The sequence below is a fragment of the Euleptes europaea genome, chromosome 2 (genome assembly GCF_029931775.1).
Source record: "Euleptes europaea isolate rEulEur1 chromosome 2, rEulEur1.hap1, whole genome shotgun sequence".
In the NCBI taxonomy this organism is placed as follows: Eukaryota; Metazoa; Chordata; class Lepidosauria; order Squamata; family Sphaerodactylidae; genus Euleptes; species Euleptes europaea.
In genome coordinates, this window is record NC_079313.1 from 103,014,605 (window position 1) to 103,136,500 (window position 121,896).

Consider the following 121,896-nt stretch of genomic DNA (forward strand, 5'->3'; position numbering starts at 1 on the left):
CAAAAGATTGCTCAACACTGTGCATTTTCTTTAGGTGGACTCTGAAGAGCCTGTCTTTGAGGCAGTCATTAACTGGGTGAAGCATTCAAAGAAGGAACGGGAAGCATCCTTGCCAGAGCTTCTACAGTACGTGCGCATGCCACTTCTCACCCCACGCTATATCACTGATGTCATAGACACTGAGGTAGGGATAATAGTCTTATTGAAGCACTGCATGGATTCACTCTAATGTTGCTACTGTATTAGAAAAGAACTGACTTGCAATAGTAGTGCCATGGGTTAGATCCTCACACTTTCCACTGGTATAAGAGGGAGTGGGGGTGATCTGGCCTGCTTCCCCTCTCCATTGCAGCCAAATGGCTTTTGTCCAAATGGGACCCCTGATAGCCTCATAACCTTTTCAGGGGTTAAAAAGGGCTGCTGGAAGAAGGGAAAGATAGGGAATGATCTGCTTCGGTTAGTGAAAAGTTGGTAGGATCCAACATACATACACACACACACACACACACACACACACACACACACACTTTCCTCTAGTATATAAAATGTTTTTGTTAAAATTGCACTTGTTAATGTTAGTGGTCCAGATTTCTCAAGGACTGTATGTGATTATACACACCTTTGGGCAACAATTGATCCTGACCTGGTTTATGGAGAAATCTGGACCATTAATATCAATCATCGAAATAGTTATCTTCTATGGTCCAAATTAACAACAAAGTCTTTATAAAAAAATTGCATCTGGATGTTTAGTACCTTGGTAGGCCTTGGTAGGCCTTGTTGTAATTTTAACAAAAACAGCATATGGTATGTATGACAAAGATTTAAACCACTGAGAAAGGCCTCATGGCTGAAACACGTTTGGTTTGGTTTACATGTATTTTATGCAATCTGTAAATATACCTGGTCATAGGAATGATGTTTGTAACTGTATGACATCCCCTTGTATACAAAGGCAATTTTACTAACAGGGTTTTATATATTAGGAGAAAGTACATGTATATGTAACCAAAGATTATTGTTTTGTGATGCACGGTTTTTAATATTTGTAATTTGATTAAAGCTTTTGGATTATACATTTAGCTTTTTTTGTAATTGATAGTGATAACTCTATACATAGATTTTTAAATATTTTTCAACCTTTTAGGTTACCTAATCTGTTCTAGGTTCCAAAATTGTCTTTACGGATGATCTTTTGTTTTGTATCTAAGAAATATATTTACATTTCTCAAGCTTCTTCTCATTAAATGCTTATTGAGAGAGAAAACTTAGAAGTGGCTATCAGTGCATTTGTTTTAGAGCCTAGGTCCTAGGATAATGCAGCTGGCTGACTTCACATAATTTTTCTGAATGTGTGAATGCTTTGATTGTGGTTGTGATCATAGGGATATTTGCACACACATAAAAATAGATGTCTTGATATGTTATAAAACAAATTACACTGGATGTAGCCATGACTGTTGTGAATAAAAGGAATTGCAAAGACATTCCAGGTCAGAGGGTTGGGAGAAAATAAAAGCAGATCTATGTGTGATGCAGAAAGTGGTGGTACACTGACAGTGCAGGTGTGTACCTCATGAGCCCTTGTAACGTTTTTGCTCTTTTCTGTGAGCAACCCCTTTTATGTGTAACCTCTGAAAGACACTTCTCTGTAGTGTTCTGAGGTGATACGTATTACACTGCCTCCTTGCCTTCCTTATTTTCACTGCCACTAAAGGCATCCTTAGAATTCATATTTGGGCCCAATGAACAGGATGGCGTCGTTGTTTATGGTAGATTGACAGAACAGTGGGGGTGGCTCTGAGGTAAAAGGGGATCCTTTACTCTAAAATAAAGAGTTGCTTTCTTAAACATAGAGATTATAAGTGTAACAGCATTATGGTTTCTGTGTAGCATTATGGTTATAATGTTATTATAACCATATATTAATGTTATATAGTTATAAGCGTAATGGTTTCAGATAGGTACATAAGCCTAATAGTTCCATAAATAGACCTAACCACACAATCTTATTTTCCCACTTGCCACTAAGGCCCAATAACTTACACACAGCTTAACTTCCCAACTTGCCACCCAGGCTAATAACTTCCACACAGAACTCAGATTTCTCTCACACTCTACAGCCCCTCACTCAAGCGCCACCCTCCACACACACACTGCTCAACACTCTCTCTTTCTGAACAAAACAATCAACACTGCCCCTTGGGGTGCAGCAGTCATCTAATCATGACACACTTTGCTCACCCCCCTCCCCTAGGTCTTACTTTACAGGCCTACATTTTAGATTACAGCAACATACATTTAAAACCCCACATTAAAACATAGCAATAAAATACACCTTGTGGTATTTATGTGGCAAAACACCTCATTCATCTTCTGAATGATTCAGGGTCAATAAAGATGGAAGATCTCAAACACACAGTTTCTTGATAAATAGCAGCCACAGCAGCTGATTTTGATTAGGGCTGTAGTATGGGGTGGGGGTAACTCTTTCCTCCTGCAGCATTTTCTAGGTTTATACCTCCATCACTGATTTACTGTTTATCTTGCTGGGGTAAGCATACATGTTGCCTGAATGTTTCTTGCATATTTACATGAATAGGGCAAGGTGCAGCTATTGGGGGTGGTGGGGGTGCTTTTTAGTTATTAAAATGGCATGGATGACCGCTCATCATCTGTACTGCAACTCTGATCCAAAGTGGGGCTCCCCACACCTACTTTTGACCAGGAAAAATGTGCTGGAGATCCAGTCATGGAGCTTGCAGTGTGTTGTCTGGGTAGATTATTCTTGTGCTATTTACTTACAATTCCTCAAAACAATCCTATAATCTAATGTATGATGTCTATGTGTCTTCCCTAGCCTTTTATTCGATGTAGCTTGCAGTGCAGAGATCTTGTTGATGAGGCTAAGAAGTTTCATCTAAGGCCTGAGCTTCGCAGCCAAATGCAGGGTCCCAGAACCAGAGCACGTTTGGGTAAGCATCAGAGGAATGGGTATCATGGTAGCAGGAGAATTGTACAGTGTTGGGAAAATATTATTTCCCATGTTTAAGGTTGTCTGGCATGCCTGGAATGATTATTTTAGCCATGTATATTACATGTTTGGGGGTTAAATGATTCAAGAGTAATCTTCCTGAAGATATCTTCCTTTTGATAATTTAGAACTATGCATATGATGTGGATTAAAATTGCTGGAGCAAGTCATTTATCCTATGGTATATCTGTGGTTTAAAAAAATGAACGAAAGGACTGGAGTTGTTCTAATTGGCACATTCTTTGCCATCAAAGTTGAGGATTCCCGAATCAAGTCTCTTAGAGTTCAATAAAGACAGATAGTCCAGGTTTAAGGTGTATAATTTAAATAATAGCTTTATAGGAGTAGGCAGTTTTGCATTGCTTTGCCTAAATGAATAGTGAATATAAGCATCTGAGATCAGCTTTTCATAAGCAAACATCAGAACTCCACGTTGACTTAAAAAAGCTCAAGCCTGTGCCAAATTATCATACATATTTGTTGTAGCTGAAAATTATTAGTGATTATTTCAGTTTATAAATAGATGCTAGTGGAAAGTGCTGTCAAGTAACAGTCGACTTATGGCAACTCCTGTAGGGTTTTCAAGGCAAGATACATTCAGAGATGGTTTTCCGTTGCCTGCTGGGCAACCCTGGACTTCCTTGGTGACAAACTGCTGAGGGTGTTCAGAGAGATTCAAAATGTTTTTAGGAAGACAACATTCTAAGGGTGCTCTGGAATGTAACAACAAAATTACTGCCCATGCTTCAATTCAAAGATGCGATTAGGTTCTGAAACCTCCTTTTAGATTCAAATTTTTTTATTCATTGCAACATTTAGCTGGGAACAGTAAAATGAGCTCACCAAGGGCAAATACACCACATAGCAGCTAGGGAACAAAGCCCATAGGCGCAGATGCAGGCAGGAGCATAAAGACTATATTGAGGCATAAGCTAACCATGAGTCATCAATGTGGTGGTGGTGTTTTGGGTTTTTTTCCTTCTCAACAAAGACCAACAGACAAGGATATTAATAGCACCTCTCAGTGTGGCATAAAGCTACAGTTGGAGTTCAGAGTTTACTGCCACATCGTTTTAGCCTTGAGAAGGAATCAGTGTGGATATAGCTTGGCCTTAACCATGAAAAAAATAAAACACCGTGGGTACAATCCAGCACTCACAGCGCAGTCCTAAACAGTCTTACCCTGCTAAGCCTTGACTTCAGTAAACTAAGAAGTATGTAACTCTGCTTAGCCTGGCATTGGCAATCTGTTGTTTATGTGTTGGGCTCTTCCCTTGAGACAAAGCAAACGGCTTTTTTATGAACTACTAAAGAACTTACAGTAGTGTGATCCATTTTATACAGGTGCTAATGAAGTTCTCTTAGTAATTGGGGGCTTTGGAAGTCAGCAATCACCTATTGATGTGGTAGAGAAATATGATCCGAAGTCACAGGAGTGGAGTTTCCTACCAGTAAGTATTTTGTCACCCTTGTCACAATAAGAAGTAAGAAATGGTCGGCACCTAGTTTAATAAGATAGTTGACCGCAATGAACAGACTGATTAGAGGTTGCATATTAGTGCATGTAACTGTGCCCCAGCACCTACTTTTAAAAACACAATCATCTTTAGGAGGAAGGAGTTCAGAATGGAGAAGCTGCGCTGCTGATTTGCCCTTTCCCCACCCTCTGTTTCTTCTTTCAGATTCCCCACCCTGTCCTGGCATCTTTTCCCCTGTAGATTTTAATCTCACTCCCCCCCCCCACCAAAAAAAAGATCTTCCCTGATAACAATCGCAGAGAATAAGTGGGTGGAATGAACTGAACACATGAAAAGCACTGCATCCATGTGTGTGTGTGTAAAGTGCCTTCAAGTCGCAGCCGACTTATGGCGACCCCTTTTTAGGGGGGGTTTCATGGCAAGAGACTAACAGAGGTGGTTTGCCAGTGCCTTCCTCTGCACAGCAACCCTGGTATTCCTCGATGGTCTCCCATCCAAATACTAACCAGGGATGACCCTGCTTAGCTTCTGAGATCTGACGAGATCAGGCTAGCTTGGGCCATCCAGGTCAGGGCTCATCCATGTAGGCAATATCAATCAAGGAATGTCAACTTGTGCTAAAGCATCCTCAGATGAAGAATAAGGAATATTCCGATTTAAATTTGGATATACTCTAAGACCAAACCAAAAATTAAATTGAGGTTTTCTAAGGCTCCATGTGAGCCACTTCCTTGCTGCATGTCAAAAGCCTTCAGTATTCATTGCCTGCTACGGAGATCACCTTTTCCCCACACTGTAATGGAAAAGCCCCTTTTGAATATAATCTTGATATATTGGCTATCTCAAATTCCAACCTTATCTTAACCTGCCCCGCACCTCCTGTTTCCTAGCACTTCAACCCCCTTTCTCCCCCACTAGCAGAAGGACCTCTGCATCTAGAAACTAGTGTTAAGATATGCCTCATCATCACTTCTAAGCATGTGCAGTTTCCTTTTGTGTGAGCTTATGTTCCTTCAGCCATTAATGCCTGCTTTCCACTGGCTGATCAGTCTGACAAGCAGACTAACATTTTTATTAAGGGATCCACAAAAATTCACTTACAAAAAAGGCTTGAAAAAAGCTACAAGAAAATAGAGGTCATACTTCTCATCCACTTAGTTTGTTTATTTGTTATGGCCAATGTCAAATGCCTGCGAGATTCATCCCATTTGAGGGAACAATTGTCTACTTGTTACCTGAGATTTTAGTATTTTGAAATCTTGACAGAGTTGCCAGTTTATAATGCCCATCTTCTCTCTTAATTTCTGTCAATAGCAATTCCTTTCTCTTTTTGGAATGTTCTGACCAGTGAATGTGCAAGTTCAACCTCGCTCATGAGCCTTACCATTCAGAAACATTGCTAGCCTAGAGAGGAGTGGCTAACAGAATAACCTATTTGCCCGGATGGAAGGAAGATAGTTTGAGAAGTGCCCAGCAATATACCTTCCTGAGATAGCCTCGCTCAGAGGGTTCCCACTTTTGCACAGCAGTATATTTACTAGGAGCCTGAGGGCAGCTGTAAGTTCAAGTCAGAACATGTGCGTCCCTAGGCTAATGAGCACTGTTCCCACACATTCACACCGAGAAATTAAAAAAGGATGCTGCATACTAAAGAAGTCAGGATGTGAATTTAGTCTCTCACTTGTAGACTGGATGCATACAAATTGTAGCCCTTGCCACATGAGACCATTGTGGCATAATGCATCTTAATCTAATGAATCACTGTCTTTGTCTGGCAGCCCGAGAAAATCATAGATATCAGTGAGCAACCAAAGTTTGTTGGTTCCCTTTTCTCTCTTTTCTAACACACATAGAGCATCAGTCGTAAAAGACGCTACGTTGCCACAGTATCCTTGCATGATCGAATATACGTGATAGGTGGCTATGATGGCCGTTCCCGACTCAGCTCTGTGGAGTGCTTGGATTATACGTCGGATGAAGACAGCATCTGGTACTCTGTGGCTCCAATGAATGTTAGACGGGGCCTAGCTGGAGCCACCACTTTGGGAGGTATGTGTTAAGTAACACATGGATACACTAAGCAGTCTCTGAATTGTGGCTGGTATGACATCCAGAATGCCAGAATCTTTTAGAATAACTAAATTCGAAACCAGTAGCACCTTAGAGACCAGCAAGATTTTGGAGTATGAGCTTTCAAGAGTCAAATTAAGGGAGCTTTGACTCTAGAAAGCTCATATGCCAAATATCTTATTGATCTCTAAGGTGCTACTGGATTCGAATGTAGCATTCTATTGCATACCAACACAGCTACCCACTGCAAGAATCTTTTAGGAATCAGATCAGTGGTGGGAGGGATAACAGATCTCTTCAAAGAGTTAGTAATGGTTGACGAGCAACACACATAGGTACAAAAACAGGGAAGAAAGCCTTTCCTCTAAAGACAGCCAATTAAACATGGGGCAGGAATTCATTTTTAGTGTCACCCTTGCACAGTATATAATTTTAGGGACCACACATCATTCCTAGTGACAATGGTGGGAAGATCAAAATTCATATTACTGCCTAAAGCTCCTCTGTCTTCAGGATGCTGGATGTGACTAAGATATCTACACTACTTTGTTACTTGCTCACCTGGATCATATATGACAGCATTCAGTAAGATGGACCCTAATTAAAAATTCATGGTGAAAATTAGCACTGCTGTATTTGCTGTTTGAGACAAGCTGCTTTTAGGAGGCCATAAGTTCATGTAGGAAGCCCAGTCATAGCTATTAGATGCTGGTACCAATGTTATTGAGGTCCAAGTATTAATTTACTTTCATTCACTTCAGATATAAGAAGTGGATTGTTTGTTTTATAAATCAGTTAATTTTAGTCAGACAGCCTAATGAATTTTAATCAAGTGGTTGCATATAGGTAAAGTTCAGACTATTTCCAAGAGTTTAAATTAACCAAGTCATCTTGCCAGTATAGGTTTCTTTGTAGAATACCATCTAGATATTGTGATTTATTTAAATGGGTTCATTAAAAGGAAAACAGTTTTCAACACAGTCAACGGTTCAGTTATGAAGTCATTAGATTCTTGCATCATTTCTCCTATCTTGGAAGACTTGTAAGAAAAGATGGCATAAGGAAACTCTGAACAGATTATTCAGATTCCCATAGAGGGCGGCTGTCTCCTTTGTATATCACTTGGCAAATTTTATCCTTTTGTTTTGTTACGAGTAATTGTAATAGATTTCATGTTAAGCATTTATATGAGGTGGTGTGGTGAAAGGATGCACAAATATCTGGCCTCTTGTGAAATTGACATTCTTAAAGTGCTGAAGAACAGCAGCTCTGACTGGGCCCAGCTCTAGTTTACAAGTTGGATCCACCATAGTTTCCATGAAGGCTTTCCATGGGCAGAGAGTGAGTTTCTTGTTTAATTCCTTGTACTGCAACCCCAAATGCTGCCTAAATCCTATTCCTAGGGGCCTCCTATCCCCAGGGAGCAGCATTGGGGGGACATTTGGGGCTCCAGTAGGTGATGAGGAGGCCTTTCTCTCATGAGCAGAAATCTGTCCATCCACAGGAACACTCCAGTGGATCCAAGCCTATGGGGTGTCAGGGACTGATATGGTTATTGTATATCAAAGGCCATACAGATGGTTATGTCAAAACACAGTCTTGTTGATTAAATGTTTCTCTACACTCTTTAACTTGGTATTGTTTCAGACATGATCTACGTTTCTGGAGGTTTTGATGGAAGCCGGCGTCATACGAGTATGGAGAGATATGATCCCAACATTGATCAGTGGAGCATGTTGGGAGATATGCAGACAGCTCGAGAAGGCGCTGGATTGGTTGTTGCTAACAATGTTATCTACTGTCTTGGTAGGTTGTTACCCGCCCTGAGCTTGGCTTGCTGGTGATGAGGGCGGGCTATAAATTTGAATAAATACATAGGTAGCCTTGGTTTCATACTACTGCCTTGACCACATCCCACCAAATAGATTCTGCAAGGAGCTGTATATATTTGCAAATCCCATTCTGTCCTGAGGTGTCTCCCAAGCAGAAAAAGCCCCTTCCTTAGAGTAACAGAGGTGGTGCCTGTGACATCAGCATTACAGCACAGGTGTAATAACCTGCCATTATAGAAGTGGAATGGGAGTGAAGGCAGTTCATATTTTATTGGATTGAAGCACAGGAATTCTCAGTCCTCTGAGTTATGTGCAACGTGGGCCCCATGCCACCTCACTTCCCCTTACTCTTATAGATTTTCTTACCAGATTAGCATTGCTATTACATCTGTTTCTTGAAATAGGCATTTTGACACATAACTTAAGTTATTAAATGTTTATATGTCACAGACTGCATGTTCAGTGTTACACCCAAATTAAAGAGGAAGAGAATTAGAGCTAAGGCAGCAAGGGAAAGCTGTGTGGAACCTCAGTTGTAAGCAAGCATGAAATGACAGACTCTACAACGTCTGTGCAGCTTTCACAATATGGCAGCCTTTCCATTTTTGTTGAAGCATGAGTGAAGGGCCTTAATTCTACTCTTAAAGGGTTGTTTTTATCTTAGAGTGTCCTTGTTTTTCGAAAAAGAAAATTGCTGAATTACGTGAGCTCTCTAAGTGGAGGAGGAAGTACATTTTAGGGTTTTTTTCCTTGCCATTTCATAGAGGAGGAAAGCACAATTTATTGCTGTAAAACAAAGCAAGATGAAAATACCCCCTTACAAAATTAAACAGCTAAACTTTCCCCCCCAGGAGTTAATTTTGAAAGAGTTTTTTAAAGCATATTTCCGTGTGCTGTTACATTGCTTCACAGTTGCACCCTTGTGCAACCGGAAGGGGCTAACAACTTATCAGCTGAAAACAATCTACCTTTCTCATACTGGATTCCACTCCCCAGATAACCATTTCTAATACCACTTAAGAGAAACCATGCTGGATCAAACCCATTATCCCATCTAGTCCAATATCTTGTTTTCAGTTGTGGCCAGTTTGATGCCACAGGAAAGCCCATTTTTGTATGGGCAGTCATATTTCCTTAGGGTAGCTATTCAACTGAGAAGGTTTACTTTATAGACTACACATGTGGTCATAACTTGCCCTTCAATGAATTTTTAAATGGGACCTGTGAGGACTTGTATTAAAATAGCAGTTTTTCACCAAACATTTAATTCAAGACACCTGGAATATTTGAGTTTTTGTGAATGTAAACCAAATACAAAAAAATAAATAGTGTGGTTGGGGTGTATAAAATCAGCTGAAATTTTCTGAATTTATGTAACTCAATCATTTTGTATCAGCCTTTTTAGAATTTGGCCACAGTATTCTACCATCCAAGTAAATTCTCTGTGCCATATTTTAGACAGCTAGGGCAAATTGTCTTGGATGACTAAAATTATCAGTTATCTTCTCCCTTATGAATGCTGCCTGTGAGCAATAAAAAAACTAAAACATTTATTTGGATCCTCTGTGTTTTTTCAGGAGGTTACGATGGTCTGAACATCTTAAATTCTGTGGAACGGTATGATCCCCATACTGGGCACTGGACAAATGTCACTCCAATGGCCACCAAGCGCTCAGGTGAGAGTTCTGATCATATTTATACAGAGATGGAATAAAATGTATAAACCAGCTTCGATAAATTGTAGAGTGCAGAGAACACAGTTGCAGAAGAGTAACCCTAACTTCAGTCTTTAACTTTGATAGCTGTTTAGTGCTCAGGATCTGATGTTTAGCACAAGAGCCAGTGTGGTGTAGTGGTTAAGAGCGGTGGACTCTGATCTGGAGAACCGGGTTTGATTCCCCACCTCCTCCACATGAGAGGCAGACGCTAATCTGGTGAACCAGGTTGGTGTCCCCACTCCTACGCATGAAGCCAGCTGGGTGACCTTGGGCTAGTCACAGCTCTCTTAGAGCTCTCTCAGCCCAACCTGCCTCACAGGGTATCTGTTGTGGGGAGGGTAAGGGAAAGTGATTGTAAGTCGGTTTGATTCTCCCTTAAGTGGTAGAGAAAGACAGCATATAAAAACCAACTCTTCTTCTTCTCCTACTTCACAACCCTTCTGCTTAACAAGTAATAACATTTCTGGATGACGTATCCAGGTTTTTCGAAGTTTGTGAACAGCCCTCTATTCTTGTCACTTCTCCTACCACCAGAGTCTCTGAATTATATTTCTAATTGTAAACTGTTTCCTTTCTGACATTGTACAATTCCAGGGCAGTTTGGGCGTTTAAAAGTATACTTTTCTTGAACTAATTTAAGCAACATTTAATTCCTCTTTCATCCATTCCAGTTCTGGAAAAAGTTTGTATTAGCTTTCCCCTGCTGCCTCTGCAATAGTAACATGTGTACACTAATGGACAGCAGGTATTATAAATGCACACACTCTTAAGTTGCATATATTATCAGAAAACAAGAGGGGAAATTTCTCATTGTTTCTGAATATTTTTAATCATTGATTTACAATGGATTGTATTCTATTCCATTGTACTGCATTTGACTGATGATGGCATGTCCTGAGGATGGAGGGAGCTGTTTGCATCAGCAGAACGGGGGGTGGGGAGATAGGATACGACTTGCTATTTTAGTTTGGTGCTCAAGCCCACAAAGAAACTCATAATGAAAATCACACCATAGTATCATAAAATTAACAACTAAATAAGCAAAGCAGTAAAAAAAAAAAGCTGAAGGTTTACCCAAAAGACACAGAGGTGGGAGTCAATAAACAATATACAGATGAAACAGAATTAGTTCAGGAAAATAATCAGTTAAACTCAAATGCCCTCTAAATAAGGTGTCTGAAAGCCAGCGAAGAAAGGGCAATATGAGTTTTCCTAGGGAGTTGCTTGTATCCAGCGATGCACAAGCCTAAACACTTAGCGGCGTTCCACTTGCAACACATTTTGTGCAACACCTATGGTTTCTCTCCCCATGTATTATATGGCCCAGGAATCTGCACAAGATCTTGCACACATGGAAATGCAAGTGGGGGCTACAATAAGTTTGACTTAACACAAGCGGTTACTGGGGTCTTTTTCTTGTATTACTGCTTACATAAGAGCTCTAGCACAAGGGGAAATTTTGTGCTGTGTGCTGCCCAATGAATTTACAGTGCTCTTGGTGCCACCACAAAGAATGCCCTATCCACTTAACTGTGGATAGCGTAGCTCATTTACCTTGGTAATACATTCTTTTGTTTCTCTTTCTAGGAGCTGGAGTAGCCTTGTTGAACGATCATATTTACGTTGTTGGAGGATTTGATGGAACAGCGCATCTTTCATCCGTGGAAGCGTATAACATTCGTGCAGACTCCTGGACGACAGTGACAAGTATGACAACCCCTCGCTGTTACGTGGGTGCAACGGTGCTGAGAGGAAGGCTTTATGCCATAGCAGGGTAAGTGGGTACTGACAAGAAATGGCTAGGCTAAACCTTGAGTTTTCTTGACTATGTGTTGTAGCTCTGCAGGTACGGTAATACAGTCTCACCACGTTTTGTGCACATCCCCATATTCAGTCTGTTGGAGATAGGAATCCTGAGGAAATCCAGAATGGCTGGCTTGTCTTCTTATACATCCTTCCCGATCTATGATCACATTTCTGCTTTAACACTAGCCCATATTCTGGGCAGATTGGTGCCATACGCTATTTGCATATCCATTACCTGCCCCCACTCCAGTTCCTTAAACACAGGACTGCAGTTCCCACGTGCCTGTAGAGGAAAGGCTGGAGGATTGTTTTATTTTTCAGTTTCTGTCTGATCCTGCCCTATAGGCTTAGAACAAATGTAATAAAAATTAATTGCATTTGTTTACATTTTAACATACACAGTAGCACACTGAAGAACAAAGGTGTATTTTGTAATGTAAGAAAGTTCATGTATCTTGTTTTATCTGGCAAAGGGCCGCAAATATCTCTATCTGTAATGTAAGAATGACTACTTCAGTGACTGCACATGTTGTATGCAAGATGTGGGCTTCAATACACACAATGGGATAAAAATATACACTGTATGATCGTACCCATGTTACAGAATACATGCCCTTGTAGGAAGCATAAAACTTGTACAAAAATAGAACATGAGGATTGATCCTCTTAAAACTAAAGCAGCTCCATGTTCATATGACTAACAAGGATGGATGCCATCCCACCCCCAAGATCTACTACCGTGTTTAATATGATTCATATGATTTCCTTTAACCCTCTGTCACTTGCAGGTATGATGGGAACTCACTGCTGAGCAGTATTGAGTGCTACGACCCCATCATCGACAGCTGGGAAGTGGTGACATCGCTGGGGACCCAGAGATGTGATGCTGGTGTTTGTGTGCTGCGGGAGAAATGATGTCAGGAAAGACTTTATCAGAGCACTTCTATGGAGCAGAGAGACTATCAAACGAAGCATCAGCTGGCTTACATCTTGTAGATGTGGATGCAGTGACCACTGGCCCTGTGCTACACACCCAGGCTCATCTTCAAAGCTACTGATTCTAATGGGGGGAGGAACCCACTCATGCAACGCACTTTAAGCTGATCATGGAGGAAATGCATACTCATCTAGGCTACCCCAGGGGAAGTGAAATGTCGGAGCAGCAAGGATGCCTTTGCCTTCTGACCTGCTGAATGCCTGAGATTAAACAAGTTCATCTCCATCCTCTCCAAAGCATCAGTCCGCGCAGGGAGATGAGTGTGTAGGGTCCAGAAGTGGGTTTGTGCTTGAATGTCTTCATGTACCAAATATGCTGCAGTGCAGACATACTGTTGGTGGAGATTTAGCGGGCAGACTGTGCTTTCTGGGTGCTTGTTCAAGTTCTGTACACAAACTTAGAGACAATGGTTGGCACATGGAACTGTAAAGACTCAGTGTCTTGGTGTAAGGGGTCTGACCACGTATGCACACACAGAGGAGGTGATGGAGACCAGGCTCTGCTGTAATATTCATGTGTCTACTGGGAAGAATGGCAGCCATACAGGAAGAGAATGTTGTATTTTTGCATCTTCCAGTGGCTGGACCACCAACTTTTCCTGGAGAGGGGGGATATTTTTGAGTACTTGTGAATAAAAACCTGGCTCTAGTTTGCATCTGCTTCTGAATACAGAACTTAGTGTTAGCAGGGCAGTGAAGTAATGTCTTGACTAGTGTCCTTGGGGTTCTTGGAGACCTGAGCTACAATGGATAAGTGCCTAGGTTGGAGGGAAACCGCAGTGTATGCTTTCTTAAGGGTATGTCTGCTCAGTCGACTTTTCAGGGATTGGATGTGCATTTGCAGTGCAGCCCATCCCCACAAATCACAGAGCACCTCTTCGCAAACCCACATTAACACCTGCCAGTCTGCACTGCAGATAAGCAGTACAATTTTGTGCAGTTATTCCTATCTAAGCCCACTGATTTCAGTCCTCTTAGAATGGAATAACGGTACACTGGATTGCAGTGAAGGTGAAGACTGATGCCCTGTACAGATCTTAGTCTGCATGCCTAGTGCAAGCACTGTCAGCACAGCGTTCTCCTTTTTCTTCCATCTGATTTTTAACAACAATGTTTCTTGTAGTCCTGCTGTGGTGCTAAAGTAGGAACACGGGAAGTTTGTATGCACCTAGCATACAGATATTTCCAACATAGCTTCTCCTGCAGAGCATCTCTCCAGATCTAGTTGCAGCAAGAATTTAGAATCCTACTCTTCAGCGTGAACTGGAATTCTTTTATTGTTTGCTAAGCATCACTCTCTATAGTGACATCTAGGATTCCATTTCTTCTTGCTTCTCTTCTGGTGTGTATTGCAGTCTGCATTAGATGTGTGAACACAGAAAGACCTGCGTTGCTGAAATGGACCCCTGAGCCTGTGGATAATGCAGCTCCATCCTTTATTTACATGCCATAAATGATCAGCATGACCCTGGAGGTCTCTCCCCTGACCTACTGAGCCTCTTTCTGTGTTGCCTATCAGGTATCAAAGGATGAATGTATTTATTTTCTTCGGTGCTGTTGACTCTTTGCTTTGGGGATACAGTAGCATGAGATTATTATGCACTTTCAAACAACACTGAGTTTATGAATTCTGTCCTATCACACCAGTGTTTGTGATTAATTTCTTACATATTTTTTAATAAAAGTGTCTCTGGTACATGTGAATATTCCATCTCTGTTGCTGCCTTTCTTCAAGGTGGATTGGTTTTAAATGCGCAGCGCTGTTGTCATACTTCAAACCAGGATGATAAATAACAAAAACATTTATTTGTTGAAAGGACCTTTTCAAGCTCTGTAAAGGCCTGTGTAGGCTTCCATTCATAATCACCAATTAGCAGTCTGCTTTTTTTCTCCCTTTCCCAATGCTGCTTCTTTTTTGCTCAACCTACTTCTTCATGTTTATTCTAAACAAAGAGCTCAAAGCAATTCTCACATCAGCCCCCCAAAAAACAAACACCAGACTAAGTCATAATGAGGTCCTCTAACTGAACATTATTACCTACAGTTATTGTGTAGCACAGCTGCTGCAATACCTGTTAAAGACCATCACTGACTGATACAGATAATAGCAAGGCTGCCCAGATATAAGTTCATCTAACAACATTTGGGATCCAGGGATGCCGATTTATTCGTTAACAGAAGATAATTACAGTGCAAAGCATGTCTAGACTGCTAATTCTCCAGGCGAGCACATGGTTAATTGATGGGGGTTAAGGGGGGGGGGACTTTCACTGTATGTAGAGTACATAATGCAGATGCAGGTCACCCTGACAGTCATATTGCATTCCTGGCTTTCTTCACCACTCAGTCCAAACTTGCCCTTTTTGTTCTTGCTTACAGTTCAGGATGACCTTATTGCTCATTCTAGGGAGGGAGCCTGCTGCCAAATCAGGTGGTGAATGGGAGATGAGTAATGCAGCTCAGGGTCTGTTAAAGAGGCTGGCATAACAAAACAGCTCTGTGTGAGCCATGTGCCACCTTATCTACAAAGAGTGCAGGACAAAATTGGAATATCTGGCCATAGAAATCTACCACAATATTTAATTGAAACTGTGATGGGGATGTCTGGAAATTATAGCGCGGGGGGGGGGTTGATACATGTGCCTCTCCTGGTAGAAATCCAAATCTCTTGACCATCTCTTCACTAAGGATAATCTAACCAGCCTTGGTCAGAAATTGGGCTTTTTAAAATTGCTGGTACATCAAATACCGTCTCTTACCTTTTCAAAAAGCTTATAAAACCTGGGTGTTCAGAGACCTTGCTGAAAAGGTCATTACCAAATGAGTTATGAATAGTACCGTTGGTGAATTGATGTGAATTTGCTGGCTGTAAGCTTCTATTGTCTCTTGCTGAATTGTTAGATTTTTGTGTTGGTTTTAAGTTGTTGTGAGCTGCCTGAGCCTGCTGGGAAAGGCAGCATCTAACAACTGTAAAGAGACTTGCTAGGAAGACCTGCGAAGGGATACCGAATACCAGTATTCATTCTTGCCCATACTTATGGACCCAAGAACATTACACAAGCAGGAGTCATTTGTCAGGATCACCAGTGTGCGCAAGACGCATTCAAGTGTTCAACTTGAACCAGGGAAGCGGCTGCGGTCGCACAGCATTTAACCTTGAGCGCAGCAAGTAGGGCTGCCGGGTCCCTCTTCGCCACCGGCGGGAGGTTTTTGGGGTGGAGCCTGAGGAGGGTGGAGTTTGGGGAGGGGCTTCAATGCCATAGAGTCCAATTGCCAAAGCGACCATATTCTCCAGGGGAACTGATCTCTCTCAGCTGGAGATCAGTTGTAATAGCAGGAGATCTCCAGCTACTACCTGGAGGTTGACAACCCTAGCAGCAAGCCATATGCCACGGTCATTACCAAATCGAGTATCTAGAACGCGCACCACCACCACCACCGCCTCGCCAGCACAGTTCTGGGATTTGGGGCAATTTCCTGTCGAGGGGACTGGGGGGAGGAGGTCGGGCCCCACCAAGGAACGGACGTGTCAAAACGGGTGCAGCTGCTGATCTAATCCCTTATTCATATTTTGTGTTAACTTTTATATTAGATATTGATTTCATAATGTTGGATACGGCAAGAACAGACAGATTAAAATAATATTGGGATTAGTCCTGTTAGCAAAAGATTATACAATTTAATTTTAGACGGACGAGGGAGAGGGGGGGAGTCATTTTACTTGATTGTTAAACTAGAATAATGATGTGGTAAACGGGGGTTCGTGGGGGGGGGAGAGAGAGACCTGAGATCGTTATCAAGAAAAACAGTTTATTTGCAGCTGCTGACTCAGAGGCCCTAGTGGGCAGAAATCTCTGAGTCCCGATCGTACTGAGGGAGAGAGATTTATCCAACTTCAAGATATGACAACCCATCAACATTCAGGGTAAAGCTGATAAGCGCTACAGACATAGAGGCGGCAGTAAAGAAACAGTTTCACCCAGTTCTTGTTATGGTTTACTGCAGGGGTGGGGAACGTCAGGCCCGGGGGCCGTATAAGGCCCGCAAAATCATTTGGTCTGGCCCTTCATGGATCCTGGCAGATCTCTAGCTCAGAAGGATGCTGCCCTGCCTGAATCTCTTGGGCCCAGCTGGGGACAGCAGAGCTCAAAAGCGAGTCGCTCTATGTGGCAGACACTTCGAGCCGTCTCCGGTCGTGCCTCTTGGCTAAATGTTTGACCTAATATAGCAGGCTAATTTTCAAGTTGATAATTTTGTATGGCCTGCGAATGATGTCATAAATATCCAAATGGCCCTTGGCAGAAAAAAGTCTCCCCGCCCCTGGTTTACTGTGACTCTTGCCCCAATTACTACAGACATAGACACACAGAGAGCAAGCCTGTATCTAGGGCGACATTACTTCCCCCAGCTTCCCTAGCAGTCTGGATGCCAATTATTCCCGGGAGATCTTTTGGGCCACTGTTACAATAATATTTGTTCTTTCTTATGATGATGATATTGTTTTTTGGTGGATAGATTAAATGAAGAAAAATAAAAAAAAGTATTTAAAAAAAAACAGGTGCAGCTGCTAAAACGCACGGGAGGTTCCGCCTTGGATTTGCCCCTCCCTAGATGCACCTTTTCCCCCATCCAAACCCCCCACTCAGCAGTAAGCCCCCGTGCAGAACTCGGAGAGGGGGGGGGAAGCCAAGGCAAAGCCGCCCGTGCGTAAAGGGCCGCGCGCAAAAAGCCGCGCGGTTGCTGGAGACCTCGGAAGGAGGACGGGGAGGGGGATCCCGATCCCCGCCCTTACCCAATTGCGCCTGCGTGGTTATGGCGGCGCCCGGTCCGGGGATGGAGGGAGAGGCCGCCGCGGCTGGGCCGGAGGAGCTGGTGTGCGCGCGGGGCCGGAACCGCAAGGCGGTGCTGTGCCAGCGATGCGGCTCCCGCGTCCTCCTGCCCGGGACAGCCCTCTTCGCCCGCAGAGAGGTAGGGAGCGCAAAGGGGGCCCCCCTTTCCCAGGACGAAGAAGGGGCTTCCTTGCCTGCGGGGTTTCTAGAAGGGAAGAGATTCCCCCCCCCTTCGTTTTGAGACACGTTGGAGCTCCTTATGTGTGCTTGGAGGCCTCTCCGCCCCCGGGGATTCGTGGTTTGGGGGTCCCTGGGGAGGGAGGCGGTAAGAGCCACGCTGCGCGCGCCCATCTCTTGTTGCCTGCTTGGCATTGCAGAGCTGGGGTTCGGCACAGGTTCTGGCACTGAGGCGCGCCGAGGTCGTTGGAAATGAGCCTTGGATGCAGAACCTGAAGGGAGGCCTACTCTGCACCCAGAAACTCTGCCGCTGTTGAGGGGATGGATTAATATAAAGATTCAGTGCAGTAGAAAAGGGATGGTGTTTGTTTGCACCCACACATGTTTTGATCAACTGTATCTTGGGTGGGGTAGAGGGTGTCCTAGATCACACATGAAGCTGCCTTCTACTGAATCAGACCCTTTGGTCCATCAAAGTCAGTCTTGTCTACTCAGACCGGCAGCAGCTCTCCTGGGTCTCAGGCAGAGGTTTCCCAGCTATTGGGCTATGACAAGCAGTAGGAGAAGATACAGCACACCCAACCCCCACCTCCCCAGTTTTCTATTTTATCAGATTAAAACTTTCTGTTTGCCTAGAGACAAACTTTCACACTCTCCATGACCCTAACGTTCTTTTACTTGCTAATGGGTTTTGCCATTATGTAATTTATTACAAGGGAGGAGAAATCATAGTGATACCTCCCTGCTTTCCACTCTGCCTCCACTACTTGCCTAGTCCCTTTAACTGGAGATGCCAGGGATTGAACCTGGGACCTTCTGCATGCCAAGCCGATGCTCTACCACTGAGCCATGGCCCCTCCCCCATAGGTGTTAGGATTACCAACTCTGGCTTGGGAAATTCCTCTAGATTTGGTGGGCAGTGGCTGTGGAGGGTGAAGTGTGGGGAGGACGCTCAGAGGGATTGTTACAAGAGTCTGCCCTCTGAAGCTGCCATTTCATCCAGGGGAACTGACCTCTATAGTTTCAAAATCACAAGTAGTTTGGGGAGAAATCTAGGCCCCACCTGCATATTGGCAACTGTAATAGGTGTCAGTCATATTGCTGGTTTTCAAGGTATCAAATTTCCTTGTTTCTTGACAGCTTTTTCTTCCCTCCATGAAGAAGAAAACCGCGCTGGTGGCAAGCAGTGACCCAGATGGAGACGTTCTGCAAAACCACTGGCTGGTCGATGACATGTTCTCTTTCGAAAACGTTGGCTTCACCAAGGATGTTGGAAACATAAAGTTTCTAATCTGTGCAGACTGTGAAATCGGTCCTATTGGCTGGCACTGCTTGGATGACAAGAAGAGTTTTTATGTGGCCTTGGATCGGGTGTCCCATGAATGACATGGTGCCTAAAGACAAATATGGCTGGGCATACTGTCAGCTAGCTTGTTCCACATTATAAATATCATGTTTCCCTCTAGTAAATACCAAGTTTGTAATGCCAAGTTTATGTAGCCCTGAAAGTGGCAACAACAACAAAAAAGAGGTGCTCTACTGTGGTTCTTCAAAAGAAGTATTTGTACATATTCCTTATCAAATAAGTCGCAGCTCCCTTGAATCTCTCCCTTCCCTTTTAAATCTCATCCTTATTTCTATTCCAGAGTAATATTATGCAGATTCCATGGGTATATTCTGAGATGGAGGACTTTGGTGGTTCACCATCTTTAATGATTAAAGTAGAAAATGAAATACATTTGAAGTGTTTGTCCTGTGAAGAGTAAGCTTAGAAAACTTTTAGCCCCTTTCAACAGCATCATATCCAGATTTATGGCTTTTTGGTGTACTGTGGACCAAAGGATGTACACATTGGACTATGTTTACAAGCATCGCTGCTATATTTCTGTTGGTTTCCATTTATAACCCTAGTATGGATAGCTTGTGCTTTCATTAAAAGCCACATCCTGATTGATGGACATTGCAGAGTTGAAAAAAGATGAATGAAAGTCGCAATTAAACTACAAGAAATCAATGTCACTGAATGTCAAAAGCATTATGAAAATTCTTATTTCATTAAATTTAAATCTATGCTTCTCAATTTGTGTATGTGAATCTTTCTATAAAGTTTTGCTGGGGGGGATGAATCAGGTAATCAAAACAGTAGAGCACTCTTGAAGAAAGAGGGTCTGCTTCAGTAAAATGCATTCCTACTTTTCCCCAGCTTTTACAGAGACCTCTTCAGTCTTTATCCATTTTTTTATTGCCAAAATGAACCACTTTCTGTGGAAAAAATATAATTTGTTTATAACATCAGGTAATTTATATATCAAGTTAGCATGTTTTGTAGCTCTGAGTAGCACGTGTACAACAATGACAAACAGCTCAGCAATTGAACAAATGATAGAAGCCTGCCATGGAAAATGACAGAGTGTAAGAACCATTTGTGAACTAAAATTACAAAATATTACTGAGAGGCTATAAGATGAGAGATGTGTTCCTCTGCATGGGCCAATAAGAGTTAGGTTGAGGTAAACATCCCTTTGTGGTGGTGGAAAGTGCCATCAAGTCACAGCTCACTAATGGTGACCCCCATAGGGTTTTCAAGGAAAGAGACTTTCAGAGGTGGTTTGCCATTGCCTGCCTCCGTGTGGGCAGAGAGTTCTGAGAGAACTGTGACTGGCCCTTTCCAGTTCCCCATCTTTAAAAGTGAGTGGCAAAATGTCCTCAAGGTGAATTGAGTTACGGATGAACACTGACATATTTCATACTTTTTCTAACTTGAAGTACTATGAGTGGTAGGTGAAATTTGGCTAGCCCCCACTGGTCTCAATTATGCTGATAATGTTAACATTGGTTAACAAACATTGTGGGTTAGCTTGGGATGGAAATGAATATGGCTGGACAAGCTAGATGCCATGGTTTTTCCTGAGTAAAGTGGGCTATCTACTTTAAAACAGAGAGGTGAATCCTCTGCTACCAACATGGTGTAGTGGTCAAGAGCTAGTGGTTTGGAGCGCTGGAGTCTGATCTGGAGAACCGGGTTTGATTCCCCACTCCTCCACATGAGTGGCAGACGCTAATCTGGTGAACTGGATTTGTTTCCCTACTACACACAAAGCCAGATGGGTCACCTTGGGCATGTCACTCTCTCTCAGCCTCACCTACCTCACAGGGTGTCTGTTGTGGGGAGGGAAGGTGATTGTAAGCTGGTTTGATTCTACCTTAAGTGGTAGAGAAAGTCGGCATATAAAGACCAACTCTTCTTTCCTCCTCATGCTTTTCCCTTCAGACTCTTTTCTCATAGACTGGCACACCAGTAATGAGAGCTGCATTTGGAGGGGAAGTACCTCAAGTGATGGAAAGCAGGGATGTAAGAAAGAAGAGAAGGCTTTGGTCCCTTAACACCACTGCAAAAGTGAGACCTCAGACACATCCTGTTTTACACTAGAATGGGTTAGGTTCTTAAATACATAAACATAGCTGACATCATACTGTTGGATCATGGTGTGCTGCCTCATCAGCTGTCTTGGAAATGGATCTGAACTTATTTATTTGCAACATTTATACACTGCCTTTCTCCAAAAAGCAAGGTCCCAAAAGGGCTTACATCATTGTCTCTATCCTCAAAACAACACTATGAAGGTAGGTTAGGCTGAGAGTATATGACTGACCCAGGGTCACCCAGCAAGTTTATTTGGCAGGCTGGGGATTCAAACCTAAGTCTTCCAGATACTAGTCTAACACTAACTACTACACCACGGCTTGAAAATATAAAACTGGGAATTAGTTTGTATATCCCTTACACAAGGCCTGGTGTTTTCATTATGATGACAGTTCATTTTCAAAACTCCACCTCTTGGTGGCATTGTGGTTCCAGAATTGCAGGGGTTTTGTCTTGTGAGTTCCAGTACTGGCCCTGCAAAACAGAGAATGCGGTCCTATTAAAGATGTGATTATACAGTCTTTCAACAGCTTCCTTCATTCTCCTGTCTTTTATATGCATAGTTAATCTGTATGTAGGAAATACAGAAAATATTCCACGTCATAAATAAACTATTTACTTTATGTAACGTAGTAGGTTTATATGCTTGCCCCTCCAGAGGCCTGCTTACAAAGTAAAAATAGAACACATTCATAAAAAGAATGCTGTAAGAACTATCAATATTAAAGCAAGCCATTTAAAAAGCTAGGGCCATAAAAACAGCAGCATAAATGGTATCTATAATACGGTCCTCTGGCTAAAACTCAGATGGTAAAATCAGCTAAAAAGTGTAAAAGCCCTCTTTTAACAGTCTGGGTTAAATAAGTGTTTGGGGTGTTTGAAAGGACAATAAAGTAGGCACCTGTCAGCTCTTGACCCAAAGAACCAGAAATCACCACAGAGACAATTAGATTCCAAGCAGATGGCTTTTACTGGTCAAATAGGCAATACAGTGCATTGAGAATAAGATGACAGCTATGAGTTGTCTTGCTCGTTAGTTGGAAATATAAGGCATAGAAATGGCGGGAGATTACAAAGCATAAACAGAGCATTATTTCCCAGGAGTGGCGTTCCCAGGCTTTGGTATGTGGAGCCGTCCTTGAAGTCTGGACGGTTCAGCAAAGGAACGAAAGGAAACATCTAAACCGAGATAACAGCCTGACAGCACCAGGCAAGCCTCAAGGGGGAGGGTGTCCCAAATCTGAAGTGCCACCACTGAAAAAGCCCTGCCTCTGGTTGACACCTGGCTCACCTCTGCAAGGGGGGGGCATGGAGAGAATGTCTTGGACATCCGATTTATGCACCTATTTTCAGTTGAAGTGTTCAATGACGAGAGATACACAGCAAGTTGCATAGCCATCCAACAGGTGACTCACAGCGCATTCCTGAGAGGAATGCCTGCGCCGGGCTTAGGAGGCAACCCAGCAGCGTTAAGATGGAGGGTTGCATGGCCTCCTGACCTGTTTTGGCTCAGGAACACCCCCCTTTTTTGTTGAGATACGCCAGCTTTTTGCTGGCTTATCTCTCATGCAACCCTATGAGGGTTGCACGGGGTTTTTTGCGCCGGGTAGAGGTTTCGGCGGCTGATCTCTTCATTGTGCGCCTTCCATTGTTTACCAGCCACTCTATTCACTTGCTCTACCCTATGCATAATTTTATCAACCTCTATGTCCTTCCTCAGCCTTCTTTTTTTCTAAAGTTAAAAAGTCCAATACTTTTTTTAGCCTTTCCTCATAGGAAAGGCACTCTAATCTCTTAATAATCATGGCTGCCCTCTTCTGCACTTTTCCCAGCTCCGCTATATACTTTTTGAGCTATATGACAACCAAAACTGCACACAGTGCTCCATACACGGCCACACAACAGGGGCAATATTGGCCATTTTATTTTCATTCCCTTTCCTAATACTTCCCAGCATGGAGCTTTGTGCAGTGTGGCGCTAGTGACAGCTAAATGCCTGTCGCAGTCCAAAAGCTAATAGAGAGTGGGGGCCCCACATTCAACAGGAAAACAGACGCCACATCCGCATTTTCAGCACAGTCATCTTTCACATGTCAGAAGTGGCTTGCATGAAGCAGTTCCTTCCTGTGATGGAACAAAACACCTTTAGGGGCGCTGTGATTCAGGCTACTGCTTTATTCTGGCTGGGGAAACAGTATATCAAGTGCCAGGACATTTTTGCCTTTTCATCTCTATAGAATAATGAGTTTTTGTGCAGACCGTGGTTTGGCTTGGCACACAGTCTGCGGAGGCCTAACTGCTGTGTCTTTTAGGGGGTGAATGGAAGAACGGTGGTAGAGAAAACAGAATAGGAGACTATTACAATATCTCCACATGAGACACTGATTCTAATTCAGGTTACATCGCACTTGTTTCTGAATTGGGGCACTGATCTAGCAAATTTGTCATTGCTCTCAAGACCGTCACAAACAGCTTAACTCCCAAAACTAAGGAGGTTACATAACATTGTTTAGTGCTATTGTGAATGGTCTCTGTACTTTTCTTGACTGCATTTTAATCTTACATAGTTCTGTCATATCTGTGTGCCAGTATTTCATGGTTCTTTGGCTCTGTGTATGGCATGTGTGCGCACACAAAATGAGGGCCCACTTTACTCATCTGAAAAAGGGGACTGTAGATCACAAAGGTGAGGTGCCACAAGACGACGACTCCTTAATTCCCACTGTTTTCAATAGGACTTATTCACAGCTATAATAACTTTGGTAGGGTTAGGGGAAATTTCTTTTTAAAATAAATGTCAAATGAACAGCCGTGAATCTTGTTTAAATATATTTTTAAAATATCTCTATACTTCTTAGTAAAGCTTTTTATGTTCTGATGAACTCGGACTAACAACATTTAAACCGGTCCTTCTAGCTGTCCCAACATGATCGCTGTCACACCCCTGCTTTGTGCAGGCATGAAGGGGGGAAGGGAGGGGGAGCATTGCTGCAAGTTGTGCGGGAACAGGCTGCATGGGCACTATTTCCATTCACTTTCATTCCATGTGCTGCTTCTCCTGTCACATTGTGGGCACGTTTTCACACCCTCCTGTGGATATAGTCAGTGACATTGTCTAACAGTGATTTTATAGACACTAACCAATTAATGCCAATCACATATTATTCACAGCAATGGAAACAACAGCTGGGGCCAAAGCCATTTTCCCCCCAATGATAAAATGCTGCGATTCACATGCTAGGAAAATGTCAACTGAGTAGTAACTGTGCTTTCCTTGTGCAATTATAAAAAATCTGACAAAAGTCTTTAAGTGTTGCAATTAATTTCCGGTAACAAATTGTCAGTTAGGTCAAGACTTGTTAACAGAACATATAATTTGTAATGCAGTTGATAAAGTCAGAAGAATTTATTTGATTGGTTGAAGGATTTTAAAAGGCTCTATTAAGAAATATGATGGCGCATTATGTCCCAGTTCCTCCCTAACAGGTAGAACAAGGAATAAACTAGAGGTTTTTAGTCTTTAGTGTGCAAGTCTTCCATTTAAATGCAGTGGAAATTTAAATTGAGGGAGTCCTATCCAACAAACTATTAGCAAAGCCATGAAGGAGCTAGAAAAGATTCTTAAGTGTAAGGATGTGTCACTGGCGGCAACCAAGATCAGGTTAATTCATGCCATTGTATTCCCTATTACTATGTATGGTTTTGTGTGAGAGCTGGACAATGAAGAAAGCTGATAGGAAGAAAGTAGATTCCTTTGAAATGTGGTGTTGGAGGAGAGTGTTACGGATACCCTGGACTGCGAAAAAAACAAATCAGTGGGTTTTAGATCAAATCAAGCCTGAACTGACCCTAGAACAGTGGTGGCGAACCTATGGCACGCGTGCCAGAGGGGGCACTCAGAGCCCTCTCGTGGGCACGCGCGCCGTCGCCCCAGCACAGAGTTCGCCTGAGTTTGATACTAGAAAGCCAGAGCGAAGCGGGGCCAGGCTGCTCCCCTCCCCCTCTCCAAATGCGCCTGAGGGCATTTCTCACATCACCCGCCCCTCTGCCCAGCAGCCCAATGGGAGTGCTTCCTCCCTCCCCTGTCACATGCGGCAGGATGGCTCACATGCGGCAAGAGGGTGCTGCGCGGACGGCAGTCTGTTGAGTCTGTGGCGAAGGTGATTCCCATGGTGGGGTTGGAGAGGAGCTGGTTGGAGGGGATCATAGCTCACAGCGTGGCATAGCTGGAGGGGAACAGAGCGCTCAGGCCACCGTGCGGGCTTTGCGGTGCCTCCCACCTTTCATGCTAGGAAAAGTTGAAGGCAGCAGGAAAAAAGGAAGACCCAACAAGAGATGGATTGACTCTATAAAGGAAGCCACAGCCCTCAGTTTGCAAGATCTGAGCAAGGCTGTTAAGGATAGGACACTTTGGAGGACATTGATTCATAGGGTCGCCATGAGTCGGAAACGACTTGACGGCACTTAACACACACACATGCTTGCAAAATGGAATTATCTGCCTCTCTGCTCCTGTTGTAACCCACTGTGCTCCCAAAACATCACCTCTATGGTACATGGTACTGCACTGGATACAGTATGTGTGTGTGTTGGGGGGGTCTGCTGTGGGAAGGAGAATCAGCAAAATTGCATCCTGACTTCCCACCAGTGAAAGTACCCTCCCACTGTCAGAAAACAAGCACTGGAAGTTTCTTAAAGTACAGTTTATTCTTTTAAATAAATAAGAAACTTGCCTATACCACATTTGTTTTCCTGCAGGTGAAATATAATCAGGTGTTTCGGTATGCTAATGGATTCTATGTTTGAAGAAGAAATGTCCATGTAGAATGATCACCACAGATCCATCTTCATTTAGATTGGAGGATGGCTACCTTTGATGTGACCAATGTGGCCATGTCAGCCTATGAGTTCCAAAACAAAAAATAGTGTTGTATACAATGTAGCAATTCCCAAACAAGACAACACCAGGCTAAAAAAATTAACAGTATGTGTGTAGACAAAAATATGCATAATAACAATGTAAAGGACTAGCGTACGTATAATAAATAACATAGAACGAACGCAGTAGCGCCAACCCAACCCCACTACGAGGTAAAGAAAACCAAGTCCAACAAGTATGTAATGAACTCTGTGATACAAAATCTTCCACAGAGGGTGATTGCCACATAGGTCAGGTAAGTGTTCTTGTCAGCAGACAGACAGCTATATCCAAGGTAGATCAAGGGAGACAGATGTCATAATCAAAATCATAATAATCATAATAAACCTTTAATGGCATATAAATTGTTACAGTTGATACAAACAATGGTCATAAATCTTAAAACCGATAAATAAAATCATAGCCAGTAACATCAGATATCAGAAGTTGTAAGTTTTTGGACATTTATCACTTCTACTAAAAAATTGGCGACATCCACAGTAACCTCTGGAGCTGAATCATTCATTAGAAATTGACATTTAACTTTATTAGACAAGTAAAACTTGGGATGTAACCAGTTTTTTAACCATTTTCTATGAGGTGTTTCGTATAGAGGGCAATCACATAGAATATGTTCGATTGTATCCAAGGAATATGAATTACAGGGGCAAGTCCGTTCTTGGATTGGGATTTGATGGAACCTTCCATACAGTATCCTAGATAGGAAGGCATTGACCCTGGCAAGAGAGAAAGCTCTACGGAGACAAATGTTCCGGATACAAGAATAGATCTCGTTTGCGCCGGATCTATCTAGATTGTTATTATGCATATTTTTGTCTATATATATACTGTAAATTTTTTATAGCCGGGTGTTGTCTTGTTTGGGAATAGCCTATGAGTTCCAGGCAACAGTATTGTAACACATTCTACATGGGCCTGCTACTGAAGATAACTCAGAAACTTCAGCTGGTAGAATACGAGTCTGATTACTATCAGGAGTTATGCAAAGTGTGCTTATCACATCAGTTTTGCAGTCGCTCCATTGTTTACCAGCTCGTTTCCAGATTCAGTTGTTTGATTTTTAAAAATCTTTTACTTTATTTATACCCTGCCTTTCTCTCTGATGGGGACCCAAAGCAGCTTACATTATTCTCTTGACCATTTCATCCTCAGGACAACTCTGTGAGGTAGTTCAGGTTGTGAGTGTATGACTGCCCAGGGTGATCCAGCAAGTTTCCAAGGCAGTGTGGGGATTTAAACCTGGGTCTCCCAGAGCCTTGTCCAGTGTACTAACCCCTACCACAAATAGCTCAAGGTGCTGGAGCTGGGAAGTCCATCATGGCATAGGATTCAAATATATGCAGGACTGCCTCTTCCAAAACACTAAACTGCAACAGCTTCACTCATCTGAACAAAGGCATCTGAAAACACAGTCCTGCTAATGAGCAAGTTCAAGAGCAGACCCTACCCAAGCATTCTGTGGCTCCTGCTTTTTTATTCTGGAGAATATATAAATTTGAATAGTTCATGAAGGCATTTTTATGAAAGGAACAGGTTATGATTTTAATATCTGTTCATTTTAGAGTCCTTTATCCCAAGACATTTTCAATTAAGCAATCTAATTCGATTTCAGAAAAAGATTAGAATTTAGTATTTCAGTCATAATAAGCAATATATTCAGAATGGGTTAATGTCTTCTTTAAGCCTTGGTCTTTCCCCATTAACCTTCATATGAGCAATCACAGAAACTTCAGAATAAGATGAATAATTTGGATGTTATTGGAAATCCAGTAAAGGATAGTCTGGAATTTAGTTATGAAGAAGTGGTTTAAAATTAGGGGATAGACCACCATTATTTCAGGGGAGTTTTCAGATCAGAAATTCAGCAAATGCATTATTGAGGAATTATAGTGGTTTAAGAGCAAAAATGTATAGTTGAGCTTATAATTACTGTTGATCAGCTACCTGGTGATTTAATTATTAAAATATATTCCTTGTTATGAAAGGTTATATCATAAAATGGACAGGGACTTACAGGCCAATATCGATTTAGATTAATCGAGGTAGATTTGCAATTGTGTGGTACCTAAACTTCTGAGTATAAAATAAATTTATTTAAAAGCTTGTTTCAGTGGCATCTCACTCCACAAAGGCTTACCACTATATATATACCAGTAGCACCTTAAAGACTAACAAAATTTCAGGCAGGGTATGAGCTTTAGTGAGCCACAGCTCACTTCTTCAGATACAGCTAGAATGTGATTCCATCTATCCTTCAGTAGAGAAGAGTGAATTAGACAAATAATGGCAATGTAAGTGTGAAAAACAAGTAAATGACATTAGCAGGTGTGATTGGATTAGGTGTGATATGCAGAGGGGTAGTAGGTGTGGAGAAGTTAGCATTGGTAATGACACAGGAATCCCAGATCTCTATTAAGTCCCAAAAAATGCATAGTCTTGAGTTTCATTATTAGTTGTAATTCAGCAGCCTCTTTTTCTAATCTCCCTTTGAAATCCTTTTGTAAGAGAACTGCTACTCTTAAATCAGCAACTGAATGTCCTGGAAGGTTAAAATGTTCCCTCACTGGTTTCTGAATGTTTTGGTTTCTGATGTCAGTCTTATGTCCATTCAATCTTTGACGCAGGGACTGGCCTGTTTGTTCAATTGCTGGCGGAAGGGCATTGCTGGCATGTGATGGCATAAATCATGTTAGAAGATGAACAGGAGTATGAACCTGAGATAGTATAGCTGATGGTGCTGGGCCCAGTGATGGTGTTGCTAGGATCTATATGAGAGCAAAGTTGGCACCTTGCTTTGTTGCATGCCTTGGTACCAGAGTCCATGTTACTGTTACGTAGTTTATCATTGCGGGTGAGAAGTTGTTTTAGGTTAGCAGGCTGCCTGTAAGCAAGGAAGAGTCGGCCCCCCCAGTGCTTTAGCGAGGGAAGTGTCACAATCCAGCATTGGTTGTAGATCGTTAATAATACATTGCACTGGCTTGAGTTGTGGGCCTTAATACCCACCCTCATCCAAAAGTCATTCTGTAGGGTTATGTAAAAAGACGAGTAGCCCTTTCAGATGCTAAACCGGCAAGAGCAACAAAATAGAAAAAAATTAGAACTTCCCTCTGAGGGTTAATTGTTCCACTGTGTGTGCAATACTGCCTTATTCACTATATTAACATATTATCAAAGGGCCCAGAGAAATAATTTTCAATGTTCAGATAAATTTATTGAGCAATGAGCATTTTTTTATAATGTTTTGGAATAATGAAGTGAGAAAGTGTTTCCTTATGTGATTTTCAAAATGTTTTAATATTTTATTTTCCTTTTAATGTTCATTTTTATACCTTTTGTGTATTTTTGGTTTGGATTTTAGAAGACCTACATTCATTAGGTAACTTGATCGTGTATTGCAGAATAATTGTTTGGAAACAGCAGTCCCACCGGGCTGGACCAAAGCTTCTGGTCCTGCTACCACGGTTTTTTGAAACAGCATGCAGGGTGTGCAACACCAGAGCAGTGTAATGACAGGGACAACAACGACGACGCTTCAGCTACTGAGTGCTGATGAAACAGTTCCTCAGGGAAGGCAGCTGCTCTAGCAGGCTGGGATGGCTCTGGCTACATGCACCACACAAAATACAGCTCTTTACATCTTTCCTCATAAATCAAGAGCTTTTAATCTTCTGGGACACCTCCCTAATCACTAGCTAGCATGCAAGTTCATGGCATGAATCTGGGACTCGTTCCAAAGGCAGATGTTTCCCTTGAAAGTGGTGGGTCCTGTAAAGACAAGAGCTGGAACCCTCTTAAATTAAAATATCAGCAATCTATTTCTTTCTCTGTTAGTCTCTTGCCATGAAAACCCCAAAAAAGGGGTCGCCATAAGTCGGCTGCAACTTGACCGCACTTTACACACACACAATCTATTTCTTTAACCAGTCCATTGTCTTGGAAAAACCTTACTTATAGCAAACATATTACACTTTAATGTATAATGAGAAAGTTAAAACACACACACACTATATACATGTAGCACATTAAAAAACACACACATTGAATACAAATTCTACAAAGTTTTGTTCAACTTCTGTACAGACTCTCTTTAAACCCTTTTATCAGACCAAGTTCTGAAGCTGTTTGTGGATGTGTCCTTCATTGTGAATAGTTTTTAAAGTGCAGCTTTACTGATAATAGTTTTCCTCATTTCTGAGGAATGTTGCATAACTACAGCATTCTACACTACTGTATCATTCCTTCTCATTTCCCCCAGATTTCTCTGTTGTTTGCAATATGAAACCCCAGGCCATTATTTTAAAACCTTTTAGTTCAATTAAATGCCTGGCATAATCACAAGGAAGGACACAACCCCTCCCCTTAGAGATGTGCCAAATTACCAAAGGAGATCTTTCTCTTTTCAGTAATCTCAACAGATGCACATATATGATCATTATCATCCAAACTATGAAGCCAGTAATAGTGATGGATCATACAGCACTGATCTGGGCAGAAGCCATATTCAATCAGAAGAGTCCTGGGACCCTGCTTCATTTTAGAATATTTCTCAACTTTGAGCTGAATATTCAACAACTCACAACATAAATGTAAAATTCATAACAGGACATTACCAGAGGCTTATCAAATGTGTGGAGACTAGTTTGGTACCAATGTCATGACCCCTATTTCACCAGTGGGCTCAAGCATGGTATCTTTAATTGACTTAACACAAGCCATTTTCTCTTCTCAGTTGTGCTAGGTCTCCTACACAAATCCACATGTTGGAAACCAATACAATCCCACAACATCAGTGATATATGCATGCAGCAAAGCCCACTTACATAGTTGTGGAATTTAATGTCAATCAGGTATGCTGTTTAGACTGTTCATGCTTTTTCATAGGTTTGGTTTTCATAAGTTGACATAGTTCGCTTATGCATGGGTACTTTCACTCACTTTCGCCCCCGGTCTGTCTCGGTTGTTCCTTGGAGTTATGCATGAGTTTTCCGTCCATTAGAGATTACCTCGGTGCCAGCCCTTGCAGTGTCCGGGTCTTCCCATTCCTCTGTTAACCCAATCCATCTTCCCTGAGCAAAGCCCAGGTGAAATCCCCATGACTAAGACAAAGTGCCAGACATGCAAGATTAATTTCGTTCACCGCCAATTACAAAGCAGTATTTAAAGGGGCAGGGACTTGATTTGAGATTGGAGACTGCCGGTGCATAGATTCCCAACAAGAAAATGTGGGTCCAGCAAGCAACAAATCTCAGGTAAAACTCCCATGCATAAACTACCATAGTAGGCCTGAAATTGCAAAGGTGCACAGCAACTGTTTGTGAGATTTCACGAAAAATTACAATTAGGCATTTTTCTCTCACTGTCCCAGCACATGGAGATGCATACCATTCTTGAAATAGAGCAACATAGCCAGCGGGAACCAGCTTTTGTTGATAAAATTTGTTGTAAATAGCTGGTCATCTGCCAACATTAACTTCAAGAAAAAAAGAACAATATCACTGTGAATAATTACATCTGCTGAGCTTAACATGTTATTTTGTATGCTCAGAGGGAGGAACATCATATTTTAAATGGTGAAAATCAGGTGATTCTGTAGAGGCATTTTTTTTCACATGCAAGCACACCCTATTAAGGAATCCTCATACTATCATGCAGGAATTTCTCAGATCTGCATTTCAATGACTCTCCTTCCTTTTTGCAAAGGCTCTGGGTAAGAAGCTTAGAAATTTCAGTTCATTCTTAATTCCAATTTAGAGTGGGAATTTCACTTATGCTCATATATTCTGAATTGTTTTTATCTGTGTAAATGTGATCTGTGTATCTCTAATAAACTCTTCTCTAGTCACTTTGTGAATTGCTAGATTACTTTTAAATGCATTTTTAACTAAAACACTGAATGATTATTGCTTGGGGAAGATGAGTTTTCCCGCACGGAACCTGGAACAATTCAATAAACTTCTGAGTTTCTTTTAAAGTCAGAAAGCTGAGTGCTGTAAGTAGCAACTGTTTGACAGAAAGCTCACTCACCACACAGTACTGCAATTTTAGTGGTTATTGTATCACTTTAATTCAATCAAAGTTACTATGTTGCTTTAAGGTAATATCCCTCACAACCATAAGAACATAAGAAAAGCCATGCTAGATCAGAGCAAGGTCCATCATGTCCAGCAGTCTGTTCACACAGTGGCCAACCAGGTGCCTCTAGGAAGCCCCCAAACAAGACGACTGCAGCAGCATCCTGCCTGTGTTTCACCGCACCCAAAATAATAGGCATGCTCCTCTGATACTGGAGAGAATAGGTATGCATCGTGACTAGTATCCATTTTTACTATCAGCCATGAATAGCCCTCTCCTTCATTAACATGTCCACTCCCCTCTTAAAGCCTTCCAAGTTGGCAGCCATCACCACATCCTGAGGCAGGGAGTTCCACAATTTAACTATGCGTTGTGTGAATAAATACTTCCTTTTATCTGTTCTGAATCTCTCATCCTTCAGCAGATAACCCTGCATTCTAGCATTATATGAGAGGGAGAAAAGCTCCCTGTCCACTCTCTCCATACCATGCATAATTTTATAAGCCTCTATCATGTCTCCCCTTAACCGCCTTCTTTCCAACCAGGTACCACATGCAAAGTCCAGCACAGTCATCAACAGAGACTATTACCAAAATAAAGTTAAAATTTACATATTCTCTAAGATACTAGCAAGCTGCTTATCTCAGTTCATTACTGACTGGTAAACTGTACATTGTGCAACTTTCTTAAGTAATCCTATAAAATAGCGGGTTTGTCATTAGAGTTGCCAACTTTTCAATTAGTCCCTCTGCCTTCCACTTTATAGTATCAGTTTGATCTGCAAGCAATTATCAGGTGATGCTGTTTAACTTCATGCCTTGAAAAGCTTCAGTTGACCATTTCCACTCATTAAACCTCTATTAAAAGGACATTTTTCCTGTCCAGTTTGCAACTTTGTTGCTCACCTGAGGTCCCTGAAACCAGCAACTATGCAACAGATTATTTTATAAGGTAAGGTGCTATGTGGATCTGTCCAGGGAGCAATAGCAAAAAGTCTCAACACCCACACTCTGCACCTGGTGACATTTTCACTATCACTCCCCAACCTTACTTTACGCACTCAACAATGTGAAGTAATCCCTAGCCTGTCTTGCTAGGCCTGTTTGACTGGTTGACAACTAAGTTACACACTGCAATTATAGCAGATAGACAACTCCCAAATAAGTGGATTCTCCTGTGGTTTTTTTTTTTTTTTGCCAGCTTTCTTGCCAGCATGGTCCATATCTAGCCAACTTCATTCTTTCAACAAACCTTTCACAAAGAATAAATTCTTCATAATAACAATGGCCTGCTGGCAGCTGGTGGTCAAGCTGGGTTATGGCTTTTGAGTGGCTATAAAGGAGAATGAGATTTTGAGGGGTTGAATGCACTGAGCGTAAAGCGCCATGCTGCTGCTGACTTTTTAAGCTTCTTTTGGGCTTGCTCACAGAACAAAAAGCAAAACAAATATGCCCAAAGTGCTGACCTTGAACCTGGAAGTCTTAGAATCAGGACCTACTATGACTTCATTAAAGAACCAGTTTAGGGTAGCGGCCAGAGGATCAGACTGAAACCTGGGAGACTCAGAATCAAATGTCCACACAGCTGTGAACCTTGCTGAATTACTTTTAGCCAGTCATTCTCTCTCAGCCTAACCTACCTTACATGGTTGGTGTGAGACCAGAAAAAGAGAGCCACGTACACTGCAATGGGCTCCTTAGAGTAAGGGACAGATTAAATTGTTTCATACAGAAGTATTATGTGATTTTAAGCAATATGCTATTCTTAGCTCACATGGTTATTTTAGGGATTGCTGAAATTATGTATATGATGCAGTTTGGATGCTCCAAAAATGTTATGTAAATGCTGCTATGTTATTATTATTATTAAATAACTACAAGAACCAACTATGACTGTCTCTGTTACCACCAAAGTGAGAAAAACTCCCACTTGTTTATTATAAATCCATAGTCCTTTTTTACACTGTCCAAATGTTGGAGAGTATACATGCCCCGCTTTTTGAATGGTGAAAATTTCCAGGGCTAGCTTTTATTCAGGTTGGTTTGCTTTTTTGAGGAAAGTGGATTGGAGATTGATGGTATTTTTATATTATTTCTTCTGTTTATAAATAGGTGGGCATTCCTGCAGGGCAAGAAATCTGCTACCCTGCATCAGATCCCCATAGAAAGATCCTGCACACTCAAGGTTTTTCAGCCCATTCAAAATAGTCTGTTTGCTTCTCAGCACCAAAACTGCCTGTTATTTTTGTTTGAGTGACTCCACATGCTTGGACATTGGGGGATGCTACATCACTCTAAGTGTGTATACGTGTCATCACCTTGAATGGAATGTTTATCTCTTTGTCTTGACCTGGAAGCTGCCCTCTCACCCCTCCTCTCTCTCCGTGTCCATTGTTCTCTCACTTTCCACGTGGATTAATGGAGTCACATGTATCTACAGGCCTCTCCTGTAGAAACAATGCCTCATACTTGCGCACACATTATGCCAGACTAGCTGGCCACTTGTGACAGGGAGAAGTACTCTTTAGATTAAGTTTCTCTTCCTTTCTTTCTTTTGACTGCAACCTAGAATCATAGAGTTGGAATGGACCACCAGGATTATCTAGTCGAACCCCCTGCAAAATGCAGAAAATTCACAACTACCCCCCCAACATCCTCAGTGACCCCTACTCCATGCCCTGAAGGTGGGGGGGAAACCCTCCACGATCCCTGGCCAATTTGGCCTGGAGGATAACTGCTTCCTGACCCCAAAGTGGCTATCAGCATTACCCTGGGCATGTAAGAAAGGGCCATGAGAGCCCAACACTAATGCAACCCTTCCTGCCCTCCCTCTCAAGAACTGCCTAAGGTCAGAGAATCAGTTTTAAAACCTCCAAAGAAGGAGAATATGAACAGAATCTACTTTTAAGTAATAAGTTACTTTTTTGCAATATACTTCTTCGGAGAGTTATTTACTGCACTCAGTATCAAACTCTGCTACATATATTAACCAAATATACTTTTCACTCAGACCAGCCAACCCGTTTCAATTCCTCCAGTCCTTGATGACTGCTTCATCAGAGCCATTAAGGCCCATTGAGGAAGTATCTACAATTGTTAACAAACATTACCACTCCTTTTGTCAGACAGGAGAGACTGAGCCATAATGATCAGAACCCAAGCTCAGTTACAACAGAATTGTGGCCATTTCATAAAATAAACCAGGATGGACAAATGAAACAAGACATATTACATTAGAATGATCCATAGAAGCCAGGACATAGGTTTGATAAATTAGAGAATGTCTTCTTCACACAACGCATAGTTAAATTGTGGAACTCCCTGCCCCAGGATGTTGTGTTGGCTAACAACTTGGAAGGCTTTAAGAGGGGAGTGGACATGTTCATGGAGGAGAGGGCTATTCATGGCTACTAGTAAAAATGGATACTAGTCACGATGCATACCTATTCTCTCTGGGATCAGAGGAGCATGCCTATTACATTAGGTGCTTTGGAACACAGGCAGGATAATGCTGCTGCAGTTGTCTTGTTTGTGGGCTTCCTAGAGGCACCTGGTTGGCCACTGTGTGAACAGACTGCTGGACTTGATGGGCCTTGGTCTGATCCAGCATGGCCGTTCTTATGTCCCACCATCATCCCACATTTTGGGGTTGTGCACAGCCTCAAACCAAAAGACCAGATAAAACAGGGATTTTTTTCATGGATTAGAAACATAAATGCACTTCACAATAGGGCAACCCAAATATAGGTTATCTGATCTGAGGAGTGCCTGTTTCTCCACCTGTATATGGGGGGATTTCTTTTCAGCTTCCCTGCATGTGAGCTCTGTGTGCACAGTCAGCAAAATACATGCTCATGCAGTGGTCATATATGGTGGTAATATACATACAACTTACATGCAGTTCCTATACACAAGTGCTTTTCAGGCAGGAATTTGTTAATAGAAACTTCTTACACTTCTAGGCTTTTTCTCCACTTTTCAGACTCCCCACCTTATTAGGGTTGCCTTTCCCCCCCTCATGAATTATGAGTATAAGCCTCGGTACTTGTGACCAACGCAAGGCATGTCTGTAGAAAAATTATGCAGCCAAAAGATTAGTAAACATTTCTTAGGCAAGATGGCCTGAAGAAGGAAAAAGGAGTATCCTCGCTGCGAAACAAAGCCGGAAGCACGGACAGATGTTGCCCGTAAACAATGCATTCGAATAACCATATTGCTTTGTTGCAGCAAAACTCAACAATCTTTTAGCACCTGAAAGGCTATCAGATTTATTGTGACATAAATCTGATGGAGTGGGCTCTAGCCCGCAAAAATTTATGCCACTATAAACCTGTTAGGATTTTAACCGGCCAAGGGGCTCTTTTCCACAAACAATTCACTTCAGTATCCCACCTCCATTCAATAGTTCTGGCTGAGGGGTCAGCAGCACGTTCGAGGGAGGGAAGAGCGGCATATAAAACCGGGGTGGGTGGGTGGGGGGTAAACAAATAAAATAAATTCGGCCAAAAGTGCGACGTATTCCCTCGCGTCATTCACCCTCACTTCAGGGTTCCATGCAAGAGCAGACAAATGAACCTGGAAATAAAACAGCTTCCCCTGAGGACGGAGATTCTTTTTTTTTTTTTAAATAAATTGTATTGGGTTTTTTAAAACTATAAATTCTTCATAATTTTAACAATTTAAAAATAATGTCAAAGTCACGATTATATCAATTGTTGTCTTGATTACAAGCAAACATAAAAAGAATAAGTTGACTTCCCCACCACCTCCATCTACCTCTTAATAATGTATTACAGTCCATCATTAATATGTTCTGATCCTAATATTAATCTCATTCTAAAGTTTCTTATCTTATAAAATTATACATTCTGGATCAGAGTAAAAAATTACGTTTCATTTTTCCCAGATCTTATACATTTTCACAAAAATTCATCTAAGCCTCCCATTTTCCCATAAATTGTTCATTATCTCTTTGATTTAATATAGCATATTAATTTCTCCATCTCCACCAGTTCTAACATTTTAATAACCCAATCCCTTTTTTCCTGGAACATCTGTCCCTTTCCATTTGGCTGCATTCCTGAGGACGGAGATTCGTGGGCGAAAACGCACGGGAGGCTTTGCCTTGGATTTGCCGCTCTCTCGATGCCCCTTTTCCCCATCTGAGTTCTCAAAACTCTGCATGGGGGCTTATGGTTGAGTTTTGAGAATTTGGCCGGGGAAAATGGGCGTTTAAGGAGCAGCAAACCCAAGGCAAGCCCTCCCGTGCGTTGTCGAACTAACGAGCCGTTGCGCGTCTGCCGGGGGGTACTTGGGGGAGTGGGGAGGGAGAACGAGACTATTCGGCTGCCTTGAGTTTGGCGGGAAAGCACAATGCCTTTCTGCTCCGTTACAAATGACCCAATGGGTGGCCGCAAATGCCCAAATTCATATTTGCAGCCCAATGACGATGGAGGACGGGTCCCTCCTTTTCGCACCGTGTGCAATAGGGCTGCAGGGGAGGCGCGAGGAGGCCGCCGCGCTGCCCAATGCGCGGCGAGGAGGGGGCGCGCGCCTTCGGGCGGGCTATATAAGGGCTGTCTGAAGGGCGCCGCAGCTGTTTCCGCGGTGCTGCTCAGACCCGTAGCGCGTCTGCTGTCGCCAGAACACCAAACCCCCCCCCCTTCACAGGCTTTCAACCCGCCGGAAACATGGTGAGGGTCAATTGCCTTCTTTCAGACGGAGCTTTGCTGGGGCGCTGCGTTGCGTTCAGCTTTCTGTAATGTGAAGCTGACTGCGGCTGTTTGCGCACGGGAGGTTTCGCCTTGGGTTTGCCCCTGTCTAGATGCACTTCCCCGCCCCCCCCCCCCATCCAAATTCTCAGAACTCAACAATAAGCCCCCCGTGCAGAGTTCTGAGAATTGGGATGGGAAAATGTGCATCTAGACAGGGGCAAATCCAAGGCGAAACCTCCCGTATAGAAACGGCCCAAGACTGTAGGGTGGAGCTTCCGCTTTTTGTGCCACGCTAGCAACATTTCGCCTATGCGTGCAAAGTGCGGCGGGGGGTGGGGGAAGAGGGTGCCTTTCCGTGTGAAAAGAGACGTCTGTGCCTTTGCATGCGGAACAGTGGAGGCCGAGAGAAGAGTTGGTTAGGGGGTGCAAGTAAAGGGGGTGGGGAGGGAGGCGCGTGTCCGCTTGGAAGCTGCCGCTCCGAGGACCCGCCAGAAACTGGGGAAGGTACTGACGCTACCTACATAAGGATCCCGTAGCGTTTAGTCACCCGTCGTGGCTCGCAGGGATCTCTTTGCCGAATAAATGTCTTCCTTGAAGATCCAACACCGCAATTTCTTGTTAAAGAGTGGGGGGGGGGGGTCTAGCCGAGGAAGACCTTTACTTTCCCATGTTTATTGCCCAAGATTTGCCCCGAGGTCAGATTTGTGTTGCTGCTGGTGCAAAGGTCAGAATCCAAAGTCCTCGCGTGAGAGGCTCAGCCTGCACCGGTTGCGCGGCTGGACCTCTCCCCACCCCCCTCCCGCCAAGGTTCAGCATGGCGTTTGCCGGAGGCTCAGGTTGTCCTCGCCATTCTTTCGATCTTCTCTTAAAGCGTCGCCTGCCGAGATTGTGGCTTGTGACCTGTAAGCTGGACCTTCTTGAAGCAGAGGGTTGCTCGGGAAACATGAAAAGTGAGATCCTGAAACCCAAGGACAAAGACGTGGAGGTTTAAAATGTCTCGGGCGTGAGTCACTTTCTGGGGTGACTTTGAATTAGTTTCTTTGAAAAACAACAACACAGAGAACCCTTCTCTTTGTCTGGACTGGGGGTGGAGGGCAGGAATGAGCTTGAGCCAACACTCAGATGCCTCTGCTTCTTTTAAAAGTCCCTCAAGGATTTGCTATGTTTGGATCTGGCAGATTCCCTTAGCTTGGTGGCATCAGATTGGTGGTGCAGTTCTGGATACACTTATTTTCTCTCTCTCCCCCACCCCAAGTTTAAGAAGCAGTGCTGCAAAATGGTGGGAAGTTTCTAAAGAAGATGGCTGCCCCTCTATGTTCCTTCCTTCTCTGATGTTTCAACATCCTATGACGAACCTTGTAGAAAAGCTCCTTTTTTTGCTTTTTTTAAACATCTTGGCACAAAGTTCACATTGCTTAAGTAATTACCCATTAATTCTAATTGTCCCATCTTGTTTGCCACAAACTGGCTGCTGAGAACATGGGTTTCTTTGCAGTATAGCTTTTTAACCCTTAAATGGCTTTAGGTCTTCCTTGTGGAATTCTAGCATTTCTTTTACAACTGTGAGTTCTCCGTACAGAACTTTACGCTGGAGTTTCTGTAAAGGGCAAAATGCAAAAAAAAATTGTTTTGAAACAGGCATAGCTTCATAGCTGAACACCAAACACTACCTCTTGGGGTGCTTTAAAAGAACAGGCAACAATGTTCTGAGTTCTGCTGTTAAAACCATTGCCTTAGATGATGGTGAAGTAAGGGATGATTTGCGTAAATATATCCAAATATTGTGCCATAAAAGCAAATGTAGGATGTTCAGACTATGTAGATTTAGTTGATGCAATTAAAATTTTGTGTTTTCCCTACAGACAGCAGGGAGCAGTATGACAGGTAGTAGAAATGACTGCTTCATGAGTCATGACAAGGAAAGAGCAAAAGAAACCTTGTTGCTAGAAGTAACCGATGTCTCTTGAGACTTTTCTCTGTACTGCCTCTGTTCTTTGTTATCTCAGTGCTTGGGTTTTAAAAGAGAAATATTTAGCCCCCATCTCTTTTTGCTGCATGTGCTAATGCTTTCAAAGCAGTTTAAATCTATGGATTAAGTCTCTGGTGTGTAAGCCATCTCTGAAGTGAGCTGTCTGGATAGGGCAAGTAATGCCGGTGAATTACATTTTAATGAAATCAACAGTTTGTGTGTTAAGTTAATGGGTCCAATTCCAAATACTTTCAGTAGGTTATTTGAACAGGAATGTATCAGAGACCAAAAAACAAAACAAAGAATCCATAATTAAGTTGGGGCCAAGATGTACACATCAATTACACAGGAGACAAATCTGAACTATGTATAAAATCTTCAAGAATAACCTGCAGCTGGAATTGGGAAAACCTTTCTTATTACTCACAAATCCTCATCCTATGCATCTCATCACAAGGAAAACAGACCCCTCTTGATAGTCATGAGGAAGGAAGACACATCAGCCTCTGACTGGCTTGTCTATATGATAATGTCCCTAACCTTAAAAGGGCTGTTTCCTTGAGGAAAGTATTTTTTGCCCCTTCCACTCTTCCATGTGCATTGTATTTCCTGTAAGGTCCATTCTTTGCAATAACATGGTCTTAAGTATTATCCATCACAAGGCCCATGCGTCTCAGCAGGGATAGGTAAACTTTTGAGAAGTGACAAAATTGAGAGCATTCAGGGAACCCATCTTTTATGTTTTGAGCTGTTCTGGGAAAGTGTGTCTAGCTGGATACTCTTAGATAGGTTGACCAGATGTCTAGCACTGCCATCCTAAGTGGTGTTATGCCCCTTTAAGCCCACTGACTTCAATGGACATAGAAGGTTGTAACTTTGCTTTGGATTTCACAGTAAGGCTCTTCTTTCCTACTTCTTAACTCCACTTTCTTATTTCCTGTTTTCACTGCACAAGAGTGGAGTAAAAAGTACATTGAACATGTTAAACCAGCAAGCACTCTGTTTCTGAGCAGCTGAGCTTATTTCATTGTCTTAAGATTCAGAATGGTGAGTGCTGAAGTGAGTGCTGAAACTCTTAAATTACTTGCTGGTGACCCACCAAAAAATTGTTAATGCTTAAAGAACAATAGTAACTTGAATTCAATTCAAGATGAATTGCCCACCACTGTTCCTCATTAAACAAACAGGTTTGCTTTACGCTATGATGGAGAAAGAGGTAATCATAGTAACTCCCCCCACCCTTTGTTTCTCTTTTCCTAGCGCGAGTGCATCTCAATCCATGTTGGCCAAGCTGGTGTGCAGATCGGCAATGCATGCTGGGAACTCTACTGCTTGGAGCATGGCATTCAGCCCAATGGCACAATGCCGAGCGACAAAACAATCGGTGGCGGTGATGACTCATTCAACACCTTCTTCAGCGAGACGGGTGCAGGAAAGCACGTCCCTCGTGCTGTGTTTGTGGATCTGGAACCAGCAGTAATAGGTAAATACAGCCTGGGTGGCTGCAATGGATACAGGATAAGTTTTTTGGGGAGGGGGTGTCTTCTGGAGACTCCCATTTCCCTAAAAGTAGGAATTTGTTTCCAGATGTACTGTTAACCTGTTCTGTCTCCATTTAGGATTGGATACACAGTGGTAGTTGAGACATCCAATAGCATTTCTTTGCCCTGTTTTAAAAAAATAAGTGTTGCCAGGGTTAAGATGTAGTTTTTGAACATTTGCCGTACTTCGTACTGGAAGGATTTGATTGCAAGTATCTTGTCTAAGGTTCACACATTACTGAAGTATAGTTAACGTGTTTTCAATTCCACAGATACATTTGATTTTTCGTTTCCTGTCACAATAGTCTTGTTCTGTAGCTGTTGTGTTGTAGTTTGCATCAATTACATGGCTGTTAAAAATTCAAAATAAAATTATGTAAAAAGCATAGGAGCCCCGTGGCACAGAGTGGTAAGCTGCAGTACTGCAGTCCAAGCTCTGCTCATGACCTGAGTTCGATCCCAACGGAAGTTGGTTTCAGGTAGCCGACTCAAGGTTGACTCAGCCTTCAATCCTTCCGAGGTCGGTAAAATGAGTACCCAGCTTGCTGGGGATAAAGGGAAGACGACTGGGGAAGGCACTGGCAAACCACCCCGTAAACAAAAGTCTGCCTAGGAAACTTCGGGATGTGACTTCACCCCATGGGTCAGGAAAGACCCGGTGCTTGCACAGGGGACCTTTACCTTTTTAAAAAGCACAACTGGAATCTTTTTTTTTTTTTTTTTTTAAAGCATTTTATTTACAGTTGTAATAAAGTATCTCTCTAGGGGGTTTCAGTTAAGGCCAAGCTAGCACCTCATGTTCTTAGCACATGTTTTTGGATGCAAACTACTTTGTACATGACCCATTTTGGAGTACTTTAAATAACTGGGTACCCGAGGTTGGGTGGAAAGAAAGAAAATATATATATATATATCTGTGTATAAATACTGAAAATATAATTTATTAGAAGCGCTAAAGGTTAAAATTATTTAAAAGCATTAAAATAGCACAAAGGCATTTCCTGAGGTTGATAACTGTAACCACATACCAAACACGTTTCAGCCTATAGGGCCTTCATCAGTGGTTAATTAAAACCCTTGTTAAGACTGCACACCTTTACAGAAATAAATTAATAAATACATATACGAACAGTTCAAACCCAACCAGGCATGTGCATAGGTTGTAAAATCTGTTCCCAGTTACTCAAACATCTGGTTAGATAGGTTCTAGTTGTAATACTGGTTAGTATATGTCTCTCATATACTATGTGTGCAGGTATCAACCTAGTAAAGCTGCACACATAGTATATGAGAGACATATACTAACCAGTATTACAACTAGAACCTATCTAACCAGATGTTTGAGTAATTGGCGAAACGTCAGGAAAGAAAATACCAAGACCACGGTCACACAGCCCGGATAACCTACAAGAACTGGGATAATGTTATGCCATCCTATGTACCTGAATGCCTTGGGCAGTTGGCTGCCCATGCAGTTACTAACAACCACTCAGAATGTGCAGTCTACCCATGAGCCATACATGCATGGAGGCCAGAATGCATTTGCATATCCCTGGCTGGATGGGGAGTACCATGCACCACTGAATGATGCATGAACCATTTCCCATGGTACTAAGCAAATGGGGTCATATAGTTTTTATATTTTTGGGTACAACCACTTTTATTGGATTTTTACAAAGAACACAGGAGGAGTCTCTGCGATGGTAAATGACCAATAGTGTTCATCAGCTGTGTTCAGGAGAGGGAATGGTAAAAAGCAGATAGGAACAATTGCAGATTGCTGTGTAAGCAGACAATGACCTTGGCTACCATACCACAAATTACTACTTGAACTCATCATATTAGGGAAGTTGATCACTTCAGGTAGATGTTGGAAAACAGTTTGGGAACCAGCGTAGGGTCATTATTTTCCATGTTAAAACACCTAAACTTTGTATTGCAGATGAAGTGCGGAATGGGACCTATAAACAACTCTTCCACCCTGAACAGCTGATTTCTGGAAAGGAAGATGCTGCTAATAATTATGCGAGAGGTCACTACACTGTTGGGAAAGAGATCATTGACTTAGTCCTGGAGCGTGTCAGGAAGTTGGTATGGACTATTGTTAACATTTCAGACAAATTAAAAGCATTGGCTTTTATAATTTACACAGTGAAATATTCTGGGGGTGCAAAACTCTGGTACTGTGAGGGTCAAAAGCTTGTATCCCTATTTTGGGCTTCGTGTGTTAGTGGTAGGTAGTAATTCTTTTGATCCACAGATGATATAATATGGGAATAACTTGCTTCATGGAGAAGTATGTGTTGTTTTTATGCCAAAACAATGTCAAGAAGCTAATCATGAGTTCCATTCTCAATATCTAAATTGCTTCCCTAAGTAACAAAAGTTGAGCAATTTCTGTCCACTAGAAACTGGCAGTTCAGGCTGCTTACTCGATCATTAGAAGCCCAAATGCTTGTTTCAGTTAACCAACAGATTTGAGCAAACACATCTCCACAACTATACATCCTGGTGGTGTAGGAGGATTTTGCAAGGGAAATATGGAATAAGCCTACATCTGCATTTCCATTTTTGTGGAATGTGATTAATGTTTTTTGCAGTTTAGCATAAGAAAAATTACCATAGTATATGGAAGTAGCTACATGGGGGGAAATATCTGCTTAACCAGTCTTTAAACTTCTCACTATTCTATAAACACCAGTAAACTTTCTGTTGGATCCAACTTGGCTGTTATAAAAGTTGTTAACCCCAATGAATCATAGATCGGTGGGTTAATTCAGGGGTGTCAAACATAAGGCCCATTGCCCGGATCCAGCCCCTTGAGAGCTTTTATCTGGACAGCCAAGGCAGCCACTCCCTTTCACTCACAATCTGAGCTGGCGAGGTATGGCCCAGCCAAATGGCATTTATGTCATATCCTGCCCTCGTAACAATTGAGTTCAACACCCCTGGGTTAAAGTATTTTGCTACTCATTGGAAGCATAAGCAACAGGGAAGGAGGAAATGAATTCTTTAATGTATTCAAAAGTCAAGGTGCTCTATTCGCCTGCTTTCACTTGCATATTTCCCCTCTTTTAGGCTGACCAGTGTACTGGCTTGCAAGGATTCCTGATTTTCCACAGCTTTGGAGGAGGTACTGGCTCAGGTTTTACTTCTCTGCTGATGGAACGCCTCTCAGTTGACTATGGAAAGAAATCAAAATTAGAATTTGCCATATACCCAGCTCCCCAAGTTTCAACTGCTGTTGTTGAGCCATATAACTCCATCCTTACTACCCACACAACACTCGAACATTCTGACTGTGCCTTCATGGTTGACAATGAAGCCATCTACGATATTTGTCGTAGGAACCTGGACATTGAACGCCCTACCTACACCAATCTCAACCGCCTAATTGGTCAGATTGTCTCCTCAATCACTGCCTCTCTCAGATTTGATGGTGCCCTAAATGTGGACTTGACAGAGTTCCAGACAAACCTGGTGCCTTATCCCAGAATCCACTTCCCCTTGGTAACTTATTCTCCCATTATTTCAGCAGAGAAAGCTTACCATGAGCAACTCTCTGTCTCTGAGATTACTAATGCTTGCTTTGAGCCATCCAATCAGATGGTGAAGTGTGACCCACGTCACGGCAAATACATGGCCTGTTGTATGTTATACCGTGGGGATGTCGTCCCCAAGGATGTCAATGCTGCTATTGCTGCTATCAAAACCAAGCGTACCATTCAGTTTGTTGACTGGTGTCCTACTGGTTTCAAGGTAAGTGCTGCTCATCAAATTCAAAACTGATTTTGCTAATTTCTAGATGTTGTGTAGCTTGCTGAACAAGCACATCTTAAGTATATAATCCGCAGCTGACAAGAGTAGATTTAAGTGGAATTAAGATGATTTCAGGATATGTACATTATTACCTAATGTGGTCTTTGGTGGGAGAGGGCTTACCTTTGCTGTTGCAGAAGTTGCATAGAGATCGGCTGAACCCAACCAGCTTTTCTGCTGGTGAAAAAGGAAATGAAATCCCCTTTGACCACCAAAAAGGCTACTGTAGGGATCAAAGCACCTGCATGTACAAAAGCCAAAAGGGACAATAGCTGTAGTAAGAAGGGGAATTGAGTGAACGAGTGAAAAAAGCTGGCAGGATCCAATCTATATTATTCATGGTTCTGTATGTGAGTTTGCTAATTTGGAAATCCATGTTGCAAATTAGGACTCTTTAAAACTTCCTTTAAAGTGCAACTGTCACATTGTCCTCAACACAGTATTTGGAGGGGTCCAAAAATAGAAAATAAAGCTTTTGATACGTTTAAAATGGTATGACCAAGCCTGGAGGGATGAACTAGTAACAGTGTTATAGAGGCTGTACTGGTAGCCTGTAATAACCTGCTAAGTCACATTCCACATCTGTTAGAAGAAGTTAATCTGAAACCCCCACAAGAGAAGCGAGACTGGGAAGATGCTCCTCAAGGTGAACTGCAGTTAAGACATTTGTGTTTAAAATAATTTGGAAACCTTAATGCTTCATACTGCAGACTGGTCTGAACTCTAGTCGACTGTTCTCCGTTCCCAAATGCCGCCCCTTATTTTTGGCTGCTGTTGTAGGAAAGCCTTAAAATATATGTATTTGTTGCTTTTTAGGTAGGAATTAATTACCAGCCCCCAACGGTAGTTCCTGGTGGTGACTTGGCCAAAGTCCAACGTGCAGTCTGCATGCTCAGCAATACTACAGCCATTGCAGAAGCCTGGGCCCGCCTGGACCACAAGTTTGACTTGATGTATGCCAAACGTGCTTTTGTCCATTGGTATGTAGGAGAAGGAATGGAGGAAGGGGAATTCTCTGAGGCCCGGGAAGATCTGGCTGCACTTGAGAAGGATTATGAAGAAGTGGGTACAGACTCTTTGGATGGTGAGGATGAAGGCGAGGAATACTAAACTTAAAAACAAAAATCTCATGTATGGCTATTACCAATTGCTGCCTTGCCTGTAATAAAATAAATGAGAAGCACATGTAAACTGTACACCTAGCATTCCATGCTAAAGTGTTTGGAGTAAATGCTTATAACCAAGTAATCTTCCAGATGACCTTGCAAGTGCTGAAATATTTAGCTGGATACCAATTAAAAATTATTCATGCATATTAGTAACTTTGAGTACTCTAGTCTCATTACTAATTGTCCTAAATTATTCTACAGCAAGCGGTTTTCAGGAGAACAGAAGAGTTTTGGAGACATTTTGGGCTGCAGCAGAAGGGGGAAGATGGGAAGGTTGAACTCCATGGATGGAAATCTGTCCATGAAATTCAGATGTGTATCAACTGCAAATTGCCGTGCCCTACAAAAGAATGCACAAAAGTGCTCCAGCATGATTTGTGTGCCCTATTTCAATAGAGATAAGCTAGTTCGAAGAAGTGGGGGAGGGGACATCCTTGAAAGAACAGCAAGGCTAGGCTCCATTTAACTGTGGGGTCCTATTTGCAGGAAATGGTTTGGGGTTATGGTTGAGATTCTGCTTATCTGGTATTATACTTGTTAAGCTAGTGATTACTTTTAAGAGCATAGGCTCTTTTAAACTATAATTGGTAAGGAAAGCTTTTATGTTTCATGGTTACTGTATATTTGTATATTTCAAAGAACTAGGGAAGGGACAGTGGATTGTATCCAAACCATGTTTTTCCTGCCTATGGAAAAGGAGGGTGGGTTTTGCTCTCTCTGACCTTCCCCATGTGACAGGTATTAATAGTATGCCGCCAGGGGTGGACCCATGAAGCTGCCTTATACTAAATCAGACCATTGGTCCAAAGGCAGTGTTGTCCACTCAGACTGGCAGCTGCTCTCCAGGGTCTAGGGTATTGGTCTGTCATATCTCCTAACTGATCCTTCTGTTTTTAAAAAGTATGAGCAAGGCCTAAACTGTTGTGCTGATTGCACTGCAGCATTTTTCCACTATTATAGCAAGGCCCACAATATAGCTGAGACACTTATTTCATACATGACTTGTGACAGATTTAACAAAGTTCTCCAGCTTCTATTTGCATTACATTTTTTTCAAAGTCTGACTTCAGGTTCAAAACTAAGCAGACCCCACATCTCCTTCCTCATTTATGTTACTTCCCCCCCTCAAAAAAAACCATTATTGTTGCTTTACTGTGTACACTAAACATGGAAGTTTACAAAGGTTTATCATTACCCTCAAACGATTTGATTTTTTGTTTTATTTTGCTCTTCTAATTTCTTTCCATTTTCCATTTATTTACTAGCTCCTTTGACCAAAGGTCTTGAGCTTAACCATAACAATAATACATAATATTCTAATTTCTTTTACAGAGGCCACTGCCAGAACCCTCTAGTACTTCCTTCCTTTGATCATTTCCTGTCAGTCTTAAAAAAACAAAACCCTGCCTTGTTCTGTGAGGCATACGGTTTAGCTTCTTTCAGTGGATAACCATATTAGTCTGCTATAGCGAAAAACAATTGTGGCACCCTAAAGGTGAACAGATTTTTCTTATGGCATAAGCTTTTGTGGATGTCCACGAAAACTTAGACTGTAATAAATCTGAAGTCTTTAAAGTGCCACCATTTTATGCCAATAAAGGAGATTGTATTGACTGTAAAGTGCCACAAGACTCTTGTTTGCTGTCCTGTCACTCATACTCATTCATCTACATTCAGGTCGCTGAGATAAATGGCTGCAACTAGGTCTTGCATCCCAGGCTGGCATACAAATCACCTACAGAGCCTAAGAAACTGAATTTGGAAGGAGGAAAGCAAATATAACCCCTTTCTTTCTTCATCTGCATCTCTATTTTTAGCTTATCCCAAAAGTTTCAAGACGTTTGAATGTACATTGGAATACTTTTGCACAAGGAGGGAAAGGAATTGGGAACATCTCAGCCAGCAGTGGTCCCTTACAACTCTATGATTCTATGAACAACACCTGAGGCTGAACATCTGCTCCTCTTCTTTTGGCATGTAATCTAAACCTCTGCTTGTCCTCTGGACAAGAGCCAGAGGGCTCATGGGCTGTGGCTCACAGCCTGTGGCCCTGTATAAGCCATACTGTCAAAGCCAGCATTGACCCAGGATGAATTTATATTATCCCTTCAACTGCAGGAAGTGTCTTGGATGCCTGTTTAAATTGTGCATTTCGTGCATTTTGCATGTAAGCTGCTTTGGAGTCACCAATGTGAGGGAAGTAGGACAGAAATGTCAAAATAAACTAGCTGGGAGGGGAGGAAGCAATTCTGTCATTTGCATATTTCCTACACTTAAATGTTTACACATTTAATAGTAATAGAAACAAAAAGAGTGGGATGGCAAAAAAACAACTCAGGCTGTCTCAGTATTCCATATTGCACAGCTGAATCATAATTATAAAACTTCCCATTCGTACTGCTGTAAACTTTCTCTTTCACAATAGTGGCGCAGGAAAACAAGCTCCAGTGGTCAATGTGCATTGCTGTGACTAGCCAGAACGATCACAACAGTTCCTGTCGGGACAGGATTACAATTCCTTGCAATGGGTTTCTGTAAATGTTCCTAGTAGTCTCACTAGTGTTGCTAGTAGTGTGGCTGCTGGAACAATGAGGTCTTGAACATAACGAGTTTGCTGGGTTTTAGGGTGTTTCTTATTGTATAACTAAAGGATCAGGCCTCTATATAAAAGTCACCCGTTTTGTGAATACTGTCTATTCAGGTACAAAGGTCGAACTGGAAGCATGGCAGAAGCTTCTGCCCCCAAAGGGCAACACGACACATTAAGGCATGTGCTGGTGGCTTGGTCTGCTTGGGAAAACTGGTCTGGCCTCACCCAAAATGGTTGCTTACCTTATAAAGTGATTTATTCATACTTGATAAATAACTTTCTAAAAACCTGGGCCCTGATTGGAATCTGGTTAAATAAATATTGTCAGTATCAATGCTGCCTTGCATCTAAACACTCTTCAAGTGGTTTTGCATATCTATAAAACAATGAAACATCAGCAAAATCACCAGAATGTTAAATAAGGTCAAGGAAAATAAATGGATAATCAAATTCAATATCTAATGCTCAGCAGCAAGAGTACAGGTTTAACAGTAAGCAAGGAAGATAGTCAAGCTTCCTGGGAGAATAATTTTTGTAATGTTGGGGTATCACTGAAAAAACTTTGCCCCTGTAAGTCTCAATCTTGTACCTTCCTGTGGTGGGATCTTGAGCAGATTTACAAATCGTAAGGAACATGAGTAAAACCATTTAGGGCTTCAGAGGTCAAAAACAGTACTTTGAATAGTGCCCATGAATATGCTCACAGCCACTCCTAATTCTCTAAGCAAATATGTTCCTTCCTGCTCATATCCAACAGCAGACGGACAACAGCATTTAGAACCAAATGAAATTTCAAGGGCAGACCCACATATAATGAGTTACAATAATCCAATTTATAAAATACCAAAGCATGAATATGGTGGCAGTCTCCTTTCATTCCAATAATGGGTACAGGTGATAGCTCAGGTTAAAGACGTTTCTGGACACAGATGCTATCTGGAATTTCCAAAGCAAAGCTGGATCCAAAAGAATTCCAAAATTGTGAACTTGATCATTCAAGGGAAGGGTGCAATCCTATTAACGCATTTTACCTGCTAGCTGGTTCTTTGAGCCTCTTTCTGACGACATTGCGGTCTTCTCTGGACTGCACTTCAGTTAATTCACCATCCAAACTCATAGGTGTTGTACCTGTTTCGTATGTTTTTGAGACTACAACATATCTTGGTGCTGATGTAGGATTGCCTGCTTTTCATCCTGCAGTTGCAAACATTACCCTATCTTTTACCCTACCTTTTCTCCAAAAAGCACAAGACCGCATGCATAGAGTTCTTGTCCTCCATTTTAAAAGCTTCACCTACTGATCTCTGCAGATCAGGCTGTTATTCAAGATACAAGAGCAGGCTGGGGTAGGGGGTCTGGACAGATGGCAGCCCTATACTGCTGATGCAACTTCTGTAGTTCTTAGCATACTACTTGGTAACAAGATGTGTGATACATTAGAAGAACAAATAAATGTTTTTGTGGCAGCTTTTGGGATGCTGAGATTAAGCATTCTGGGAATTGGGGTGGGAGAAAGGGAGAGAGATTCTTTGGGTCATATGACCAGAAAATCAATTCCAGACTTGCATAGCATTCATAAGATAACCGATCCCACTCTTGGGAAGTGCCTATGCAGAGGCCACTGTAAGGGGAAGATTATTTCATTTATTACAAGAGAAATATAACAGTGCAAATGTATATTTGTGTTTTCATAGTTAGTATACCTGTCAGCTCAAGTATGTTACTAACTGCCAGTAAAAACTCCTATTCCTAAATCGTAAGTTTTGTTCAAGTATGCTTTGCAAATGTCTTCTTCCCTGAGGAGACGGATTAATTAATGTGTTTGAGGGATGAGAGAACCAAATTCCTGCAGTGTAGCATTCTATCTGTGGCTCACATGCTCTGTGTCAGAGCACTGGCCTCTATTCTGAAGAAAACATGTCCCCAATTTTCTCTACTAGATGTACAAATATCCCATTTTTAGATCTATGTGTATAGATAAGCAAATATGTAGATTGCCATCTAGTGGAAAATGAGAATAAAGCAGCTGATCTAGGGCAGGAGTGGGCAGACTTTGAGATTCACCCCTCCCCCCAAAGCCAGTTGCAAAAAGGATTCCACAAGGCGTGTGGAACCAGTTGCAAAATGGCTTCTTCACACGGCAGTTAGTCACAGTTAATTCTTGCACCACAGAAATCATATCTGCCTAAAAGGTAAAGGTCCCCTGCGCAAGCACTGGGTCATTCCTGACCCATGGGGTGACATCACATCCCGACGTTTACTAGGCAGACTTTGTTTACGGGGTGGTTTGCCAGTGCCTTCCCCAGTCATCTTCCCTTTATCCCCAGCAAGCTGGGTACTCATTTCACTGACCTCGGAAGGATGGAAGGCTGAGTCAACCTTCAGCTGGCTACCTGAAACCAACTTTCGTCGGGATCGAACTCAGGTCATGAGCAGAGCTTGGACTGCAGTACTGCAGCTTACCACTCTGTGCCACGGGGCTCCTGGGATATCTGCCTACACAAGTAAAAAATCACATCTGTGTTACTATGCATCTGGAATTCCAACATTAAGCATGAAAAAATGTTAGACAAAAATCTGATCACCAGCAGCCAATTAATATGAGCACTTTGCTGATGAAGAATACCTGGATTTCAGTAAAGCTTATGACAGGGTTCCCCATAGTGTTCTGATGGGTAAACTAGAGGACTGTAGACCAGACTCCATGATAGTTAGGTGGATAGGGAACTGGCTGGAGAACTGCACTCAAAGAGTAGTTGTCAGTAGCATTTCATCTGAACAGTGAGAAGTGTCCAGTGGGGGGCCACAGGGCTCGGTTCTGGGCCCAGCACTTTTCAATATTTTTATAAACGATCTGGATGAGGGGGTGGAGGGACTACTCATTAAATTTGCAGATGGCACCAAATTGGGAGGAGCTGTGAATACCCCAGAAGATAGAGATAGAATTCAATGAGATCTGAGCACACTGGAAAAGTGGGCGAATGTGAACAAGATGCAATTCAACAAGGATAAGTGCCGAGTTCTACATTTGGGTAACAAAAATGAGGAACACACATACTGGATGGGGGATACACTTCTGATTAGCATTGTTTTTGAACAGGATCTTGGGCTATGGGTGGACTGTTAAGTAAAATATGAGCAGCCAGTGTGACACAGCAACAAAAAAGGTTAATGTGATCTTGGGATGTAAGGCATAACGTACAAATTGCATGATATCATAGTTCCACTGTACACCACATTGGTCAGACCATACCTGGAGTACTGTGTGCAGTTCTGGAGGCCTCATTTCAAAAAGGTTGTGGACAGAATAGAGTGGATGCAGAGGAGAGCGACAAGGATGATCAGGGGCCTGGAGACCAAGCCCTATGAGGAAAGGCTGAGGGAGTTGGGAATGTTTAGTCTGGAGAAGAGGAGACTGGGGGGACATGATTGCTCTCTAAGTATTTGAAGGGCTGTCACTTAGAGGAGAGCATGGAAGATAGAACTCACACTGTTAGCAGCAGAAGATAGAATTCACAATAATGGGTTTAAATTACGGGTGGAAAGGTACCAGCTGGATATTAGAGGGGGAAATTTCACAGTAAAAGTTGTTCAACAGTGGAACCAGCTTCCAAGGGAGGTGGTGAGCTCCCCCTCACTGGCAGTCTTCAAGCAGAGGCTGGTCAAACACTTGTCAGGGATGCTCTAGGCCAGGGTGATCCAGCATTAAACAGGAGGTTGGACTAGATGGCCTGTGTGGCCCTTTCCAACTGTTTTATTCTAATTATTATTCTAATACTTAGGTTCTTCTTATTTATCATTTTCGAACAGCAGCAAGATGTGTCAGCATTCTTATTTGTGATTTTACTAGAGATTAATGGTTGCAGTGCAGCCAATTAGACTGGTTGTCACAGCAACAGGGCCAGCCCTCACACAGGGTTGGGAGTAGTCTGGAAATCAAGATGTGGGGAGCAAAGTTGCCCTGAATGTGACATTTCAGCCAGGGAGCAGCACCGGGCGATAACTTCCTTCCACTTCTGAATAGGGAGTTTCAGGGGATCCACCAGGACAGCGCCTGAGATCTCCAGTAGATTGTAACCTAGCTTCTGTCTGTTCCTGATGAATCAGCTACCTTGCCAGAAACAATTGTTTTACTTTACACTGCAAATGGCACCTGGCATTGCCAACCCCCAATCTCCTAGAAAACCCCCCAATATCCTAGAAAAAAAATCAACTGTAGACTGTTTTCATGTTTCAGATATAGATACCCAAGTGGTCTCAGCATTTTACTCTGGATTTATTAATCCATAATTCTGATGATCACTTGTATAATTACAAACATGAATGAGCATTCCCACTTTGTACATGAATAGCTGAGGGTACTTTATTATTAACTGCTGCCAGGTATGAATGCTGGGAATCCCAGACCACATTAAAGTAGCAGCAAAGAGAAGAGGCTGATTGATCTGAATGTTTTCAGGTGCCAAATCTCTGTAGCTCTGGCCAAGGCTGTTCCTTATGCTGTCCAAAGGCCACATCTGCCGTTTTGAGGAAGATATGCTGAAGGAGCTTAGAGAAGAGTTTTTTCCCCTTACTGTATCAGGGGGGCCTAGGCATCTTTATCTGAGGCTTTGAATCAGCCAGGAAGACAACTGGAATGCTCCAAGGGAGGTGGTTTGCCATTGCCTGCCTCTGAGTGGGCTGAGAAAGTTCCAAGAGGACTGTGACTGGCCCAAGGTCACCCAGCACGCTTCATGCGGAGGAGTGGGGGGAATAGAACCCGGTTCTCCAGATTAGAGTCTGCTGCTCTTAACCACTTCACCACACTGTCTCTCTATAAGTAACTACATAATATTTAAGAAATAACTTCCTTACATTTCCCTATATTTTACTTACGCAATGTAGTGGTGTAGTTAAGAGCGGTGGTTTGGAGAGGTGGATTCTGATCTGGAGAACCGGGTTTGATTCCCCGCTCCTCCACATGAGCATCGGAGGCTAATCTGGTGAATTGGATTTGTTTCCCCACTCTTACACACTAAGCCAGCTGGGTGATTTTGGGCCAGCCCCACTCACCTCACAGGGTGTCTGTTGTGGGGAGGGGAAGGGCAGGTGATTGTAAGCTGGTTTGAGTCTCCCTTCAGTGGTGGAGAAAGTCAGCATATGAAAACCAACTCTTTTTCTTCTTCTTTTTCTTATTACACATATGCAGAAGTAACTTGAAACATTCTAACTTGTGCAATTCAAGATGCTGATCTGTAAATCTGAGACTAAATGACTGCCATAAAACAATGTCTTCCAAGGGCACAGGGCACATAATACATTTGTGGCAAAAGTAATCCAATATAATGTAATAGGAAAGGTAATGTGTTCTATCGAGTCACAACTGATTCACGGTGACCTCAAAGTTCCACCTCATGGGGTTTTCAAGGCACTAGAGATAAGCAGAAGTGGTTTGCCATTGTGTTCCTTTGCATAGCAGCCCCAGTCTTCCTTGGTGGTTTTCCATCAAAGTTTTGACCCTGCTTAGCTTCCAAGCTCTGGCAAGATCAGGCTAGCCTGTACTACAATAATGTGTACTTACAATGAAAAACTGTGCGGGTGTGTGTAAAGTGCCTTCAAGTAGCAGCCGACTTATGGCGACCCCTTTTGGGGTTTTCATGGTAAGAGACTAACAGAAGTGGTTTGCCAGTGCCTTCCTCTGCACAGCAACCCTGGTATTCCTTGGTGGTCTCCCATCCAAATACTAACCAGGGCTGACCCTGCTTAGCTTCTGAGATCTGACGAGATCAGGCTAGCCTGGGCCATCCAGGTCAGGGCCAATGAAAAACTACCCACATTAAATATCAGCTATTAAGAAGAGAAGAAGAGTTGGTTTTTACATGCCAACTTTCTCTGCCACTGAAGGGAGAATCAAGCCGGCTTACAATCACCTTCCCTTCCCCTCCCCTCCCCTGTGAGGTAGGTGGGGCTGAGAGAGAATGACTTGCCCAAGGTCACCCAGCTGGCTTCATGTGCAGGAGTGGGGAAACAAATCCAGTTCACCAGATTAGCCTCCCCTGCTCATGTGGAGGTGTGGGGAATCAAACCCAGTTCTCCAGATCAGACTTCAGCACTCAAAACCACCGCTCTTAACCACTGCACTATACCACATTGGCTCTCCAAAACAAATATGTAAAATATAGTATATAATTGGTTCTTGTAGGTTATCCGGGCTGTGTAACTGTGGTCTTGGAATTTTCTTTCCTGACGTTTCGCCAGCAGCTGTGGCAGGCATCTTCAGTAGTAGTACTGTGTTACTACTCTGAAGATGCCTGCCACAGCTGCTGGCGAAACGTCAGGAAAGAAAATTCCAAGACCACGGTTACACAGCCCGGATAACCTACAAGAACCAATGAACTCTGACCGTGAAAGCCTTCGACAATAGTATATAATATTTTAATCTAGACTTGTAACTCATTTACTATAAAATACAGACCAGCAAATACTGACCGTCATTTATATTTAACAGAATTGGCTGTCATATATTACATATCAGCAATCTACAACAAATGCCATCAAATCTCAAACACTATCTCAGACCAAATAACAAGTGCTTAATATAAAATACTGTCAATTGTCATATTGTTAAATATCTGATATTGTCAGTGGAAAATACTGGATGACAAATATTAAGTACTATTAAATATCAAATACTATACCGAATGGCAGATATTCAGAATGAACACTGCAGAGGAGGCCTTTAAGGACTACGTATGGGAGTAAAATTTTTATTTTTACCTTGAAACAGGAACTTCTAATCAAAAGATCTGATATAAAGTTGAGGGAACTGCTATCTCTCTTCATTAGCCTAAATTGCTGTTTTATGTACCACATACACAAAATGGGCGAAAACGCATGGTCGCTTTAGCCTCCTTTATTCCATTTCAGCCAGGATTCAGTCAGGATCGTTCGGCAAAACGCATGCGCAGCGTTCGATCCTGGCTGAATCCTGGCTGAAACAGTGAATTTTTCAGTTTTCGCTCAATATTGCATGTGTACTTAGTTTAATTCAAAATAAATGCCACTCGTGATTCTGAATTTAAAATTACTAGCATGATTTTGAAGGTCCACCTTCACCCATCGACATGCACCTAAAGGTTGGACTGCACCTGGCTTTTGTAACTCATTAACTACTTTGTGAGTATAACAAAGTAGTTAAAAGGCTATTTAAACTACCCAAACCAATTTAAATGTGTGTTCACGGAGTAGAAATTACATTCTCTTGAACCCGGAAGGGTGCAGCAGGAGGGGAGGAAACAACTCTGATTTAATGTGGCCAGAAAGCCCTACTTTAAGCTGTGGTTGTTGCTATGCTGGTGCATTTGCCCACTTACTACACAAAGGCTCAGGGAGAAGTGTACAGAGGGACGGAGAAGTTGGGGATAATAGAGAAGGAGGTGTCAAGGTTATGGAAAGGAGGAGCGACTAACAAGCTTTGCATGGGGGATGAGAGGACTGGCCCAGAAACATGGGAGCGAATACACGTGTGCTACGTGCAGCGCCTGCTGCTCCCCTGGGTCCTAGAGAGTGAATAAATGGTACCCTTTTTCCTTGGATGGGGGGCTGAATACTATTCAAAATTCTTTGACCCTGTCCCTTTTTATGAGATGTGCAGCTGTGGAGGGGTGTGTTTCATGACGCCCCCCCCCCCACTCACATGTAATGCGTCTGTTCTCTAATGGAGAGACTTCCCTCCCCACTCCTGCCTGTCTGCTTCCACAAACCAGACCCGCCAGATGAGGGCGAGGGAGGGACTTATATGGCTCCATATAAGGGGCCTGGCCCCATCCTGGGTGGGTTGTACCTTTCCTTGATCATTTGAAACCAGGGAGGTCTGCCCTTCCATTTCTCTTGTCTTAATCGCCTTGGAATGGAGCAGCGTCCAGAGTAGTAATCGACGGGTTCCTATTAGCCAGCCCGAATTTAAGGCTTCAGCCATCAAGCAGCTGCCAGCCAAGTGACCCACGGAGAATACCTCCTTCTTCACACCTCCCCCTGGCAGCATCCAAACCCCAGGTTGTCCCATCCCTTACGAATAGCAAAACTGAGGGATCGTTCAAGATATATATATATATATATATATATATATATATATAAGATAGGCGGCAGGATGGGAAATCCTCAATTTTTGGTTTACACGGCAGAAAGGGTTGTGCGATCTCTGCAGGGCACTGGAACAGTAATTGGAAAGAGATGCCACATGCCGTGGAGAATGCGGTGCGATACAAATCCCCAGGGCTTTGTGTGATACTGAATGATGGACGGCCGGCCATTAAGAGAGGAAAGCACTGGGGGTGGAAACGGATTAAGAGGGTGGCGGTCACTGGTTTATTTATTTTTTGGGTGGGTTGTCGGAGAGTTATTGGGGAATATGATTGGATCTGATGTCTCTTACACAGGGAGCGTGTGTGTGTGTGTGTGTGTCCCAAGACGGAGGGCTGGCTCCGTGGAAGCTCTGCCAGTGAATGTGCGCCTGCTCGTATGCGTGTGCGCAAAACTTTGGAACACTTCCAATATTTTCTCCCTTGGAACAGGGCCTGGTCTCTACCTGGAAAAGGAGGCGAATTATGGTGGTGGTGGTGGGGGAGATCATGGAACAATTGAGAGAGGAGGAAAACGAAAAGAAGCGTCGGACCTTAATGGGGGCCCCTTAGAGTGTATGAAGCCAGAGGAAAAGGAGGGGATGATGCAGGCTTCCCCCTCCTGTTATGAGGAAAGTACGATCCGTTTTAAGAGGCGCCTTGTGACTCGGGGGAAATTGTACCCGAATAAGAGACTCAGCAGATCGCTCCAAAAGGACTAGGAGAGGACAAAAACTGTGTTTTGGTGGGGTCTGGGAAACGATGGCTTACAGGAAAATCCAATAGGAGGAGCGGATTTAACAACTGCAAGCTTCCTCCGATTCCCCCCACCCCACCCCTAGAAACGTGGCATTTTCAGTCTCGTAATGTAAACATGAAGGGCGAACCCTTTACTTCGGAGTAAACCCTACACTTCCACGTAAATATGCCAAAGATCGGACGCATCATGGTTGCTCCAAGGCTCCCCACCCCAATCCGTTCCTATTGTCCTAGAGACTCCAGTGATCTGCCTAGAGCGAGTCCTCGCAGGAACCAAGGGGCCTCTAATTCTTGCATGCGGGCTGCAAAGCTGCATGGATAGCAGCGCTCTCCTCCTCCTCCCCCCCCCCCCCGCCCGTGTGCAGTGCTTCACACTGGCAAGGGAAGGCTTCCCCACTGCACGGAGCCAGGCAGAGACAATGAAACAGCTCGGCCTCCCTCCCCCTCTGACGTCCCCCCAACCCCTTGGCCTATCCCAGAGTATTGAGAGGCTCTTTAAAAAAAGAAGTGCCGGCCTCGAGGTGGCTGTCAGCTGTGAGGGATTCCTCCGCACATGTAAACATAGATCATAAAGGCAAAGAAGGTGGATTAGAGAGTAGAGACCCATGTGGCTGGCGTTCTCTGCGTGCAGCTCATTAGTTTAGAGGCCTCCAGCGATCCCCTGTTGCTGGCGTGCTGGAGGGGATCTGTCATTGCGGCGATCCTGTATCCCGCACCCGGAACAAAGACAAATCCGGAAGTTTTACACAACAGGGTTGCAGAAGAAAATTTCGTGAAAGTCCTGCTCTACTTAATTTCCCCCCCCCCAGGACGTAAAAATTGGTCTTTCTCTTTTGTCCTGGATCAACAAAAATGCTACTCAAAAGTTAGATACAGCCATACATTCAAATAAAGTTTAAAATCGTTAGTACGGCTCCCCTTCATTATATGCTTAAATTCAGGCATTGCAACTCTAACGTAATGAATCTTATTTTAGGGCAGTTGATTTCCCACCCACCCCAGGACAGTAGGATTACTCTAGAAGGAAACAGAATGTGGAATGTAGTTTTATGACAAAATCCCTGCCACTAATCAACAAAATCTATACATATTTGAAAGATCACCTCTCTCTTTAATTTCTGTAATTTTAAAGACTAGATGATAGATTGCATGAGCATTTTAAATGTTGAATATCAAGGGCATGCACTCAGGTATTCTATGTCACTTTCCAAGTCATTGTATCATTTAATCTGAAGGGCTCCACCACAGTATTAGAACTTGAACATCCTTTGAGAAGCAATGCAAAAACATTTAATTTGGATTAGTGCTCAAAAATAAAAACAAATATGACTAAGTGGTGCATCTACTCAGCACAAATAAGAATCGAAGTCCAAGAATATGGCTCCCCATTGTCTACAGAAGGATATCTAAACCAAATTGCACTTCAAATTTCCAACAGCATGAACATATGTTTTTATTATGATTATTCTACTTACCTGGAACCATGAAACTCTATTCCAAAATTATGAATAAATATATAAAGGAGATGTTGTGACGTGGAAGTAGCCAGTTCCATTGGGATGTACTAAAACGAATGACAAGTCAGCCCATTGGAAGCAATGGAAGAGGCTGCACAGCCCATTGAAGATAATGGGAGAAGAGTGTGTCTGTTGACTTGCATTGACTCCATTGAAAGACATTACAGCACAAAAACGGTTGCAAACAAAACGTGGTTTTAGTACATCCCGCTACCATTACATTCAATGGAATTTACTTCCAAGTAAATATGCTTGGTATTTTTCCACATTTGGGTGTCATCACATAAAGAATAGACTCCCCACCTATAAAACATTAAGGGCTAGGGATCTGGAAAAAAACATTTACGGGGGGGGGGGGTGTTGCAAGGGCTTAACCCTGTTTATTTTGGTCAGTTTATTATTGTTTATTATGCAAAGAATGAGCGATAATGGTTATTTTTCTGCTTCTCACTTAGGATTGCCAGGCTTTTCTGGACTGCTAACATAGGTATTACCATATCAGCTGTTTCGGGGAAGTCTAAGGAAAGGAGGTCTTGCAGGGCAAGTCAGCTCTCCTCCCAAGTGACAACGAGCAAGGCCTAAAGCAGGGGTGGGGAACATCAGGCCCGGGGGCCGTATAAGGCCCGCGAAATCATTTGGTCTGGCCCTTTGTTGGTCCTGGCAGAACTCTAGCTCAAAAGGATCTAAGACGGGCGATCCGCCCCCTCCCGCGGACAGGAATAGCCTCTATTCAAGGTGGATATGAGTTTGTTTTGCCGAGAAAAGGAACCCTTTTCCCCCCTTGCAAAAGAGTTGTTAGCTATGGAGCGGCTAGGACCACCCAACTGTGCTAACCCTTTCCCACCTGGGCTGTGGAGAATCTACGTGACAGACACTCGGAGCCCTCTCCGGTCGTGCCTCTTGGCTAAATGTTTGACCAAACAAATCAGGCTAATTTTTAAGTTGATAATTTTGTATGGCCCACGAATGATGTTTTAAATATCCAAATGGCCCTTGGCAGAAAAAAGGCCTAAAGGATGGAAGCCAACTGGAGGGAAGCCTGCCATGGCTCCCAGGCCCTGCGAGGCTTCGGCTCCTGAAGCTGAAAACGCGTTGCTTTCCAGGCATGCGCGTCCTGCATCCCCGCGTGGAGAGGCCTTCTCACCCCCCTCACGTGTTTCAGACGAGCGTTTTCTTTTTAAGGGGACAGCTGGCGCCCACCCCCCAAACAAAGGGGAGTGGGGAACGAGGGCAGGCCGTTCCCTGCGGCGCGAGTGAAGGGACTAAGAAAGGGCCTCCTCCGCGGACTCTTTTTTCTCTCTCCTCCCCCCCCCCGCGTCCTCGCTCTCGCGGAGGCACCCGGCCGCTTCTCGCTGAGCCCAACGCCGCTTTGGCTGTTGGGGATTGTTCGGCGCGGCCGCCTCGCTCCGCAGCTGCCCGTCCTGCCGGCGAGCCAGGCTGGCCATGGCCGAGTTCCTGCCGCCGCCCGAGTGCCCCGTGTTCGAGCCCAGCTGGGAAGAGTTCGCCGACCCCTTCGCCTTCATCCACAAGATCCGGCCCATCGCCGAGCAGACGGGGATCTGCAAGGTGCGGCCGCCGCCGGTGAGTGAGCCTCGGCGGACCCCCCCCTTCTTCCTACCCAAGACCCCTGGACGCGGGCTGAGGCATCCCCGTACATATCCTGCTCGGAAACTTTTACACCCCCCCCATCTTCAGCGGATCCCCCCCCCAAGACGCCTCACACATGAGGCAGAAGAAAAGGACCTGCTTCGAACTCGTGTCCCTATTGATGGGGGGGGGGAGGCAGGAGGGGGAAGCTCTGGGGCCTGGGGGACGCGCTCCTGGTCCCTGGGGGGGGGGAACGTCGAGTCCTAACGGCCACCCCCACCTCCGCGTGGCCTCCTGTTGGAGCCCGGAAGCCCCCTTTCCGACGGAGATGGGGGTCGGGGCGAAGGACGGGCCCCGCCTGTTCAATCCAAACAGACTTGGAGGCTGGGCTCCCCGAGGGAGACCCGCTCTAATATGGCTGCCGTTGAGCGCCCCCCCCCCAATCCCTTCCACCCCTTCCACTTTGGCCCCTGGCTTCGCTTTCAGCTGGGAAAACTCCGGTCTGCTCTTTCTTTCTCTCTCTCTCTCCCCCCCCCCCCAATAAAGTTGCCTTGCGGTGTGCCCGTGCCGCTTTTGGGAGACGGGGAGGCTGGCGTGCGCGCACACACACGATGAGGCGCCTTTCTCCGCGCCGCCCCAAACGGAGAAGTTCTTTCCCTTTATTTTCAGAAGTGCCTGCTTTAAAAAAAACACGACTTTTGTCGGAGGGGAGCCGGTGCGCTTCGCCTCGGTAGGGGGAGTGGAGGCTTTTGTTCCCTCTTTAGGAGGCAAGGTCCAGTTTAGGCATCATGGGGAGTCCGTTTGCCAATTGAAATAAACTTTAAAAGCTCCGAAACTGACCTGCGAGCCCCCGGTTGCATTAAGGGGCGAGCGTTTTTATTTATTTATGTTTAAAGAGCCTCGTAGGCGAGGGATGAAGAGCGGAGAGGGTGCCATTCACTTGTAAGTGTTCTTTCTCGAATCTGTAAAGTTGTGCGGTGCAAGTAAATTGGAGAGAATCCTTCTGGGGCTTGAAAGAGGCAGCCATTGTCATGGTTTTTTCTTTGCATAGGGCAGGACGCTTTCAAAGTAGAGAAGCGTTTGGGTTCAGGTTTTTCGTCCAACAAAGTTTTAAGTTTTGTCACATTATGGGCAGCTGGCTGTTACTTTCCACAGAAATACTGTATAGCAGTGACTGTGTAGAGACCTAAGTGAGACAGCTGCTTGGGTGTTGCCCTCCATGTTGGCATTGTGGCTAAGCTAAGGCTGTAGATTTTCTTATTTCTCCATTTTCTATATCCATCAAAGCTTTACTTTGGTCATTCCGTAGAACCATCTGGATTAAATTTAATACTGGTATCATTATGCTAAAGTTGGGAATATAGAAATATAAACATTAGGGTTTTGAGAGATCTCTTCTTTCAGAGTCCTTAGGCAGACATGGCCACCATTTTAGAGTGCAATACATATTGGGAAGGTTGATAGGTCTTCATCGTTAGAAGTATAATCAGATAGTTTTGGGGGTGCAAAAAGAGAATTCTGCACCAGAAACTATCTTCAATGATTGTCTTATTTTTTGTTTGTAGTTTTATTAGCACTGTATTTCTACCTACATAAACTATGTGGAAAAGGAGGGATTTGATGAGACAAAGATTTGCTTGTTAAAAGAGGATGCACAGTTTCTTTATTTCTACTTATAACATTCTTCCTACAGGGAAAGCTAATGATAAATTTAATTTCAAGTAGCTTATAGTGAGCAATAATTGAAATAGGCCATTGAAAGAGTTTAATTAGGTTGAGGATAAAGATATATTTTAAGGACTACTACAATGAAACTTTAATTCTAGCCATTCTCCACATTCAGAAACACTTCATTATGTCTTACAATATTTATTGGAAAAATCGCTGGCATTTAACTGAAGAAAATGGTATATAGGAACTTGCCTTATTCTTCTGGTTGAAACCTACCGACCTTTGTTTCTGTGTAGTCCCATTGATTTCAGTAAGGTTAGTGTGGAAGCAGTGTTTGGCTAGCACTTTCATTGAGAATGAATTGGACACTACTGATTTAAAAGTAATTACTAGTATATATGCATATATTGCCCTTTTAAGATCATCTTCCCGTATCTACAACTTTATCTTAATTGTTTGTGTGGGTACATATAAAAGTTTGTTGATGAATCAGATAAAACCCCTGGATTGAGGGTTTTTCATGACTATGTGATGGACCTGTTTGCATAACATCCATTTTAATCCCTTTGTTTGTAAATTCATTCTGACTGGAGTGTTTATAATCAATGCTCGTTTGCTGCACCTTTGAACAGATGCCTCATATATGTACTTGTAAAAGATGTTTGTAATGCTGGGCTGGCCAGATGGTGTCCTGTGAGATAATTTGGCCCTACTAAATCCTGCCCAGTTTCAGTGAAGTCATGGTGGTAAACAATCTTATCACAGTTTTACTTGATAGAAAGATAAATAATAAGATCTTGGGTGTGTTCCTTGTACATTTAATTGTATTGCTAAATTCTTATGCATTCTGGAAAGATAAAGGATTGAAGCCAGTCTTTCCATTGAGGAGGTCTTTCTGGAAGGACATTTGTACTCCCAACTACAAATCTGTGTCCTTATGCATATATGCTTCATACTTAACACTGGCTTTATTATGGTCATCTATGACATGTCAGATTATGGACCAAAAGCATTTTGTACATATTAGTAAATGGAGAGTAAGAGGACCCTTGAGAAATAGAAATTGTCCACCTCTTCCCTAGTGGAATCATTACTGAATTTCTGCTTGTGGCATTGAAGCAAAAATAATTTTTGAGCAAAGGTCCACAAAGTTTGCTTAGGCTTTTGATAGCCAATGCTAGAAATAATTGTGTTTCTGGTAGCATGTTAAGCTTGTCTTTCTTGCTTCCCGTTTTACTGAGGTAAAGTATCTCTCTTTTGTACCATCTGCTTAGAGTAGAGGGTTTACAGGAGAGGAGTGATATGAATTTATAACAACCCTTATGCTGAAGTTGTGTCTTGGTATTTATTTAGTTAAAACACTTTTACTTCTCCTTTACCACAAAAGGACTCAAAGTGGTATAAGTCGCAATCAAACACCATTTTGAAAGGGGCACTTTGTGCCTCTCTGTATACTAGAAATGGCAACTATTGTGAACTTCTGTTACCTTTAAATGAGGTAATCTAGTGAAAAAACCTGTTGTGTGGATTTATGGTAAGCTTCAATCAGTATTGCTGTAAACCAGGAATAGAATATTTAGAATGATTATTGTGCCTTCCTCATTTCCTTACACAAATCCATTTCTGTCACATGACTGGATAGATTTTACTTTAAAATAATGTTGAAAGCATTTTCAGGGGGCTGGTTATCTAGAACTACAATTGAGAACAATTAAAGTAGTCCATATCTTAGTGATGTAGAAGGTAGAATGCCTGTTATATTTAATGGCTCTTGATAGTAGAAGTAACTATTTATTGATGCAAGAAGTCCAGCATTTGAATCTTAAAAGGTGTTTGGGCAACAGATTTTATCAGCTTTGTAACTGAAAACTTTTTTGCACTGTTGTCAAAATACTTCGTTTTGTAGGCCTAAAAGCATGGTACTCTGCCTAGCTATGCATGCCTAAACCTAGTGATTTCAGTGAACTCATGCACATCTATCTCTGAATAGGATTGCCTCATGGTTGCAAACACTTGAATCCCATTGAAATCAGTGCAATTTAAGTTCATGTAATTTTGCACTGGATTACAACTAGGTTTGAAAAATCTATATCAGTATGGTCATCTTGCCTGATATAGAGCACAATATGTAATGGCACAAAATTTCACTAATTGTTACAGTTTTGATGGAAGAAGCGTGTGCTTCTGGAAAAACAACCTTTCTATCTAAACAGCTCAAGATACGAATAGCTGTTCCTTTGTTTCCATGGACAGTATGTAAACCAAAAAGAACAACAATGATCTCTCCCACAGAAGAGAGGGATAGCACTACTTTATGTATGGGGAGATTTTTTTCCTTATTAAACTCTTAAATCGTATACGTATTAATCTTGGCACTAATTTGGTTTAATTTGCATATATAGTAATTGAGCTTTAGCTTTGTCTTAATGTCCAGGAGTCATGTAGTATGACACAAATACTACTGTGGGATGCAATGGAAAAGCTTTTAAATGGAATTGGTGGAGCAGATATTTCCCTTTTCCATGCAACCTTCTTTTTGTCCAAATATTGCCTCTTAAGGCTGAGGGACCATCATGAACAAAATGCACCATGGAATCAGGGGCTGCAGTAGGATTGGCAACTGGAGATCTCCTGCTATTTCAACTGATCTCCCGCCGATAGAGATCAGTTCACCTGGAGAAAATAGCCGCTTTGGCCATTGGACTCTATGGCATTGAAATCCCTCCCCAAACCCTGCCCTCCTCAGGCTCCACCTCAAAAACCTCCCACCGGCGGTGAAGAGGGATCTGGCAACCCTAGGCTGCAGTAAGGAGCTGGAATCAGGTAAAATGGCTCCTCTTCCTTCTCCATCAGGACAGGCGACCAGTTCTTCTTCCTCATTGCAGTCTCCCATACTGTGTTATATTTTGTAGGGTTCCCTAACCCTAAAGAGAGGATTTTTGGGACCTACAAATTGCTTCAAGAAGGAAAGGCAAGGAAAAACCTCTGCCAACTCCCTCCACAAGCTTTTCCATGGGGTCTGGTTCTGTGTTTGTGTTCGCACAACAAACTTATATTACTTGTGTCTGTGCCCCAGTAATATTTTCATAGATTCCCCTGTAACTTGCATTTTTTATTCATGACTTCATATTCAGCTGTAAGCATATGCTTTACTTTTACAATTAGTATTGTACAAATCACTCTAGGAGTCTGTTGGAAGAAATGGTCCAACTTCTACAACTCACAGGAGAAAATATAGTCAAGATTAAGGAATGCTTCTTTTTAACTACCATTAGAAAAGTGCTGAGTTTGGGAACCATCTACTTTTCAAGAGGCCCCTTCCTGTTTCAGGAGCAATAAGCTAAAGAAGGAAGACTTTTCCTTATAGCCCAAGTAATTGTCATTAGAGCCATAACAAATGAAAATCTTCTCTTCTTGTGATATAGATAAAATACTTCTTTAGTACAGCTGCAGCAATAAAGTAAAAAAAAGTGTGTCTTAATTGATAAAGATTAGTATCTCCCCCCTATGTTTTGTCATGAAGCAATACTTAGCTGTGAGTAATCCTTCCCTAACTAGGATAGTTGAATAGATAACATCTTATTCTCCTCTTAGCTGTAGATTGATGCCTTGTTAAGAAGGTAAACCTTAAATGTCCTCGTTCATGTAAACAAATTTACCCCATAGGCTGTGGAGGAACCATAAAATACAGATAATATGATTATTGGTGTTCCTGGGCCTTGAATTTATTATTTATTGGAAACATTTGTAGTCTTGCCTTATTCCCAGTAACTGGGACCCAAGGTGGGTAACAAAGCTTAAAAACAATATATCATCATAGGTAAAAAATAAATACTAGCACAAATGTTAAAACATAGTCCATCAATATAGCCAGCAAAAATATAAATAGTGATGCCCACCTGACAAACCCTTGCCTGATTAAAAGTCTGATCAGCACAAACCCTTAGACTTTATCAAAAATTAAGGGACCTCAAGTTGTCTTAGAGAGCCCAGTTTTGCTGTCTTTCTGAAAGACTGTTGGAGTGGAGCCCCTCATGAGCTTTTCTAGGAGGCCATTCCTAAGAGGGGCAGCTACAAAAAAAGGCCACAAATGCTCAACAGTTGATTGCTCCTTAGTTCATAGAATGGACAGATAACCAAAAAGCATTGCTGTGCAGTGCTGTTGCATGAGCTCATAATGGGAGCAATAGTGTTTGGGCCCAAGGCCCTGACTGGCTTTAATGGTAAACACCACTGCCCTGAAATAACATATTATAAAATGGAGTAAATGTTCTCAAAGAGTGGCCCCTGATAATAAATGGGCTGCTGTGCTCTGTACTAACTGCAGTTTCTGAGCAGTTTTCAAGAATAGACCTATATAAAGCACATTGCAATTGTTTGAGCACTGACAAATTTTATTTGGATCTAGGATGCAGCCCAAAATATAGGAGCCAGTCTTATTTTTCAACCTTCAGGGTTTCTTATTTTAATGACCAAAAAGCTAATCTAACCCAGATACAAGAAACACTTTTTTTTAAAGAACTGGAAAAGTGTAGGGAAAAAACCAAGCAAGGCTCAGATGTTAATTGACAAGTATGCCCAGTTGGCTGTTTGAATCTCAATGAATCCATTCTCAAGAGAGAACTCTTCAGGGCTCCAGCTTCTATTATGTGATTAATATAAAGTGAATGTTACATTATGCATTTTCATGCTGTGAATAGCTACCCCTAATACTCAGGATGGGGTAGAGCTTTCCAAAACTAGCCAACCTCCATTCAGTTGCAGCTGTTGAAATGGGGAGAGGGCATAAACAAAAGGTGTTGGCAGCAATAGCAGCCAAGGAAGAGGCTATAAGAGATTAAAGGTTTGTATTTCTTGACCTGGATAGCCTAGGCTAGCCTGGTCTTGTCAGATCTTGGAAGCAAAGTACAGATGGCCCTAGTTAGTATTTGGATGGGAGACTACCAAGGAAGTCCAGGGTCGTTACACAGAGGCAGGCAATGGTGAACTATTTCAAGGGTGAACTATTCCCTTGAAAACCATATGGGGCCACACTAAGTTGGCTGCAAGTTGACAGCATTTTCCACCCATTTATTGAAAACACTAGGTCCCACAATGAAATTTCTAGGCAGCATGATGACTTGGTTCCCGGGATTTGTACGGCTCTATGATAGTCCTTGAGGTGACTGTAGCATGGATCATTGTGGCTGGATCAGTGCAGCTGGGAAAACACATTCTTAGCCATTGTGGTTACCTGCTTTTCTAATAACAGGAAATAGGATCTAAAATCGAGAGCCAGCATGTTGTAGTGGTTAAGAGCTGTGGACTGTAACCTGGAGAACTGGGCTTGATTCCCCACTCCTCCACATGAAGCCTGCTGGGTGACCTTGGACCAGTCCCAGTTCTTTCAGAACTCTCAGCCCCACCTACCTCACAATGTGCCTTCTGTGGGGAGAGAAAGGAATTGTGATCGAAACGCCTTAAGGTAGAGAAAGGTTGTGTATAAAAACCAGCTCTTCTTCTAAAAGAACCCTAATACTCGTAACAAATCCTATACTATTTATTCCCCATCCCCTACAACGTATTGTATATGGATGGTTAAAAAAATATTTAGACAGCCTCAAGGCCACCTCTTCAGTTACCTCTAAACCCTCAAGAGTAGCAGATGATCAGCCATATTGAAGGCAGCAGACAGGATATGAAAAACTAATAAAACCAAATATATATATCAGTGTCCAGCATTCTACAGCCCATAATGATAGCATTATTTCTATCCTACCTAGTGGCTATATTAGATGTAACCACAAACTATAGTTAATCAATACTTATTAATGTAGCTAGTGTGTCAGTCCTATAGCAATGTACAAGAAAGTGTTATAACAGTACTATGTTATGTCAAGAATGAGCAAAAGTTTTACTAAGAACCACCTTTTCCTGACAGATGCATCAGGCATTTAACAGCGGTGTGGCCAGCAAAAAATTAAACAGGTATAGTTTTTCTTGGATGAAAAGGTGGCTGCACTCATTCAGTTTTTTTGTCTCAGTTCTGTTAAAGGATTCTCCCTTTGTCAGGAAAAAGGTGGTAGATCTTCCTGTGCAAAAGCTGGATGGAATTATTGGTGTTTTAGAGTGACTGGGGTAATTTAGTTGAGTAGGGTGGAAAAGGGAAGACGCAAAATGACAGATGAAAATAAGTACACTTATGTTTGTAAAATATTAGTTTGTTTGGTAAACTTTTTCCCCACTTCATTCCCACTTTTTGTAAGAGATTAAGAAGTGAATTTTACAATGATTATACATAACAATTCTTGTATGCCTTATGTTTGATACTATTAATATACTCTGATCTTGTATTTTAATTCCTGAATAAACCTTAAGCTAGCATGTAAAGGGTAAGGAGACCTAGTGATTTCTGGTCTAAAATTATATGTAAGCATTATTTGTTATATTACATCCTTTAGTTTTTAGAAACCATCCTGATGTTTTTTGTGGACTGTTGCAGGCTGAGGCATGCCTAATGTGTGATGAACCTGATGGAGAACAAGTGAATGCACCCGAGGCATTTAGTGCAGCCTACAGTCAGTATGCTACACAAATTAAGAAGGGTGGTGACCACACCTTAAATTCCAAGGGTGGAGAGCTGGTTATGAAGTAGTGGATCAAATACAGCCTTGTAGTATTTCTGTCATTTGTTTTATAAAGCAGTAGACTTTTAAAAGATTTATATAGAGAGCAGTGTATGACTGAAATTAAATATGTTTGAAGTAGTGGGTTTATACAGTAGACGATTTACAATGATGAAACAAGGTATTGTCCAAGAACAAGGTTGTTGCTGTGTTCAAAGTATGTGGCTTGTAGCCAGTTTTCAGATTTCCTTGGCCCCTAAGACAATTACAGTGTGTGCCGATTTTCTCGTTTCATGTATCTTAAAAAACCTATTGCAAGAAGTAATTCTCTTCATCTTTGACTTTGCATATCATTTATATTGAGCAGAACATGAGCAAGTTCCTGCTGCTTATCTTGAGGTCACATTCACTGAAGTAACTTGTGTGGGTTATCTGAATGCAATAAAGGTGTGTTCTGATGGGGTGAGAAAATGCTCTGGTATTTTGATTGTAAAGTTGGAAAGCTTGCTTTATTAAGAGGTTTTAGGACTATACCATCAAAAGGAAACAGATCAAATTAATAGGTAGGTGCTTCTTCGACAGTGTCTTTATATCACCGTCGCTTTATATAGGACATTTTCCTACATGGATATAACATGATTACATGTGTTCAGAAATAGTTTCCACATTGAAGATGTCACATACTGCATGGTCCATGGAGTTAAACTAGCTATTGCAAGGGAATTGAGACGTTTCCTAATCCAGTTTTCCCTTAGAACACTAATATGGGGTTTGTTATGGCACTTGCAAGAGAGAATCAGTGGGCAAGTAGTGACTGATAATCTCTCCCTCAGCCTCTCACTGTCTCCGGCAAATATTATCGGGGGGGGGGGGGGGGAGAGAGAAGAGAAAACCAGATGAGTACAGCTAGGGGGAAGATGGACATGTGACACATGCAGGAGGATTAAACAGTCTTGCCTTCCTACTATTCCACCCCAGCATTTCCTTGTTACCTTAGGAAAAGTGGGATTGGAACTATTTGTTTGCTGAAATAACATCTAGTTTCACTCTTCTGCCAAAGTTTGTATTCACTTTCCTCAGTATATGTTGGACTAAATGAATGTTTGTACCTGTTGAAAGAGCAGCTAATGGGTAATTTCTTAGACAGCAATTCTGTGTATGTGTGAGAGAGAAATGCCAACCAGCAGTGTGTAACCATGGTGCAGCCATCTTGAATGTAAAGGTATTCAACCATCTTAAACCTGAGTCATGTCAAAAGGTTGACTTACAGGCTAGACTAACCTTCAACTTTAATTTATTCTGTTGTCTTCTTCTGGATGATGACAGAGCCTAATTGCGCTAATCATGTTTCAGTGAGTTGTTTCTCTACTTACCACTCTGTTTTCATATGCATATTAATCTGTTAGATAATTATTAAAATATTGTAGTTAGCTTTGTCCCATGTGAAATAATGAGGACATTATACATAAAATATTTAAAAAATTTAAAAAGTATTAAAATATAACACATATATAAAAGAGGTGGGCTATAGTATTCTGAAGATGGCCAGTGTTGGTGAAGATGGCCAGTGTTGGATATTCAGTCTTGACTGTTTTGTAATTTGATACCAGTGTGAAGTCTGGTTACCTTGCTCTTGTTTGTGAGTGATAACAGCTAGGTGGGACTGATGCAACTTGGCTAAGATTCAGCTCAGCAACTGTGGGATATTGAGTCATGGGAAAGCAGGAGATCTGCTACGCCTTTCCTTGGTGATGATCTACTGTGGTCTAGTCTACCCCTCACCTCACCAGTGGCCATTCATGGGGCCTTTGCAGTCCTCCTCACACTTGCCTGGTGGCGGCAACTGGGAAATTATTGGGGTGTAGCAGAAGAGCAGTTTGTCTAGACATGTTTAAAATATGCATTGAAATTTAATGAAAAGTATCTTATAGATCAGGGATCCCCAACCTTTTGGAGCATGTGGGCACATTTGAAATTCTGACATGGCATGGTGGGCGCAGGAATAAAATGGCTGCCACAAAATGGTTGCTGCAGGAGTCAGAGCCAGCCACAAAATGATTGCTTCAGCTTAACTTCAGTAACACAGTGCAAATCTTTGTGTTGTGATGGCACCTGCTGCAAAAGCAATATTTAAAATAATTTGCAGTCAGAAGTTGCCCACTTCCTAAAAACACTTGCCAGAAAAGGTGTCTGCAGGCACCATGGTGCCCATAGGCACTATGTTGGGGACCCCTGTTGTAGATGACTGGTTCATTCAGAAGCTTTTTTGAATTGCCAAACCAACTGTACGAGCAGATGAAAAATCAATCCTAAACTACTTTGGTGAAGAGACATAAAATTGACTCCCATCAGAGTGAAACTAGTCACCAAAGAAAGTGACAAATCAGTGGGATATCCAGAGCCATCTGTGGAACTGTGATAGGCTTAGAAAAATAAATATCCTCATGTGCCTTTCCACTGTTGACAACAGGAGCCTCCTGTTCTTTCAGTGTTCTGGAGCTGTCAAGGTTCCAGGGTGCAGAGTAAAATCTGTGCCCTCCTAGGACTGGTCAAGCCAATCCTAAATTTGAACTGTCACTATTTATGGTGTGGTTTGTGGCAACATACCTGCAACAGTAACCTCCATAAATCTTTATTCAACATGCTGGTTATCAATTGCATAATCATTGTGATACCTTAATACTATATCCTGCTCATGTAAGTATTGACAGATTTTCTTTGGTTCTAGAAGTTAGCCCCAATATTTGGGAAACCACACTCCTATTTCAGCCTTCAGCACTGTATATGAGTGCTACTCTGCTTAGGATCACACAAGCCATGCTTTTTGGTATGTGCATGAAATATAAAAGTCTTAATGGCTTTAACTTTACCAAAGCAATAATTCAAGTACGCTTAGTGATAATGAGGAGCTGCAAGCTGCTGTAGCGTATAGTTATGGTTGCCATGTGCCCAGTGGCGGTGGGCAAAAACTCACCAATCCACCCGGCTGCCCGCAAACGAGCTGAGAGTCGGCGGGCAACACGTGCAAGCGTGCCCACATGCCGCGCCCACATCACTTCCAGGTTTACCCAGAAGCGATGGGGATGCTCTATCAACCTCCACTGAAACTATGAAAACCATAGAGTTTTGGTGGAGATTGCTAGAGTGCTGTGTCGCTTCCAGGTAGGCCCAGAAGTGATGTTGGCGTGCGGAGCGCTCACATGCATCGTGCACCCCAACTACACCCCCGAAAAGCTCCCACCGGTGGAGCTAAGGGACCTAGCAACCCTACGTACGGTACCAAGATATATTTTAGTTTTGCAAGTTGGTTAAATATTGACCAGGTAAAATAGATAAAAATAAAAGACATAAACATTGTAATAAACCTAAAGAAGATTTCATTATCTGGGGTAACATTAGTTTAATTCAGGTGACCAGTGAATATGAAAGCTTATGATCCCTTCACCTTCTTGCTTGTGGCCTCTCTTTCAATTTCTTTGCTGTATTGATGTACAGATTAGCAAACTATGGTTATTGCTTGCTTTCCAAGTCAGGAATTCACTTCAGATTGTAGGACGGTTTTTTGATTTGGTGGGCAGTTACTAACCAGACTTTGCCAACTTGGATGTCCTTGCAAACTACAATTAGTGCTGTGCTGGTCAATAAACTGAAAGGAAAACTGTGAGCAAGAGGAGAGGAAGTACATTGGTGCAGGGATCCCCAATGTGGTGCCCATGGTGCCCGCCAAGTGTTTTTATAAAGTGGGTGGGGCCATGTGAGGCTTTCCCCAGCAAGGCTTCTGGCTGGCCTTTGGAGATTTGATTGGCTGTGTAGATGTTTAAAAATGTTGTTTTGGCAGCAGCTGCCACCACAGCACAATGATCTTCACTGTGTGACAGAAGGTAAGCTGTGGCAGCCAGTTTGTGGCTGCATCCACCATGCTGTGTCAGGTCCAGAGGTTCCCGTAGGCTCAAATAGGTTGTGGACCCCTGCACTAGTGTAATAGCCCACAGATTTCAGCCTTCCAAAATGTGGTTTGCAACTTTGTTGAAACTGAACCAATATATAAACCTTGGTATTATTATGCAAAATCAGGGAAATTCATAATTTTACGGGAAAATGAAATACAATTTTCTTTAATGTTACTATATAGCAATAAGGCCGGTTATTAATTAGACTTTATACTGGTTGGTGTATAGGGTAGCCAACCTCCAGGTACTAGCTGGAGGTCTTCTGCTAATGCAACTGATCTCCAGCCGATAGAGATCAGTTCACCTGGAGAAAATGGCCGCTTTGGCAATTGGACTCTATGGCATTGAAGTCCCTCCCTTCCCCAAACCCCAACCTCCTCAGGCTCTGCCCCTAAAACCTCCTGCCGGTGGCAAAGAGGGACCTGGCAACCCTATTGGTGTAGTTTGTTTTCGTATGCCGAAAATACAATCACTAGTTTGACAAAATTTGAGATTCTTATTTAATTTATATCCTCTTTCATCCTGTCTTTGTATTATGTCATTGAAAATAGTAACATAATTCAGTTTTATCTTTATAGCTGGAATCCATGTTTGAAAGATTTGTCGCTTTTATTTTATACTTCTATTTTGAGCAACAGAATGACTTCAGACAACGGAAGGCTCCCACAACTTACAACTCCTCGTCTCTGTAGAGCTTTTCTTGGCTAGATTGAATGCTAACCCTTCTATGGTAATGCAGGGCAGAATTCTGAATATACCATACTCAGACAGGACCTGCCCTTGCTCTTCTGGCTCTATTGACTCATTAGCCAATGCCCTTTTGGAATGCCGCTTTTACGAGGAACTTCAATCGCACTATATTTCCCCCCTTTTAATATACAAATCCAATGCCTCTGTGACTGACATAATGCCTTTTTTACTAAGTGATAGGGACCCCAAGGCTACATTGTCAGTGGCAAGATTTGTTTCAATCCTTATATCCCTCCAACACTAGATATATGCTGCTCAAGATCAATTGATCAAGGAGCTTCTAAGGGATAAAAGAAAAAGGAAAGGTTCCCACAACTTAGAACAAAGTTCTCTGTTAAGCCACTTGTTCCCTTATCTTTATTTTCAAATACTCATCAGTTGTTTTCACTTGGTACAGAAGAAAAAACTGAGGCAAGTGAAAAGAAAGAGAAGTAAAAGGACTGGGCTGTATTGTAATGAGCCTTGTGTTGCTGCAGGAGCAGTGGGTTTGGCAGATTCTCACATTGCACTTTTGCACTGAAAACCTGAAGGTATTTGGAAGTGCTGGAAGTTATTTTCAACATCAAAGTATAAAAAGTGGCACTTGTTTAGTAATCCAATCAAACATGTTGCCATGTGTATTAGTAAATTAGTGTCTTTTAATTTTGATTGAAAATAAGTATTTTAAAGCACTACTTTTCTTCGTTCATTCCAAAAGAGAGATGTTTCATTAAAATTTTTGCTCCATTTCCCCCCAAATGCGCTTTTTTCCTATGGGCTTATTAGAGGGGCTTTCAGAGGGGTAGCTGTTCATGCCCATCATAATGAAGATACAGATATTTTGAAAGTTTGCCCAATTACGTTTTGTGCTACAAGAGGGCCAAGCAAAATATTTGAGCAAATCTAGTGAATGTACATGGGTTTCCATATGGGGCTTGCAAATTCTCATCCTTAGGAAAAAAAGGACTGTGAACTAGCTCAGCACACACAGGGGTTTCTAATCTTCTGTGAACAATGGAATGCTTTGCATACAGTATGATGAACAGTGCCTTTGTTCTTGTTGAAGATACTGAAAATTCAGAAACAGCTAAAGTGATGATTCTTTGGTAGCACTTGTTCACTATGAAAATCAGCACTATGTGCACCAATTATCTGAGGACAGGTTTCATTACAAGATTACAGGATGATGGTGGTTCTCCCCCCTCCCCCCTTTTTCCCCCTCCTAGGACTGGCAGCCTCCATTTGCATGCGATGTTGATAAACTTCACTTTACTCCACGAATCCAAAGACTGAATGAATTGGAGGTAATCTAGCAATCTAAAGTAAATAATTTTTACAGGGGGCTTGCTGAAATTAGTATTTTAGGCTGCATACAGATATGTATGCCTTGAATGGTTATAGTTACACTGTTTTAGGAAGATGTAGAAGTTCCACAGTGAACATGAGTAACTGTTTCTTCCAAAGTAAGCACTGCAGAGGGATTGATTGGCTGTGACAGTTATGAAGCCACTTGCCTCCCTATTAAGCTGTGCAGAGTGCTGGATTGGCTGATCCTTGTCACTATCTTAAAGTTGCTTTCTCCCCCCAAAAATTGTTTTAATTCAAACCCCAAACAAATTGGCTTAAACAAGCTGAAAAATCGGAGGCCATTTTCATTAGTCATTGTTCAGTATACAAATAACATTGGAGAACATTCAGATTGATATTTCAAAAGAGTACCTAAACTGTGCTGTATAATAAATGCATATTATCTTTTAACAGGCTCAGACCCGGGTAAAACTGAATTTTTTGGACCAGATTGCAAAATTCTGGGAACTTCAAGGATGTACATTGAAAATCCCACATGTAGAAAGAAAGATTTTGGATTTGTTCCAGCTTAATAGGGTAAGCCTTGCAGGTGTCTAGAGATGAAGACAAGCTTGTTTTCTGTGATAAGTAGAGACTGTTTTTGTATTGAAAAGACCTTGAGTTGACACATTCTAGGATCTAGATAAATCGGGCTTGTGGATAGATTAATTACTTCATTCTTCATTTTGTATGGCATACTAACTTAGCAAGTTAAAGGTACAGGTTTATCTGGATGTACAACATCTACCTATTAAACATTGCTTGAATACTGAAGCAAAGCAGTTTTTCTTTCCAAGTTGTGTTGGTAAGGAACATCCTGTACATACATACATTTTGATGTGCAACAATTTTCTTTTGCAGCTAGTTGCAGAAGAAGGTGGATTTGATGTTGTCTGTAAAGACAGAAAATGGACCAGAATAGCTACCAAGATGGGGTTTGCTCCTGGCAAAGCAGTGGGTTCGCATATCCGTGTCCACTATGAGCGCATTCTTTATCCTTACAACTTGTTCCAGTCTGGAGCTAGCCTACTGGTGAGTCTTGCTGACTCAGTCTAGATTATGAATTTACTTTACCCAAATAATTTGGTGGTATGCATTTTAGGAATCCCAAGAGTGTACGTAGATAGTAGCCTTGGAAAAATTTGGAGCTGTCCCTGAACTCAGACACAGGCTGTATTTGGATGTCATGCCAAGATGCAGTTAAACTCCAGTGTGCTGTGAGCAGCACAAATTTGGCTTGCTTGTGCCTACATACTGCCCTGGCTCCTCCCCTTCCCTTTGAGTGCAAGTTGTGTATCATGTGCCACACAAAAAGGGAGCACACAAGAGTGTGTGCTGCCACAACAAATAAGCTGTATTTGTGCCCTTGCAGCAGATTGAAGTTTAACTGTGGTCTGGCATAATTTATGAATACAGTCATAGAACCTCTTTAATATTTGCTTCTGTTTAGTGATTTTGCCCTCTTTGCTTATCAAGAAACTTGATATTAATTATTAATATGTCTTGTCAGCTAAAAAAAAGTGATCTGGATCACCTTAGTTCTCATTCATGATCAGAAAGTAGTAGTTGCTTGTTTTGTGGCTTCTGGCATCTTTTAAATATATTCATAAAATAGGAATTTCTTCATATTAAAACTTCCATCTATATGTCTAGAGCTTGAGTGGCCTTTTTCCCATTAAACAGGACTGAGCACCTTGAGTTTGGATTTTAAGGTGCAAACATATAGTTCCGGAGATAATTGATTAGTTGATATTTGGAAATCTGTCTTTGAAATGATAAGACTGAATCACCTGTTAGGGGCCCAGCAGCATTCTGCTCTACTGACTTGGAACATCAGTGTATCTGGAAAAGATAGGCATCTTCCATCAATGCCTATCAGTTGAGAAATTTTAGGTATTGATTTAAGATTGCATGTGAGAAGCGGATGTACCAGGCTGCTCTCTTCTCTCTTCTTTCTAAATAAAATGAAGATGCACAGGTTAGATTCTGTTTTAATTTCTGCAGTATTTTTTTCAATAAACATAGGAGCTTTGGCAATCTGTACTGGAGTAATTGGATAAAAGTACTTGAAATGAAAAGCTAGATTGAAAATACTAGTTTTTTATTTATAAAAACCTGTTTAGTAAGCAGCCCTTCTATTTTGGCAAGAGCAAAAAAAGAGAAGTTAGATTGATTATTAGATCTTTAGCAGTTTTATAGTAACATTGATGATTAATATTCAGAGAGTCTTTAAAGTCTGCAGATACAAAGAAATCCCGTTGCTTTGGCGTAATTCATGGGGATGTAATGCTGATGGAAGGGGACGATCTTCCCCAATGTCCTTTCCCTTTTTGTAGCCTCCTGACCCATGTAGCTGTTTTCTGTGAGAGTCCCCCAACCCCCAGCAATTCCTTTTTGTGGAACCACAATGGACTGCAAAGGGAAGGTGGGGGAACATCTGTAGGATCAAACTCTTTGTATTTCAAGAATTGAGGTTGCTACGTTCAGGATGCTCCTCACCTTGAGTCCAGTGATGATCCAAATAGTCTGTATTCATTCTTTAAAATTTGCAGGTTGCTAGCATTTTTGAGGTAAATCTAAATGTTCTAGCAACTTTATTCAGAAACAGATATTTAGATAAATCACTCCTCGATGGGACTATATAGCATTGGGTTAGTTTGCAATGAGGTCTATGGATGCATGGGAGTAATCAGTTCAATAGATTCAGAGTGGAACTATAGCTGTTTCTCTAATACAGGCATGCCTATTGTTTCCTGGAATTATTGGACTGTTAGGTGAATATGAATCGGTCGAAAGTCATACTCAGCTTATGTAGAAAGCTGTTTTTATTGCTATAAATTCTGAAATAAGCTAGGGTCTTTAAACTCTATGGTCTTTGTAATAGTTATTGCGTACCCACTACTTATCAGAAGCTCTGTTGGGCAGCAACTCCACCCACTTTTAAAAACACTTGGTGGGCACCAGGAAAAGTGTCAGTGCGCGCCATGACTCCCATGGGCACCACAATGGGGATCCGTTGCCTACTTCAAATTAGTGGTGAAATATCGCAGTTCATTTTCACAAAGCTGCACGATTGTGTCTGCTCTGAAGACTAGATAGGGTTGTGTATTCTTTTTGTGGAGCTGTGTTCCTTGGCCTTGTTTATGCAAGTTCTCAGATTTATTCATAATAGGAACATTAAAAAAGAGGGGACGATCTTCAGTTGCGTCCTAAAACAGCTGCCTGAATGTCTACAAGCTACTGAAACTTTAGTCCTGATTTAGGCATCTGATAGTTCTGAAATGAAAATTTAGTTTTTCAGAAAAAGCCCACTTTAGCAGGAAATTATTTTTCAGATCTCACTTCACAAGATCGCAGTTCTTTTAAAGTATAACTCTCCAAGCTCTCTCTTGAAATAGGCACCTGACATTTGTTCCAAACTGATGTGTTTAGTGGATGATGCCGTTCTGGAAAAGGTATGTTGAATATAATTTTTGAATGACAGTCCTTCCTTGTCTTTGTTCAGAAGTGTTTCCTGTTCATCCTCCTATGCAAAATATTTAAACCCCATATTCTGTGAAGTGAGATAATAATGAATGTTATTTTTGGCCTTCTTTGCTGCCCATGCAAGATTTTGGTTTTGCTGCCTATTAGATATCTTTAACTAATAGATCTATACAAATTATTGCATCGACATGTTTCCTTGATCCAAAAGCTCAGGCCTGTATTGTATGTTTTCAATTATCTCTGTATCCTCAAGGGTTCCTTGTGTAAGTATGAGGTTCACTACTGGGTCCTGGGAATCTGGAGAAACGCAGTGTTTGTTAGCTAAATAAGTCTCAGGGTTTTTTGTGTCTTACATGAGAGCATCCTTGTGTTACATTCTGCAAGCTTGAAGGATTTGATACAGTTAGGAATTGTGTTTAAGCATATAGGGTTGGATCCAAAGCGGGGCTCTAGTCATGGAATGTAATCATTCCTGTTGCAGCACAGAGCAGCCTCCCCCACACACAAATCCCCCAGGGGTTAGAGGAGCCGTAGGAATGGCCCTAAACATGATATGGGGATCTGCAGTTGGGAGAGATTGGTAAAAATTATGTGTACAACTTGTCTCTGGCCTAAGTGACTTCAGCACATAAAAATGTGATGCTTCTGTCCAAGTCAACATGTAGAGGTAGCCAGACAATGACTCCTGAACAGCATATGGATTTTGAAGAAAAGGAAATTGCCCTTTATTTCTCTCATGTCACATTCCTAATACTAAGGGAGATTGAGCAAAGAAGGGTGAGTAGGAGGCCCAGTGGCTGTAGGTTAATAGAGAGGAGGAATAGGATTGCTTTGAGTTAAAGGGAGTTTTTTTAGGAGAATGGAAGGAACTGTTAGATGCCAGGTTATAAGAAGGATGATATTGTGGGGGTTTTAACTCTCCATGCTTATGGGAGAAGTATAACCAGTATTTTGCATTATTTTAGATACTTTATATCTGAATAAAAGTGTCATTATTTTTGGCATGAAAAGTTCATTTTTTTTCTTATGCAAAACACCTGTACTTCCATGCTGTTGGATACAGAATCATTACTTTTTGTTTGATTGTTTGGAGCACCTTCCCTTCCCAACTATATCTCCATTGAGTTTTGTTTGAAGTCTAGACTATTTTGATCAGAAGAATAGTTGGCACTGATGTGTGGGAGGTTGAAAACGATGGAAGATTGGGATGTTTGTTTTTCTGTGAATTTTTGCTTCTTCAGAACTATTAGAAAAATAAAACACAACCAAATGAAGAAGGTCTTGTGCTTGGTTATCTTGAAGACATTAAGGTTTAGTGCGAAGTGGTTTCCATTAATTTGCAATTGATAAATTTTATTAAAAATAGTAGATGTCATTTGTGCTTAAGAGCAAGGATAGGTAAAGACAGAACCTTAGTATGTACCCGTCCCATCTTGTCTGAATAGCACTATGCTACCATCATGTTGTTTTACTTATATACCACATTTTGCATTAGACAACACTTCATAGCAATATCAGCTGTGTGACTTTCTGGGGAAACAATTATGGTCAAAAGGCTTGAGTGTTATTCTTCAAAGGGTCTTTCTGCACAGCCTACAAAGAACTTGTGTTATATTGGTATCCTACTCTTCCAAAAGTCAACCATTTTTATTAGAATGGCTCCAGACTTCACCGCTATGAATGCCTAGAGATGGATGGTTCATATGTTAAGTGCCTTAATATGTAAAATCTGGACAGAAGATTTAGCTGATGACCATTAGGTTCTTGGCTGTCGTCTGTTTTTATCCCCTGAAACAAACCTACTTAATCTCATCAAAACAGAGGAAAAATCTTGTTACTACAAAGAATTTGTTGCATACTTGGTAACTGTAGCAAGATCTACTATGAATGATTAATATTTTCTGCCTGTGTCAATGTATTCTCCCGATATAATTATTTTGCCCTCACATACTATGATCTCAGTATCGTCCTAAGTTTTTTTGGAATAAATTGCTAACATTATCTGTTACTTTCGAGCCCAACAAATGATGCAACTGTGTACTGGAATTTGCAGATAAAAATAGCGATAGCTGAATGATCGTTTACATGCCAACCACAGCCTCTGTGTCCCTTCCCTAACCCAGTATGTTTTGCTTCACGTTTCTTTCATTGATGCCTGTTTTCTGCGGTTGTCGTTCCCTGACTCTCTTGATTATCTTCTGTTCCTTTACATAAAGCCCTTCCCTTCAGAACTACTTAGCTATAGTTTGTTATCAGACTATGCTTGCAAATATACTTCTGTTAGGATGTGTGTGAAATACAGTGCAGAGAGAACCAGTTCTTCCCAAAATAAGATTTCCCCCCTGCGATGTGAAACACTTGGAGAATTTATTCCATTGGTCAAGTCCTATAATATTGCTACATTCTGGATCCAAGCAATAGCTGGGCCAGTATTTGTTCCCTTGTATGTCCACAATAAATCCTGGCCTCATTCCCCATGAGGCATGACAGGCCATTGCTCTCTGCTTAGGTCCCCTTCAAGAATAGTTGTGCTTTCCCTCCTGTTTCATTCTCTGTGACCTCTTGCTAAATGCTGGGCACATAGTTGTGAGAAGAGGCATTAGACTAATGGTGTCACCAAAGCACTGAAAGCTACTTTCTCAGTCTGTGTTAAAGTGACTTCTCCTTAGTTCCTGCATTTGGGAGAATCTCCTAAATGAAATGTTACACATTCCTCAGACACAGCCTTCTGCCCATTTTCCTTCAATATTTCTACATACCCTTACAAAGTGGTAAATAAGAATGCAGATAGATTTGATTGCAGATATTGGAACTTATGGAAGATTCAGAAAAATAAAAACATTGTATTTGAAAGCAAAGTTCTCTTGAGGGACAGGAAATTGATTAAGGTTCTGTGCTTTCATATCTATGAGTCTGGTCAAGAAGAAGACATAGGTGAACCATCTGACCTGGAGGCAGAGCATCCAATCGCTCCCATAGACACAAAGAGAAGAAAGGAAAAGTCTAGAAATGAGTTCTTGTAGGTTATCCGGGCTGTGTGACTGTGGTCTTGGTATTTTCTTTCCTGATGTTTCGCTAGCAGCTGTGGCAGGCATCTTCAGAGGAGTAACACTGAAGGACAGTGTCTCCTCTGAAGATGCCTGCCACAGCTGCTGGCGAAACGTTAGGAAAGAAAATACCAAGACCACTGTCACACAGCCCGGATAACCTACAAGAACCAATGAACTCTGACCGTGAAAGCCTTCGACAATATCTAGAAATGAGATTTGTTCCCAAGCCTCTGTTGTAGATCATTTTATCCTGATGACTTTGCACGTCTTTGGTGGAATGGAATGTATCCAGGTGTGCTTACTACAATTGATGGCTTTCCATCTCCTAGAGATCTTGGCAAGGTATCATTGATGGGTGCCAGAGCCCCCACAGGCACCATATTGGGGATCCCTGCTTTAACTTAAAGTGTAATTGTTATTTATTTCCTTTTGTTGGTGGGGAGACAGATTCAAATAGAGTTGCCAGGTCCCTCTTCGCCATCGGCGGGAGGTTTTTGGGGAGGAGCCTAAGGGGGGTGGGGTTTGAGAGGGGAGGGACTTCAATGCCATAGAGTCCAGTTGCCAAAGCGGCCATTTTCTCCAGGCGAACTGATCTCTATCGGCTGGAGATCCGTTGTAATAGCAGGAGATCTTCTGCCACCACCTGGATGTTGGCAACCCTAGATTCAAAGCTGTTCATTCCAAAAGTCCAGGATATTAATACCTCAAAAGGCTCAGTCACGAGCATGCCGATTTTTCCTTATAGCTTCTTCAAGCTTTATCTGTTACAATCTGTATAATAAATTCCTTGCCAAACTAAGAGCACTTAAGGTTTTCCTTTGCCCAAAAGACTCAAATATCATTATCAATGGCAAGCACAAAATTGGTGAGCTTGTCAATAACAATTTTGCAGGCCCCTTGTGGAGTACTTTAAATATAAATGTTCATAAAAGAGCAGATGTGGTATATATGTAGGGAAACCCAGGTTTGAATCCCCCCCAATGGAAACTTGCTGGGTGACCTTGGGCTGGTCACACACTCTCAGCTAACTTACCTCATAGGGTTATTATGATGATAAAACATCATAAGAACGATGTAAGCCACATTGGATACCCATTGGGGAGAAAGATGGAGTGTAAAGAAAGTAAAAATATTAAAATTTTCTACCATCTGTTTGCCATACTCTGTAACTATAAAACTGCTAGATTGTCTGAATTTTCAGAATGGCAAAAATACCTTTCTAGGTATTCTATATGAAACATGTATATAAAAGCTTAATTTATTCTTTTATTTACATATAAATTATCCATTATCTTATTGTCAGTAATAAATAATGTTGTTATATCTTATATTAGCCATATGTTATACAATATTACAGAAAATATAACTGGCTATCCCAAGTCATCTTTAGGGAATATGCTTTATGTATGTATTTTCTTTCAGAAGTTAAAAATACTTCACATAAGCTTTCATGCAATAGTTCCCTTCCTCCAGTGGAACCGGGCTGCTAATTTAGTGGAAGGGAGAGTTGCTGGATCCATTCAGTAGACTTGTAGCCATTTTTTATTAAGACATATCAAGAAAAAAATCCACTTTTACTTCCATGTTTAGTGTCTTCAGAAGCCAGATCTTGCCAGTGATACAAAGGACAAGGAATACAAACCTCACGATATTCCTCAAAGACAATCTGTTCAGCCATCTGAAAGTTGTCCACCTGCACGTCGAGCAAAACGGATGAAAACAGAGGTGTGTTGAGTATGAAAATACAGTAATCCAAAGAAATACTTTAATAAGGAATTCCTTTTCTAGAGGCTGAAGTAATCACAGCTTTTCGGGGGATCTTGTGTTGAGCGTCTGTATGCAGTACGAAGGATTACTTTTACACAGTTTCCATTTGGGCTAGTGTAGGCATAATGTTAACCGGAATAAAGAGAAGATGTGCAGATGGTTATGCCACATGTTCCTTCCACCCAAGTCCTTGTGTGAGCAATTTAACTCCTCCTGCCTTAATCACAATTAAGTGGTGTGTTGGTACCAGCATTAATTATGGTTATGGCTAACAAGTGTTCATCATCGTGGCTTCTGCTTATGTTCAGTCCCACATGTGTGCTTGCACAGAAGACCACTTGATGAACAACAGTTACAGATGAGTGCAACCCTGTCTTTTCATTTAACCAAGATTTGAAAGTTCTGCTTTCATTCATTTGAATATTAATGAATCCATATGTAGTGCTCTAAAAACCTATCTCAGTTGTTGTTGCTTATAAGACCCAGTTGGTTGGATACCATGATTCTCTTTGCTTAAGTGAAGAGACTTGCTCCATTGGAAGAAAGCTCCTCACTTAGCAGAAGGGAGTCATGTCCCTGCCCTATAATTTCCACTGCGCTAGCAGTAAATTGCTCACACGAGACTGTGACTTACCAGTGTTTTCTCCACATTCAATTCCTATGAAATTAGATATGCTTAATACCTCTTAAAATCAAGAGGCCTTAAAAAACATTATTTTCTCTGGACTGCATCCTCAGTGTGGTCATTATTCAGAAGGGCACTCACTGTTCTTACATCATATATACTATCCTTGAATCCTGCTGGCTTTAATAATTTACCAACTTTTTGTTTGGTTTCTAATGATTTTGATGTGGTGCACCAACACAGATGTTCTGATTTAGCATTGATGTACAAAATCAGAAGTGTGGGATATACCATTCAAATATGCCCCAGCTTGGGTTGGATCCAAAGGGAACATAACACAAGTGGGAAGGGGCTTTTGCAAGGTTCGGTGGGTTCCTTCTTTTTTCCAGCTTTTGCACTGTCCAGCTGCAGCCCCTTGTACTGTATCAACCACCACTCTGGGGAGCCTAGTATTGACTGAAATATTAAAATAAATTTTAAGTAATTGCTTTTCCTTAGATGACTAACATTAAGACTGATTCAGAGGAAACTGCAGAAACCAAGACTCACAACTTGAGACGCAGAATGGGAAATACCCCTGCAAAGTCTGACAATGGTAAATCTATCTATAAGAAATAATAAAATTGCTATTTATTTATAGAGCCCAACTTTAAATTCGAAATTGCAGCTTAGCATAGCAGTGTAAATAAATTCATTTCTGACGTTATTTTTTTAAAAAAAACCTTTTAAAACAATACATTAAATGTTATCAAGATTTTCTTTTTAAAATATTGTTAACCTTTATAAAAAGAAGAAAAACAACCTTTGCAGACTGCTAGGAATTTTTTAAACTATTATTTAACTGTTGTTAATTCAAGTGCTTACAAAAACTCCTTATAAGCAGGTGGTAGGAGCTGATTTAGAGTAGACATTTCCTCTTCTCTCTCAGGCAGGAATACCTTTTTAAAGATGGGTCATAGCAAACAAAAGAGCTTTTTTCCTGAATGTGGAAAAGCATGCATATTTAATTGATCAATTACAACTTGCACAGTTGACTAAGATTTCTTTGATTGGGTAGGAACCATATTTAAAAACCTTTTCAAAGCATTCTTGCTTGTCACAAATCTTTTAATAGTAATATTATCTAAATTGCTTTTTGCTGTATCAGATACAGAATCTCATGGCATAGTGAAGAGGGAAGCTGTTGAGAAAAAACAGCCCATTTGGGAAACTGATAGAGAAAAACCAAAAGGACGTTCTAAGAAGAGCTTTAATTCAGTGAGTACTTTTATTTATGGACCATAATGCTGCTTACAGAAAATATTAAGCTTTTATAAGTATAGTGGAAAATGTATTGAATTTCATGTTGTGGAATATTGAGTTATATAGTGACATATATATTTGGCTAGAATGTAAAAATGTTAAACTAGAATAACCGGAAACTAGACTAAGATTACCTTTTTTTTGTAAATAACTTGACTAGTAATTCTTCCTTCATTCACTTAGAATGAGAGGACCCAATTTAATGTTGGGTCTTGATTGTTTCATTTGAAGTTTGTGTTGGTGGCTTCTTCTTGCTATTTAGTGTAGCAGTTTCTTTTCCTGAAAAGATGAGATGCAAGAGCCTTTTATAATTCTTGGTAAGCAGAACCTTTTTATGAGATCTTCTTGACTTTGAATTTTTTCATCCATATATTCTTAAGGATCTGTAATCCAAACAACTGGTACATTAAGGATCTTGAGATGTTTATATATGCTTATGTCTGAAAACAAAGAACTAGAATAAATTTAATCAAAAATAGGACAGATTTAAGTCAAATCTTGCTTGGTTATATGTTCTTAGGAATGATCCAACCCTAAGAAGAAGTATGACACAATTTTTTCCTCTTGGGAACTTTCTTTTTACAGGTGGATTTGTATGTGTGCCTCTTATGTGGTAGTGGAAATGATGAGGACCGTCTGCTCCTATGTGATGGCTGTGATGACAGTTACCATACCTTTTGCTTAATTCCACCTCTTCATGATGTTCCCAAAGGGGACTGGAGATGTCCCCAGTGCCTCGCTCAGGTAACAAGATGTTGATGAAACGCTTGTTTTCTTAAGTCTCAGAAAAAGTAAAGAAATCATGGCCCACCCCAACTTGATCATCAGCTGTGAGTGATTAAGCCCCTATGATTACGGTTGGATGATAAAACTGGCACTGGTAGGCCAATCTCTCCAAAGCTGCCAGCAATCATTGTGCCAGTAGAATTTACTGATTTGAGGAGTATGGAGAGAATGGGCTGGCTCCTCTGGAAGGCACTCAGAGCACCCCTCTGTGAAACCTTAAAAAAGCATTTCAGGGAGCTGTGGGACCCCTGTGGACAAAAAGCCTTCAGACTAGGGTGGGGCAATGAAGACTGGACAGGATTACCTCCACCTTCCTGTTCATTGGTGGAAGAAGTGTAGTGGAGCAAGCTGAGGAAGAACACTACCACCGCTACCTTTCTTTTGTGAAACCATAAGATCCAACTGAATGTAAATGCAGGTTTCACTGCAGCACCATCCACAGTTTTACTCCTTCCTTTAGACCAGCATATTATAATGTGCAGTTCCTACAATGATACTGTAAAATTGACTGGCCCATCTTTATAAAGCTCACTTAAAGTACTAATTGTACATGCAGTATTTGTTTTTCATTCTCTGTTAATCATTGCTGTTTTTATTGCACAGGAGTGTAGTAAACCACAAGAAGCATTTGGTTTTGAACAGGCAGCACGAGACTACACACTCCGCACATTTGGAGAAATGGCAGATGCATTCAAGTCAGATTATTTTAACATGCCAGTGCACGTACGTTAATATTTTCATTAAGCCTGTGACAAGTTCCATTACATGGATTATTAAAGCGTACATTCCAGGAAAGAACTGTAAAGAGAACTTCTTAGCTGTGAATTTTAGGTGGAATGGGGCTGTCACTGAATTCCTCTTAAGTAAGTGAGTGTGTATGAGGGGGTGAGTGGGTGATGTTCTAAAGAGTGGAATAGACAGGTGGGAATGGGGATGTTGAATAATTTCTCCTCCTCACATCCAGAACCACTTTTTATGACCCATTTTTTTCTAGTAGGGCTCTAAAAGTGACATTAACTTCTGCTAGATAAAACTGAATGGGGAACACTGCAGGGGAGGGGGAATCTGCCATGCTAGATTTTCAGTTTTCAATCCTCACTCTTCTGCTTTATATGAATTCAACATGACCTACATTTTAACAAATGATCCATGCCCCATAACGTTTAGTCTGCCTCAGAGAAGGGACTCAATTTCCTCTTCTGAATGCTTTCCTAGCATGTCATTGTCTTGGATGTTTGTTTAGTATATCCCCATTTTCTGTTTTCTTTAAGAACACAGTTGAAAGGCTTTAATAAAGTGTGGCAAAATACCATCTAACAGTACCAATATAAATGGCTTATTTTTAACACAACCAATTCTTAGTGTAGCATGTGCTTGGAGTGGAAGAAACTATTTGTTGTAAAGAATGTTTGAAATAATCAGTGATTCTCATGTACATGCCCATATCTTAATGCCCCTTAGAGTATGATAAAACTCTAACTCTAACAATATGGTTGGGGTGGTGGTGGTAAAAAGAAGTAGTATCTTTCTTTTTCTTTGCTACTGATGGGCAAGCTTACCTTAGCTTGTTTCAGAATCAGCTTCGTATATGTGAGATTTCTTGGCAAGTGTTCATGAAGAATTCACCTGTTTTCATAACATATTCTCACAGTTTGTAGTGTTGGCTCATTTGTGCTGATGATATCACATGCTTGTACATTATCATACTGCCCCTTGGGAATGAAATTTGGTTTCACCTACAACACAACACCATCCATGGTGGAATCACATTAAAATTCAACTGCCTCCCCCAATAAATCAATGGGTTGTGGCAACAACCATATAAAATGTTTTCAAGAAACAGTCAAGAAAATGTCAAATAAAAAGATGTTTGGTTGGATGTTCTCTTAGTTCACAGCAATCACTGAGAGGTAAACATTTAAAGAACTGGGCTTGCACCTACAAAGCATTGGTCTGCTGAACACTGTGTGCTCAGAATCTCATTTAATTCAAGCTGGTGAACCTTTTAGGGCAATAATTCTCTATTAGTAATACAGTGAACATTAGTAGCTGGACCAGGTAAGCCTGGATGTTGGCACCATCACTGGTGTTCAACTTGGAATTCCTGGAGCATTTGCTTAGTCTCTGCCCCCTTTACTCATTTGGTGCTGATGTGTCTGTTCACTGAAGGACCTCTGGGAGTCTGTATGGTAGTTCAGGTGGTCCAAAGGAAAATGGAAAAGTAGTGCTTTTCCTGTTTTTTGCTGCCATCCCCATATTCCTGTACAGCATTCTTTTTTAGCATCCTCTTTACTGTATGATGTACTAATAGAAATATTTGAATTCTCTTTCTTTCCATTATTGTTCCATTTGCTTCTTTTATGTTCACAAATGTTTTGACATGGTAGTTTTGTTTTGATTAATATCTTCACTTGTAAGTAATATTTTGTCTGTCTCATGTCCAGATGGTGCCTACAGAATTGGTTGAGAAAGAATTTTGGCGCCTTGTTAGCACAATTGAAGAAGATGTCACAGTGGAATATGGTGCTGATATTGCTTCAAAGGAGTTTGGCAGTGGGTTTCCTGTGAGAGGGGGGAAAATAAAATTGAAACCAGAAGAAGAGGTAAGATTTAACTAGTTCTAGACTGATCTGAATGTAGATTGCCAGAGAAATGTATGGAACTTATGGAACTAAAATAAGTAATGGACAAGCAAGACTGACATAACTTTGTATGCCTCTGCCCTGTTCTTCCATCCTCTGAGTTTGTACATGCATTTTTATCACTTCAGTGATGCCTATAGAACTGTACACATGGCATAGAGAGGTAGTAGAACTGAGTGCACAGGGCCCTGTTTATGAGCATTCACCTTATAAATCTGTGTTCTTGGCCATTTTCTTTCGTCCCTTGTGTAAAAACATATTGTACAGGTGTAGTGTTTATCCCCATGGTCAGGAACACTGCTTTTTGAACATTCTCAGGCATAAGGATGGCGCTTATGTAGATGCTCACGTTGAGGTAAATGCTTGTGGGAAGCACTAATATGCTCAGTCTTGAGTAGGGCCTGCACATTTGGTCTCCCAGTACACAAGTTGCATCGTTCAGAGAGAGATAGTTGCTGTGGCATTTCAGACCTCAGATGACCATCTTGCTGATTTTATAAGAGGAAGAATAAGTAAATAACATTGTCATGGTCTTAGAAGGAAATAAAGTGCTGTGGAATAGTAACATTCTCTCCCCTATCCCTACACTTCCTGTGCAATACAGCTGGTAATATGGTTGGGCCAAGAATGACAAACCTGGAACAACAAGCAAGGGTTAGATGGCAGTACTTGGACTCAGAGGAGTACATATAAGATGATCAGGTTTATGGTGTTTCATACAGTTTTATACTGGAGAGAAGTACTCTTTAGAAAACCTTTTCACACTTTTCTCTTGGTTTATCTTAGACATTTGGATTTCGCTTTTTGCTTTTCTTTTAGGAGTATCTTGATAGTGGCTGGAATTTGAACAATATGCCTGTGATGGAGCAGTCTGTCCTTGCTCACATAACTGCTGATATATGTGGAATGAAGTTGCCCTGGCTATATGTAGGGATGTGCTTCTCTTCATTTTGCTGGCATATTGAGGATCACTGGAGCTATTCCATTAACTATCTGCATTGGTGAGTTTATAGTGAACCAAGCAAAGGGTAATTAGATGAAATTGTTTCCTATCAATATGCAGTTGTCTTACCCTATCGGTGAGCAGAGTTATAAACCCAAAAACCTTACAAAATAGATAGTTATTTACTCAGCTTTATCTTTTGTAATCAGTTTTAATCTGTTTGCAGGGGGGAGCCTAAAACATGGTATGGAGCCCCAGGATATGCAGCTGAGCAATTGGAAGATGTGATGAAGAAACTGGCTCCTGAGCTATTTGAATCTCAGCCAGATCTTTTACACCAGCTGGTTACAATTATGAATCCCAATACACTAATGTCTCATGGCGTGCCTGTATGTCATTGATCTCCTGTTTCTCCCTCCCCTCTGTTTCCTGGTGCAATATTCACACCTTAAGGAAATTACTTTGTGGTTGTTTGGTATTATCTGAACCCATTTTACATAAACCATTAACTGTCTTGGGCTACCAAAAAAAAAGGCCAGAACGAGTCATTGATGCTTAGTGTCTTAGGTGAAAAATGAGCATAGCCAGTCACAACTTTAATGGCTTAAGTCATCTTTTACTTTGAAAGCTTCCTTGAGCAAGCCTCTAGAGATGTGGCACATAGATTAATAACTTTAAAATAACTGTGATTAGTAGTTTTGTTGTCTTAGAAATGTAATATAACTGTATCCTTCTGTTGGACATAGCTTGCTTTTTGTGCAGATCATAATCACTAGGGGGAAATCCTGTGATCTTGACCCAGTTCTGATGTAACTTTTTAAACTGAGCAAGAGCTCTTTGGAATGAATTCTGTGAAGGATTGCAGGTTGCAAAAATTACAAGAGAATGAAAATTTTAATATAAAAAGTTCTGAATAGGATGCAAAATCTTATTCCTATGAAGCTTCTCTGTATGATCTGAATTGGTTTTTCATTCCAGTGAAACGTTTTCCCTATTGCAGCAGTCATGCATAATGGCAAACCGTGACCTGTCACACAAAAGAGCCTGTGGGATCGTTGGGCTTGGCATTCTCTCCTGTCCTTGTGTACAGCCCAGAAATTATTTCTAATTGTGTGGCAAACAATGGCTCCTTGTGTCTGGACTACAAACTATGGTTTATTGTCTGCCCTCTACCCCAGGATTGTGAGTTTTCATTTTTAGTGGAGAGAACAAACCATAACTTGTTGTTTAAACGTAAAAAAACACACACACAAAACTGGTGTGAGCCATGAATATGGACATTGTTCATTCGGAGCCGTTCATGAGCCTGAGGATCCCCCAGGCTCATTGTGTTGACAAACAATGCTTATGTTCCTCTATGGAAATGCATGTTTAAAAAGTATTTTACTGGTGGGAAAAACCAATCACATTTAGATGCAACTTGCTTTATGTGGAATCCTAAACTGAAAATCAATTAAGTCCTAAATTACTCTTGATTTTCATTTGGAAAGAAATAACAAAAAACTCATGTCTTTGGGATCTATCTTAAAAATAGTTTTCTTGCATTGTTTACTATAATATGGATTGTGGTTGACTTTCAATTTTCCCTTCTAGTAACTGTATATAACAAACTGACTGCACATAGGAGTCTTATTTTTTACTTTGGAATGCAGGCCGATTGGCTGCACTAGGAATCTCTTGAATTAAGAACATGAGGCTAAATTTTTAGCGCTGTACAGTACACAGAACTAAAGTAGACATTTAATTTTAAATCTTTGGCTGAAATCTCTGCAATTAAAGAATGTAATAAGTCTAGTGTCAAAGACAACTTGGAGACTAAATTCCTAAATGTCTATACTCCAAGGAGCTGGGTTTCTAATTTTTCTTGTGGTAATAATTACTGATTACTTATATTCCTGCAGTCTCACTGACTTAAGTAGGGCCTTGGTGCTTTAAAGGGTCAGTGAAATACTCTCAAGGCTGTATCTGGGTTTTTGATGGGAGACCTTCTGTAGAAACCTGATTTCCAGCAGTTGGTATAATATATTTGTAGGTAGTGAGCTCCTACAAGGGTAAGATCTGTTATCTGACTACAACATTTTATCCAGGACACAGCCTACTGTCTTCTCCTCATCTCTTCTTTAACTCAACTCTGAGAGTGCACTGCTGTGATGTCAACTCTGCTCCTGCATCTATCATCCGTATTCTCCATGACCTGCAGAGAAGGTGGCCTTGGGATAATAGTGCTTGGAATGCAGTACAAGTGGCTTGCTGTTGCTGGGCAACAGCTTGCTTCTTGGATTCAAAACTATGCCCAGTAGGCCTCTCCCACTTTAAGAATCTGTCATGTCATTTAGAAATTGTTTCATTAAGGCCAATCAGTTGGCAGCATCTGTAAATCCCAGTAGCGCTGCCTTGATTGCATACAGTTGTGACCACTAAAAGTGTATCTGGGTGGCTAGCTAAGATGGCTTTTAAAAAAGGATTAGAGTAATCCATTGAGGATAAGACTATCGGCAGCTTTTTGAAAAGTAGCTAAATGTGTGAAGCAGTATACCTCTGAAAACCAGGTCCTGGGCACACAGAATGGATGAAGAACATTACTTTCATGCCATGCTTACAGGCTTCCTGGAGGCATGAGCTTGGCCATTGTAGAAAACAAAATTGTGGGCTAGATTTACTCCTGGTCTGATTTGGTAGGATTCTTCTTAAAAATAGAGACTCTTATAATTCATCATGTGTTTCGTTTGTTTGTTTCATTTGTCCTAGATTTACCGAACCAACCAGTGTGCTGGTGAATTTGTGATTACATTTCCAAGAGCCTATCACAGTGGCTTTAATCAGGGTTTCAATTTTGCTGAAGCTGTTAACTTCTGCACAGTTGACTGGGTATGTCAGAAATCATGTGTGAAATTTTGTTGTCAAATGGAATCTGAAATACATACAGTAGCTCCTACTATTTGGGTATCTCTACTATTTGGGGTATTCCTTTATTTTTAAAAAATTACTTTGATACCTAACTGGAAAAAAATGTTTAGAATTATGGTTGGAAGGGATACGATATAGTTGGTTATTTCTTGTAAAAATTTGTGTGCAGTGCCCTTCATCTGTTGAAGAACCAAAGCCAAATGCTTTCAGTATTTGTAAAGTCTGATTGCAGAATATGAAGTCAGGTTTCAGTTATCTTGGTGTTCTTTTTAAACTAATCTAAAGTATCAAAATATGTTGTACTCCTGGAACCTCCTATAAATAAATCTTTTCGATTGGTTTTGTGTTGGATCGTAGAATGGACAGTACCGGTAGTTAAGTTTATTCTCCTCCCCCCAATTCAAGTGGGTGGTGTTAATCAAGCAGAGTAATTGAACAGTCTCTTCACCATTTGTAAGAATCAGTAACTTTGTTCTCCAAGGAAAACTTTAGTTGCTGTCATTTTTCTTCTAGTTGCCATTGGGTCGCCAGTGTGTGGAACACTATCGCTTGTTAAACCGCTATTGTGTATTTTCCCATGATGAGATGATATGTAGAATGGCTGCCAAGGCAGAGACTCTTGATGTGGTGGTAGCTTCAACTGTTGAGAAAGACATGGCTATTATGATCGAAGATGAAAAAGCTTTACGGGAGGCCGTGTGTAAGCTGGTATGTTTTGTGAAGTTTGAGTGATAGTTCCATTATTCCATGTTAAAGGAACCAGTTAACAACTGTGCATCTGTGTGTTTTATGATGCCAGCCAGCACAGGGACATAGAAAAATTTCTGCTAATGGAAGGGCGAAATGAACTTAGCCACCTCACCCCCGCTGTTCCTGGGTGTCACTGTTCCCCAAGGGTAGCATTTCAGGGAGCATTTGGGGCTGCAGCAGGAGGGGGAGGCAAGGAAGTCCTGCTCCACTGATAGAAATCCCTTCTATCAGCAGAGATTTTCCACTGGATCCAAGCCGTGTAGTACTACTGCTACTTTTTAGATCGTAGTTGCCTCATAATTATTTAGACTGCAGAAGAGTTTAAATAATATCTGGCTACCATCAGTACAGTCACAAGCTCGTTTACAAATAGATGCTGTTCTTTTATTAATGTTGGACTAATTAACTTTTTAATCAGTTAATTTATTGGTTTAGGATGTTAATCTTTAAACAGCCATTTTTCTGATACCTTAATCTGCATGATAGGCCCAGTCAAAATCATATTTGTAAGGCACTTGAGCATGCCTAACTTTCTGTGTATGGTGCTTTATATCATCACTGGAACCTACCTACATCTATGGACTGTTTTTTATTTACTCTTCTATGAAATGAATGTTTGTTTTATTACAGGGAGTTACAGATTCAGAGAGAACATATTTGGAAATATTGCCAGATGATGAGCGCCAGTGCATAAAGTGTAAAACCACTTGCTATATGTCTGCTGTCTCCTGTTCATGTAACCCTGGCCTGTTGGTATGCCTGTATCATGTGGAAGACCTCTGTACATGTGCCCCATATAAATATAAAATGGGGTAAGCTGTTACTTGCAGTCCTATAGTTTCTGCTGCCCTTCAGTTCCTGAATCATATGTCAGGTAGAAAGTCTAATTGCTCAGTTCACTAGAGGATGTGTATTAGAGACCTAGTTTTGTTTGCTATCTGCATATATGTCAATAAATTAAAAAATTAATAAATTAAATTTCTCACAGTAGATAATATCTGTAGATGGACTGTAGGGGGTGGCTATTTGAAAGATAACTGTGCACCTCTTCCCTGAATGTTGAGCTTTCACTAGGAGCTAGTGTCTTTCTAGCTTCTCTTTACTCCTTTTCTACCAATGGGTAGATTAATTTGTAAATGTCAGTTGGAGTGAAAACAAATATTGTATGCTTAAAAGTCACAAATTCTGTGACGTATAGTATAGGTATATTTTCTCCTTGTGGTCGTTTCTTTCATGTGTTCGTCATAGTGTCCCCATTATAGTACTAAATAAAATGGAAACAGGTAAAACTTTTTGAAGGTGTGTGCCTTTTATCTTTGTTTGCCACAGTGTAGGTTTTGAGAAGAAATTTTTGATGTGATGGTGTTGGTGGTTGCATTTAAATTTCTGCTGCTGCAGGACTTCTCTGTACCACTCTATAGCTTAAGGTGCAGCATTGTACATGTCATAGTTTAGTGCTGCTGTCTGCACTCTGCTCCATAGGGTTTCATGGGGTGGTACCACCAATTTTGCAGGCACAAGTTGGTGCCTGCAAAAGGGAGCATTCCTGGGGAGAAAGGGCTTAGGGACCAGAGTAAAGTCAGTTCTGCCCCCTGGGAATGCCTCCTTTAGCGCCAGCATGAGCCCCCGCACCAGAGCTCTGCTCCCGCCGCAGCTGTTCTGACACCCAGGCAAGCCACTGCCATGTCGCTCCCCTCCGCCGTTGTAAGTGGCCCTGCACTGGTGTAGGTGCCACTTTAGACAGTGTTAGTGACATCTTTGCCGGCGCAGGGATCACGCCACCTCTAGAGGCGTTTCAGCCCCCTCTTTGGATTGCTCTATTAGTTTGCTAGATATTATATAGAAAAGAGTGGAGGAGATTTTGGGCTTCTCCTTTTGCAGCTACATAATCCCCATAATATCTAGTTTCAGCCTGATTTCTGTGAACAATACAGGAGTGTTTCTTGTGTGTGCTAAAATATATCTGAACTTGAAATGTCAGTAAAATTGTTTAAATTTTGTGCTACTTTCAGATATCGGTATACAGTAGATGAACTTTATCCAATGATGAATGCACTTAAGTTGCGGGCAGAATCCTACAACGAATGGTCTTCTAATGTTAATGAAGCTCTAGAGGCAAAAGTTAATAATAAAAAAAGTACGTATCTTTCATCTATTTTGTACTATTAATGATTATGAAATTGACAGCCTCATTTTTTTTAATGTTCTCTCAGAAGCAATTCCCACTTGGCTCAGTGGGAGTTCAGAGAAAATGTGCAAAGGACTGCCGCCTAAACTGACAAATTAATATAAACATTCAATAGTAAGTAATAAACATGCAGACTAAAATAAATCAATTAAAATAATAATCATAAGTTATCTTCCCAAAGGTCTCATGAGTTTCAAGGCTTTAATTGAAGAATCTGAATTTAGGAAGTTCCCAGACAATGATCTACTACGACACCTCCGTTTAGTTACTCAGGATGCAGAAAAATGTGCTTCAGTTGCACAGCAACTTCTTAATGGCAAGAGGCAAACCAGGTAAGGTTCCTTTATGGCTGATTTTGATCTGCTGTTGAGTATGTACGGAAATCATTGTACACTTCTGGATTTATAGTTAACCTTTGAAACCTGCCCCCCCCCCAAAAATAATGTTGAATACAAAATTACAACATAAAAATTGGATCCAAAGGATGTTCGTAGAAGTTTTCTTTCTTACCTTTTGTGCTGCAGCACCTCCCTTGGTCCCTGGAAAACAGGTCCTAGGACCTTCTGGAACATCATGGGGTGCAATATGGGACTCTGCAGTGGGAACTGGCAAAATGTCTGCTCTTTCCCTCCACTTATGAGAGTATAAGTGGGATTCAGGGTCCTGCCCATGCATTGAAAAAATTGTGTACTGTGTTATCTATATTCATATTGAGGCTGAAGGTATTTTATAAGTGTATGACTTTTATCAGTGCTAATGCCTCCTTTGCATGCCAAAAGGATTTAAATCACTATATTTAACAACTGTCTAGCCCTGTGTGGACGACAAAAATTGCACAAGGGGGCCATCTGCAGACAAGGCAGGTATCTCTACTCACGAAGGGATGCCATAGATATGTAGAGAATATGACTTGTAAATTAACTAAAAGAGGGGGGGGGGAACCAGTCTGCTGAGGGCTAAATGTGCTCCAGAAGGGTTGGAAGAGCAGCTGAGTTAGAAGAGGCAAAAAAAAGAGAAGGGGAAGAGATATCAGAGATCTTCAAGAGTGGGATTTTCAAATTGTTGGTTCATTGTGATTCCTTATGGGTCCTCAGTTTATTCCATCTAATACAGTAAAAGGCATTAATATGGTTATATGGCTTAAAAACTGAAAATAGAAAAGTATCAATTCAGTCATGAATGTTCCCTATGTTTTCTGAGATTATACAGATACTGAAAGTCAAAGAATATGAAAATGTCTGTGTAATTGTAGATATCGGTCTGGAGGAGGAAAATCCCAAAATCAGCTGACTGTGAATGAACTGCGGTTGTTTGTTAGGCAACTCTATGCTTTGCCATGTGTCCTCAGCCAAACAGCATCACTGAAGGTAATTGAGCTCTTAGAGATAAAGTGAAAAATATTTTTCAGGTGATAAATTCTAAGATAGCCTTTTGGGTTTCAGGATATTCAGAAATTTGGGTAAATATATGAGGTCTGTGGTTAATTTTAAAAAGTATATGAGTAACTTTAAAGCGTGAAAGTAAAACAAACAGGAATTTGTGTATTTCTTATTTTATCAATAGGTGAAATGTGCAAATGGAATTTGCATATAATTTGAAACAGTGTTCGTTATATGCAGCCAAAATGTGAGATTTAGAACAATTGAAAGTTTCATTCAGAAACCTTCAATCAAACTTTACTTCAGTGGGGCAGCTCCTAAGAACAGGAACCATTTTGGAGCTTATGACCTACCTGTAGACTACCATGGTTAAATGCAGGTTCAGAATCCTGGCTTGCGAGCAAGAAACAAGCTCAATTTAGCCCCTCATGGCTAGGTAGAGTGTTCTGAAAGTGGAAGAGCTCAGTCTCCCTTGTGTAACACAGAGAGAGAGAGGATAAGAAGAGCCCAGTTGGATCAGACTAGTGGTCCATCTAGTCCAGCATCCATTTTCACATAGTGGCCAACCAGCTGCCCTGGTAGCTGACCAGTAGGGCACAGAGGCCTTTCCCTGATGTTGCCTCCTTTCACTAGTATTCAGTCTTTTAGTCATCCTGGCCAGAGTGGTTTAGTGGTTAAGAGCGATGGTTTGGAGCGGTGGACTTTGATCTGGAGAACCGGGTTTGATTCCCCACTCTTCCACATGAGCGGCGGAGACTAATCTGGTGAACTGTTTCCCCACTCCTACACACGAAGCCAGATGGGTGACCTTGGGCAAGTTACAGTTCTGTTAGAGCTCTCTCAGCCCCAACTACCTCACAGGGTGTCTGTTGTGGGGAGGGGAAGGGAAGGTGATTGTAAACTGGTTTGAGTCTCCCTTAAGTGGTAGAGAGAGTCAGCATATAAAAACCAACTCTTCTTCTAGTAACTACTGATGTGCCTTATCCTCTATGGATCTGTTTAATCCCCTGTTAAAGCCATCTATTCTAGTGACCATTACTAAACCTCTGTCAATTAATTCTTAAATTTAATTACTTGATGAGTAAAAAAAATTCTTCCTTTTTTATATCCTGAATTTGTTGCCCATCAATTTCATTAGATGGCCCCAAGTTCTAGTATTATGAGGGAGGAAGAAACTGTCGTTATCCATTTTCTGTAACACACATATCACTTTATATACCCCCTCAGTAGTCTTTTCTCTAAACTGCAAAGCATAGACTCGTTAACCTTTCTTTATAGGGAAAGTGATTCATTCTCTTAATCATTTTGGTTCTCTTCTGTGCTTTTTTCAGCTCTTCAATATCCTTTTTAAGATACAACAACCAGAATAGTACATAGTATTCTAAATGGGGCTTTAGCATAGTTCTGTATAAAGGCATTAGAATATTGGCCATTTTATTTTAATTCCTTTTTCTAATAACCTCCAGCAGGGAATTTTCCTTTTTCACCACTTCTGCACACTGAGTTGACATTTTCAACAACCAGTCCCTGATAAACCTAAGATCTCTTTTCTTCTCAGTCTCAGCTGATCTCGGATCTCATCAGCATATATCTAATGTTAGGTTTTTTTTGTTCGAGTATACATCACCTTAACTATGTTTAACTTTATTTGCCACTGATCACATCACCTGCTTTGGAGAGGTCCTCTTAAAGCTCTTCTCATTAAAGGTAAAGGTAGTCCCCTGTGCAAGCACCGAGTCATTCCTGACCCATGGGATGATGTCACATCCCTATGTTTCCTAGGCAGACTGTGTTTACGGGGTGGTTTTCCAGTGCCTTCCCAAGTCATCTTCCCTTTACTGCCAGCAAGCTGGGTACTCATTTTACCGACCTCAGAAGGATGGAAAACTGAGTCAACCTTGAGCCGGCTGCCTGAAACCAACTTCCGTTGGGATTGAACTCAGGTTGTGAGCAGAGCTTGGACTGCAGTACTGCAGCTTACCACTCTGCGCCACGGGGCTCTTCTCATTACACCTTGTTTTTTATCATCCTGAATAATTTGACGTCATCTGCAATCTCAGCCATTTGATCGCTCACCCCAAATTAAGATGGGTGTGTGCTCACTGTAAACAGATGTTTGTCTGTTCATGACATCAGAATCGGTCCTAAGAGGCTGCTTGCTTGTGATTTGTGACTAAAATAGTAGAAATTCTGACATGAGAGTTCTCATACTTTGCCAACTGTTTCTGTTGTATTTTTAGGATCTTCTTAATCGTGTGGAAGAATTCCAGAAGTATAGCCAAAAACTTATGTCTGAAGAAATTCCCAGTGCTTCACAACTACAGGAACTCTTGGATGTCAGTTTTGACTTTGACGTTGATCTTCCCCAGCTCAGTGACTTGCGAGTGCGCCTAGAACAAGCACGCTGGCTAGAAGATGTACAGCAGATTTTCTTGGACCAGAATTCTCTTACTCTGGATGATATGAGAAGACTCATAGACTCTGGTGTAGGACTAGCTCCTCATCCTGCAGTTGAGAAGTCAATGGCTAAGTTGCAAGAGCTCTTAACAGTATCTGAACACTGGGATGACAAGGCCCGAACCCTGATAAAGTCCAGGTAGAAGTTAAATCTTCCTTCTTTTTTCAGAGTTGCAATTTACTGTTCATTGCTTTCAAGTAACTTTTTTTTTTTTACTTGCACAAATTAAAAAGGAAGGAATGCTAGGCTAAGGCCATGTTACTGTGTGTCATGTATTGCCTTATTATATAAAAAAGCAAAATTTGATTATGTTTGCATTCATTTCATAATAAAATGCTTCACAAGTATTCATCTGCTTCATTAAATTTCCTATTTGGTACTTTTAGATGAAGATTAAAGTAATTAATTTCTTTTAAGGTGAACCCATATTGTTGTTTGGTTCTTGTAGGTTATCCGGGCTGTGTGACCATGGTCTTGGTATTTTCTTGCCTGCCACAGCTGCTGGCGAAACGTCAGGAAAGAAAATACCAAGACCATGGTCACACAGCCCGGATAACCTACAAGAACCAACGAACTCTGACTGTGAAAGCCTTTGACAACATGTTGTTGTTGTTAATAATATGCTGTCATTGAATATGATGCCATACATTGTTTCACAAGCGAAGTTGCTGTCCCTAGACTAACATAGGCAGTGGAAAGACCAAGAGGAGAAATGATAGAGTAGGATGAACGTGTGCAAATGCAGTTACATTCCTAACTCTTGTCTACATGTAAGAAATGAGATCTTACTTAAATAGTCTCACAGTACTGATACAACATGCATTTAGGTTAACCATAACTATATTTCAAACCTTACTCTTCCACCTGTGAAATCTTCAATGTATTCTCAGTTATGTTCAATCAAAGGAGGTTATAGAACTCCCATTTATGCTCCCAAGGTAGGGAATTACCAGCCCCAATTTTCTGCCCCTGAGGAATTTAGAAAAAATGGCCTCCACATAATAATACTTTAGAAATTTCCCCTTGTCTCTGTGGTGAAGACCATAGAGACTAGGGGAGGCAGCCTAGTGATGTCACTTCCAGGCAACAGACATCCTAAACAGTGCCGTCCCCAGGCACCGCACCCCAAATCTACTGGCATTTGTTGAGACAATGTGGGGAACCTTGGGAAGATACCAGGTAGCATTCACTGGGGCTACAAGCTAAACTCAAGCAAACAACATGATTATTCCATGCAAAATCAGGATACTGCAATAACAACATATAGTGCACATTATCAGTGAGTATATTAAACTGGCCATTATTGGTAATTAAACTAACCCCCTGTTCTTGGCAGGTAATGCAGAGCCAATGGTCTCCTCTTTTGTTGCCATTACTGTTGGAAAAACACAGACATGCAGACTTGCTACAATAGAAAAGCCTCTAGACTATGCCCAAGTCCCATGCTTACCATTGCCTGGCAGATACTGTTCCAGAGCACTATATGTCATCAGAACTGCCAGGCACCACCACAGTGGACCCCTAGACAAAGATCTTCTGCCCCAGCCCACCACCACGTGAAATTAACCCAAATATTGTATGAAAACAAACCAGGTGATTTGCCCAGCTTCATAGGCCCCTGGAGTGACCAGAAATCTTTGAATGTTGTTCCTTTTCTCTCCCCATCCCCAGCAGACAGTTTATCATATTGAGGAAAATTATGAGCTACTGATACCCTAGGGCCAAGTTTCAGTCCTAGCACTGTAACTTTGCGCTCTGAGAGAGAGGGGCATCTTCAGCTTGGGTTATTTACCAATCCATATTTGGGAGGCAGGAACTAAAAAATATCAAGACTTCCTGACCCCTCCCTTCTCAGAGAATCAGTTTATAGAATCATAGAGTTGGAAGGGACCACCAGGGCCATCAAGTCCAACCCCCTGCACAATGCAGGAAATTCACAACTACCTCCCCCCTCCACACCCCTAGTGACCAGAAGATGGCCAAGATGCCCTCCCTCTCATCATCTGCCTAAGGTCACAGAATCAGCATTGCTGACAGATGGCCATCTAACCTCCTCTTTAAAACCTCCAGGGAAGGAGAGCTTACCACCTCCCGAGGAAGCCTGTTCCACTGAGGAACCGCTCTGTTAGAAAATTCTTCCTAATGTCTAGACGGAAACTCCTTTGATTTAATTTCAACCCGTTGGTTCCGTTGGTCCAACCTTCTTGAGCAACAAAAAACAACTCTGCACCCTCCTCTATATGGCAGCCCTTCAAGTACTTGAACATGGTTATCATATCCCCTCTCAGTCTTCTCCTCTTCAGGCTAAACATACCCAGCTCCTTCAACCTTTCCTCATAGGACTTGGTCTCCAGACCCCTCACCATCTTTGTTGCCCTTCTCTGGACATGTTCCAGCTTGTCTACATCTTTCTTAAATTGTGGTGCCCAAAACTGAACACAGTACTCTAGCTGAGGTCTAACCAGAGCAGAGTAAAGCAATACCATCACTTCGCGTGATCTGGACACTATACTTCTGTTAATGCAGCCCAAGACTGCATTTGCCTTTTTAGTTACAGCTTCACACTGCTGACTCATGTTCAGTGTTTGGTCTACTAAGACCCCAAGATCCTTTTCACACACACTACTGCTCAAACAAGTCTCCCCCATCCTATAATTATGCATTTGATTTTTCCTACCTAAATGCAGAACTTTACATTTGTCTTTGTTGAAGTGCATTTTGTTAGTTCTAGCCCATTTCTCCAGCCTGTCAAGATCATCCTGCATCTTGGCTCTGTCTTCTACCGTATTTGCTACCCCTCCCAATTTAGTATCATCTGCAAATTTAATAAGCATCCCGTCTATTCCTTCATCCAAATCATTTATAAAGATGTTGAACAACACAGGGCCCAGCACAGGTCCCTGAGGAACTCCACTAGTCACTTCTCTCCAAGTGGACGAGGAACCATTAACTAGCACTCGTTGGGTACGATCTGTCAACCAGTTGCAGATCCATCTAATAATAATAGGATCAAACCCACATTTTCCCAATTTGTCAACTAGAATACTATGTGGAACCTTATCAAAAGCCTTACTGAAATCTAGATAAACTGTCTACAGCATTCCCCTGATCCAGCCAGGTAGTAACTTTCTCAAAAAAGGAGATAAGATTAGTCTGACATGACTTATTCTTGAGAAACCCATGCTGGCTCTTAGTGATCAGATCCATCCTCTCTAAATGCTCAAGGACGGACTGTTGATTTGTTCGAACACTTTTCTTGGTATAGAATTCAAACTGATGGGTCGGTAGTTACCTGGATCCTCCTTTTCCCCTTCTTGAAGATGGGGACAACATTTGCCCGCCTCCAATCTTCTGTTTAGTTTCATATTGGGCAGCTTTCAAAAATACCTGAATTTGACAGGCAAGAGTCCTACAAGGCCTAGTTCCTATTGAGGCAATAAAATGGTGTCTGGGCTGAACTGGTGGTAGTGGTGGTTCACATGATCACATGTTCTCCATTAAAAATATTCCTTGTACATAGAAAAGTGGTGCATCAGAGAGAAGACTAGTTGTTTTTTGTATTTGTCTTTTTTATGGGAGATAAGGTTGCCAGATCCAGGTTGGGAAATGCCTAGAGATTTAGGGATGGAGCCTGGGGAGGACAGGGACCTCAGTAGGATACAATGCCATAGAGTCCACCCTCCAAAACATCAGTTTTCTCAGGGAAACTGATCTCTGTAGTCTGGAGATGAGCTGTAATTCCGGGGGTTCCCCAGGTCCCGCCTTAGGCTTACCAGGTCAGTCCTCTGCTCCAGCGGGAGGTTTTTCGGGTGGTGGTGAGATCGTGCACGTGGCCTCACCAACGCAATCACAGCACTTCCGGTTTACACCTGGAAGTGCTGCATCGCAACGAGGCCTTTACCACTGGTAAACGGCCCCTTGCAATGGGGCGCTTCCGGTTGTAAACCGGAAGTGTCGTGTCGCCTTGGGCAGGCGCGCATGCACACGTTGGTCGGCCGGCAGCCAGGTTGATTGGTGGGGGTTTGCCCACCACCACCTGGCACTTGGCAACTTTATCCCACCTGGAGGCTGGCATCCCTAATGGAAGAGCATACAATCATTTGAGCCCCACCTATAGTCTGAAGAGGCCCAGGTTTACCATCTGTTTACCATCTGAGTGAGAACTAGGCCTTAGTTATAGTGTACAATCATTTTAAAGAGATTGCATCTAGAGGTGATATTTGCAACGAAAGCATAAATGGTAGAAATACACACACAGGCATGCTAATATTTCTGTATTTTATCATTTGATCTAATTATAGCCCATATTGATGCAGCTTGCCTGAAGCTGCTACTATTGTTTGGCAGATAACAATGTCACACTAGTTTCCAAATAACAATATGATACCACATTATTAGTTGTATGTTTTGTTTATTTTAAGACCACGACAGTCATTAAGCAGTCTTGAAGCAGCAGTGAAAGAGATAGAGGAAATTCCTGCTTATCTTCCAAATGGTATAGCTCTGAAAGAGGCTGTAAAAAAGGCCAAAGATTGGCTACAGGAAGTGGAAGGCCTGCAGGTAGGAAAAAATTACTGCCAATTGTCGATGATGCGCTCATAGTTTGATATCAGTATGACTTCATTTGTTCCTGTATGTAATGGATTTCAAACTACATGAAAGGGATTGTAGGCACAGTTAAGTAACAAACATGTCCTTAGGAGAAATGCTGTGTGGAAGAATCTTATTATTTTTAATCTATTATTAGCAGCTTTACACTGAGGCACTTTTACAGTAACCAAAAAATGTATAATAAGCAAAAAACACCACACATTTCAATTGATTATTGTTGAAATACTAACTATAGTCAAAAATCCATCGGTCCTAACAGCATAAAATGGTTGCTTCCTCTGTGGTATATCTTTGATTTCATGTCATTTTGTCTTTATTAATGCATGCATTTTTAATATCTGTGTACTGTTAGGCTGGTGGGCGTGTGCCTGTGTTAGATACACTTGTGGAACTTGTATCAAGAAGTCGCTGTATTCCGGTACATCTGGAATATCTGCCGAGGCTAGAGTCCTTAGTTGCTGAAGTTCAAGCCTGGAAAGAGTGTGCAGTCAATACCTTTTTGACTGAGAACTCCTCTTACTCTCTTCTGGAGGTGAGCAATCTATAATACGTAGTCAATTTGCTTTGGACGTATATGTGCATATGTATAAGAGAATATGAAATATATCTGGAATAGCAAAAAGTATTTGTATTTATGGAATTTAAAAGGTGTAATTGCTTTCATTTTACTAAAAAATAATTAGAAATATACTAAAAGATGGAACTGCAAGCTGCTACACCTTAGATCAGGGGTCCCCAACCTGTAGGCACCTTTGGAATTTTGAGAGAAGATGTTGGTTGACACCACAAAATGCCAATTGCAGGAGGCAGAACCAGCTACAACATGGTTGGCATAGGAGGTGGGGCTAATCACACACACACACACACACACACACACACACACACAAGCAGCAAAAGGGGATGGGAATATAAATAAAAGAATCTCCCTGCACCCACAGTCAGAAGAAGCCAAAAGGGAGGAGGTGAAATAAAACACGCAAATCCCCAAAGAAACCAAAAGGGGAATAACACAGAGAGAAACTACCCAAGAGGGTAGAAAGGGGAATAACACAAACACACAGACAAGCCACTCAAGGTGAGGGGAAGTACACTGTTTTACACCCTGCTTGGCATTTTTTCCTTTTTTTTTTTTCTTTTGGGGGTCACTTCCCCCTGCAGCTGCCAGGGCACAGCAGCAAGAGGAAGCCAAGTACTTCTTCCAAAGTCAGGGCAGGAAATAAAGCAGAGAAATGCTTGACTTGGTTGGCTGCTGGAGGGGAGAAGACAGAGGGCAAAGAGAGAGGATGAAAAGTAGGGTTGCCAGGTCCCTCTTCACCACCGGTGGGAGATTTTTGAGTCGGGGAGGGACTTCAGTGCCATAGAGTCCATTTGCCAAAGCGGCCATTTTCTCCAGGTGAGCTGATCTCTGTTGGCTGGAGATCTCCAGCTAGTACCTGGAAGTTGGCAACCCTAATGAGAAGTGCAGTTTACTTCCTGCCCTAGCATCTCACCTCCTTTCTTTTGCCATCCTTAGGATCCTTCTGTAGGCAAAATCTAACTGAACCATATGCATGCATCTCTTATTTTTACTGCATAGTCTTTTAGATACCACTTCAAAAAGAAAAATAAGTGGATTTATGCTTTACACCAGAATGAATTACTGTTCTTTTAATCTTTTCATTAGGTGCTGTGTCCCAGATGTGACACTGGAACACTTGCATTCAAAAGAAAACCGAAGAAATTAAAAGAGCCTGTCCCAAATGGAAAAAAGAAGAGCACAAAACTAGAGAGTTTAAATGACTTAGAAAGAGCTTTATCTGAGAGTAAGGAGACTGCTGCTGCGGTATGTATACATTTAGAAGTGGTTTTGGAAATAAAAAGTTAATTGGATGAACCTTTCTTTAGGCTTGGTTCTTTCATAACGCTTTCCTTACTTGCATACTCTCAGACATGGAGGTGATCAGGAATTTTTTTGGCCTATTGTAAAAACCTGTTGGCATGAATCAGTTATTAGGGTACAATGTATACTAATTAAATGGGGGGAAATACCTGATTTGAAAATGAGTTCAGATTAACAAAACACATTCTTGTAAAGATATATGAATTCAACATGAACACTGTGGGAGTTAATAGGGCCCTGCGTTGTGACCTCCACCTTTTTGTGAAGGACGTTTGCCAGCAGTGGAGAGCTTGGAAGATGCCATAGCAATACATTAGCTCTGATTCCATAGCATTATGGATAGTTGATGTTTTTTGGGGACAGTATTTAAGGGCATTGAATATTTACAAGCCCAATTGATAAACAAAAACGTAAGTGCTCAAATAATTTCACGCAATCAGTAGCTAGTTGTCATAGAGGCTAACTCAGGGGGTTGAAATGGCTCTTTTGAACAAACAAGATTTTAAAACACAACTTTATAAGTAAAAACATTGACCCTTTCATAGTCTGAAAGGGATGCCTGCTGTGTGAAAGGATATAATTTGACTCCAGTGAACTGATGGTAGGAGGAAAAATTCTGAAAACATAAAATTATGACAAACCCCAAAACACAGCAGAACTTTGTCTCACTATGATCCCTTAAGCCTGAATATATAGTGCTCTTTCCTATTCATTTCCGGGGGGAGGGGGTGTCATACTCCAAAAGTACTCTAGTTTTAACCTTAATTTTTTTCAGGTAGAATTTGCAGAGGCAACAGGGGAGAAGGGGAAGAGCCAACAGGCCATATCCAGTCCCTCTGTGAGGTCTACATGAAATATGAAGTACAGATTTGCTAAACAGATAAGATGTGCGACATCACCCAACACTGTTAGGAGAAAACTGTTAAAGTATGTAAATCAGTTCTTGTAGGTTATCCGGGCTTTGTGACCGTGGTCTTGGTATTTTCTTTCCTGACGTTTCGCCAGCAGCTGTGGCAGGCATCTTCAGTGGAGTAACACTGAAAGACAGTGTCTCTCAGTGTCAAAGTGTGTTGGAAGAGTAATATATATAGTCAGAAGGGGGTTGAGTTTGAGCTGAGTCATTGTCCTGAAAAAGTATCAAATGACTCCGCTCAAACTCAACCCCTTCTGACTATATATATTACTCTCCCAACACACTCTGACACTGAGAGACACTGTCCTTCAGTGTTACTCCTCTGAAGATGCCTGCCACAGCTGCTGGCGAAACGTCAGGAAAGAAAATACCAAGACCACAGTCACACAGCCCGGATAACCTACAAGAACTGATGAACTCTGACCGTGAAAGCCTTTGACAATATGTAAATCAGACTTCATAAGGATTGAGACAAGGATGTGCGCATTAGTTTGGGATCATAAGTGTCAGGCATCACATGAAAGAACGTTAACGTTTGTCTGGTTGGTTAATAATGAACCATAATATAAAGGTTTAAGCATGGGAAAGCATTAATTTACATACTCTAGTACTAAAGACCTTTTTGTAAAGGTACAGTGAATATTCCTGAATAGAGGGTTTAGGAACTATTGAGTCACTTAACGATATCAATATGAAGAGGGTCAAAATAATATTATATCTCCATAGGCAATAAATAGGGTCGCCATGAGTCGGAAGCGACTTGATGGCACTTAGCACACACACAGGCAATAAATTGGCAAACAACATTTTGTTAAAACTAAAACAAATGTATAACAATAATTGTAGTGCCACAGCAATAGCCAGAACAAGAAAAGGCAAAATGATTATTGTTGCAATGGGAAAAAATATTTCTAGAACTTGACAGCCCCTATGCAATTAGTTATGCAGCTTCGGGGGATCTGTAAAAACATATACATATAGACAAGTCTCAAAAATAATGAACACAGTTATCATTAAAAACAAAATTCGAAAACACTTTGATAGCTGAGCATGTGAGGAAAATAGTTAATACATTGATATCCTGGGACCAATATATATCATATAAGTCTATGTCAGTTTCCTCACAGGTCTTTTATAGAAAAACATACTGTAGAACGCACATATTAAAATAAGAGTTGTTAAACAAAAGTCTCATGGATGTACATATAAATTTTAAAGGTGAAATATAGCTAACCTGTGTGGTAGCATTGCCAGAATGTTCCCACAGCAGCTGGGCTTCACAGGAAGGAGTAAGAACGGAACTGTTTTTATTTCATATGAGTGGTAGTAAATCCAGACATTCATTTAACCTATAAGAAACCAAGCTTTCAGACTCAAAATCCACTCACTCTGCCTCTTTTCAATAACATTCTGTGATTATGGCAATCTGATCTGAATATAGCCCAAAATGTAGTCTGTGGGACAATGGTTGTGCTGTAAGGAATGTTGGACCTGAGGAGCAAACATTTTTTGAAATGAATGTTGCTTTTACGTTCAGTAATGCAGATTATAAGCTTCCTCAAGCCTGTGCCAATATAGTTCTTATCACACAGGCATTTTTTAATATAAGATTGGATATAATGTGATTGGAACGGAATGTGGTGAAGTTCTTAAGAATATGTTGTTTCTTATCAATAGGATTTGTGGGACTTCTCTTGGATTTTCCCCTTGTTTGTTATATTTTGTTAATATGGTTATGTGTATCTGTGTAATTGAGTATTTTTTTAAAAAATGCCATCTTTATTAAAGAAGTCTCAGAGCTTCAGCCCTTCTGTTAAAAGGCACTTTTCTTCTAATAATCTTAATGTGCATGTTATAATTTACTTCCAGATGGCCGCTCTTGGTGAAGCTCGTTTAAAGGAGATGGAAGCATTGCACTCTCTGAGAGCAGCAAATGAGGAAAAAATATTCTGTAATACTCAGGATGTAGAGATGAAAGTTTGCCTATGCCAGAGAGAGCCAGCAGCACCTATGATTCAGTGTGAACTTTGCAGAGGGATCTTTCATACCAGCTGTGTTTCAGTGCCCAGCACTCTGCAGGAACCTCAGGTGTGGCTCTGTCCTCATTGCCACAGATCAGAAAAACCTCCTTTAGAAAAGATTCTGCCTTTACTGGCTTCCTTGCAACGTATTCGTGTGAGGCTGCCTGAGGGAGATGCTTTACGCTATATGATAGAGAGGACCGTGAACTGGCAACACAGAGCACAACAAATGCTATCCTCAGGGAATATAAAACTTACGCAAGACAAAGCAGGCTCAGGGATACTGTACAGCAGATGGCAAACCATGGCCGGCCAATTGCAAGAGACCAGTAAGGTAAAACTCCAACTACTTTCTAATATTAAGTCATGTGAGCTCATCAGCATTTCAGTATCTTCACTTGCATTTGACAGTGTGTACACTTATTTGAACTTTCAGACAACACTACTATGCTAAAGAATGTATTTTATTGGATAATTCTCAGGGGTAGGTTTCTATGCAGTTACTAGCCATGGGCCATCATTCTTCTCTCTCTCCAAACTATCATGCAACTCTGTCATGTAATTCATCCAATTTATGCCCTAATCCTAACTGTAATAGCTGCCTCCTATATACTTCTCTTGTAGCTCTAATCTCTCTGCTTGCTGGCATTCATTTTGTTTCTCTGTGAATAGCATTCCAGAACTTCTTTACAACAGGGCATAATTAGAATATGTGACCAATATCTACATCCTCACGGCCATGTTTCTAGCATGTTTTACCCATTTACCCCACACACCCACATTTTGGCAAGGGATGGAATTTTTCACAGACTCTTTTCACCCCTGTCCTACCAACTCAGCCTTAATGTTCCTAACTGTACAACAGAAAATTTGACCAAATGAATCTTGATATTTCTAAGATACGATGACAGAATAAAAACAACTTTTTCGGCATTTCAATATCTGCATATTATCCAACCTTGTCCTATAACTTCCTCTGTACTGGAATTTCCAATACTTCAACTTCCTGCTGATATCTTGGGTTGTAGTAGTTAGTGTACTAGGACAATGAAGTACTGCTGCTGTGTGTCTGTGCTCATGGGGATGCTGATTCAAAATTTTATCCAGTTTTGGACTACTGCAGTAAGCCAGTCTGACTTGAATAACAGAAGAAATGAAATCAGCAGGTACACTTAGTATGTGTGTGGCATTTTAAGTGTTCAAAGTACTGCATACACATTATTGTGTTATTCTTACAATAGTGTTATTATCATCATAACCACCTTCATGGTTTTGTAGCTGCACAGAGCATTCTCCAGAATCTTTTAGATTTACCCTTCAAATTGGTGCCAGAGTTCTGTCCCCTCCTCCCTAAGGAGAGCAGGGACACTGTGCATACCTGAAAGGGTGTGACTGGCACCATCCTGTTTGGAGGTGTGCGGCAGAAGCTGTCAGGGTGTGGCTTGCCTAAGATCACCTAGTAATTGGTTCTTGTAGGTTATCCGGGCTGTGTAACCGTGGTCTTGGAATTTTCTTTCCTGACGTTTCGCCAGCAACTGTGGCAGGCATCTTCAGAGTAGTAACACTGAAGGACAGTGTCTCTCAGTGTCAAGGGTGTAGAAAGAGTAATATATAGTCAGAAAGGGGTTGGGTTTGAGCTGAGTATTGTCCTGCAAAAGTATTGTCCTGTAAGTATCAAGATAATGTGCTAATGAGGGTATGGTATGTTAATATGGAACCAGTGTATCCTGAAGTGATCTGTTAATGTGTGTAATCCAAAACTAATCTGTATGGCTATTGTTGAATGTTGTCTTTGTCTGGAGGTTTTTCAGGGCAGGAAGCCAAGCCTTATTCATTCTTAAACTCTCCTCTTTTCTGTTAAAGTTGTGCTGATGTTTGTGAATTTCAATGGCTTCTCTGTGCAATCTGACAAAATAGTTGGTAGAATTGTCCAGTCTTTCAGTGTCTTGGAATAAGACCCTGTGTCCTGTTTGTGTCAGTCCATGTTCAGCCACTGCTGATTTCTCAGGTTGGCCAAGTCTGCAGTATCTTTCATGTTCTTTTATCCTTGTTTGTATGCTGCGTTTTGTGGTCCCGATGTAAACTTCTCCACAGCTGCAAGGTATACGATATACTCCTGCAGAGGTGAGGGGGTCTCTTTTGTCTTTTGCTGATCGTAGCATTTGTTGTATTTTCTTGGTGGGTTTAAACACTGTTTGTAGGTTATGTTTTTTCAAAAGTTTCTCCATCCTATCAGTGACTCCTTTAATAAATGGCAAGAATACCTTTCCTATGGGAGACTGTTTTTCTTGAGTTTTCTGATTTTTGTTTGGTTCAATGGCCCTTCTGATTTCATTCTTGGAGTAGCCGTTTGCTAGCAGTGCGTGATTTAGATGGTTAGTTTCTTCCTTGAGAAACTGTGGTTCACAGATCCGGATCTGTGAACCACAGTTTCTCAAGGAAGAAACTAACCATCTAAATCACGCACTGCTAGCAAACGGCTACTCCAAGAATGAAATCAGAAGGGCCATTGAACCAAACAAAAATCAGAAAACTCAAGAAAAACAGTCTCCCATAGGAAAGGTATTCTTGCCATTTATTAAAGGAGTCACTGATAGGATGGAGAAACTTTTGAAAAAACATAACCTACAAACAGTGTTTAAACCCACCAAGAAAATACAACAAATGCTACGATCAGCAAAAGACAAAAGAGACCCCCTCACCTCTGCAGGAGTATATCGTATACCTTGCAGCTGTGGAGAAGTTTACATCGGGACCACAAAACGCAGCATACAAACAAGGATAAAAGAACATGAAAGATACTGCAGACTTGGCCAACCTGAGAAATCAGCAGTGGCTGAACATGGACTGACACAAACAGGACACAGGGTCTTATTCCAAGACACTGAAAGACTGGACAATTCTACCAACTATTTTGTCAGATTGCACAGAGAAGCCATTGAAATTCACAAACATCAGCACAACTTTAACAGAAAAGAGGAGAGTTTAAGAATGAATAAGGCTTGGCTTCCTGCCCTGAAAAACCTCCAGACAAAGACAACATTCAACAATAGCCATACAGATTAGTTTTGGATTACACACATTAACAGATCACTTCAGGATACACTGGTTCCATATTAACATACCATACCCTCATTAGCACATTATCTTGATACTTACAGGACAATACTTTTGCAGGACAATACTCAGCTCAAACCCAACCCCTTTCTGACTATATATTACTCTTTCTACACCCTTGACACTGAGAGACACTGTCCTTCAGTGTTACTACTCTGAAGATGCCTGCCACAGTTGCTGGCGAAACGTCAGGAAAGAAAATTCCAAGACCACGGTTACACAGCCCGGATAACCTACAAGAACCAATGAACTCTGACCGTGAAAGCCTTCGACAATATCACCTAGTAAGTTTGTGGCAGAGGTGAGATTTGATCTGGGAACCTTCTGGATCTCAACTCATCCTCTTAGACACCACACTATGCCAACTCCAATTAACAGTTATTCCCTACTTTTGAAAAATGAGTTTCTATTCCAGAAAAGGTGGGAATAGAAACACATGCAGCCATCCTCCTGTTAGAACATGTATTTATTGGAGTGATTATTCTGTGGGTATGCACTTGCCTTGAAATCTGCCTAATGCCTCCGAAAAATCTCCCTGTCCATAAAAAGTATGTCATTTTCGTAATCTTTGGTTATCAATTTTGTTTGGCTCAAATGTTATGATGGGCAAAAACTCTTCGTACCATTTGTGATTTATAAACCTCTACCATGTACTCTCTTAGTCTCCATTCAGACATAACAGATGAACTGGAGTTCATTCATAACGTCATGAATCTAATTAATTGTCTGGCTCATGTGCTCCCCTCACCTAGCATACCAGTAAGTCTTCCAAACCAGACACCCTTACAAAGTGAATTTCTGAACAGAGCATTAGTCATCTAAAGCATCATTTAGCCTTTCCTTTTAAGAGAAATGCTTCAGCTCTTTTAAAATTTTATTGGCTTTTTCTGTACAATACCTGTGTTGAGGTGGGGCATCCAGAGCCATACATAGAGTTGCATCTGAAGGAGCCCTTGAATGAGCAAAAGATCTACAGGGTTGGGGGGCGGGGGAGAGAGGTTCCACAGTGTTCATAGATTTCCCCACTTGAGATGCAGTCCCCCAAGCTGCATTCCTTACAATTCCTGATAGTCTTCCAATCATTGGGATGGCGGGGGATACAGCAGATGGAGAAGCAGGAAATACCCCCTTACATGGAGCAAAGCTTACAGATCTTAGGATACAAAGCACAGTATTTCAGATGCACGGCTAGATGCCCATAGACTTGTATGAAAGACATTATGCCACTGGCTATTTTGTTTTCAGTCCCTTTCCTAATACTCCCTATCGTGGAGCTTGCCTTTCTTCACTACTTCTTGCACTGCAATCCCAAGATCCCTTTTCTGGATAGTCACAGCATACCTGTGAAATTTGGGTTTTTAAAAATACCTTTATTTAAAATATTTATATCCCCATGCCCCTACAAATTTGTAACCAAGGTGGCTTACAGCATATGAAAATTACAATAACTGATTAAAATCTTAAAACAGCAACTCATAAAAACAGCACTACTAATAAAACGAGGTTTCCTATACCTCAGACTGACAAAGCCAACATTAAATATTCACAGAGCTACAACAGGTATAGTAATTAAAAAACAATGTAGGGGATCTAAAACACTTGGGAAAATAAAATGTGTCTGCCTGGCACCTAAAAGAACTTAAACTTGACACCAGGTGATCTTCTATTTATAAGAAAGGAGCTCCACAACACAGGTGCCATTCTTCAAAGGGTCCTGTCTTGTGATGCACACATGAAGCCATCATATACTGAGTCTGACCACAAGTCTGTTAAGATCAGTATTGTCTAGTCTGATTTGGAATGGCTCTCCAGCATCACAGGTCTTTCACATCACTACAATGTGATCTTTTTAACTGGAGATGCCAAGGACTGAACCTGCAAGCAAACCAGATGCTGTACCAGTACGTCATGGCCTCTCTCCACACACACCCTCTAGTTTCAGTATGTTGGGGGCACATTCAGCACTGCCTTCAAAGACTGCTTCTTTACCTCTTGGCCCAATGAAATGGTGCCCTTCTGTCCAGGAGAATTGACAAGATGGCATACCCCTTGCCTCCCTCCCAGAAAAAACTATCATCCAGAACAATCAAGGCAGTTGCTGCCCCAGTCATGAAACTAGACTTAAATGGGTCCCAGATAATCCAGCCTGAGGCTGCATGGCCACCATTGACTCAAAGCACTTGACCGGAAAGAAGATATTTGCCACTGAGTAATCTTTGGGGCCCAAGGAGGGCTTCATAAAGAGGGGCCTTGGGACTATCTCTTTCAAGGTAGATGGAATGACCTCCTCCCTCTATGAAACATTCATCACTCCTGAGACCCATCTGTATGATTCTCTATGGGTCACTCTGGAGCCAGGATGAGAAAGGGTCAAGCATAGATAAGATGCACCTCCCCAAGCAACATGTCCCAGGCGACACCAAATAATAATATTAAACTGATAAGACTGTGCTCTGATGGCATTGCCCTCTGTGCCCTGATAGTTTGGCCCTCCAGGAAAACTAGTTGGCCATGTTGTGAAACAGCATGCTGGACTAGATGGACCAGTAGTGTGACCCAGTAGGCTGAACATATGACATTCTTATGACATTCCGAGATAGATCTTCTATAATAACAGCATCCAAATTGTCATAGATACAAGCAATTCTATGAGTGATATACCTCTAACAAAGTCACAGAGGCTTGTTTTAGGCTTATTGGGGCCCATCTCCTATGTCCCCTCACAGCCTGGAATAGTTTCCCTAGATCAGTCATGGCGAACCTTTTAGAGACCAAGTGCCCAAACTGCAACCCAAAACCCACTTATTTATCGCAAAGTGCCAACATGGCAATTTAACCTGAATACTGAGGTTTTAGTTTAGAAAAAACAACTCATACATTAACATCCCCACTTCATCCCATGCTAGAGGAGTCACTCTGCACAGGATCGTGCGGCCGGACCGTCTCCGGGGGGCACACCCCTCACCTTATAGAATGCGTAGTGCAGGTACAGGTATGGGGTGCGTCGCTGGAAGTTGCACAGGGTCTCGGCCAGTGGGTAGCGGAGCTGGAAGACAGGCAGGCTGCGCTTGCAGCACCGCAGGCAGGAAGCACACCACAGGACGTGCCTGAAGAGCTCCAGCTCAGCCAACCCCTGGTCCGGCGTGGCACCAGGGCCCAGTTCTCCAAAGGCTGGCTCCCTGAGCCAGGGCTCCCCCGGCTCCTCGCCACCGCCGCTGGCGTACTCCTGGTAGCAGTGCGCCTTGCTGTTGCGCAGCAGGCGGTGGAGACGCAGGCTGGCCTTCAGGGCACGGATGCTCTCCTTCCCTCGCCCTCATTCTGCTCCAGCACATAAGCGTAGGCGCTCTGCAGCAGCAGCAGCTCAGCCGCCAGGAAGCCGCAGAAGCGGTACTTCTCATACTGCATGCCGGCCAGGGCAGCCAGCAGCAGCAGCTCCCAGCTTTGCCACTCCATGCCCGCCCCGCCGCCCCCTGCTGCTGCTGCTCTGGAGCTGCTCAGCTGCTCGGAGGCCCATCGGGAGGCTCTAGGAAGCAGGGGGGAAAGGAAGGTGGGAGGCAGGCCCGGGCGGATCCCGCAGGGTCTTAGCACGGCCGGCGGGCGAGGGGAGGGACCAAATGGCCAAAACGCATGGGAGGTTTTGCCTTGGATTTGTAACTCTCTAGATGTGCTGGGGCGACAGCTCGCGTGCCCACAGAGAGGGCTCTTCGTGCCGCCTCTGGCACGCATGCCATAGGTTCACCACCACTGCCCTAGATGCTTCTGAGTAAATGCAATGCTAACAGAAGTGCTGCTGCTTTACCACCATCATTGAATAGGCACAATTAAGTGCTCTAATCTGAGATTGATCAGGCTTTCTGCAATCTTCTTCCATTTGCACTCTAAATGTTTACCAACCCCTTTCAATACCATAAATTCATCTGTAAACCACTGAGCTACCTGAACCTGGCAGGAAGGTAGAGGATGACTGGAAGTAGTCATATCAGTTTGCTTTGGTCACTTCCATAATCCACAAATCTACTATGACATGGACAGACGCACCACTGTGTTAACTAGAAACTTTCCAGGGGCTGTCAGGAATCCATCCAGATCCATCTGTTTCCTTGGTGCAACATATTAATAGGTCCCACACCTTTGCAGAGGTTTTAAGATTGTAATTGTAAACTTCACCAGGTAATGGTTGGTTCATAACAAAGGACAGCTCACATGAAGCAGAGAGCAGGAGAAGTAGGAACAATCAGCTTTAGAACTAGAGCCAGGTACCTGTGACAGTAACAAGGAAGAGGTTGCAGGAAAGCAGAACTCACTCTGCATCAAAAACATCTGCTCTTGTTCCAGTGAGCATGTATGCAGCCCCAGTACAAATACAAGGAGACAAACCCAACTGCTTACTCCACTTGATTGTGAAAATTGTATTTTTCTTAATCTCTGATTCATATTCTGTAAAGTCTGTTAGCAGTCCATAAAGAGGTCTGTACACTTATTCCATGAGTGCTAAGTTAATGAGGGATTTTGTCAAAAGTCTTTTAGAAACCCAGGTAATACATCAGTCAGACTACCCCAGTCTATATTTATTGATACAAAAGTTCTGGAAGTTTGGGTGAGGCAAGACTGCAGAAATGGCTGACTGCTGTCAAAGAAAGGCTTGTTCTTCTATGTATTTAATTATTCTAGACTTAGCAATGCTTTCCACCAAATTATGCCTGACAGGTCTGTAATTGTTTTACTCCTCACTCCAGCTTGTTCTTTTCAACAATCTGATTATGTGAAAAACACTCCTTTCTTTTAGAATTGGTATGCATATATCTTTTGCAAAATCTTAATTACAGCAGCTCATTTTAATTCATAATTGAATTAAAAGTTACATTTTAATTCCATCATTCAAGTTTAAGTTCAAATTACATTAGCAGAAAATACGTTGTGGTTAACTGTTTCTCTTTAATTAGGTATCACAGACAATTGGTGCCACCTCTTTTTCTTTGCCTCATGACTGGAATAACAGACCCATGAATTTACACTCTCCTTTTTCTACAGGACAAAACTGCATCCCCCTTCATGGTGAGTATCTTTCCTACTACCAGTAAAGTGTATGACCCTGTGTCACTAATAAAAGCAGCATAGTGGGACCAGCCACAATAAAGAGGGGAGCTTCTGCATATTAAAGGGAATCCAAAGGTATTCAGAAATATGGCTTCTCCTATAAACCAAAAAATCAGACAGAATTAGGCCTTATTGTGCTTGCTGAGTGGTGGAATGGAGGCAAGTTGCTTAATGTTTGCTTCTATTCAGCCTAAGCAAAATTGCTTGTAATGTTGTTATAGGAGACTGAAGGTACGAGTGAGGAGAATGTTGCTTTGACTCCCAATCACTCCAGTAAGACTGTCATATGCACGTTTCTCTTTGGAATTTCAAAAACTGAATCTTGGATTTTTCAAATTTCCATTTTTCAGCAGTTGCATCCTGTTAGTTGGGTATTGGGTTGAGCTTGATTTTATCTCATCCCTGTCCCTAGTAATAATATTCCCATTACCTTTCACAAGGCAGGAAGGGCTATCAGTATATTTGCCCCAGTGCTCCCATAGGGGGAGGTATGGCTACAGAGATATTTGTCCATTGCTCACCACCTTTCACCAAGAGTTTGGGAGCAGATTTCTGAAGAACCTGCCAAAGTGGTTTTGGAAGATTAACTTTAGTGCTCCTGTGGCAGGGAAGGGAAGGCAAAGAGCAACCTACTAACCTCCCCCGCCCTGCCCAATAATACCAAACCTACAAGCCACTATCCTGTACTTTGTAAGACTATTAGAAAACATCCCCTATAGGGAATATACCCTTAGGATTATGGTGAAAGGGGAGGGAAAGAACAAGTTCCTGAAAACGTAACCTTACAGGGGGTTGTCATAGAGGGCTAAGGCTGGAGGGGAGATGAAGTGCCTGTTGAAAACATTGTGCAGCATCTGCTGTGGGTCCTCGTGCTTTACTTACTAGCAAAGGTGAGAGCCTAAACATGAAATGACAAGATCTTCTTTGTGTAGCAGAACTGGAGTGTACGTTCATTTGGTGGGGGTGGATCTTGTGAACAAACTTTTTTTTTGAAAGAGAAATTTAAAATTATGTGACTGTCAGTATTGGAAAAATACAATTTTTTGTGTTGTCATTATAGCTATTAGTGCAGAGCTGAATGAATTGATGATGGAGGCCCAGTTGCTACAGGTTTCACTACCTGAAATACAAGAGCTCTATGACATCTTATTCACAAAACAGAACACTGTTGCAAAGACTGAACAGAAGTCATCAGTAGGACCAACAAGTGAAAAGGCAGGTATTTTTGGACCAGTGTTCCACCCAGAAAGAGAGCAGTTGCTCAGTCATTAAATGAATGTTGTGAAAAGGTTTATTTATTCCCCCCCCCACCCCGCAGCATCTCACCAACAGCACACATGCAGTTGTAGAGGATCTCTCGCAGGTATAACTTATTTCCCCACATAAACCAGTGGGAGAACATTTTAATTTTCCAGGTCATTCATTGCTGACCTTAGAATGGCAGTCCTCAAACAAAGAAATTGCAAAAGGGAATTACAGTATGAGACTGCTGTACTCAAGTTAATTCACAAGTTCAGAATGGACCCCCTAGGGCTGAATAGGGACATAAGATTTTTATCTCAATACAGATGCTAATTTTCTGCCCCCAAGCATTTCCCCTCTACTCTAATCAAGCCGATTACAATACAATTTGTACTTTTGCATCCTTTACAAGCATTCTTTTCAACATCCCTCCCACCTTCTGACTAGGATAAAAGGACGCAGGTCTACATTTATACTCTACTGTGTCTTGACGAAAGGAGTTTTGACTCTCTAAAGCTTATACCCTGAAATTCTTGTTGGTCTCTAAGGTGCCACTGGACTCAAATGTAACTGTTCTACTGCAGACCAACACGGCTACCCTCTGAAATTATTTTTCCCTAAGAATGCTAGCCACCAGTAAGTGATGCAAATAACCTGAGAAACATAGGGCACGTCAGAAATTCCATCTTCACATCTCCTGTCATCATTTGCACACAGTCCTAAATTTCTTGTGCAGTTAGTTATAAGTGTTCTATTGAATCACATAGTCTGCCTGAAGTTAGTGCGGAATAATTTCAACAAATGATGAAACAATAGCTGCAGCAGTTATGTCCATTCTTCTGTGATGTCTTATCAGCTCAAACAAGATTCCCCATTTTAATTACAAGTTTTGAAAATTGGCATAAGTTGTTTTACCAAATCTAATTAATATATAGTTGAGCACTTTGTAAGAAAGAAAAACATCTTCCTTTTCATAACTAAATACTTCTCAAATTATACAAAACTATATAATGTATACGTTGCTTTCAGAATTGCCGAGTAGAGTTGTAACATAGTGAACATGTCTTTCTAATTGTGATCTCAAACTACATATGTGTAGGAGAGCTATGACTGGGATCTCTTTACATTTTTGTTTTGAATTTAAAGCAAACTTGGAAATCAATGTGATTGAGCAGTGGTGGGGTGGGAGTAACTCTTTGCCCCATTTTCCTGCTGTAAATCTACCCCATCCCAAGTTCCTATGAGCCCAGTGAGCTAATTTAAGACAAGAAAATAGTATGGTGAAGTAAATATTCCTTCCTCCAGCATCACTCTTTGATCAAATTAGGAGCCCCTTAAAGTTGGTTTGAATTAAAGACTAAGATGTCAGCTGATTGAATCTCCTGTATAACATGACATTTGGCCTGCAGGGCATGGAAGGAAATATCAGGTCACTGGAATGGAAGAACTAGCCACACCATGCTTCACATTCTTATTTTAATTATGTCTCATAGTATGACTGTTGCCGAGGAAAGAGAGATGTAAATTGCTCTATGGAAAGAAAACTAAAGAGACGCTTTGAGAGAGGGGATTTCTGCAGTGAGATGAGAACAAGAGTCAGAAAAGTAACTCCCAACAAGAAAAAACTGAAACTTGCTCATTTGAGGGAGCTAAGCACTGGCAAACTGGAAAGAGAGAGGCTGTTCGACATTCAGCGCTCCAGTGAAAGCCAGTTGCTTCTCTCGGATATGTCCTTCTCTGAACAGGAAGAGTCTGAAGATGAGGACGCCATTTGTCCAGCTGTCAATTGCCTGCAGCCTGAAGGTGACGAGGTAAGTTGAGGGAAAAGTCTGGAGTGCAGGGGATGTAGGAATGGAATTATATGAATTTTGTGAAATATTAGACTGCTGGTCTTTGTAGCAACACAGACTTGAAAGTGACTAGACATAAAAGTGGTGTGTCATATTTGCTGCCCTCCTGTGAAGACTTGTGTTCTTTTTGTGTCTAGGTGGATTGGGTCCAATGTGATGGCTGTTGCAACCAGTGGTTCCATCAGGTGTGTGTGGGCGTTTCTCCAGAGATGGCAGAAAAAGAAGACTACATTTGTGTGAGCTGTACTGGAAAGGTCTCTCCATATCAAAAGTAAAATGCCTACTGAGCATTCAAAACTCTACAAGAGAAGACTTTGAAATTTTTCTCCATCAAACCACAGAGCTGGTTTTAGAGCCAAGTTGCAATGGTGCTACTTCTATCCTCGTGGGATCATTTTTCAGAACTTAAAACAGTTTGACACTTTTGTATTTTTATTCTTTAAGCTGTTTGTGATTAATGAGGTTTGAAATGCTGACTTGTTTAGCCAGAGGTTTCGCCAATTTGGAAGCATTACACAACATGCACCTTTTTATGTACAGCATTAAATTACCTCTTTGGAATTTACCAGCACACTTAATCCATTTTATTTAGGTGCAAAGCATTGCACTAAGGATTCCCATAAGTCCTCTTTTGAAGAAATTCCCATTTACTCTATTGACATTTTTGAAAACTTTAGATTCCCCCCCTCACTTTGATTTTGTAGACTAGATTTATTTATCTGAGCAATAACTTCTGTGTCTGGTTTCAGTGACTGGAATTATAATTCTGAACAGCGTGTTGGTGCTCTTAGCATTGGTTGATGTACAGGAAGCAAATGTTTAGGTTCTAGTGTCACTGATGAACTAGTGATGTAGGAGATAAAAAAGCTCTGTAAAGTAATGGCCACAGCTGTATTTTGGCTTTTCCTTCTTTTTGGTAGCTTGTATCAAATGTTGCAGTTTATATTGTGGAATAAACCCTTGGTTATGTTATAAAATTACATACCGGTGTCTTTAGAGAGGTTGAATTACATCCATTTCCTAACGTGATCAGTTTTATGATGCATGCTGTATCACATTCTACGTTTTAAAAAGTATCCTTGCCATTATATTGTCAGACCAATTTCCATTATTTTTATACCAGAAGGTATAGATCTGTACTAAGTTGGTCATCTCTGGAGATTAATAGTTCCTTACTGGAAACCAAACAGGAAACTAAGTGGCTTCTTTTTAAAATTTTAGGCCACTTATTATCAACAGATGAGCAAACAAGCTAATTAAAAAGGTATGAGCTTGTCGTTTTGATGGACCTATATGCAAGTCTAGTCTATATGAATTGTATTTGGAAGCACCATAAGTTAGTTCAGCAGCCCCTGGTAGAACAGTTCTATGGGGAAGAAAACAAGGAAAATTGCTTTCAGCCATCGCTGGGAACAAGCATGGTATAAACTGCTGAAAAGAAGA

The 121,896-nt window shown here is 41.6% G+C and overlaps 4 protein-coding genes across 4 annotated transcripts in view; all 4 read left to right on the forward strand.

The window, feature by feature from the left end:
• KLHL12 (kelch like family member 12) overlaps nucleotides 1–12,983 on the forward strand; it is a 23,175-nt gene extending 10,192 nt beyond the window's left edge. Inside the window, exons 4-11 of the mRNA XM_056844172.1 lie at nucleotides 35–184; nucleotides 2,861–2,975; nucleotides 4,379–4,485; nucleotides 6,366–6,561; nucleotides 8,230–8,388; nucleotides 9,992–10,090; nucleotides 11,720–11,906; nucleotides 12,727–12,983. Coding sequence (XP_056700150.1) covers nucleotides 35–184; nucleotides 2,861–2,975; nucleotides 4,379–4,485; nucleotides 6,366–6,561; nucleotides 8,230–8,388; nucleotides 9,992–10,090; nucleotides 11,720–11,906; nucleotides 12,727–12,853 — 1,140 coding nt within the window. The 3' untranslated portion in view covers nucleotides 12,854–12,983. The remainder of the gene's footprint in view (nucleotides 1–34; nucleotides 185–2,860; nucleotides 2,976–4,378; nucleotides 4,486–6,365; nucleotides 6,562–8,229; nucleotides 8,389–9,991; nucleotides 10,091–11,719; nucleotides 11,907–12,726) is intronic.
• A 4,763-nt stretch (nucleotides 12,984–17,746) lies between these two features.
• Nucleotides 17,747–19,328, forward strand: RABIF (RAB interacting factor). The gene is made up of 2 exons (XM_056845283.1): nucleotides 17,747–17,902; nucleotides 19,081–19,328. The coding sequence occupies exons 1-2, from the start codon at nucleotides 17,747–17,749 to the stop codon at nucleotides 19,324–19,326; spliced, it is 402 nt and encodes a 133-aa protein (XP_056701261.1). The 3' UTR covers nucleotides 19,327–19,328.
• A 21,994-nt stretch (nucleotides 19,329–41,322) lies between these two features.
• LOC130472700 (tubulin alpha-8 chain) lies at nucleotides 41,323–46,591 on the forward strand. Its single transcript, XM_056844109.1, has 4 exons — nucleotides 41,323–41,540; nucleotides 43,541–43,689; nucleotides 44,677–45,357; nucleotides 46,234–46,591. Exons 1-4 carry the CDS (start codon nucleotides 41,420–41,422, stop codon nucleotides 46,525–46,527), a joined length of 1,245 nt encoding a protein of 414 aa, XP_056700087.1. The 5' UTR covers nucleotides 41,323–41,419; the 3' UTR covers nucleotides 46,528–46,591.
• A 14,372-nt stretch (nucleotides 46,592–60,963) lies between these two features.
• KDM5B (lysine demethylase 5B) lies at nucleotides 60,964–121,433 on the forward strand. Its single transcript, XM_056845590.1, has 28 exons — nucleotides 60,964–61,132; nucleotides 75,320–75,397; nucleotides 75,855–75,977; nucleotides 76,302–76,472; nucleotides 78,839–78,895; nucleotides 83,567–83,701; nucleotides 84,867–84,963; nucleotides 85,516–85,625; nucleotides 86,256–86,414; nucleotides 87,060–87,179; nucleotides 88,901–89,059; nucleotides 89,918–90,099; nucleotides 90,268–90,430; nucleotides 92,790–92,909; nucleotides 93,462–93,656; nucleotides 94,329–94,510; nucleotides 95,711–95,835; nucleotides 96,068–96,218; nucleotides 97,139–97,253; nucleotides 99,506–99,861; nucleotides 104,145–104,283; nucleotides 104,687–104,866; nucleotides 105,998–106,156; nucleotides 108,996–109,481; nucleotides 117,208–117,319; nucleotides 118,422–118,576; nucleotides 120,097–120,414; nucleotides 120,591–121,433. Exons 1-28 carry the CDS (start codon nucleotides 60,995–60,997, stop codon nucleotides 120,726–120,728), a joined length of 4,623 nt encoding a protein of 1,540 aa, XP_056701568.1. The 5' UTR covers nucleotides 60,964–60,994; the 3' UTR covers nucleotides 120,729–121,433.
• The last annotated feature ends 463 nt before the right edge of the window (nucleotides 121,434–121,896 follow it).

Coding starts and splice junctions, on each gene's coding strand:
- KDM5B (XM_056845590.1), top strand. CDS start 60,995: ATGGCCGAGTTCCTGCCGCCGCCCGAGTGCCCCGTGTTCGAGCCCAGC. Junction 75,398..75,854: donor AAAGACTGAATGAATTGGAG/GTAATCTAGCAA, acceptor ATCTTTTAACAG/GCTCAGACCCGGGTAAAACT. Junction 97,254..99,505: donor GCCAAACAGCATCACTGAAG/GTAATTGAGCTC, acceptor TTGTATTTTTAG/GATCTTCTTAATCGTGTGGA.
- LOC130472700 (XM_056844109.1), top strand. CDS start 41,420: ATGCCGAGCGACAAAACAATCGGTGGCGGTGATGACTCATTCAACACC. Junction 43,690..44,676: donor TGGAGCGTGTCAGGAAGTTG/GTATGGACTATT, acceptor CCCCTCTTTTAG/GCTGACCAGTGTACTGGCTT. Junction 45,358..46,233: donor GGTGTCCTACTGGTTTCAAG/GTAAGTGCTGCT, acceptor GTTGCTTTTTAG/GTAGGAATTAATTACCAGCC.
- RABIF (XM_056845283.1), top strand. CDS start 17,747: ATGGCGGCGCCCGGTCCGGGGATGGAGGGAGAGGCCGCCGCGGCTGGG. Junction 17,903..19,080: donor CCCTCTTCGCCCGCAGAGAG/GTAGGGAGCGCA, acceptor GTTTCTTGACAG/CTTTTTCTTCCCTCCATGAA.